We start from the raw sequence: 144,179 nt of genomic DNA, 5'->3' as shown, positions 1-144,179 counted from the left end.
ATTTCTAAGCCTCCATCCAGTTGTGTGGTGAGAGTCAAAGCCTCTGTGTGTGGATGCTGTGAAGATTAAATGAGGAGACTATGAAGTTCCCGGTCCCTGGCAGAGGTGACCAGGCAGAAGCTCTATCACTGGAATGACTGAGGTATATTAACCTTGTGACACTGTATGGGAAAGGGAGTCACAGCCCTCCCACAGTGAACCGCACTGGCACCACCAAGCCTCGGGTGCCCTGTGTATTCAGATGGATCCCACTGCCAAATTCCCCAGGCACAAACTCCCTCTGCACAGAGATTGCCCCAGATACAAAACTTTGGATCTATGGCCTGGTCATCCAGGGGTGTCCTGTAAGTGGGGGTGGGGGTGTTAGAAGCTCAGATAGCAGTGGATCCTGGCTCATTACTGACCACAGGTGTTTGCCAGCTCCCAGCCCAGGATTTTCTCAAACACTGCCAGTACTTCCACTGGGATTTAGACAAGCATGTATTTACTTAAAGATGAAACAACTGGTTGAGAGATGTTTTCTTTTTTTTTTTGTACTGGGGATCAAACTCAGAACCTTGCGCTCCTGAGGCAGGTGCAGTGCCGCTGAGCTAAATCCCCAGCTCAGTTGAGAGATTTTTGAAGACAGTCATTAACCTAGGCTCAAAGAAACATACTTCCAATCTGTGATAAAGACAGGAGCCAAGAGAACATTCATGAAGTCCAAGAGCGTAACAAGAAACATATCTAAGGCAGCAACCATACAGATGCTGATAATGTGCTTCATTGGATGATGGAGGAGCTGGGCCTGTCTTCATCAGAGCAGAGTCTTCCCAGAAACACAAACTCGAAAACCACTTACATAACCTGCAGAGGCCCTGGCTCCACCCCAGACCCTTAGAATGCAGTTGCTCTCACAAGGCAGGTGGCGTGCTGGGAAGACCACATCTCAGCTCCACTCCATACTAGTTGTGTGACCTTGGTCAAGTTCTTTAACCTCTCAAGGTTTCTACTCCCTCATTTTCAAAATGAGAATAAAATAGTATCTACTTCATGGTATTATTGTGAAGATTAAATCAAATAATATGAAGCTTGACTCATGCTTGGAGTGAAATAAGTGTACAGTAAATAGTAAATTCCCTCCTCACTCCCCTGCTCTTCCTCCCCACTTCTAGCTTCTTTCTTCCTCCTCCTCCTCCTCTTTTCCTCCTGTTCTTCCTCCTCACCCTCCTCTCCTCTTTTTTTCTGCTTCATAATCATCTTCCTCTAGATCTTTCAGTCTGACACACAGTTGATTCTAGTCAGTGGATAGTTGAAGGTGAGCGCAAAGTGGTTCCAAAGAAAGCTGAAGATTCATGAATGAACTGGAAGCACTTGGAGTTGCATGCCGCAGACAACTATACTGCCCACGTTTGTTTGACCCTGAATGACTGGGACTGGGGCACTTGTGTTATGTTTGTTCTTCAGTACCTTTATAAACTTAATCCTCAGGTATATTGACTCTATGGAGCTCTGTATCCCAAGGATTTTCTGATAGAACAGGAGGAAGTCAAATTTTTAAGGAGAGAAGAAATTGCAGAACCTTCAAAAATTTTCATCATCCTGTAGTTTTAGGTATAGATAAGAAATTTGTCACTTTTTGGCCACCTCCCATCAGAAACCCTCTTCCTTCCTGTAGGAATCCCCCATCAGATGATGCTTGGTGGGAGACAGGGCTTTGCCTCCAGCCTCAAAACACAAAGAGATGTATATCTCCCTTCCACCCCTGCAAACTGGGGCATGAGCCTGTGACCTAGGTTCAGCCAACTAGATATTCCTGCAAAGGATTCTGAATCTTCAGGAGGCAAAGCCAAGAGGGAGGGATGGGTTAGGCAGGGAAGTGGAGCCCAGTGGTGGTGGCATCCAGTGGCAGTGGTATGACTGCTGGCCATGTCGGTGAGTATTAGCACAGCTCAGCCCAATGAGCATTTTTTTCTGTAGCTTCCAAGGAGACAGAGATAAAAGTAGGGTGGCTCCTGCCTCAAGGTGCTTCCGGCCCAGAAAAGCAGGGAGGCAGACAGGTAACGAATTCTGAAATTATGCCTGTTTTGAGAGAGATGTGGAAATGATGGTGGAGTGGGGGGAATGCCTGAGGATGGGTAGCTGGGGAGACCTCCAGGGTGGCTGGAGAGTCAGCCATGGAGATAAGAAGCAGTAGAGATGGCCAGAAAGTGTGGGAGACACAAGTAATTCTGGGTGGCTGGAAGTAGAAGCTGGAAGTTTCAGGACAGAGTTGATAACACGAACAAGGTCAAGGCATGGTGGGTCTTGCAAATGGAATGACTGGATAACTGATCATCTACAAATTTATTGTTAAACTTTTAATTTTAGATAATTGCTGATTCATGTGTAATTGTAAGAAATAAAACAGAGAGAACCTGTTTGCCCCTTACTTAGTTTCCTCAGTAATAACATCCTGTGAAACAATAGTACAATATCACAACCAGGACATTGCTACTAACACAGTCAAGATACAGAACATTGCCCTTGCCACAAGGGTCCTGTGGGTTTCCCTTTTCCAGCCATGCCTGTCTCTCTTTTACCCACCCTTTCCCTAACTTCTGGCAACCATTAATCTGTTCTTCATTTCTTTTTCTTTCTTTTTTTTTTTTTTTTGGTACCGGGGATTGAACTGAGGACCTTGCGCTCACGGGGCAGGCAGCAGAACCACTGAGCTAAATCCCCTGCCCAATCTGTTCTTCATTTCTATCATTTTTGTCATTTAAAGACTATGATATAAACAGAGTCACACATTATGTATCCTTTTAGGCCTGGCTTTTTCCATGCAGCCTGATTCTCTGGAGACTCACCCAGGTTACTGCACCTATCAGTAGTTACTCTTTTTTCTTACCAGGCTGTGTTCTATGGTATAGATGCATCTCATTTTTTCTATCATTCACCATGGAAGGGCATTTGGGTTGTTTTCAGGTTTGGGCTGTAATGACTAATATAATTTTTCAATTTTTTGGAATTAATGCTCAAGAGTGCAATGGCTATGGTAGTTTTATGCTTAATTTTTGGAGAGTTTGACAAGGAATTCTGTACCATTTTTACATTCCCATTGCCACCAACGTATTAGTGATCCAGCTCCTCCATGTCCTGACCAGCATTTGATATTGTCCCAATTTTTAAGTTGTAGTTATTTTGGTGGTTTTGTAGTGATATCTTATTGTGGGTTTAATGTGCACTTCCTAATGGCTAGCAATGTTGAACATTTTTTGCGTGCTTATTTACCACCTGTATATCCTCTTTGGTAAAATGTTCATGTCTTTCGTCTCTTTTCTAATTCACTTTTTCTTTTGTTACTTTAAGAACTCTTTATATTTTTCAGTTACTTTGTAAATATTTCTCTCACTGTAGCTTGTCTTTTTTAGCCTCTTAATGTAGACTTTAAGATAGTTAAAGATAAATTTTGCTAAAATTCACCTTATCAGTTTTTCCTTTCATGGAGTATGCCTTAGTATTAAGCCCAAGGACTCTTTGCTTATATAGTTGATTTCTTTAAAGTGTGAATTTTGTTCTGGAAAATAGTTAAATTACTAGAAGATCCTTCTTTAAGTTTTTACTTGAAAAGACTTCACACAGTTTTATGTTCATTTCCCATGTTTTAACATGTTTCTCCTCCCAGCAGATCCTTTTAATCTAGGTTAGGTTTTATTCTTTATATACATTTTGTATATTGTTTTGGTCACAGTCCTTATCTGGTCTATTCCCTTGCAGGTGTATTTTGGCTTTGTCCATAGTCCTACATCTTGTTTTTATAATTAGAGAAATTGCGTGGAACAATTTTCTATATTCTAAATAAAAGCAAAGATGAGTGTCCCCTTAATCAACTCTACATAAAGTGGACCCACCAATGAAGTCAACACCTCAATTAAGATAAAGAACATTCATATCCCTCTCTGCTCCAATTTCTCCATGGTCCCTGGCAATCCATCCACCAGCCCCAGGCAATTACTGAACTGCTTTTGTCATTATAGGTTAGTTTATATTTCCTAGAATTTCACTCAATAGATTCCTTTAAGTATGATTTTCTTTGCTCTGCATGATAATTTTGAGGTTAATTTATGTTTTTGTATGTATTATGACATATCTAGATGACATTGTAAAGCCTCATGTGATCATTGACAGGACTTTAGGAAGATGATTGGATTATGGGACATGATAGCTGACTTGCCATTAGGAGATAGGGCTTGGTTGGAAAAGATCACCCAGAAGTTCAAATCTCTTTTTCCAGCTCCTTTTTTGACTCTCTCTGCTTGCTGTCTAGCATGCCATGAGCAGTTCTCCTCTGTCATGCTCCTCTGCCATGCCATCCTGGCTTCACAGCCGAGTATGGACTTCAACCTCTAAAAAAGATGAGCCAAAATATACCTCTCTTCCTTTTAGTAGTGGGTGTTGGGTAGTTTGTCCCAGTGATGAGAAAAGTGACTAAGACAACATGTTATCTGCTCATTCATTTTTATTGTTGAGTAGAATTCCATTGCATAGACACAATACTTTGCTTATATTTGCTGATACACTTATTGATGGACATTTGGGTTATTTCCAACTTGGGGAAATTTGAAATGAAGCTGCCAATAATATTTGTAGTATGTCTTTCTATGGATATATCTTAATTTCTCTTGGGAAAATATCTAGGAGCTAAATTATTGGATTGTATGGTGAGCAAATATTCAATTTTTAGGTATTCATAAAAATTGTTTTTCCCATTTTACATATTGGGCGCAGAGTTTAAGATGATCCACATCTTAACATTGGGTCTTGTAAGCATTTTAAAATCTGCTTTTAAAGTTTTAGCCATTTTAATTTTGGTTTTAATTTACATCCCTTGAAATTAATGGTATTGAGTATCTTTTTATGTGTTTATTGCTTATTTGTAAATTGTTGTTAAAGCTTTTTTCCAAATACTTTGTTTATTTTTATATTGGTTTGCTTAACTTTATACTAAGTTGTAAAAGTTCATTGTATATTCTGGACATAGGTACTTTTCTGATATATGAATACACAATATTTTATATCATTCTGGGACTTGCCTCTCTTTTTCCCAAAAATATCTTTTGGAGGGAAAGGTTTTGAATTTAATAAAGTCCAGTTTATCAACATTTTGCTTTATGTTCATATTTTTCTTGTCCTGAGTAACCTTTGCTTATCCTAAAATGGCAAACTTTTTATGTTTTTTAATGGAAGTATACGGTAAAAAGTAAGAATTGGCTTTCCCCCCACCCTTGCTAGTTGAAAAATCATACCCTCCTCCACTGAATTACCTTGGTAACATGGTTGAAAATCAGATGATAAAGAATTCTTCCACAACTGACACAGATGTTAGAATTAACAGAAAAAAATTAAAAAACAGTCTTGCTAAATTGTATTACATACCTTCAAAAATTTAAGTAGGGGTCTCGCAGAACACGCCGAATCAGCCCGCTGTAGACAGGCAGGTCTGCGCACACCCTACCAAGGTCAAGAGTCGCACGCGGAACACACCGAATCAGCCCTCACCACAGCAACAATCCACTGGACCCCTCCCCCACTCCTCTGTACAGTCACCTAGTTCCACACTACAAAGATGCAGAGGACACCAGACCACCAGACCACGGTACTGAGTCCTGCTGCTCCTGGCCCAGAGGTAGGGGCTTCAGAGCCATCGTCCCACTGCTCCTGGTCCAGAGGAAGGGGCTTCCCGGTCACCATCCCTCCCACTGCTCCCAGCCCAGAGGAAAGGGCTTTTGGGCCACCTTCTGTCCCGGTGCTCCTGGCCCAGAGGAAGAGGCTTCTAGGCCACCATCCCACCCACCGCTCCCGGCCCAGAGGGAGGGGCTTCTGAGCAACCATCCCACTGCTCCTGGTCCAGAGGAAGGGGATTCCTGGCCACCATCCCTCCCGCTGCTCCTAGCCCACAGGAAAGGGCTTTTGGGTTACCATCCCTACCACTGCTCCTGGCCCCTGTCCCACTTCACCCAGCTCAGAGGAGGTAATCCGTGCAGGTGCTAACAGCCCCTCGCCCCAGTCGAAATGAGAAAACACGTAAATAAGTCTCCAAACCAGACTTCTAGATCACCTACAGCAACCCCAAAGGGAAATGAGATGGAACACTCTGATACTCAACCACCTGGACCCACTGAACTGGCAACAAAAGGGGATCTGGAAAAAATGAAATCAGAAATAATTTCTCAGATAACAGGAGAAATTGTGCCCCTAGTGCAAGACATGATTAATAAATCTAGAGAGGAGCTCAGGAACATGATGGAATCCCAACATAAGAAACAAATGGAATCCATAAAACAGATGCAAATAGATTTCCAGGACATGAAAAACTCCACTGAAAGTCTACACAGCAGAATGAGCCAATGTGAGGACAGAATTTCAGATATAGAAGATAAGATTGCAATTAGTGACCAGGAAAAGAAAAATTGCTTCAAAATTATAAGGGAACATGAGAAATCAATCCAGCAGCTGCTAGATGATGCCAAAAAGAATAACATAAGGCTGATTGGGCTCAATGAAGAAACAGGAGAGAGTGCAGATGACATAAAAAAATCTCTTCACAGAAATAATGGCAGAAATCTTCCCAAGCAGGGGAAAAGATCTTGACATACAGATAAGTGAGCCATATAGGACTCCAAATAGCCTTGATCAAAAAAAAAATCTACACATAGGCATATAATTGTTAAGATTCCAGAAACTCAACAGAAGAACAAAGTTCTCCAAGCAGTCAGAGAAAAGAAACAAATCACATACAAAGGAAAGCCCATCAGAATCACAGCAGACTTCTCAACACAAACCATCAAGGCAAGAAGACCTTGGAGTGACATATTCGAAGCCCTAAAAGAAAACAGCCTCCAACCAGATTGATGTACCCTGCAAAACTATCTTTCAAAATGGATGGAGAAATAAGATACTTTCATGACAAAGAGCACCTTAGGAACTTCATGAATACCAAACCAGCACTCCAAAGAATTTTACACAATAGCCTAGGAACAGACATTGAGGATCACAACCCCAGGAAGCAAAGCAGAATGAACCCATCTGGCATGACAAGAAATTAAATGTAAAGGGGGAGAACCCAACAAAAAGAAAAAGTCATGGCAATGACAAGTCAATACGTGTCAGTTATAATCATCAATGTTAATGGTCTCAATTCACCAATCAAAAGAAATAGACTGGCAGAATGGGTCAAGAAGCAAAATCCAACAATATGCTGCGTACAAGAAACACACTTAATTCAAAAGGAAACTCACAGACTGAAAGTTAAAGGGTGGAAAACAATACTCCATGCGACAGGAACCCAAAAAAAAGCAGGAGTAGCTATCCTCTTGGCAGATCAAGTAGATTTCAAACCAACACCGATTAAGAGAGACAAAGAAGGACACTACATCCTTGTAAAGGGAAGAATCCAAGAAGAAGAGATGACAATCATAAATATCTATGCAATAAACACTAGTGCACCCAACTATATAAAACAAATACTAACGAACATGAAAAGTCATATATGCACTAATGCAATTGTAGTGGGGGACCTCAACACCCCACCGTCACAAATAGATAGATCAACTAGACAAAAAATAAGTAATGAAATACTAGAACTCAATCGAACTCTTCAACAAATGAACTTAACAGATGTTTACAGAGTGTTCCACCCCACAAAATCAGAATACACATTCTTCTCAGCTGCACATGGGTCATTCTCCAAAATAGACCACATACTCACACACAGAACATGTTTAAGTAAGTGCAAAGGAATTGAAGTTATCTCCTGTAGATTATCAGACCATAGTGTGTTGAAATTGGAGAACCATAGCAAAAGAAACTCGAAAAATTTCATAAACACGTGGAAATTGAACAACACACTTCTGAATAACCAATGGGTCACAGAGGAAATTAAAGAAGAAATCAGACAGTTCCTTCAATTAAATGACAATGACAATACAACATATCGGAATCTATGGGACACAATGAAAGCAGCCTTAAGAGGGAAATTCATAGCAGTGAATACGCATATTAGGAAAACAGAATGAGCCCGATTAAACAACCTGATGCTGAACCTCAAGCTTCTAGAAAAAGAAGAGCAGGACAACCCCAAAGCTCATACAAGGGAGGAAATTATAAAGATCAGAGGAGAAATCAATGAAATGGAGACTAAGAGAACGATACAAAAAATCAATGAAGCCAAGAGTTGGTTCTTCAGAAGAATCAACAAAATTGACAAACCCTTAGTCAATCTTATCAGAAAAAGCAAAGAAAAGGCCCAAATCCATGCAATTAGGAATGAAAAGGGTGAAATCACAACAGACCCAGCAGAAATCCAGAGGATCATCAATACCTACTTTCAGAACCTATACGTCAATAAGATGGACAACACAGAAGAAATGGACAGATTCCTAGATACATATGAATTACCAAAGTTGAACAAAGAGGACTTAAAAATTCTGAACGACCCAATATCAACCAATGAAATTGAAAATGTAATTAAAAACTTATCAACTAAGAAAAACCCAGGCCCTGATGGCTTCAGTGCTGAATTCTACAAGACATTTAGAGAGGAACCGCTGCCACTACTGTTTAAACTCTTCAATGAAATTGAAAGGGAAGCAATACTCCCAAATTCATTCCTGGAAGCAAGCATCACCTTGAGCCCCAAAGTAGAGAAAGACCCAACCAAAAAGGAGAACTATAGGCCAATCTCACTAGTGAACATAGATTCAAAAATCCTTAATAAGATAATGGCAAATAGAATGCAGAAGATCATCAAGAAGATCATACACCCTGATCAAGTGGGATTCATCCCAGGGATGCAAGGATGGTTCAATATACTAAAATCAATCAATGTAATACACTGTATCAATAGAGCCAAGGACAAACACCATATGATTATCTCCATAGATGCAGAAAAAGCATTTGACAAAATCCAACATGCATTTATGATAAAAACCCTACAAAAAATTGGAATAGATGGTCTCTACCTCAAACTGATAGAAGCCATCTATGAAAAACCAACAGCCAATATCATACTAAATGGTCAAAAACTGAAATGCTTCACACTCAAATCAGGAACAAGACAAGGATGTCCACTATCACCACTCTTGTTCAATATAGTTCTGGAAACATTAGCCATGGCAATTAGACAAGAGAAAGAAATAAAAGGAATAAAGATAGGTAATGAAGAAGTCAAATTCTCATTATTTGCAGATGACATGATACTCCATATAGAAGACCCCAAGAACTTCACCAAAAGTCTTCTATGCTTAATAACCAAATTCAGTCAAGTAGCTGGTTACAAGGTCAACACAGAAAAATCAATAGCTTTCCTCTACACCAATGACAGACTCACTGAGAGAGAAATAGGGCAAATAATTCCTTTCACAATAGCATCCAAAAAACTGAAATACCTAGGAATCATCCTAACAAAAGAAATCAAAGACCTCTTCTCTGAAACCTGTGGTACTCTGAAAAGAGAGATTGAAGATGATATCAGAAAATGGACAGACATACCCTGCTCCTGGGTAGGAAGGATTAATATAGTGAAAATGGCCATACTTCCAAAACTGCTATATAGATTCAATGCAATTCCAATTGAGATCCCAGCAGCATACATCATGGACCTTGAGAAAACAATCCAAAAATTCATTTGGAAAAAGAAGAGACCCAGAATAGCAAAAGCAATTCTAGGTAACAGAGACATGGCAGGGGGTATCACAATCCCCAACCTGTAACTATACTACAAAGCTACTGTGATAAAAACAGCATGGTACTGGCAAAGAAACAGACCTGAGGACCAGTGGAACAGATTAGAAGATGCAGAAACAACGCCAGACACACTCAGCCATCTCATCTTTGATAAAGGAGCCAAACCCCCTCACTGGAGGAAAGATAGCCTCTTTAATAAATGGTGCTGGAAAACTTGGGCTTCAACTTGCCAAAGATTAAAACTAGGCCTATATCTCTCACCATGCCCTAAGCTAAAATCAAAATGGATTAAAGAGGTAAATATTAAAACAGAAACTCTGAACCAGTTGGAACAGAGGTTAGGTAGAACCCTTGAAGACATCGGTGTAGGAAAAGATTTTATGAAGAAAACCTCACTTGCTTGTGAGCTAGCACAAACAGTCAACAAGTGGGATCTCTTCTTATTAAAAGGCTTCTGCACAGCAAGAGAAACCACCAGCAGTGTGAAGAGACAACCCACAATGTGGGAAAAATTCTTCACCTGGTCTTCCTCAGACAAAGGTCTACTATCTCAAATCTATAAAGAACTTAAAAAGATCAGACCTCCCAAATTTAAAGGCCCAATCCAAAAATGGGCATCTGAAATAAACAGACATTTCTCCGACAAAGAAGTAGAAATACCAAATAAATACATGAAAAAATGTTCAACATTACTGGTCATTCGAGAGATGCAAATGAAAACAACAGTGAGATTCCACCTCACTCCAGAAAGAATGGCTGCTATCATGAAATCAACCAATAACAAATGCTGGCGGGGCTGTGGGGAAAGAGGAACCCTGCTCCACTGCTGGTGGGAGTGTAGACTGATGCAAGCACTGTGGAAATCAGTATGGAGATACCTCAAAGAACTAGGACTGGAAGTCCCATTTGACCCCACTATTCCACTGCTGGGGATCTTCCCCAAAGAATTAAAAGAATCATACCACAGTGATACATGTGCGGCCATGTTCATAGCAGCACAGTTTGTAATAGCTAAAACTTGGAAACAGCCCAAATGCCCATCAACTGGAGACTGGAATAAAGAAACTGTGGTTTTTAAATAAAATGGAGTACTACTCAGCCATAAAAAATGAGAAATTAGAGACATTTATAGCTAAGTGGATGCACATTGAGGTGATACTCTTAAGTGAAATAAATAGGACACACATGTATAAATAGTGAATAGTTTCTCTGGTGTGAGAAACTGAAAGTGTAAATAAGGACTAAAATGTATAATAGGTAATGTGAAATAGGAAGAAAAGGAGCAAAGGGAAAGGGGAAGTGGGAGGGGTAGGGGAAAGGAAAGAAGGGAATGGAATTAATATGAGAAAATGGAAAAATGGAAACAAAATCTTTGTATAGGGAGGGATGGATGGGTTGAGGGAGGGCTGGGCAAGGGTGAAAAATAAGAACCAAGAGAGATTATGTAAAGGTGCAATTTTTCTTTTCCTCGTCACTAATTGCAATCTTATCTTCTCTATCTGAAATTCTGTCATCACATTGGCTCATTCTGCTGTGTAGACTTTCAATGGAGATTTTCATCTCTTGGAAATCTATTTGCATCTGTTTTATGGATTCCATTTTTTTCCTATGTTGGGATTCCATCATGTTCCTGAGCTCCTCTCTAGATTTATTAATCATGTCTTGCACTAGGGGCACAATTTCTCCTGTTATCTGCGAAATTATTTCTGATTTCATTTTTTCCAGATCCCCCTTTGTTGGCAGTTCAGAGTCCAGGTGGTGAGTATCAGAGTGTTCCATCTCATTTCCCTTTGGGGTTCCTGTAGGTGATCTGGAAGTCTGGTTTGGAGACTTATTTACGTGTTTTCTCATTTCGACTTGGGCGGGGGATTGTTAGCGCCTGCATGGATTACCTCCTCTGAGCTGGGAGAGGTGGGACAGGGGCCAGGAGCAGCGGTAGGGATGGTGACCCAAAAGCCCTTTCCTGTGGGCTAGGAGCAGCGGGAGGGATGGTGGCCAGGAATCCCCTTCCTCTGGGCCAGGAGCGGTGGGACAGAAGGTGGCCCAAAATCCCTTTCCTCTGGGCTGGGAGCAGCGGGAGGGATAGTGGCTGGGAAGCCCCTTCCTCTGGACCAGGAGCAGTGGGACGGCAGCTCAGAAGCCCTTCCCTCTGGGCCTGGAGTGGTGGGACTCAGTACCGTGGTCTGGTGGTCTGGTGTCCTCTGCGTCTTTGTAGTGTGGAACCAGGTGGCTGTACAGAGGAGCGGGGCGGGGGAGGGGCACTCCAGTGGATTGTTGCCCTGCCCGGGTGCGGGCTGATTCGGCATGTTCCGCGCGACTCTTGACCTCCGTAGGGTGTGCACAGACCTGCCTATCTGCAGCGGGCTGATTCGGTGTGTTCTCTAGATTTATTAATCATGTCTTGCACTAGGGGCACAATTTCTCCTGTTATCGGAGGAATTATTTCTGATTTCATTTTTTCCAGATCCCCTTTTGTTGCCAGTTTAGTGGGTCCAGGTGGTTGAGTATCAGTGTTCCATCTCATTTCCCTTTGTGGTTGCTGTAGGTGACCTGGAAGTCTGGTTTTGAGACTTATTTACATGTCTTCTCATTTCGACCCCGGGCAGTGGTGGTTGCTGTTGGTGCCCACGCGGCTCATGTTGTCTGAGCTGGCAGAGGTGAGACAGCGGCTCAAAAGCCCCTTCCTCTGGGCCAGGAATGGCAGGACGGATGGTGGCCTGGAAGCCCCTTCCTCTGGTCTGGGAGCAGTGGGATGCACAGCGGCCCAGAAGCCCCTTCTTCTAAGCCAGGAGTGGTGGGATGGAGGCTCAGAAACCCCTTCCTCTGGACCAGGAGTGGAGGCATGGATAGCGGCCCAGAAGCCCCTTCCTCTGGGCTGGGAGGGGCAGGACAGATGGTGGCCTGGAAGCCCCTTCCTCTGGGCTGGGAGTGGTGGGACGAATGTCAGCCCAGAAGCCCCTTCCTCTGGGCCAGGAGCAGTGGGATGATGGCTCAGAAGCCCCTACCGCTGGGCTGGGGAGTATTCAATAAATAAACCATTGTTTATAAAAAAAAAATGTCTCTTTTTGGGGGCCAGGTATTTAGCCTAGTGGTTCCACCACCTGTCCTGCAAGCACAAGGACCCAAGTTCGATCTCCAGTACTGAAAAAAAAAAGAGGATGTATCTTTTTGGGTTAAATGTATTTCCTACACACAGTATACCATTAGATATTGTTTTTTATTCCATTCTGCCAATCTGCATGTTTTGTTTGGGGAATTGAGGCCATTCACATTGAGAGTTATTGAATTGATATGTATTGACTTATTCCTGCTATTGCCTTATTTTGTGTTGTTGACTCCTTGTATTTTCCTTCTACTTAACTACTCACCCTGCCTGGTGTATTCATTTTATTAGACATTTTGTCACATTTAGCATCATTGTCTCTTTGGAGGATATTCTTCAGAATTTTTTTGAGTGCTGGTTTGTTGGTCATGAATTTCTTTAGGTGCTCTTCATGGAAACAAACCTTTAATGTTTGTGTTGAGAAGTTTCCTGTAATTCTAATGCATTTGGCTTTGTAAGTGATTTGTAGCTTTTCTCTAATCACTTTCAAGGTCCTGTTTTTCTGGGCTTTTGGCTGTGATGTACTGTGAGGGGGTCCTTTACTAAAGGTGGCTATTTGAGGTTCTCTATGCCTCAGTTGTCTATGTGTTTAATTCTTTTACCTTACTTGGAAAGTTTTCTGCTATTATCGCAGTAAACAGGTTTTTAAAAAATGTCGTTTGTTCTGTCTTCTGATTTTTCACTAATTCCAAATAATTTTAGATTCATCTTCTTTGTGTCACCTAGAAGCTATTGGACCTCATTTTTATGTTCTCTTGTTATTTTTAAGGCTTCTCTCATTAACTGGCCTCTGACAAGAGCCTTATCTTCCAGTTCTGACACTGTTCTCACATTGGTCATTTCTTCTGCCTCGACTTTCCACAGAATTTTTAATCTCTGAATTTCTACTTGGAACCTTCTTTTGGTCTCTAATTCTTTTCTGTGCTGGTCATTCGTGTTTTGTATTATTTTGTTTAGCTAAGCTAGCTTTTTATTACTGTCTTCTGTAGGATCACTGGTTGTTTTGTTTATTTGGCCCAATATTTTAATCCTTATATATTCTCTGAGCTTGCCAAATGCCTTATTAATCTGTTTTATCTCCTCTGATATCATTTTGAATAATTTGGGTGTGTGGCTTTTGGTTTCCTCCCGTGTGATGCCCCACGGCTCGGCTATGGGGGAATTGGGAGTTCCTGGAGGCATTTTGATGGGTCTTCTCCTGTTTTTATTTTTTGTTTTTGTTTGTTTTTATGTTGAGGCTTATGGATTGATTGTAGTGGAGGGCTTTGTTTCTAGTATGGAGACCTCTTTAGTTAATGTCTACTTTTCAGTGTTGGCCTCTGGGAGTGGCTATTAGTCTTTGCCTCTGTCCCAGGACCCAACCACCTCTGTTTACTTCAGATGACCCAATACCCAGTTCTCCAAGAATGGGCCACAGTATTGTGAATGACCCCAAAGCAATCGAGATATTGGCATCCCAAGAAAACCAATTAATAACAATAGCTATGTCACCTTGGCTGTAATAATAAAATCAACATCAATTATAGTATCAAATACAAATTGAGGTATTTAAAAACCCTAGGAACCAATAATGTACCACCCTCAACCATAGAAAAGAGATCTATAATTATAATATGAACGCTAAGGCAAACCAAATATTGATCTACTATTGACCTACAGTAAATAGCTACTAAATGGAACAATTTCACCTCTATTAACAATAGAACAGTATTCAACAGCAGTAATGTAGTTAACTAGCTATATAGAGATTCAAGAGGTTTAGTAGTTATACTAGTATATGTAGAGGGGGTGGGGAACTGGAGAATGAAAAAAGCAAAATTTAAGAAGTTAATCAATAGGATATGAAAAGGAGGGAATGAAAAGTGACATAGGATGTTCTGTTGAGGAATAAAAAGAAATTAATAGTATTAGAGAATAGTAGCTGGGAAAAAAAAAGAAGAAAAAAGATAAAGAGCAAAATACAGGAAATAAAATAAAGATAAGAAGAAAGAGAAACAAGAATTGAATGAGAAAAAGAGGAAAAGAGAGAAAGAAATTAAAAGAGAAGAAAAAAGGGAGAGCCCAAAACCCCAAAACACCTGATACCTGAAAGATAAAAATAATAAAAGCTAATAAAATATAACAGATTGAGACACAGAAAAAATTCCTGTGTTTTTGAGTGGTTTCTCCCCAACAGCTGCAGTCTTGGGATCCAGATAGTCATAGTTTTCTTCACCTAGCTTTAAGGCCTATGGGTTTTTGGAGTGCCCTTCCACACCAGAAGTTCATCTGTCTACTTCTGCCTCACTGTGGTTACCGCCAAGCCAAGATGTGTCCTTGCTCCTGTTGGGAGATGGGAAACGCAGTCCACCTTCTGGGCTCCAGGGATGTGGGCCGCAGAGTGGGGCTTCAAGTGGACTGTTGGACTTAGTGTTGACAGTCATGGGGTCTGCTTCCTTCCACTCTTCTTGGATGTTGTCCTCATCCAGGATCAGGTGAGTTGGTTAGTCTTCACCTCTGCTGCACCTTGCCAAGGGGAAGCAAACTATAGGGATGGCTTGGAGTTGGTGAATGGTCTTGCCCATGTGTCAGGTGGGTGGGGTGGGGTGAGGGGGCACATGTCCTACCCAGGCCTGCTTGTACTTGTTGAGGGAAGCCTGCTTGCTGTGACACAATAAGGTTGCCACTTTTTCAGCATGGACAGACCTGCTTGCTCACACTGGGGGCAGGTTGCTGCCTATTCAACCTGGCCCTGCTTGCTCCTGTCAAGAGAGGGTCTCTGCATGTCTAGTACTGGCCTGCTCAATGGCATTGGAGGATCGCTGCTCATCCCTCATGGTCCTACTTGTCCTGTCAAAGAAGGCTTGCTGCCTTTCCCAAGCGGCCCTGCTTTCTTGTGTTGGGGCGGGTCACCGCTTGTCAGGTGCAGGCCTGCTTACTCACAAGGAAGTGGAGGGGCTACTCATTTGGTGCTTCCCTGTTTGCTCACGTCAGGGGAGGGTTGCTGTGCTTCTGACACAGGCCTGCTTGCTTGTTCAGGAGTCCATTCAGCTTTTGATGGACATATAGGCCACTTCCAAGACTAAGCTATTATGATTTGTGCTGGTATAAACTTAGGTATGCATGTATCCCTGTAATATGGGGTCTTTAACTGTTTAGGGAAGATATTTAGAAGGGAAATATCTGGGTCAAATGGAATTTCTGTTTTTTTAAAAACTTAATTTTATTGCTTTGGTACATTTTAGGTGTACATAATGATCACATTCATCACAGGGAATTTGTATCTGTATATATCTTGATTCTTTTTTCCCTAATCCCCTCTCTTCCCTTCAACCCTTCTTCCCTTCCTTATTTACAAAAGCTTTGTTTCTATTTTTTTCCTTTTATTCTCTTTTTTCCTTTTCCCTTCCTTCCTTTCCTCCTCCCTCCTTATTTGTTCCCCTCCTCATTTGAATATTTTCTTCCCATTTCCCAATATCTATTATACATTTTGGTCCTTATTTACCCTTTCAGTTCCTCACACCCAAAGAAACAATGTGATATTTAAACATGTGTGTCTGATTTATTTCACTAGAAATGTCTCCAATTTTATTCTTCTTTAAGGCAGAGTAGTACTCCATTATATAAAAAAACTCCACATCTTTATCCGTTCATCTGTTAATGGGCATTTGGGCTGTTTCCAAGACTCAGCTATTACAGATTGTGCTGCTATAAACATGGATTCCATATATCACTGTGGCATGATGCTTTTCTTTCCAGAAAATTCCAAGAAGGAAAATAGCTGGGTTGAATGGAACCTCTAGTTTTAGTTTTGTGAGGAATCTCCACACTGATTTCCGTAGTGGTTGCAGCGGTTTACACTCCCATCAACAGTAAAGAAGGGTTCCTTTTTCCCCACAGCCCCGCCAGCGTTTGTTATTGGTTGATTTCTTGACAACAGCCATTCTTTCTGGAGTGAGATGGAATCTCAGTGTTTGAATTTTTACCCCTCAAATGACCAGTGATGTTGGACATTTTTTCATGTATTTATTTGTCATTTGTTCTTCTTCATCTGAGAAGGGTCTATTCATTTCAGATGCCTATTTTTGGATTGGGTATTTGAATTTGGGGGTCTGTTTTTTTTGAGTTCTTTATGTATTCTAGATATTATTCCTTCATCTGAGGAACAGCTGACAAAATTTTTCCCCACTCTGTGGGTTGTCTCTTCACTGTGTTATTGGTTTCTTTTTCTGAACAAAAACTTTTAAATAAGATGAGACTCCAATTGTTGATTCTTTGTAATATTTCATGTGTGATCAGAGTTTTGTTTGTAAAGTCTTTGCCTACACCTACGTCTTCAAGAGTTCTGTCTATTCTATCTTCAAGCAGATTCTGTGTTTCTGTTTTAATATCTAGATCTTTGATCCATTTCAATTTTAGTTAAGTGCATGGTGAGAGATATGGGTCTAGTTTTAATCTTTGGCATGCAGAGAGCCAGTTTCTCCAGCACCATTTATTGAAGAGGCTATATTTCTTCCAGTGAAGGTGTTGGCTACTTTGTCAAAGATAAGGTGGCTGAGTGTGTTAGGAGTTGTTTCTGCATCTTCTAATCTGTTCCACTGATCCTCAGATCTGTTTTATTCTGCCAGTACCATGCTGTATTTATCACAGAGCTGTGTAATATAATTTCAAGTAAGGGATTGTGATGCCCCCTGCCTTGCCTTTGCATCCCAGAATTGCTTTTGCTATTCTAGGTCTCTTCTAGTTTCAAATGAATTTTAGGATTATTTTCTCTAGGATTTCTTTAGATTATTATTATCACTATTTCTTAGGATTATTATTTCTTTAGGATTATTTTCTGTGAGGTATGCTATTGGTATTTTGATTGGGATTGCATTAAATCTGTATAACAATTTTGGAAGTATGGCCTTTTTTACTATATTGGTTCTTCCTATAAGAATAAGGAATTTCTAGTTTTAGTTTTTGAGGAATCTGCATACTGATTTTCATAGTGGTTTTACTAGTTTACATTTCCACCAACAGTGTAGAAGTGTTCCTATTTTGCTGCAGCTGTTCAAGCATTTGTTGTTATTTGATTTCTTGAGGACAGCCATTTTTTTCTGGAGTAAGATGGAATCGCCATGTTGTTTTAATTTGCATTTCTCTAATGGTCAAAAATGTTGAACATTTCTTTGTATATTTATTGGCCGCTTATACTTCTTTTTAGAAGTATCTATTCATTCAGTAGGCCATTTTTTGATTGAGCCTTTTATTGAAGAGGTTTCTTTTTTGAGTTCTTTATAGATTCTAGGTATTAGTCCTCAGTCTGAAGAATAGCAGGTAAAAATTCTCACCCATTTTGTAGGTTGTATTTTCACTCTGTTGGTTGTTTCCTTTGCTGTGCAGAAGCTTTTTAATTTGATATGATTCCATTTGTTGATTCTTGGTACTATTTCTTATGCAATTAGGGTTCTTTTCAGGAAGTCCTTGTTTATACCTATAATCTACAAGAGTTTTATCTATTTAATCTTCCAGCAGATTAATTATTTCTGGTTTTAAAAAATTATATCTTTTAATATTTAGATTTTTGATCTATTCTGATTTTAGATTAGTGCATGGTGAGAGTTATGGGTCTAGATTCAATCTTCTGCATGTGGATAGCAAGTTTTCCCAGCACCATTTATTAAAGAGGCTGTCTTTCCTCCAGTGTATGTTTTTGTCTCCTTTGTCAAAAGTCAGACAGCTGAATGTGCTTGGAGTTGTTTCTGCATCCTCTATTCTGTTCCATTGATCCACATGTCTGCTTTTCATGCCTGTACCAAGCTGTTTTTTTTAAAATAACTTTTGCTTTATAGTAGAACTTGAAGTCCAGGATCATGGTTCCTCCTGCTTTGTTCTTTTTGCCTTGGATTGCTTTTGCTATTCTGGGTCTCTTTTTGTCCTTATTAATTTTAGGATTGTTTTTTCTAGTTCTGTGAGGAATGCTATTGATATTTTGATTGAGGTTGCATTACATTGTCACACTATGTTACCATGGTGGCATAGAAGATGAATGATTACTCAGGATGAGACTTAGGTCAATCACTGAGATGCCCAGAGGAGCTACCCAGCATTAGGGAGATTCCCAGGAGAATTCTGAAAGCTGAGAACTTTCTGGCTTTTATTTAGAATATCAGTGTAAGTGAAAAAAGCAGAAGAAATAGAGTTTGGGCAAGGAGCTGTCACAAGGCTAGGCCATTTTTCTTAGGGAAAGGGGAAGGACAATGGCCAGGCACAACATGCTTCACTATTCTAAACTTTTTGTTGTTTAATCATTCATTTCTCATAGATCCTGTATTATTTTACCTTGAAGTTTAACCATTCAACCCTTGCAGAACCTGTGTGTTTTGCCTCACAGTTTAACCATTCACTCCTCACCCAAGTCTTCCACATTAAATTTATATATCAGTTTTGGAAGTATGGCCATTATGACAATATTGGTTCTGTCTCCCCAGGAACAGGGGACCTCTTTCCATTTTCTGATATTCTCTTCAATCTCTTTAGTCAGGGTACAGTAAGTCCCCAACTTACAAACATTTGAGTTGTGAACTTTTTTTTCTGCTGGACATTGTCACAGTTGTGCTGCTGTGTGCTTACTGTATAGCATGATAGTGTACAGTAGTACAGTGCTCAATCAGAGCCCAGGATGTCCAGAAGCAAGAAGAAAAACAGTGGTGATGTGGAGGAGACTGCTAGGAAGCACAAAGCAATTTACATTGTACATTTGTGTCAATGGTGTATAAGACTTACGAATGAATCTGACTGACGAATGTTCTCCTGGAACGTAACTTGTTTGTAAGTTGGGGAATTACTGTACTGTAGTTTTCATTGTAGTGATCTTTTACTTTCTTGGTTAGATTAATTCCTAAATACAGTATTTAATTTTTGTGATGGTATTGTGAATGGTATTGTTTTCCTAATTTTTTCTCAGTGAGTTCATTATTGGTGTCGAGAAATGCTATTGAGTTTCACATTGCTGAATTTGATTATTAATTCTAGGAGTCCTGGTGGAATTTTTGGGGTCTTCTATGTGGAGGATCATGTCATCTGCAAATCATGATAATTTGACTTCTTTTTATATACATATGCCTTTTATATCTTTCTCTTGGCTAATGTTTCAAGAACTATATTGCATAGGAATGGTGATAGTGGACATCCCTGTCTTGTTCCTGATTTTAGAGGGAAAGATTTCAGCTTTTCCTCATTTAATATGATGTTGGCCATTGATTTTTCATGAATGGCTTTTATTAGATTTAGATAGGGTCTTTCTGTACCTATTTTCTTCAGCACTTAATCATAAATGAATGTTGGATTTTGTCAAAGGCTTTTTCTGCATCTATTGAGATCATTATGTGATTTTTGTCCTTGCTTCTGTTTATGTGATGTACTACATTTATTGATTTCCATATTTGCAGGGAACCATCCTTGCATCCCTGGGATGAATTTTACCTGGTCATGATATAGGGTCTTTTTGATAATTTGTTCCATTTTATTTGTCAGTATTTTATTGAGGATTTTTATGTCTATATTCATTAACATATTCATGATATTCATGATGTCTCACTGCCAGGTGGCTCTGATTTGAATTTGATTGTCTCTGCTGGCTTGAACCACCAGTGGCACATGTATGACTGTCCCATCGGGTGGCTTGTACCACTTCTCAGTGGGTCTTTGGTTGCAATAATGCAAAGAAAGGCATTGATTTAGCAGACCAAATGTCATCATATTATAGCTTCTAAGGAAAACAGTAAAGTGGCATAAAAATTGTAATAAAGCTAATTTGTGTTATAGCAGTTGTAAATGCATATATATATATATATATATATATACCAGCAATGGGTTACTTGTAAGGTTTCTATGTTAAAATTTAGTGAATTATTGATAAACTATTCATGAATACAAAGAAATTTAAAATTTAATGAAATAGACAAATATCTTGAATACTGTAATACTTTAAATTGGTGTGAATAGTATTAATTAATACTTATACCTGAGAAGTAATTATTCAAATTCAAGCAATAACAGATGTGGTCCATTTGTAAACTTTTTATTAATTTTATTAGTAAAAAGGTCATTTGTATCAGCAGTGGTACAGACTGCCCAATGGGACAGTCATGCATGTACCACCAGTGATTCAAGCCACAGGAATGTGTTAAATGATAGCTTCCAGGAATGATTCTGGGAGTAATTTTTTTTCTTTCAGTTTCATTAGAGTTTGAGGAGTGAGGCCTAAAGTCTTCCCTACAATTTTTATAGAATTCATCAGTGAATCCATCAAGTCCTTGGCTTTTCTTGGTTGAGCGTTTCTTTTTATTTTACTTCTTCAATTTCATTGTGTATAATTGGATTATTCTGGGGTTTTATATCTTCTTTGTTCAGTTTTGTTAATTCATATGTATCTATGAATCTATTCTTTTCAATTCTCAAATTTATTGGAGTACATGTTCTCAAAGTAGTTACTAATAATCTGGCTTTCAGTGGTGTCCACTGTGATTTCATCTTTTTCATTTTTAATTGCGTGGATATGGGTCTTTCCTTTCTTGGGTAAGATTGGCTAAGTTTGTCTGTTTTGTTTATTCTTTTAAAGAACCAGCTCTTTGTTCATTGTTCTTTGTATTACTTTTTAGTCTCAAGTTCATTAACTTCTGCTCTGATCTTTATAATTTCCTTCCTTGTACTACCTTTGGATTGTCCCTGGTCCTTGTTGTTCTAGGACCTTGAGGTGCATCATTAGGTTGTTTATTTGGGATGACTTCGTGTTTTGTGATGTGGGCACTCATAGCTATGAATTTCCCTCTTAGGACTGCTTTCATTGTATCAGATAGGTTCTGGTATGTTGTCCTGGAGTTATTGTTTGATTCTAGGAACTGATTAATTTAGTCCTTGATTTTTTTCTGTAATCCTTTGATTATTCAAGAGAGTATTATATAATTTTTATGTGTTTGCATAATGTCTGTGGGATTTTTACCTTTGATTTTTAGTTTCATTGCACTATGATCTGATTATATGCAAGGGATAATTTTGATTTTTTGCATACATGCAAGCATACATTATGGCCTGGCTTGTGTTCTATTTTGGAGAAAGTTTCATGTGCTGTTGTAAAGAATGTGTATTCTGCTTTGTTGGGTGGAACATTCTGTAGATACTACTAAATCTGTTTGTTTGAAGATTTGGTTCAACTCTGATACTTCTTCGTTGATTTTTTTTTTGTCTAGTTGGTCTATTTGTGACAGTAATGCATTGAGGCCCCCCACTACAATTGTGTTGATGTTTATCTGACTTTCAATGTCCAGTAGTGTTTTTATGTCCAGCAGCTTCTTCCAATTAATTTTGGATTGAGTCCACTTTGAAAATAGGATAGCTACTCCTGCTAGTTTTTGGTTTCTCATTGCATGGAATATTGTTTTCCATCCTTTTTAAATTTACTTTTTGTTTGTGGATTTCTTTTTAGATTAAATTTGTTTCTTGTATACAGTATATTGTTGGGTTTTGTTTCTTGATCCATTCTGTCCATCTTTGTTTTTTGATTGGGGAATTGAGACCATTCATATTGAGTTATTACTGAAAGGTATTGACTCATTGGTGTAATTGCATTATTTTTCTTTTCCTGATTTTTTCCCCCTTCTACTTAACTACTTGCTCTATCTGTTGAATTCATTCTATTAGACTTTTGGCAGTGTTGGCTTCATTGTCCCTTTCTACAATATCCTTCAGAATTTTTTGGAGTGCTGGTGTTGTTGTCACAAATTTCTTAAATTGTTCTTTGCCATGGAAACAGCTTATTTCTTCATCAATTTTGAAAGAAAGTTTTGCAGGATATATAAGTTTATGTTGGAAGTTGTTTTGTTTTAGGGCTTGAAATACTTCATTTCAAGCTCTCCTGGGCTTTTAGGTTTGTGTTGAGGAAGTTCTGTCATTCTAAGTGATTTTTCTTTATAAGTGATTTATTTATTGCTTTTCTTTAACAATTCTTAAAATTTTGCCTCTGTGTTGGACTTCTGGGATTTTTACTATGATGTTCTGTGGAGAAGTTATTTTTTTCATCTTGGATAGTTTTGGTTCTCTATGCCTCACTAATCTCTATGTTTAATTCTTTCCATATATTTCATATATTTGAGCTATTATTTCAGTAAACTGATTTTTTATACCATTTGTACTGTCTCATTTTTTCACTAAGTCTAATTAATCTTAGGTTAGTTTTGTGTAATCTAGTAGCTGTTGGATCCATTTTTTCAAGTTTTTGATGTATCTCTGAATAATGATCTTCAACAGCAGGCCTATCTTGCAGTTCTGACATTTTGCCCTCACACTGGTTGCTTCTGCTGCCCATACTTTCAACACAATTTTTTATTTCCTGGGTTCCCATTTAGTACCTTTCCATGGACCCTAATTTTTTGCTAAACTGGTCATCTATGTTTTATATTGTTTTGTTTAGCCCAGTGAGTTTTTATTAGTGTCTTCTGTAAACTCACTACTTGCTTTGTTTATTGAGTCTATTATCTGTTGAGTTATATCTTCTTTGAGCTTGCCAAGCACTTCATTGATCTGTTGTTTTTATATCTTCTGTTATCTTTTTGAATAATTTGGCTGTGTGGCTTTTGATTTCCTTCCCTTTGATCCACCATAGATCAGTCTTGGGAGAGTTGGGAGTTTTTTGGGAGGCATTTTGTTTCCTTGTCTTCTCATGTTTCTATAGTGTTGTTTTATTTTATTTTATTTTCTGCTGAGGTTTGCAGGCATTCATAGTACAAAGACTTTATTCCTGGTGTGGGATCTCTTTAGTTAGTGGCTGCTTTTCAGTGATCCTCTCTGGGCATCTGCTCTCTCTGCTTATATGCCTTGCCTCAACTGTGGGAAGTTGGTTTCTTTGGACTATTCTTTGTCTGCTATGCTTTTGGAGGTTTCAACCAATGAGAAGCACTGACTGGAGATGGGAGGAGGGACAAGGGACAAGACACATGTCAGGGTATTTATTTCCTTGTCCCCTCCTTGCCAGGTTGTAGTTTGCAGTGGCCTTGTTTTCCCATGTATGGCCATAGCTTCTGTTTAGTGGCTCTCTCTTATAATTACAGTTTTCTTTTTCTAGTATCTACTTCCTTCTCTGGGCCCTTTGGGCCTAGCAAAGGTAGCAGTATTCCTTTCCCACAGTTGCTTACCTGGGGTTTCACTATGGGCTATTAGTTCTCTGAGCTCTGTTCATGCCACTGCAGAGTTTCTTTATTATTAACTCTCTGTAGTCTACTGTTCGAGGGTGATGGCTGTTTCCTCCTAGAACTGTGACTCATATTTATCAACTGAATGTTTGTATCACTACAAATTTGGATGTTGAAATCTTGCTCCCCAATATGGTAGTTTTAGGAGGTGGATCTTCTGGGAGGTGATTAGGTCAAGAATGGAGCACTCATGAATGGGATTAGTGCCCTTATAAAAGAGGCCCCACAGAGCTCCCTTGTTTTTTGCCATACTCAAAGAGTCCACAGTCAGCAACATGGAAAAGAATATCACCAATAACTGACCATGCTGGCACTTAACCTTAAACTTGCAACTTTAAAACTGAGAAATATTTAAAATTTCATTGCTTGTAAGCTACCCAAGTGTGTGTGTGTGCTACTTTGCTATAGCAGCCCCAGCTGACTAAGACATGTGCCATGCTCTTTTTTGCTGAGTGTGATTTTCAAGTCCCCATGCTACCTCACCACAATTCTGACCCATACATTTTGTCCTCTGTCTCCACAGACCCCTGGTAATTATGAATTGTGACATGTCAGTTTGATTTGAGTAAGCACAACCTAGTAAGTTTTGTAAATTCTGAGTGTGTCTGTGGGTGATTGACATGTAGATCAGCAATCTGGGGGTGGGGGAAGACCCTAGATGTGGGTGGCAGCAACCAATAGACTTGTAGTTTGGACAAAATAAAAAGGAAAAGAACAAAGGAGAGTTTTTTTTTTTTCTTTTTTTTTTTTAGGGAAGAGCTCCAGTCTTTGTCATTGCCTTTAGACATTGATTTCTTCTCCAGTTTCTTTGGTCTTCCCACACAGATTCTTCTGTCTTCCAATGTAGAATCACACTGGTAACTCTCCAGTGTGCTTTCAGGCTTTCTACATTCAACTACTACTGGATCCTCTGGCTCTCTAGTGCACGGGTGGACATTTTGGATTGTTATCCTTTTTATCTTGCACGTGGGCATTGGTGCTCTTCTGCCTTTAAGCATGATAATTTCCTGTATAATTATGTATACATTTTATATTGACCCTGTTCCTCTAAACAACCCCAACCAAGACAGTTTTTGGTGCCACAGAATTGGGATCTTTACTGTGACTGTACCTGACCATGGAGTTCAGATGCTTTTTGAATTGATTCAAAGGAAAAGTTTGGAAAGGGTTGGAGATGCTGTCTAGAGAGGCCCTACAATGCTGTAAGCCAAGTTTGTTGGGAGATTCTGGTTGGATCTCAGAAGATCAGAATGCTGATAGAAATTCACATAATAAAGGGCAGGTTTCAGCTGAGAACAAGAATTCCACTGATAGTTGGACTAGGATATCATGTGTGTTATGCTTGGGCAGAAAATTTATTTATATTTTCCCCATGTACTGAGACTTTGCAGGAGACTGAGATTAAGAGCAGTGGACTAATTAATCTAGTGGAGGAAATTTCAAAGTAGCCCAATGTTTAGGCTGTGGCATAAGTGCTGCTGGCTGCCTTTGGCCAGATCTACCATGAGTATTAAAAATAAATATTAGATCCAAAAGATATGAAAAGTTTGCAGTTTTAGCAGAAATGAAGCATCTACAAAATTGGGTCCATAAAGAGTGTGGTTGCTGAAAAAATTAGCATTAAAAAGAAACCAATTATTTTGCATCAGGACAATAGAAAAAGATAGCTTGAAGACATCTCAGGAATAAGCAGGAGCCCACCTTTCACAGGCCCAAAGGTGCAAAACTGCAAAGCTTTCATTTGAGAAGAGAAATCCTGAGTCCTCTGCTTGAGGAGGGCTGCCTGGGGAGTTGGTATTCATTGTATATTTTCAGTTGTCCAGACACTCATAGACTTCTGCAGCCATGATCCACAGGGGCCTGACTACTATTCAAGCTGGTAGCAGACCTTGCCATCATCCACATAGTGCTGGTTTTATAGGCATGCAGAATGAAAGAATTATGGAATCATGGAGGCTTCCACCCAGATTTCAGAAGGGAGGCCAGCCAGTTTGCCTTGAGATGGCAGTATATGAAATGGTAAGAGTGAAGCTGAAAGTGTAGTGAAGGCCCCAGGAATTTGGAGATGCCAGGGAAATGGAATGTCTGCTGAGGAATGCTGCAGGCAGTGAGTGGAGCCATGCCAAAAGAGAAGCCATGAAAGCTGCAACTGGCAATGCTGTAGGGACAGGGCTTCTCAAGCTTTTTGGAGCTCACATCTTGCCATCATTTGTCCTGGGTGCTGAACATGGAGCTACAGGATTTCATTTTGCCCTGCTGTGCTTTGGTATTGCTTTAGTCCAATTTCTTTCTATCTCCCCATTTCACCCCTTTTGGTGGGAATATTTATCCTGTGCCATTGTAAGTTGAAAGCATTTAACCTTAGGGAGGAGCTCCAGTCTTTGTTATTGCCTTTAGCATTTAACCTTCTTTTTGATTTTTTTTTTTTTTGGTACTGGGGATTGAACTCAGGTCCTTGTGCTTGCAAGACAGGTGGCAGAACCACCGAGCTAAATCCCCAGCCTCTTTTTGATTTTTATAGGGCCTCACAGCTAAGTGTTTGCCTTGAGTCTCAGAGGAGACTTTGGACTTTTCAGCAATGCTGGAATTGTTAAATCTTTGGCATAATGAGATGGAAGTGCATTTTTTGAGGGCCAGGGGCAGAATGTTATGGTTTAGGTTTTAAAATGATACTCCAAATCCTTGTGTGTGAAAGGCTATTGGGGGTGCTATACTCATCAGTGAATTAATCCATAGATGAGTTCATAGCTAAATGTGCTGCTAGGAGGTGAGATCAGGTTGGAATAGGCAGGCCACTGGCAGCATGACCTGGAAGGTCCGTCCCTGGTTCCTCCTTTCTCTGTCTGCTTCCTGGCTGCCATAAGATGAGCACCTGTCCTCCACCCAGCTGTCCTTCCATCATACCATTTCTGCACTGGAGGCAGTTGATCATGGACTGAAAACAGGAGCCAAAATAAATCTCTCTTCCTCTAGGTTGTGGGTGTCCCAGTGATGAAGAAAGTAACTAAGACATAGCTCAACACTCTCCATCATACTCTAAGCCCCTCATGCTGCCAGCACTTGTTTCTGCACTGCCTTACCTCCTCTGGTCTGGTCATTCACACCATGAGCAAACAGAAGACATTGTTCACTGGTGTGCATGTTACTCTCTCTGTGGAGATGTGTGATTGCTCTTGGGAAGCAAGGGAGCCCTTGGGTCTGGCATACAGTGTGGTAGAGCCATTTTTTGTTGACTCAGAGTGATCAGTAAAAGGCCACTCTTTTCTTCAAATACCATCTCTGTGCAGTAAATCAGTATGGTATTTCCCTTAGGAAAGTCCTCAGGCATAGGGACAGTGCTCCCATGGCCTCTGTCCTGCTTACTGTGATCCTCCCACATGGGTGGACAGTGCTGGGCACTCAACCCAGACCAAAGTTACTTATAGGAAAAGATCCCTGCCTGTTGGGCAGGTAAAGCAGGTGTGGACACTGTTTCCACACCAGGGTTGGCTTGTAACTGACTTACTTTAGTCCCAAAATCCATTAGAGTAATGGAATGGTTGTAATATTATTGGCCAAATTTGTTATCTTGCTTAAGGGAAAAAGGTTTGGAAATACTAGCAATCAAATCATTCTTATAGGCAGGTTTCATTATCTCAAATTCTTCTATTTAAAGCAATACCTTTAAGACCAATTTATTAGGCTTCTTTTTACTTATTATTCTAAAGTTATTTCAATTGCTCATGCCAATGATCTCTGAGAGATTCCCCACATACACTGAATGGATTTGCAGGTCAGGGAAAGGGACAAAGCTGGAATCAATTTGTTAAGCTCTGTGCAGCATTAAGGCAGAGGCTGCTGGTTCTTCTTCCTCCACTCTTAACAATCAGCTCAGCATCAGTGGGAAGAAAGAATGGTTGGGGAGGACTCTCTGGCTTTGGATTTGAGCACATTGCTGACGCCCACCACCTAGTGTCCTCCATTTTCTGGAAATGCTGGGTGGGCTTGGGTGGCGTTCCCTGGTGTAGGATGTGTATTCTCACTAACATCAACCACTTCGCCACTGAGATGACTAAGTGGGCACCTCCTCCAGAGGCTCTTAGCCCTCACTGCATGTTAGAACCACATCGGGAGCTTTAACACTACCTTGCCCCGCCCCTCCCAGAGGTTGTGATTTAATTGATTTAATTGTGTTCAGGCCTGTACAAACTTCCTCAAAGGACTAAATGTGTAGCCAGGCTGCCTAATTACATTGCCCAACTCATTAAAAAAATGGCCTGAGAATTCTTGGCCTTTAAGAATTTACAGTCTAACCAGGGACATGTATATTATCTCCAGTTCTGAGTAAAGATCCTGGGTGTGTGTGAGCTCTTTGAACATTGATGGCTAAGACTGTGAGATACTTCAAAGTCAAGTGCAGAACTAGCAGGCTGTCCCTCTGGGGGCTTCCATTGGCCACACACGTGTGTGTGTGTTTGTGTGTGTGTATATTTATTACCCTGATGTGCATTATGGGTGTTGATGCCCAGGAGGAGGGTGGCAGTGAGAGGTCCTGATGTGCTCTGGGAGTGTAGACCACAGAACAGAGGTCCTCTCTCCAGGGGCCATCACAACTCAGCGGTGGCCAACATCAGCATGAAGGAATGTGGGCCTGGCTCCACCACATCTCCCTGTTTTTAAAGAAAAGTTTGAAGTCTGGATTTATTGTTAAATTATTTGTTTTCTCTTTGTTGGGTTCAATTTTATTAAAATATGCACACACATGAAGTAGGACAACAAAACCCATCTGCAGGCTGGCATGAGACAAAGGCTCCCAGAACTCTAGTTTGAGACTAAAACTGGGGATTTCCACTCTTTGTCTGGGTTCTGAAGAGGAAAGCCACATGTCCCCTGCCTGTCCAGAGGTGGTGGCTGGGAGTGAGGGGCTAGGGAGCAGGAACAGCTGCCCTGGCACAAATCAATCATCATAACTGAGGTTCTTGCTACCTGCTGCCACTTTTATTGTAACATTGTGAGGGGATGAAATCTTTATTTCTTAGTGCAAGATAAAGGAGCCAGGTGCTCGTGCAGCTGGTAGAGGAGAAAAGCAAGGGAAAGAGGATGGCTTATATCCAGGAAGTAAAAACATGAGATGGGCAGAGTGAACCAGGGTACTCAGCAGGGATCAGAGCTATATGATACCATGCCCCCCACCATATGTGCTGTTCATACGTTAGCTCCTGGCAGAAACGGGTCATGGAAAGAGGCCCAAAACTCAGTGAATGTGCGATGTGTGGGAGATGCTGGGTTACCACAGGGCATTGCACCAAAGGGTGGTCACGGGGTTTCCAGGAAGTCTGCTAGGGAACGGGTACTCGTTTGTGTATGTGTGTGTGCGTGTGTTTGTGTGCATGCTTAGGCCCCCCCACAAAGGTGGCACTGATGTACAACAAACCCTAGAGCTGTTTATGACTCACATTCACAGGCACAGTGAGCTGGGCTTGAGCTCAGTGGCAGTGCAGCAGACTGTGTGGGAAGGTGCAGGCACAGGCCTGTCCTCCTGCCTGAGGCTGACAGCTCCTGGGCAGATGAGGCCATATCCAAAGGTTCTTGGTGCTCAGAAGCTAACATCTTAGAGCAGGTAGGTGGTAAAGGAGTGCTTCCGGGAAGAGGGCTGATCTAAGCGAGATCCTGAGAGGTGCGGTAAGGATGAGAGGACACTGGGGGCTGAGGGAAACCACAGCAAGGATTGGAAGGTGAGACTAGATGGACACATCCACAGGGGAAGTGGTGCTGAGATGGGCCCTGTGAGTTGGGAGAGGGGGGACCCCAGTCACTGTCTACCTAGTCCAACCCCATGTGCCGAGGAGGAAGTGGTGTACCCAAGATCACAGTGAAGAAAGAGTGACAAAGCTGGAACTCAAACCCAAGCTTCCTGATCCCAAAGGCAGTCCATGCCTCTGCAGAAAGCCGCCTCCTGCAACCACAAAGCTGGAAACTGGCAAGGTTGAGCCCAGGCAGGTCCTCCAAGTCTGGTTCTTCTGTTTCATTCTCAGGGAGGCTGTCTTCCCTCAAATAGCAGGTCTGGAAGGTACCTCTTCCTCCAGGAAGCCTTCCCTTCACATCCCATCCTCCTCCACCCCTTGGGAAGCAACTTCTCACTTTTTTATGTTGCACTATGCATATCTCCCCTGGGGGTAGGGTACATCAGCCTGAGCACTTGGTCATGGAAGCTGGCACAGTGTGTATTGGTAGCTGCTCTGAGCCTGACTCCAGCCTGATCCCATCTCCTAACCTGTACTATCCTTGAGCCTGGCCCTGCCTTACTCTGCCCCCCAGCAATTTGCACCACACCTCCTTCACAACGCACATTCATCATGGCCACCTCCAGCCCAGCCTCCAGGTCTACTGGAAACTGGCGCCTTGTAAGATTTTGCCCTTCCTGTTCCTGAGTCCCCTTGCAGATCCACTTACCCCTTGGGCATCCGGGCCCTGGCATCAGGAGTTTGACTTGGTTGTCTACCGTCAAGGCCAGTTTTGCATTGTCCCAGTCACATCCTCTCTTTCAGGGCAGCCCTTGAGGTTTGGAGCTCGAGTAGGGACACAGATGGAAGAGGTGAGTCAGGCCTGGAGAAGCCTTCACATGCTGGCTCCTGTGGGTCTGAGGCAGACCAGGCAGGGCGATGGAAGATGCTTTCCCAACCTCTGCCCAAAGAGCACTTAATAGACAGCTGAAGGACTGAATGACAAACTTTATTAGAAACGCTCCTCATTCATCTGTCAAATTCACATTAAAGTGGGGGAGAGGCAGTGCCGTCTGGGGCTCTGGTATCCATCCCACTGCTGTGACGATTTCCAGTTACAAGGGAGTCTGGGTGGAGCGCGTCCAAAACGCACAACAAATGCCAAATGGTGGTGGTGGCAGCAGCAGTAGAAGCAGCATAGTTCGGTGAGAGGACCAGGCTTGGGGTGGGTGGAGAAGGTGTCTCCCACATCCACCCTTCCAGTTACAAGGCCGCCCCATGGGCCCCAAGATGATAAATAAACAGCACATCTCACACACACACACACACAAACACACACACACACACACACACACACACACACACACACTTCAACAGGAAACAAACACATGGAAATCTCCTAAAGTGAAAAAATAATTCGCTGAAAGACAGCTTGTGACAGCCAGGCTGCACCCTGCAACAATGGCTGCCCAGAGGTCCCACACTCCAGGAGGGCTCCCCAGCCTAGGGCAGCTTCAGCCTTGATGTCACAATGCCTAGGCCCCCATTAGCACCTTTGGACTAAGGACTGTCCTCTCCACACTTCTCTTTTAAAATGCAAATGCTACTTAAAAAAAATAATAATTAAGGATAAACTCTGTCCCTGGGTGAATCAGTCAGACTCCTCTCCCTGAATAGAGGGGCCTGGCCAGGTTGGAGAGAGCTCTGTCAGGGTCCAGGAAGGAGTGCTAAGGAAGCAACGTTCAGAGAGGTAAGCCACAGGTGTCTAAACATTGCTTTCTCCACTTGCCAATTCTGCTGTTGGGCATCTCTGGGAAATAGTTTTTCAAAGTGGCACAGAGTCCTAAGATGGCATCATAATCCTGGTGCCCTTGCCAGGGGTAGGAGATGGGCAACAAGCTGCTTTCATCATCCATTATTCAGAGGCAATTTTCTCCCCGAGCAGGCCAAGTCTCCCTGGCCCCTGTCTGCGATGGGCCACGCCACAGCAAGTCTCCTGTCCCAATGTTTTATTCATTCCCTTGAATAAGGAAGCAAGTTCTCTGATCAATACATAGCTGCAGGCCTGGTAGTCTCTGGGCAGGCTCCAGACCCCCCGTGGCTTCCAAGGGGGTGTCTGGCTTGGGAAGGCTGCCTTTCCCTAGTTGGTCCTGAGTCCTGGGAGCCAGGGAAGACCCCCTCCTGCATGGGCTGTGTGGCTGTGCGTGACAGGCAGCCCCGGGCCCTCGGGTGTCCACTTTCCTTTGGCGTCACTGGTACTGCAGATAGTTTTTGAGAGACTGAGGCAGGGGCAGGGAGCTGATGTCCCGCAGGCGCTGGCGGCCCAGGGCTGCTCGAATGGATCTCCGGCACAGGTCCATGAGCGGCAGCGGCTCAGCTGCAAAGAGAGGGAAGGGTCAGTCCAGCACCTGGGAACCTCTCCTGCTTCCACCCACCTCCCACATGCTGCCTGCCTCCAACCTGGCTGAGAAAGGGGTCAGGGCTACATTTACAATGGAATTGGGATCGGTCAATGGGTGCTGATTGACTGGCAAACTTGAGAGAGAGGGGGAGAGGGAGGGGGAGAGAGATGATTTAGGAACAAATAAAAGCTTCCTTTCTGACGGAGTACAGTATTCGTGTGTCACAGTGTAAAAAGTACTTCTCACTGAAGATCATGGTCAAAAATGTTTGAAAGTCAGGGACCTCAGGTGGATCTGTAGGGGAGATTTCTCTAAAATGCAAGGTAGACTGCTGGGTGCTTGTAGTCCTAGCTGCTGGGGAGGCTGAGGCAGAAGGATCTCTTGAACCAAGGCGTTTCAGAACAGCCTGGGCAACAGACCAAGACTTTGGCTAAAACTAAAATAAATGAGCAGAAAGCAGGTTAAGCTTTTGAAACACCTTCAAACCCCCAAACTTCCCCTAATAGCTCCAACCCTTTTTTTCCCCAGAACTAGGGATTGAACACAGGACTTCAGCTGCCTCCTGAGGCCCCCCTCCCACCCTTTAGTGAGGTGAAGTCTCTCTAAGTCGCTGAGTTGCCCAGGCTGGGTGCAAACTTGTGATCTTCCTGCCTCAGCCTCCCAAGAAAGAGTGGTAGGATTGCCTGGCTGCCTAGTTTCTTTTGATCCTCAGTGAAGGAACAAATTTTCTTCCAACATCCAGTTCTGGAAAAATTCATAAGCAATGGAATTTCTGGAAACAGGGCCAGTTATACCACGTCTAACTAGGTTTACTGCAAACACCCATATTAAACACTCGTTCTCTTCCAGGCTCTCTGATCAGCCCTGGGGATACACAGCTAACTAAGCCAAGGCCAGGGGCAGCACTGGAAATAAGCAAGGGTTCATGATCTGGGATTTAAAATAGATGAATAATTTAACAGAGTCTAATATATGCAATAACTCTTAAAGGCATAGGAATAGACAGTTGCTGGATAGAGGAGCTCTTAGAAAGTTTCAAAGAGAGGACATCAAAATGAGGTTTTGAAGGGTGGATAGGAATGAACACAGGGAGCGTGTAACAGGCAGAGAGAAAAGGCAAAGTACAGAGGCATAAAACAAGGCAGGCAGGGAGGCGTGGGGGGATAGGAATGGTGACAGGCAGCTGGCATTGGATGGAGGGGGGAAGAGGACAATGGTCACGTGCTATCTTGTGTGGCTTGCAGAGGTCTAATTTCCCTAAGCCTGAAGGAACATGCACATTAATACTATTTTGATAACAAAGTACAAGGGATATTTTAAAAGCATTTGAAGGTACAACTAAGCCATAGATAGGAAATATTAACATGAGAGTTGTGATAAGAATAATATCACAAGGGACTGTGGGCAAGAGCGTGTTCTACAGGGACTTTCAGTTAGTAGAACTGCAGAGTTAAGAAGAACCAGCCAGGTATGGTGTGAACACCTGCAGTCCCAGCATTCTGGGTGGCTAAGGCAGGAGGACTGCAAGTTAGAGCCCAGCATAAGTAACTCAGAGATTTAGTGAGATGCTGTCTCAAAATAAAATATAAACAGATGGGGATATAGCTCAGTGTGCAGATCCAGGGTTCAATCTCCAGAACTGCAGGAAAAGGGGGAGGCATCAGAATTAAAGTGGGACTTGGTTAAATGTTAGAAGCCATGCCCAAGTCTACATCTAGCTCTTCTTCACTTGAGGGGAGACCCCAGGAAGCATTAGTGGCTTTAAACACCTTCACTTTCTCACTATCCTTTGGTCTCCATACAAAATGAGATTGGACAGGAGAGGTTAGCCATCCCCTCTTTTCCATATCTTAGCCCCACTCACAGGGTCAGTGCCTTGGGTCATACTCGGTCCCTCTCAGAGCATCTCCATCTCTCTTCCAGCAACACCCTTGCTCCCTCTCCCCTACATGGTCTGGCCCTGATTCTGCAGCTGCCCTGCCAGTCAAGCCCCTGGGAACTCCCTGCCATTCCTTGACCTGAATTCTTCTGTCTTCAACATCTTGCTATCTTGCCAGGTCCTCCCCACAAGTTTCTATGATCTTCTTATAGTTTCTGTGCACCAGTGTTTGTTGCCTGTGTTGCTAGAGAGTGCAGAGAGTGAGTCGCTTGCCTAAGGACACAGCTGGTAAGTCGCAAAGCCAGGAATGGAACCCAAATGGTCAGAAGCTGGAATCTGTCTTACATCTTAAACTGCATTTAACAAGCAACTGTTCTATCCCGGTGGCTGTGCTAGACTTATCTCACTGAGATCTCAAAACAGCCCTTGAGGTTGACTTGAGTATCTCATCCTGGCTTTGGAGAAAAGGAAACGGAGACTCAGGGAGGTAGAGAGGCTTGTCCAGAGCCACACAGCCCCAAAGCTTCATCTGGAGTAGCACACCACCTCCCATAAGGATCAGGCAACAATAGAAGGTGGTTTTAAGGTGATAAGGAAGGAGGGTCACCTGTCTCCTAGGCTCCTGGCAGATGTTGACACAGTGCCCAGCCTCTCCCTCCCCAGCTTTGGCCACTTTCCAGCCTGCTGCTGCCCACCTCTCCTGCATTACTGTAACAGCACCAAACCAGAAGCAGCAGTTCTGCCCTCTACTGTGGAGAGCAAAAACTGACCATGTATATTCATGTGCTAGAATACCACACCAATCAGCTGGGAGAACGAAGGAACCACAGCTACAACAAAAACATGGATGAATCTCCTAAACATAATTTGAGTGCAAGAAAGTACATTTTGTGTGACTCTTGAATAGAACTCAAAAGTAGGGTAATGAAACTAGTGCAGTGGTAGCTATGGGGGCACAGGGATGGGATGGGGGTGCAAGGGGACTCCTGGGGGGTGGTCCTGTTCTATTCCTTGGTCTGAGTTCTAGTTATGTTAGTAGGTTTAGTTCATAAACAATATTAGGCAGCGCACTGAAGATCAGTATGTTTTCTACATGTATTTTATGCTTCAAAATCAAATATACACTAAAAAAATAACTCACTGGCTGTTACAGCTTGTGTCTAAATGTCCCCCCAAAGCCTCATGCACTCATAGGTAGGGCTTTTTCAGAGGTGGCTGGATCTAAAATGTGTGATGTTGGGATTAAGGGTGTGTGATTACTAAATTAGTCCAATGGCACCTGCCCTAAGCCAGTGGCCTAAATAGAATATAAAAAGGGCAGAAAGAAGCTGTTCTAGTCACTTGCTGATTTGCTACTTCACTTGCTTGCTTTTGCTGCCTTCTACCTGCCATGAACTGTTTTTCCTCTGCCATGCCACCTTGCCTTGCAGCTAGCCAACTATGGCTTGAAACCCCGACAAACTATGAATCAAATAAACCTTTCCTTCTTTAACTTTGGGTGTCAGGTATTTGTCTCAGCAAAAAGAAAAGTAACTAATACACTGGCTGAGTCAGGGGCCTCAATGCCCTGGTGTATGGATGTGAACACACACAAGCCAAGCACCTGCCTGCCTGACCCTATTGGAGCAAAGTAGGGTAAGAGGCTGGCTTGGAGTCCAGCTCCCACTCCCACATCTGGAGGGATGGAAACAGCTAGCTCTTTCTTTCCCAACCACACTGTTCTCCTCCGTAAAATGGGGCAGCAACACTTCCATCCATGGGTGACCGTGACTATAGTGCAACACAGAATGTCCCTTGCCTTAATGGTGTTCCCCCTCAAATGTTTTATTTTGGGCCATCAGCCCAAAAAGTACCTTTAAAAATGTACTTACTGTAGTTCTAAAAATGCCTCAGTACATCATCCTAATTGACAACAATGTTCTGCTCTTGATGAAGATTTATTCAGACCAGGGTTGGATGTCTGGTTCTGTGCTAAAAATATCACAAGACAATGATGTCAAAAGCTCTCCAGTAGCCAGATGCACGCCTGTAATCACAGCACCCTGGAAGCTGAAGCAAGAGGATTGCAAGTTTGAGCCCAGCCTGGGTGACTTAGACCTTATCTTAAAAAAAAGTCTGGGGATGTAGCTCAGTACCAAGGCCCTGAGTTCAATCTCCATTACCAAAACCAAACCAAACCACACCACACCACACAAAATCAAGCCAAACTGAAACTCCAGTGATCTGAACTTTGCTTAATTCTCTATGACTAACCCCTGCAAGACCCTGGATGAATCACAGGACTCTGTTTTGCCATCTATGAAATGGGAACATGAGCTCATCTGGTTATAATGGTCTGTGTCTGAGATCCTGGCACTGGGACTGATGGCTTAGGCTCTTCCCTGGGCCCCTGTGGTCTTCCTTATCTGCATTGGAGAGACGCTAAGACATGAGTCACCACCCTACCTTCATCCCTGAAATAAGATCAACCTTTGAAGGTCAAGAGGTGAAATTCTTCTGTGGGAATTTTAGATAATGGTCACCAGATGGAGAAGGGTTTGAGTGACAGCCCTAAAATCTGAACTTGAATAGGCCTTGACACTTTGTTTTCAGGAAAAGAAATAAGCCACACACATGTGCCAGCACACACACACTGTATGTCAGAGAACTGTAGTAATCACCTATCCATGGACTAAGTTAGTTTTGGTGTCTGATGACTCAGAGAATTGCTTTTGCGTCTCTGGGCCTCCCCCATGCTGCTCCTTTACCTAGAACACCTTCTTTTCCTGTACTTCCTTCCAGGAGCATACATCCTATCAGGACTCAAATCCAGTGTTACTTCTTCCTCCAGTCTGAGCCCCGGGTCTGTCACTAAGTCAATCCACTTAGTTAATTATGCAAAGGGACATATATATTATTACCTGCAATAATACTACTTCTAAAATACAGCATCCCTATTCTAACTGACCTTACCTTGGCCAAAACCAACCTTGGCTCACATCTAGAAAGCACTTGGAATGTGGAGACTTCTCTTGATGAGTTTCACTGTTTCCTCACAAAACCGCTGTAACTGCAGCTGGGACAAAAGCAGTATCTTCAGAACTCTATGCCAGTAACCATCGTCAGCACAGCTGGTCCCCTCAGTGCAGGTGGGGCCCCCATCCTTTCCTGGGATGGAAAGCTGTCAAGACACTTTGTGTGCACAGAGGAGGAATGCACAGGAAACCAGCCCTAAATACTGCATGGCTTTCCCTAGCAACACTGCAGAGCTAGCCCTGGGAGACCTCCAAAGGGAGGATCCAGGACAGGGAGTACTTGAGAAACTCCATTGGAATGCAGGACTGTTTGAGAGACAGACAGTTGCTCAAGGGTGTGGCCTGGGCCCCCACACTTGTACCCTCCTAATGTTTCTCTGAAATGATAGAAGAGATGCACAGATGTGTCCCTGTGTATGAAGGACACACTCACAGTGCTGGAAAGCCAGGAAGGTAGCTGGCAGGCTAGACAGTCAGATACTTTCCAGGAAGACACAAAGCAGGTGGGACAGGATAGTGGGGAAATCAAGCAGAGAACTTGATAGCCCTGTCCACCAAAGGTTAGTGTGACCTTACACACGGAGTCCCAGAGAAGCCCCAAGCTCCAGGGGAACCCTCCAAAAGCTGTGATCCCTACAACTGGGCCAGGTGTGCTCTCTCTGAGCCATTGGAAGCCTCAGCCAATTCTTTGTCTAAGGTGGGCAGCCTTTGGAGAAGGCCCCTGCTCACTGTGGAGGCCTAACAGAGCATGAGCAGAGCTGAGCAGATCTATCTCTACAGTGGAGGTAGATACAATTGTCGGAAAAGGAAAGACACGCCCACTTAGATGAAGAACCGAGGGTCTTGCGCATCCACCACGTCCCTGATCAGTACCAGACTGGCAAGTAGGTTCAGCAAGATATTCTCACCCAAAGATGCCAGTCCTCCAAAGCAAAGGGGAACTACACTACTGTAAAGCACACAGCAGCTACTTGTTCAGTTGTGTTCAGTGGCTCTGAAAGAAGAGCCCCCAGCTATCTGGTCCAAAAGCTATTTGAGGAGATACTCCAGCAAAATGAAAAAGGAATGCAAATAGAAACAGAAGAAATAACAATGAAGGGAGGGTAGACTGGATGATATGAAAAATCCATGAGATCTTGAGAAAACCTCTTTCCAGCAACTGTCATTTTTCAAAAGAGCTCTCTCTCACATCATAGTGCTCTGTGCATCCTGGCCTCTGACCCCAGCCTCCAGCTTCCCCACCATTCAGTCCTTCCCCTGTGCCTCTGGAACAGCCACTCCACACATAGGACATTGCAGCCCAGCTTCTTCTCTGATGTTCCTTCCAGCTTAACTGAGCCAAGCCTTCTCTCCCAGGATACCACAGCCTTTCAGCCTTCTCTAGGGGCTGCTGGTTCACTCAGGGCCAGGTGGGGCAGGCCCCCTCCTCTTTGCCCCTATCACAAACACACCGCTGCACCCACCATCTTCTTGAGAGAAACCTCCTGCCTCTGTGACTCAATATTCAGCTCAGTTCTCTCCCTCTACCTTGCTGCTGTCACCTGTGATCTCTGGCCCCTTGTTCATCGAGGCTGTTGCCTGTCCTCCCAGGCTCCTTTCGACCCACACCTCCCAACCCTCGATGACTCTTCCTCAGGACAACTCTCCCATCACTCAGGTTCAAGTTCTTGACCATCTCATTCTGAATAACCCCCTTCACTCCTTAGCCACCCACTCAACAGCTCCCTGCATTGCCCCTCAATGCCCATGCCTGTAGCTCAGTCTTCAGCCACTGGAGCCACCCCACCATGACCATCATCTCCCCTCACAGAGACCTTCAGGCCACAGGGCCCTCTCTTTTTGCCCCTACTCACCCAGGTGAACAAGTCACTCTTCTCAGGGGCAAAAGGAAGATGTGTTGTCAGCTTTGCAGTGCCGTGACAAAATACTCGAGAAAAACAACTTAGAGGAGGAAAGATTTATTTTGTTCACAGCTTCAGAAGTTTCAGTCCATAGTTGTTTGGCTCCATTGTTTCTAGGTTTGTAGTGATGCAGAGCCTCATGGTGGAGAAAGTGTGGCAGAACAAAGCTGTTCACTTTGTGACAGAGAGAGAGAGAGAGAGAGAGAGAGAGAGAGAGAGAGAGAGAGACAGCCAGAGTGGATGTGCTGGGGACAAGATACAGTCCCCAAGGCCATGCTCTTTTTCCCTTCAACTAGGACCCAGGTCCTAAGTTTCCATTGCACCCCATAACATCATCCAATTATGACTTCATCCATGAACTGATCCACTGTTGAAGTTAGAGCCCTCATGATCCACTCACATTTCAAAAGTTTCACCTCTCAACACATGGATCTTTTGAAGCACATTTTAGATCCAAAAAATAACAAGTAGCCAGTGAGAGGCTGGAATGGTGCAGGGTTGGGGATCAGGAAATGAACTGAGAACAAAAAGCACCTGGAGCTTGGTTCATCTCTGCTCAGTTGCACTGCAGTGTCTGTCTAGAGTGCATCCTGCCTCGTTTGCCTGATACTGTCAGGCAGCTAAGCAGAAAGTGGCTGAGCAGTGGGGAGCCCTGGGCTCATGGCTGACCTCAGCCCTCTCTTGGCAGAGTGGCCTCTCCTTCCTTCGCTGGCTCCAGTGCCTCCATGAGAGTGGCAAATGGCTTGGCATGACAGCTAAGGCGCCTTTCCACCGGCTGATGTCTGGCAGAACAGAAATTATATTTAATCCTAGCAGTGGCTTTTACTGTATCAAATCAAATTGGGTTTGACAGAAAAAAATGCACACAAAAAAAGTAAATGGGAAGGCAAGTGATGCCAGTGAGATAAATGTTAGATCATCTCTGGAGACCCAGATTTGTAGTTCCTAAGCTTCCAACAGAGGCCAACAAGGGTTCCCAGGGGAAAGGGGGCTAAGCCAGGCCCACAGAATGGGTGCAGCTAACCTGCTATTATTCTCGAAGGCAAGGCTGGCTGCTCAGGGGCTTCACTCAGCTTTACCTAGTGAGGCCATTTCAGCTATCATCTTACTAATGTAAGCACTGCCAAAGGAACAGGGATCTGGTGACCCGAACTCCTGACTAGGGGCCTTCTGTCTGCAGGTACTCTGCTCTTCTGGCTCAGATCTCAGCAGGGTGGGAGCTGGCTATCCACTGCTCACTTTGCAGTCTCACTTCAGCCCTACTGAAGCCAGATGAGTGATAACTGACCTGCTCCCAGATGTGAGAAAAACGAATGGTTCTGGGATGACACTGGGGACTCAGGTCCTCCTGAGTTTGTAGCCTCAGCCTCTGTTGAGCCTTCTCAATGTCTAAGCAGACACAGCTGGAGAAATCTCTGTGTGTTTGGGTTGCGGAGAAGTGAGGAGGTGGACAAACGTCCCATGATTTGCTCAGACTCTTGAGAAATGGGGTGTGATGTAAGGAGCAAATTCTAGCTCAGGCTCACCCAGTACCAGGCCACTGGAGACTTTCAGCAGCAAATCTGAACTTTCTTAGAACAGAAGACATCTTCAATGGCCTGTTGCAGATAGGGGAGTTAAGGCATGAAGAACGACATCCTTGTTTTAATTAAGGATTTGGAGGGATGCTAGAATTCCAATACCATTTTGTGGACATTGAGGATGAAATCTTGTCCAATTGGTGATTAAGGCACATGTTCTACTCATGCTGCTGAAACAAAATACCTTCTACTGGGTAATGTATAAACAACAGAAATTTGTTTCCCATAGTTTTGGAGGCTGGAATGTTCACGATCAAGGTGCCAGAAAGTTCACATCTGGTGAGGGTCTGGTCTTTATCAAGATGGCACCTTGTCTGTCATGGCAGAAGAGCAAAAGGGGACTAGCTAGGTCCCCTGAGCCCTTTTATCAGGAGACCTGATCCCACTCCCTAAAGGCCCCATGTCCCGATACTATTGTGTTAGAGTTTTGACATGAATTTGGGGTAGACCACAGCACAGGCATACATTCATCAAGCTTCTAATTACAAACTTGCCGTTATGGTTCGGATCATAAATGTCCCTCAGAAGCCACATGCTAAGAGGTTTAGTTCCCATCTGATGGTGCTGTTGGGAGGTGGTTGATCCTTTAGGAGCCGGGGCCTAGTGGGAGGAAATTAGAACACTGTGCCATGCCCTTGAGGGGATAGTGGGACTCCAGCTCTTTCCTCTCTTCTTTTGTTTCTCAGCTACCAGGAAGTGAACTGATTTCCTCTGTCTTGGGCTCCTCATCACAGTGTTCTGCTTCATCATATGCCCAAGTGCAATGTGGGCAAGTGATCATGGACTGAGACCTCTGAAACTGTTAAGTTAAAATAAATCATACCTCTTTAAAAATTGATTATCTCAGGTACTTTGTCACAGCAACAGGAAGCAGACTAGCACAGCTGGAAGGCAGGACTTGAGCAGGAAACTGGGCACATGGGGTCTTGTGAAGCTATAGAGCCTCATGAGGCAGACTTTGTAATTGGTGACAGTCCAGAGGGGCTGTGATTAGGAGAACAAATTTTGAGGAGAGCTGTGAGAACCAGGAAGAGGTGCACCTAGTTCAGCTCAGGTTTTTCAAAATGGCTTCCCATAGGAGGCTGAAGCTAAGGGAAGTTTTAGAGGATGAATTAGCTCTGCCACACAGTGAAAAGGACATTTTATTGATCCCAAAGGTATGTCTCTAAGAGGTGTTTTTAAAAAATCTCAAACCAGGCATGGTGGTGTACACCTGTAATCTCAGCACTCTGAGAGGCTGAAGCAGGAGGATCAAAAGTTGAAGCCTAGTCTAGGCACTTTAGTGAGATCTTGCTTCAAAAAAAACCTTAAAAAGGTTGGGGATGGGGGATGTAGCTCAGTGAAGGCCCTGGGTACAATCCTCAGTCCTGGGGGCAAAAATCTCTTTTGTATAACAGTAAGAAAAGTTTATAGTTTTCCTGGGTGATACTTTAGGGGAGAATACTGGTAGAGAAAATCAAGTCTGTTTTTTTTTTTTAAGTTAGTTTCCTTGCTGTGCTGGGAGCAGAGGCTGTACCTTAGTGCCTTAGCCAAGTGCTTGTGTGGGTATGGAGGAGCACTTGGGATGGATCCACACACCCTGTGACACTGTGTGTATCACCAAGGCCCTGGCAAGCTGAGGTGGGCAGGCCAGTGCCACAGTCACTGGGGATGTGGGGCCCTGTAAGTATGGTAAGGGACCTATCAGGGAGCTGGATTTCACTGAATGATCCCTCTGAGACCAAGTACCCAGCCCAAGGGCCACTGGGGTCAAAGAAGCCTTCTTAGATCCTCCAGCCCCACTGTCCCCTCCAGCCCTCCCTGGACCTCTCCCAAGCCCAGGATGCATTCTGTCATAGTCTGTCCATGGCCATTAGAACTTCTAGCTCCTCCACCAAAGGGTGAGTTCCTCAGGACTGGACCAGGTTTTGTGGAAGGAAATGGAGAAGTCTGTATGTGGGATGGTGGAGGTGAATAAAGTCTCAAGAACACAGGTGCCATGAGAGCTCTCAGGAACCTGGTGGAGGCCCTGAACCCCCACTGGCTGTAGGAGAGAGGCCTAGGTCAACTTCCAATCACTCACAGGGCAGTGGCCCCATGGGCGGGAGCTCCGGACTTGGCTCACTCAAGGGGAAAGAGGCCCACAGCCAGCAGGGGGCAGATCTGGTTTGGACTTGGTTGTGCGCAGCTCTGGGGCCAGGCACTTCCACTCCCCAGTCAGGACATCTGCAATCCAACAGACCCTGGAGGCCACCATTGTTACTCTCACCCGGGAACAGACTTCATGACTTTCATTTTTCTCTCAAGATGAATCTTTCAATTTCTGTTCGGTCAAGGCAAGATTTGTGTCCTACAAGATTTGTGACCCTCAATATTAATTTTTTTGGGGGGGTACCAGGGATCGAACTCAGGACCTTGCGCTTTTGAGGCAGGCAGTGGAACCACTGAGCTAAATCCCCAGCCCTCAACAATAATTTTTTAAAATCCCTCTGTTGCTGCCGGCCACCACATGAATAACTATCTCCTGAGGGGAGACCGAGGCAGACTGCTTCACTTTACTCTGAGAACCTCCCTCCCTGCACCTCCCAGAGCATTTGGTGGGAGGCAACTGTCTGGAAGCCCCCACCTTCTCTCAGAATGAGGTGGGCTAAAAGGGGCAAGGAGTCTGTCCATAGCATCCTCACTCCCCTTCCCCCAGCCCCTCAACAAGCTCGAGTGGTGGGCCCCACTTGCAGGGCCAGGTGAAGCCTCTCCACCAGGAAATTAATCTATTCATGGACAGGGTGGGGTGGGCCCCACTTTCAGAGGAATTCAGGTTCTGTCTCAGCCAAGTCCAAGCAAGCCCATCTTACTGACCCACTGCAGATGGTGCTGACAATTAAAGGAGGTGGCACAGGTAAAGAGCAGGAGCACCGCCCGACACACACCAGATACCACAGACATTTGCTGCAGTTTTTATTTGGTCTGTCTGGGTCTGTGGAGGAAGATCCTCCTGGGCAGATAAAATGAGATGGGTTCCTAGAGAAACTTCACCCCCGGGATAAGGGGAGCAAGCGTGTAATCCTGGTTGGAAGGGGAAAGAAAAGTGTGAGGATGGAAGATGGGACTGGAGGTATCTGGGTCCAGGAAGCTCAGTGTCTACGGACTTGGACTTGGAGTTGGAGCTTCCACCAGGGCAGGCTGCTCCTCATTCCCCGCTCAGAACGGAGTCTCCAGGAGCTGAGAGTTTCAGGAATCTGGAGCCTGGGGGATGAAAGGTTGGCTGGAATCTGGGCTGCTGGGGCAAATGCCACCCCTCAAGCAAAGGGAGGCAGGGAGGTGGGGCAGGGGTGACCTGGGCCCCAGATCCATTGGTAACCCCTAGGACCCTGCAAAATTCCTTCCTTTCCTGAGGTTCTCCCTCTCTTCTGTGGTCACTGAGTAAGATCTCCTGTAACTATTACATCGGTCCTGCAACAAACACTGTGGTTCATTCTCTTGTGGTGAGCTATGGAGCCTCCCGTCTTGGGGAGCATTTGGTAGGTGGCAAGGAAGGAACCTGCCTCCCTTCTCAGGCTTGGGCCTCAGGTAAGCTCAGCATGACTGGCCTCTCACAACCTCCTAAGCCACACAGAGGCCAGGCTCCAGTGTGATTCCCCTGTCTTAAAAGAAAAGGTTGGGATGAAGAGAGTGGCATTTCTATGTTAATATTTATTTGAAAGCCCCAGAGAGTCGGGCATGGTAGAGCATGCCTGTAATTCCAGGTACCCAGGAGACTGAGGCAGAAAGATCACAAGTTTGAGGTAACTTGGGTAGGACCCTGACTCAGAGTGAGACCCTGACTTAAAATAAAAAGGATGTAGCTCAGTGGTAGAGCACTTGCCCGGCATGTGAGGTCCTAGGTTCTAATCCCTAGTACTGTGAAGAAACAATAAAAAAACAAAGCCAGAGAAAACCAAGTCATGAAACCAACTGTTCTTTTTTCAGGAGATAACAAAAGTTAAAAATGAGCCCAACATTTGAGATAGGTGCAGAAGTGTAATCCTTCCTTACATTTGACCAGAGGGGAATCATCAGTGGAGGGGGTCCGGGGTCAAACACTGCCTTGTTTTTTTAGAGGAGCCAAACACATTCTGGACCCTGGGTTCCAGGCTTGAAATCCCCTCCCTCCTTGTTTCTTTTTTTTCTGGTACCGGGGATAGAACTCTGGACCTTGCACTTTCAAGGCAAGCAGTGGAACCACTGAGCTAAATCCCCGGCCCTCACTTCTTGTTCCAGCAAGCAGATGGAGGTCAACGAATGAAACTGATCTCTAAATACTGGAATGAGCTGACTTAAATTCATACTAAGGTATAAATGCCTGCATATATCGAGGTACATAAAAGATACCTGGGGATTTTATGGGACAACTCCAATTTGAAATATTCTGCCCTGTAGTAATCCTCACTGTCTTACTTTTGGGTTGGGAAATATGGTCTCCTTATCCCTAGCCTTTAATAAATCCTCAGCCACCCTGAATTGCTATGGAATCATTTCCTGCTGACAGTGTTGTCCTCTCCCCTGTGGACTTCAGGGTCCCATAGATGGGGACTGGGAGTTATATTTGCCACCTAGCCTTACTGCTGTGATTTGGATATCCTGGGTTTGAAGTCAACTGGATTGAGAATCCCAGTGTCTGGGAGAGAGGAGACAGCTAAAGTAAGTCTTCATCTCTATAAAAGACACTGCAGCCCAGCTCTTTTTGAGGAAAGTAAGAAATTACAATAATAAAGTATACCTTTCATTCTTCTCTAAGTCGACTGAAGAACCCTCTAGCAGGGTCCTCCCCTCAGACAGGCGGAATTAATAACCTACTGCAGCAGTTCCTTGGTCGGCTAGGGGGATGCCCCTGACTTAGCTGAAAAGTTTCCTAGAAAATCTGAGTTAACTTGGAGCCCACTCCAAGGAGCTGCACCTTGGCCTTGGGTGAGAGTAGCCCTGGACATGCAGGGAGTCAGTGGGGTGTCTCTGGGCTGGCATGCACGTGCACCATGGATTTCGCCATCTTCCCTAACTTCTTCTACACTGTGGAAGCACCCGGCCACCCTTGCAGGTACTAAAAGAAAGATGTCACTGTGGGCAGCCAGGTAGAAGAGAGCTGGCAGAGACAGTTATGCTTGATCTACCCAGGACAGGACCGGGCCCTGTTATGGTTTGGGTCTAAAATGTTCCCCACAAATCTCATGTGGTTGGAAGGGTGCTGTGCTCATCAGTAGATTCATCCATTGATGAATTAAGTAGCTGACACACTACTGTTAAGAGGTGGAGTTTGGTCTGAAGAGGCAGGTCACTGGAGGTGTGATCTGGAAGTATCTATTCTTATCTGTGGCTTCTCTCTCTTTCTGAATCCTGGCTATCATGGATTGAACAGCTTTCTCCATCATGCCCTTTCTGCTATTGAAGCCAGATGGCCATGGATTGAAACCATTAACCAAAATAATCCTCTCCATTAAGTTGTGGGCATCAGGTATTTCATCCCAGTGGTAGGAAATTTACTAAGATAGCCCTCAGAATGGGGGCCCCCATTCCTAGGCTTCACCCTTGCTGAAGGAGAATGTGGGAGTAGCAAGCCTTGCTCCCTAGATCTCAGATTATCTAATGCTACAGCAATGCATCCAGGGTGGTACTGACAAAGGAATAATACAGCAGGGTCAACTAAACTAAAAGCACATATCTATATGTGAAAAATCTGGGAGGAAAAGTACACATGAAATTTAGGAAGTAGTGACCTTGTGCCAAGGGTGCCAGTTGGAAAGAAGGGAGGGGAGGGTTCCGAGGTACTTGGTTGTCAGTGTTCTAGTGGTTAGGTTGGGTGGATTCAGGAATGTGCATTAAATTACAAAAGTAAGTTAGAAGAAAAGAGGCACAGTGATGGCAATAAACTACCACTAACGATTGTTCAATCCGATTCTGTGCATGAGAAGTTCAGTTAAAAATGAAGAGAAGGAGAAAGAGCAAAAGTGAATAGGGAAAGTTATGAGTTGGCTCCAATCTAACTCAAGGTCTTGGTCAGACGATGAATTACAGTTAATTCTAGTTACTGAGTAACAATGGAGTCACTCTTGTCTCCTTGCCTGGAGGGAGAGAAACTAGAGGTGGAGTCAGAGACCTAGAGTCAATTTCCGACTTTTCAGGGCTGGCTGCTTCCTCTGTGAACTGGGGCCCTTGGTTGCCTCATGGTGAGTGCTGGGGGCATCAGGTGAGAGGCAGAGTCAAGAGAACAAGCACGGGCCCTGGCCTCTGTGGGCAATCCCTCAATGTCAGCCATTATTAATGTTTCAAAGCAGTTAGTGTCCTTGGGGACAAAGTTAAAAAAGAGGCAGCTGGTGTAGAGAGCTGAAGACAAGACAGGACACCCAGTTAAGACGTGTCTGTGGTGAGAATTGCAGACAATTCTAACAGAATCTAAGCAGCCCGAGCAGCTAATGTGTTGGGGATCTGGGGTTCAACTGAGCTTTGTGTGATCCCCAGCTCTAGCCCTATCCACCAGGCTGTTCCATTTTTTAGGATCTTTCTAATTTTCTCATCAGAAGCAGAAGCACTGGGAAACCCATACCAATATACCTTCAATGTGCATTTGGGGCTCTTACTGGATTCTTTGGCTGAATTTTTGGCAATAATAATAACAACGATATGAATAGATGTAGGAAGAACTTACACAGCCTACGTCAAGGGGCCTTCTAAGCACTGTATTTAATCCTCACAACAACCCAATGAGTGGTTATTATGAATTTTCTTCTACAGATGAGGAAACTGAGGCAAAGCTAGGTTAAGTAATTGGTGTAAGTGTTGGAAATGGGGGTGGGAGAGTGTGGGTTGGGTTTCCGTTGCCTGCTCTTTGGTAGGGGCAGGAGAAGGTGGGAACCTCTGAAGAGGAAACTCTTCCCCAGCTTTATGAATTCTGTTGCTCAGCTCAATGGGCCCCTCTCCCTGCCTTTAGCCTTATACCACGTGACAGTGCTAGCTGTGCACTGGAGGACTGAAGGACTGAAGGTGGACCCCTGACCAACAAAGCTCAGCCTGGGACTGGCAGGTGAGCTGAGAGGAGCCCAGAGTAAAGAGTCTTTCCAAGTGAGGACAAAGGGGCCAATCTTCCAGGTTTCATCTGAAACACCACCCTGAAGCCCCCCTCCCTGAAGCCGCATGGGGCTGAGCTCCTCTCCACTGAGGCTAAGTGGCACTGCTGCCCTCTGTTTGTAGCAAATAGCCAAGGTCATGCAAGCTTCCTTCCACTGGGAAATCTCACCCTGCTAGCCTCTTGCTAAATAGCATAAGCCCTAGGGTTTTAATATGAATGCTTTCTAATAGATTTATTGTGTTTATTTGACCTTTCCAAGTGTGAGCTCAGAAACAGGCCCAGAGGAGATGGTAGAAGCCTGTTTTTCCTAAGTTAAGCAAAACTGATGAGTAAACCGAATTCTTGGATGGAGTGTGCCTGGTTTTCTCACCCTATCTCCCTCCCTCCTTCAGTCAAAGGATTCCATTAGGCTCAGGAGGAACCAGTGTTTATGGGAGAGCTCCAGAAGAGGAAAATTATGTCTATTCAAAAGTGGTTAATGATGAGGTCTGCAAATAAATATTTTCAGTGTGCAAACAGCCATGATACAGAATAAGAGCTGGCAAATTTGGAAACTGTGACTCCATTTCTACTTCTAGTTTCAAGGGAAATGATTTCTTGTTTTAGGTAACTTCAAAAAGTTAAGGGTTAGTGCATGAATGAAAACCAGTTCAAGTGTCAAAATATGTTCCCACTTTAAACCAGAGGCTGCCAACTCTAACCTATCAGACTGGGCAGGTAACCTAAGAGATACTAAGGAGCAGGTGCAGCCAGCGAGCAGCAGGGCCATGCAAATCCAAGAGTGCCCACGAGGGCTCCAGCTCAGCTCCAGCCTCAGCTCCAAGCAGGAATGTGGGCCCTGTTACCAGATTCTTTCATTTTTCAAAAAAAAAAAAAAAAAAAAAAGCCAGACATGCTGCTTTTTATGTGACAACCTTGTTAATTTAATTTGGTATGAGCAAACAAAATATTTCTAGGTTCAGAAACAGCCCTGAACTGACAGTGCCACTTTTGTTGCACAGAAGCTCACCTGTCAAGCCTGACCACAGAAGCATGAGCTCTATTAGACCCTCGAATATGATGGGTCTTCCATGCAGGGGGCGACTCTAGGTATGCTATTCCTAACTATGTATAAAAAGCCAGAACTACCTAAAAATCCTGTCTCTCTCTCTCTCTCTCTCTCTCTCTCTCTCTCTCTCTCTCTCTCTCTCTGTCTCTCTCTCTCATCTCTCAGTGTGGATTCTGGGTGTACAGAATGGGAATTACCCACCACCTATGGTAATAGGCGAACACACCCACACTTCCTCCTGTGAACACAGAGTAAGACAATCCTATAATGAACTGTGTGATGGTAGACCCTTGGACATTACGGGGTGTCTGCTATAGAGTAACAATCACTACCACCACCAGCTTACTCAGTCAGTCCTCACAGCAGGGACCATTCTTAACCCCTTGGTAGAGATGACATGATTGCAGGGTTACCCAGCCAGTAAGGGAAGAGCTCTTGGGCTCTGAGGTCTGTGCTTCACAAGCTACCACTCAACACCTGGAACACTCATGTATTTGATGTAAAACACCTACAGCATCAATTTTTCCATAAACTCAAACACATTTCTTGTTTTACATCAGATAAGAGGTGGCAGGCATTAAGGTTTATGGAGAAAAATGAATTGGTAGAGGAAAATGACACTTTTTTTGTATATATGAATTGGAAAAGGGCAGAAAATATCTACTTTAGGTAGTGGCAAAACTGTGTTCCTAAAGGAACAGTGATTGAGAACCCCCTTGACCCTGGATCACAACAATCATAGCCCAGGACCAGCAGCAGCTGTTGCCCCTCATTCTGCAATGAGCAGCACTGCCTCATATGGTGCAGATGCATCCTTTTAGGGGTCACACAGCCAGCCCATGTTCAGCTCCACTGGCCTGGGGGTGGCACCTCTCTAACCCACCCAAGCAGGGCCACTGATGGGATGGTCCAGAGAGCAGGCAAAAGACAAATCTGTGAATTCAGTTGCACAGACTCCCATGGTGAGAGATGCAAGGCCCAGGATCTGGCTCTGCCCTGAACTCGCTAGGAGGAAGTTACTAAGGACAGCAGCTTCTCCAGTGTTCATTGCACCAGGCACTGTTTTAAGAGATCTGAAATTGGCTCATCTAATCCTCATTGGTTACAGATGAGGAAAGTGTGCCCCAGGGAGTTGCTGATGCTAGTGAGCAATCGGGGAGGATCCCAACCCAGGCTGTGTTAGCCCAGGTCCTAATGGCCACACCCTTGCCACTATGGGCTGTGCTCACCTGGGGGAGATGCCAGGTCTCTCTGCCAAGGCAGTGGAACCTTAATGTCTAATGAAACTTTAACAGAACCCTGGTCTACTTAGCAGGTAAATAGGGAAGCTGTTACAGTGGAGGGTGGGGCCCCAGGTTCGCACTGTAATGTGGCATCCTGAGGACTTCAAAGGAACAGGGTATGGAAGCCTCTCACAAGCTCCAAGATTCTGAGAGGTGGATGATGTGGCAAAACTTTGGACTTGCTAATGGGAAGCGCATACTCTTGGTTTAAATTTAATAAGTGTGAGAACAGTACAGTACTTACAACGTGCTTTGTCTTTTCCAAGGACCTTCACAAACACCCCATTTGGTGTCAGAGTGAATCATTCCAAAAGCACACTCAAGGATTAATGAGGCCCTAAAGATCCTCTAGGTAGGAGGATAAGATACTCTATGTAGGAGGATAAGATACTCAGGAAACCTGATCAGCTGACTTTGGTCTGGGTACACTGGAGGTTCCCACACTTCTGTTGCTTGAGCTCTTGTTCCAGCTCGAGCGGCACCTCTCACAGTCCATGGCTCTTTCCTGCCTCGTCCATCTGACCTAGGGGCCAAGATCAGCCACCAAGTTCTAACCACTCATGGTGTACTGGGCCCCATGCTCAAAATTTTTAACCCATCATCTCCTTCAATCCTATGACCCCCCACCCCCACCCCCACCTGGAGGTGCTACAAATCCACTGTCCTTACTTAAAAAAAAAAAGTTTCAGAGTTGGGCAATTAGGTTGCATTCACTGTGGGCTGCCTAGTAACAACCCTGTGGTTAGGGCAGCATCTGCAATCACACGCATTAATATTTCTGTAGTGAAACCCATGAATATTCAGTTTCCTAGGGAATGACTATAAATAGCCTCACACCAGTTCAGGTTGAGTCTCACTGCCAAACGGGTTGGTCCCAAACTAATGAATAGTTTTGTTTTTCAGAACACAGCCATGCACTGGTATCTTTGTATCATGTATAAATGAGGTTCTGAGAGGTTAGCTGACTTTCCTGACAGCGTCACAGTTGGTGAATACTGGACGTGGGATCCAAGCCAGAAGTCTCTATAATCACTGTGCTACCGGCGGGAAAAGACACAGGATTCTGGGGAAACGCTGAGGGTTCAAATCCCCGCTCTGCCACTTAGGAGCTGCGGTATAGGGCAAACTGCTCCACCTCTAGGACTCAGCTTCTGCGGGCTCAGTAAGGTTGCTCTGACTACTCCAGTTCTTGGCCTCCAGGCACATGACCAGGTTATACTTCCCTACTCATCTGAAGTTAGGTGTGGCTATGAGTCTTGCTTTAGCTAGTAAGGGGGACGTGTGCCACTTCCAGCTGGAAGCTGTAGGAGTCAGTACGTTCTTTGCTTTCTTCTTTTTTCTATTGGTGAACATAAGGGGCTGCTCTGTAGGGAAGACACAAAACTTGCAGAACAGAGCCTCCAGTTGACCAGCAATGGCCACACAGTGTGTGTGTATGTGTGTGTGTGTATGTGTGTGTGTGTGTATGTGTGTGTGTGTGGGGGGGACCTTTGTTGTTTGAAGTTAGTGAGAGGTGGGAGTTATCTGTTACTTCAGCAACACCTGTCTTATACTGACTGGTAAGGGTTCCTTCTCTATAAGACAAGTTGTGTGAAGACTGAATGAGTTGTAAAACACTAAGGCAGTGTTTGGCAATGGGTGTCTGTTGATTACCTCTACTAGTCTCAGACTCAATGTCCCCAGCTGAAGGAAATGGCAGAATTGGTTAACTTACTCTGCTTTAATGAGTAAAACTGCTTATTAACCCATGAAGTACTAATGGAAAGGATTGTCTGAGTACCCACAAAAATGTAGATGTTTACTTATGTATTCAGAGATATGTGTCCTTTGTCTCCATTTGGCTTTGGTGGGGAGTCTGAAGAGAACCGGTGGGAGGGTGGGGACAGAATCCTAGCCCTGGGACAGATGGCCTCCGAGGACTCCAGATTCCTGATGGAAGTAACAGCTGTGGAACAAATATTCCCAAAGGCCAGACTGTGAAAGGCCTGCTGGTGTCAGAAGGAGGTCAGAAAGGCCAGGTAGCCTGCTGACAACCACTGAGGAGGCACTGGCCCCCTCAGGCCGACAGATGGAGGCAGTGAGGCTGTGCGGAGGTGCTCCGTGATGAAAATGTGCAGTTGCCACGGGACCTGCATTAAGACCCCATTTAGCAACACTGATTAAGGAGCTATAAATAGCACCTGGGCTCTCTCACAGACCATAAAACACACTTCCCTACACTGCTCCCAGCCTGCAGCCTGCCCTTAATTGGGGCTCAAAGTAAAATACCTGGAAGGCCACTTTTGATGGAAGGACCTTGTTGCCATAGTGACCAGTTACTGGACCAGGGGGAGGCAGAAGCTTGACACAAGGCTGCTGAGGCATAGGGGGGAGGAGGAAGATGAGGAGGAGAGAGGAAGGGATGATTAACACTAGTATGCAGGTTTGAAATACAGTGAGCAATTGTCAGACACATCTGCCTGCTCCGTCATGGCTAAAAAACTGGCAGCCGTCCCACTATCTTTCCATCTGATGGCCTGATGCATGAGGACCACAGACACAGGAAGTGGGCCTGGCTGGCTCAGGGTGTCTGTGAGAGGCAGACTGAAGTCTGAGTCCTGGCTCAGTCCCCAAGCAGCTGGGTGGTGTTGGGTCTGCTCCCCACGCTCTCTGGCCCAGCCATGTGAAGCAGGAGAGTCTCTTCCACTATAAAATGAGGGGTAGAGTGAGAAGGTTCCGGACTCCTGATGCACAGCTGGGCTCCACAAGTGAGCTCCCATCACTGGCAGGAAGGCAGCGGAAGTTCTCTGTGTGCTGAGTCACCTCCCAGATTCGTGAAGTGAAGGAAGCAAGGTGTACATCAGGGCATGTGGAGAATGCTGCTTTTCTTTTACAGAGGGAGGTACCTGAGAAAACTATGTAAGAATCTGACAGCATGGGTGGCTTCTGGGGAGGGTGTCTTGGAGCATGGGTAGGCAGGAGACTTATCACTGTCATATTTTAATTAAACCTTATGGAGGTACGTAAATAAAATCTAAATTAAAAGTATGCTGGCCTCCAAAAGTCCCAGGTTTTAATGAATAAACGATCAGTTAAGAGTGGAGAGTTTGTCCTCTGAACTGGTCTCTCTGCTGACCACTGTCTGTCTAAGGTGCCCCTCGTGGACTGCTCGCCACATCCCGAACTCTGCTTCTGTTCCTTGCCCTCCCCTCGCATGCCTTTTGTGGCCTTCTCCATCCGGTAACATCTGTACTCTCAGCTCCAGTATCCCTCTCAGTGTGTGCCTCTGTGATGCTGCAGCTGTCATCTTCTCTACCGCCCTCCTGCTCCACCTCCTGCAGCCCTTCTTCAGTGCTTAGCTCACTGGATCACCAATATTTGCTGGCTGTCCCGATAAACCAAGGGCTCCTTGAGGAGGACCTACCTACGATGGTAGGATGTCGCCAGGCCTTAGCAGAGTGCCGCTTAGCACAGTGCTCTGCATCTCTAGGGATCAAACACACACAGAGCATCTATTCTTCCCCATCCCCTCTTCGGTTATCAAGTCTCTGATCTCACACCACTTCCCCCTTTGGCCTCATTTGAATGCTGCGCAAGTTAATTTTAAACATTAGCTTGAACAAAATACAATTATGAAGGGATGCCCTGCAGCAAGAAGTAATCTCAGTTGCTGCAACCAAACACACACTGAAGGCCTGCTCCACTGGTCTGCCTGCATGTGGATAATTGATTCTGAGGACAGCTCCTAGAAAAGGTGCATCTGGGTCTTCACTTCTGCTGCCTCCCCACTTGCCACTTGGGAAGCCTGCAGAACCATGCATCCATGGGAAGGAGCTGCCAAGCACAGGGTCTTAGGCTCTGCAATTTAACTGCCAGTGTGACCTCAGCAAGTCCCTGACCCTTGCTGGTCTCTATCTGCAGCAAGAAGGGCTTGGGCCAAGGTCCCTGCCCACTTGGACAGGCTATCTGGAATTTTAGACATTGGTCCAGGCATGGCAGGATAATGAGATAAGCCACTATAAACAAATAAATAAAATCTCCAAGTGTACCTCAGAGGCCAGGGGAGGGGATGTAAGAATGGCCTGCTAGTTCCAGGATCATATGTTCATGCAAGACACACTCCCAAGGGGAAACCTGGGAGCCTAAGGAAATCTCTCCTTTCTTGGAGGTCTCTGAGTGAAAGATGCTATTGAAATGTGTCATCACCCAAGTTGTCCAAACCAATGGATGGAAATGCAGGAGGACAGGATACAGGTTAGGCCACCCTCCTCACTGCTGTTGAAGAAAACTTTCCAGTGAATGAAGTGATGTGACTAGGACAGCCTTAATTTCCATTCTGGATTATATGAATGCTAAATCAGTTGTAAACTTTCATTCTATTAACTCTTATGTTAGTTACTCATAGGTTCACATCTTCTTTTGGTAAAACAGCTGTGGATTCCCATAGGAAACATGTTAATTCCAGCAGCTGAGCCAACCAGCACATTCCAATCCAGTGGCCACAGGGACTGGTTCACGTGATGAAAGTGGGGCCACTCAAAGGACCTTTCAGGACACGCACTGGGCAATGTGGTACAAACATTCTGGTTCCTTCTGGACAAGGAGGGAACAGGTGGCTCCAGTCATGTTAGGACTCTGTCCCTAACCATGGGTCTCCTGGGATGTGTATGCAGGACCGGCTCGGGGTGGTGCTCCATGGGAAGATCCAGTGGCCAACATGGAAACAATGCCTTTATTTAGATTGTGTTATTTCATGTTGGGTGAGAGAATGAGAGGGCCTAAAGCCCAATAACACATTTCACTAAACAGGAAGGAAGAAGAGTTGAGAACTGGAGAGAGAGAAAACCAGGTCCCTGCAAGGCTGCTAAACCCAGGATACTGAAACTGGAGCAAGATGTATCTCAGGACTATTCAGTGATAAAAGCACATTCATTCCATTTATTAACTTGTCGCCTTTTGGGTCAGGCTTTCTGTTCCCTACAAAAGAATGCCACTAATAATTCTTCCTGCTGTGCTAGGCCCACTCTACACCTTCAACTCGAGTTCCTAAACTATGATCTCAGGTCATGCCTGATGTAGACAGCTGGTGTGTGTAGACGATCTCTAGTTCGGTAAAGAAAGGCATGAGAGTGACAAAGGGCTACTATCTAGAATATATAAAGAACGGAAAAAAATCAGATCCCCCAAATTTAAAGACCCAATTCAAACATGGGCATCTGAAATGAACAGACATTTCTTAGATAAAGAAGTAAAAGCAGCAAATAAATACATGAAAAAATGTTCAACATCACTGGTCATTCGAGAGATGCAGATGAAAACAACACTGAGATTCCACCTCACCCCAGAAAGAATGGCTGCTATCAAGAAATCAACCAATAACAAATGCTGGCGGGGGTGTGGAGAGAAAGGAACCCTTCTCCATTGTTGGTGGGAGTGCAGACTGGTGCAACCACTGTGGAAATCAGTATGGAGATACCTCAAAGAACTAGGACTAGAGGTCCCATTTGACCCGCTATTCCCCTGCTGGGGATCTTCCCAAGAGAATTAACAGAATCATACCATGGTGATATATGTGCACCCATGTTTATAGTGGCACAGTTTGTAGTAGCTAAAGCTTGGAAACAGCCCAAGTCCCCATCAACTGGAAACTGGATAAAGAAGATGTGTTTTTTGTTTGTTTGTTTGTTTGTTTTAATAAAATGGAGTTCTACTCAGCCATAAAGAAGAGAAACTAGAGACATCTATAGCTATATGGATGCATATTGAGGCCATCCTCTTAAGTGAAATAAATAGGACACACATGTGTAAATACGAAATAGTTTCTCTACTGTGAGAAACTGAAAGTGTAAATAAGGATTAAAATGATTAAAATGAATAATTGATAATTTAAAATAGGAAGAAAAGGTCCAAAGGGGTAGGGGAATTGGGAGGGGAAGGGGAAAGGAAAGAAGGGAAAGGAAAAATTATGAGAAAAGGAAAAAATGGAAACAAAGACTATGTAAATGTAGGGAACAGGGAAAGGGGATGTTACCAGAACCTCTGCAGTAAGTCCTAGTCTCCTGAGAGCCACAGCAGCACAAGGCGAATTAACTTATATAGGAAAGGTAGAAAAAATGAGACTTTGAGAAGAAGCTGAGCTTTGGGCCTGATCAGTGCTGCTCTGGGCGGCAAAGATGAAAGCCCCCAGCTTACTGCACCTTTTATTCAGTACATCAGGAGAAACAGATGTAACAAATGACCTGCAGAGAGTTTAGTACATTGGGATAAACAAAGTGTAACAATCCAAGAACAATGAGGAATTGAGTAGGTGAAGATTTTGCTCCTCCCAGGATTTCTTCAGCTGGTGTAATCTTGTCCTGGAGCATCACAGGATCACTGGATCATTGAGGTCTCAGTTGTGACCGGGGGCCAAAATGGAATTATGTCTCAAAATGCCATAGCTGGCCTGTAGGCAGGAGAACTAGGCCTAATCAAATGGTTTTTCCCTAAAATTATGTAGCATTGCTCCCGACATGTAAATAGGGAAGGATGGAGGTGGTGAAGGGTGCATAGGTAATAGGAAAACATAAGAACCAAGATACATCATGTACAGGTACAAGCACCCAATGATAAATGTAAACTTATTGTATACCTAAAATGTACCAATAAAAGAATTTAAGCACACACACACACAAAAAAGGCATGAGAGGAGAAATGACCTAAGAGGACCAAAGTCAGAGAGATGCTAGACAGGGCAAGAGCCAGAGTGGGCAGCTCTGGGCTGTACTGTGCCAGCTCATGCTTGGAGGAAGAAGCTAGACTTTTAAGGAGTCTGCGGCCCTCAAAACTCATTAGAGCATTTTCCCTCAAGTCCAGTGTGACACAGGAAGGAGAGAAAGAGTTAAGGTAGGTGCAAGTTTGATGGGAGTCTCCAGGGTGACCAGTCTGTACAAGAGCTGCAAAATCAAGAATCTGCTGCCCAGGGAGCTGACCTGGATGACTCAGTGCCACTGTGGCCAGTCTAGGATAGAGCACAGACTGAAAGCCAAGATTCTCCCTTCCATATTAGAGTTCCTTCCCCTGTGATCTAGTTTTCTTTGCTCTGAGATTTACATCCATTAAGCAAAAAGCTATGCCACCAGGTGGCGATATAGTGTTACCCCATGCAATGTGGAATTCTAAGTGGCCATCAGGGATTTGCTTTTATGGAAATATATTCTTATTTTATCTCAAAAGGTATTTAGTATATAGAACTATGACCAATTTGATTATACTTTCAAAGGTAGACCAAGGAATTATAATCAGGGTTGCATACATGGTCTCTTCTTTACTAATTACTTGCCTCCTTCTAACCCCGCCAATGGGTAGCCAGACTTTTAGTGAGACTGGCCTGGCTTTGAAACTCAACTCTGCCAGGTATTAGCTATATCTCCTTGGCAAGTCACTTCTCCTCCTTGAGGTTCAATTATCCAGCTGTAGCAATGGGTTCAATATACTCCGCATAGGGATCTTGTGGAGGAGGATTTCACTGTTGCATCCTCAGGAGCTGGCATATAGTAGGTGTTCAATAAATCTTAGCTGAGTGAATGAATGAATTACCTACTGAAATGCTTGCCATTACACACCAAGTTTCCAATAAATGACAGCTATTACTAGAAGCAAAAAGGAAACAGACCTACCAATGAAATTACAGGCCATAGGGAGTAAGAAAGAGGGCTTTGTAGGGAATGAGGGAACTCACTGGGAGGCCAGAAATCACTGCATGTGGGTGGCTGCCCACTGATTGGCTGCATGAATGATGCTTTTCAACTGCAGTGTACAACACTCCCCCCACCCCAAGTCTTGGCTCTGAAAGCCTTCTAGAATCCTCTCTGCCTCAATGCAAAGTTTGAGGGAACATTCCCACTCATCCTTTTCTGCAGCCCACTTTAGAGGGCCCCACCTGTGGGAGAGAAACTCAAGCCAGTCGTTACAGTAAGGTGCTGAGGTCTCGGGGCCCTCGGCTTCTGCATCTACACTGTGTGTCTCTTGAGCTGCTTTCCAGGTGCAAGGCCTTATTCTGCATCTGCAAACCCTGCAGTTGGCCGGAATGGTACCCACATCCCTTTCAGAGGTGAGGTCCTGAGTCTACTCCTCCCCTCAGCCGAAAGGCCTTGCCAAGGGTGCCGAATTATCTTAAAAGGAGCATTGGCTCACTTCAAATCTCTTCAACTCTAGCAGTACAAATTATGTGATGCTTTATTTCCCCCAGCTTGAATGGGCAGAGCTAGCACCTCATAAAATGACAGGGAAAATATTTGGCTGGTTTCATAAATGGACCCATAAAGGCTTACTTGTGATGGGCTGGCTCTGCAGCCTGCAGCAGCTCCCAGAATGCCCCGGTGGGTCCTGCCCAGCTCTGGCCAGTGAGGGCCACAGACATCATTGCCGCCTGACATTGGCCACCTGCCTGCAGGTCACGGGGCCTGGCAGCCTTCTATTCTGCCAGGCCCTCTCCTCCCACAGACTTCCAGAACCCGGGCTGCCAAGAACAACCGCAGCCATGGGCTATGGGGAGGGGATTCTGGGGGTGTGGCTGGAGGCCTCAAAGAAGCTTCTGTGGGCTGGTCAGTGCAGCCACCCAGGAGGGTTCTGCTGTGTGTCCAGGTCACAGTGTAGCCCCAGGAGGCTCCCCTCTAAAATGACCCACAAACTTCCTTCCTGCCAGGCTCCCCCAAGAAGGGCAGTCCCCCTTTCCTCTGCTCTTGCCATTGTCCTGCCTGGAGGGCCTATGTCCAGCCTAACCCTACCAGGCCCATCCTGCACCTGCAGGGCCTGTTCCTGTCCACAGCTGACAGTGGCCACCCACTCCCTGAACCCCTTGTTAGACAATTAATAGTGTCCTTCGGGGAATTATTACCTAGAACACATTATGCTCTCATCTTAAACCAATCATCCTAAACATAACTGAATCCATTCTAGAGGAGTCCTGAGTCCCAGGCAAGTGGTCTGGCGGTAGAGGCCCAGGCTAATGTTGTTGCCTCTGGCTGCACCTACCTGCTTTCTCATTTGCTGTTTCTGCTCTGTTTGGGAATGGGAGGCAGATGGCCAAGCCGGTATAAATTTGAGTAGGGTGTAAATGAACTGCAAATAGTATCTGAGAAGACCTTTAATAAACTGCAGAGCAGAAATGGGTCCCTTCCAAGGCCCCAGGTGAGTCTTTTCCATCCACTCTCGGGGTAGGCTTGCATGTGGCCAAGAGCACCAAACAAGAGAACTGTTCCCAAGTGGATGCTCCCTGGGGTGGGGGCCCGCAGTGCCCACACCTCGCCTGACCTGAGTGTCTTGGGAATCTGTTCCCTGTGACTTGTGCTGTGGGCCTACCCACAGCCCACTATTATGATGCCTCTGGCTTTAGGATTAATTGCATCTTGGAAGGGCCTGTTGGGTCTGCAGGTGGAATCAGCTCAGAGCATGCCCTGGCTTCAGGTCTGTGGCAGTTGCTGTCTTTGGAGGCTGTCCCTTTACCAGGGCCTTGTAATAATAATCTTTACATCTGATCTCTGTCTTGGGACAGCAGAGATGTCAGAGAGCTTTATAGCACACAGGACAGTCATAGTTACTAAGCAGCCATTTCTTTCTCTTTTTTTGTAAATGCCCATATCTAGTTTGGGCTGCAGGAAATCTTTTAGAGTCTGGAATACAGGGGGTGGGCAAAGAGTAGGGGTGATAAGTCTGTAGCTAGTCGGGATCCTGGGACAGCAGGCAGGAAGGCCACTGGTCCCTGGAGCCCAGGGGTAAGGAGGTGCAGATGCGTGGCCTCTTCCCCATGGGGAGGGCGAGGCTTGGCTGCCCCAAGGCTGGATGAGATCTGCCAAGCAGAGTTCTCTCTAGTGCTGTTTGCCTGGGGCACAAGGAATCTCGAAAGTGAGTTTACCTGGCTCACTGTTAGTAGTGAGTTTGTAACCTTACCCACACCTCAAGTTACCCTCGCTCAAATTCCTTACATATTCTAAGGTTTGTTTCCTGCTTGCTTACTTTGGCATTTAGGAGATGCTGCCTGCTTCCCCAGCCTTGTTTCCCACTGAGCTCTCTGCACACCACCCATCACTTCAGTTCCTAAACTGACCAGACTCCTTTTCACCTCAGGGCCTTTACACATGCTGCTGTTTCATCTGAAATACCTTGTTTTCACTCTCATCCCTCAACAGACACCTCACTGGTTAATACCTCCTCTGTGCTTAGAGCTTCCCTCAATTTCCCTTCTCTGACCCCTAAGACAGAGCAGCTCCCCTCCCCCATTCTCCTGGGACCCTCTACTTCTTCCACATGCTCCCCAACATGAGATAATTTCTGTAATCAGTTGTGATGTCCATCCTCTCTGCTGAGTTGTAAGTTCCAGGGGTGGGGTCTCTGACTGGCTTGCCACTGCGTGCTCTTCTGCACCTGGCACAAAGCCTGGCACATAACATGTGATGTGCTCGGTAAATATTTACACAGCCAGTCAGGGGCTGCACCCTCCCTCCAACGCCTGCCCCATCAAGCTGCCACCAGACCCCAAGTCCTGTCATAACTCTGATACTTGCTCTCTGCTATGCTTTTCTCACCTGAGTAATTCCTGCTCTTTGATGAAGGAATGGTTGACCCCAAATAAAGCATCATCAGATGAACAAACACACGGCCCGGCCCTCCACTGCCTGACTGGCAAGGCCCTGAGCATGTGCCTGGAGGAGCACACACAGAGCACAAGGCCGAGGAGTTAGCACAGTGCTTTCAACAGAGTGCAAGGAGTTGACAAGCATCTCTCAAAAATGCCTCAGGGTACACTCAAAAAGTCTCTGGTGTACAAAGGGTGGTGAATGACAATGATTAGTGAAGAACTTTGCAACTAATTTAAGATAGGCAATGTGTCATGGTGCATCTTCTATTTAGCAAGCTGTCTGGTTGTTTAGCTGAAGGGAAGGTCAGTATACTGATAAGGTAGAAAGGACCAAGGTGCCCATCATTTGGGGATTGGATCATTCAGCAGGTAGCCATGTGGTACTGTAGTGATCACATCCTTAGGCCAGCACTGTGCTGGGAAGGTTATAGCCATTGTATTCTTTACCACTCAAGAGATCTTTCAGGGAGGAGTTACTCTCTCCATTTTACAGATGAGAAAACAGAGCTTGGAATGGTTGAGTAACTTGGCCAGGTACCAGAAACAGCTTGTGGCAGACCTGGGCTTTCCTCCTGGCAGTTGGACTACTAAGTCTGTGCCACAGCTGTAGAGTGAGGTGCTGGGCAGGCATCCCCTGAGCTGAAGATGATTGTGCTGCCATGGAAACAAGGTGCCCAGACTCTGGTCCTACCAGGTCTGTTTTTCAGATTTTTTTGGTGGTGATACTGTGGATCAAACCCAGAGTCTTTGCTACATCCCCAGCCCTCTTTATATTTTATTTTGAGACAAGGTCTTGCTAAGTTGCTAATTGCCAAGACTTGGGTTTAAATTTGATCATCCTGCTTCAGCCTCTCAGAGTGCTGGGATTAGAGGCGTGCACCATCATGCCAGGCTATGTTTCTAAGTCTTTACTCAGGTCTTCCCCAACCCCAGTGTGGGCGTCTGCAATGCTGAGGGGAGGGAGGAAAGGGTAGGCCCTAAGACCACTCAGGCCAGGCCACTACACCATGGCAGCATCAACCTGGTACAGGCTGTGAAATCTCTAAGGGGACAAAAGTTGGGCTCTGAAGTCCACCTGTCCTCCACAGAGAGCCCCTCCTTGGCCAGTCTGGGAAGGTCTGGGTAGCATTTTTCAGGACTGTGCCATGGGCCTATGACAGCTCACATCTTATCCTTCTGCATTCACAGAGTTGTAGGCTGGGGGTGTGTGTGTCTTCTTTCTGGAAGTTTCCATTCTCTCCTAGGCCACAGAGCATCTCCACCACCATATGGGCAGTTACCTGTCTTGTCCTGGAGCAGGGCCCTGACTTCTTCATGGGAACTCCTGATTGGGTATCTACAACAAGCCTTCACCAGCAGGCTACTGTGTAGTGAGCTCTGGGGACTAAGGGTCCAGTGGATGCACTCCTTCCTCTTTCTAAGTCCCAGGCCACACTAGGTTAACAAATCCCAGGACTCAGGGTGCCTCACCTCAGGCTCTGCCCACCCTTGGCCTCTCTGCTCCAGTCCCCATGACCAATCATTCCTGTGGACAGCCTTTGCTTCATGCTGGCTGAGTAGCTGCAACCTCACCATGCAGACTGGTTTCCTGGGGTTGCCATACATAGTACCACCAGCTGGTACAAACAGACATTAAACAATGAAAAGGTATACCCTGGCAGGTCTGAAGGGTGGAAGTCTAAGATCCAGATGTCGACAGTACTGGGTCCACCTGAGGGTTATAAGGCCATTCCACGCCTCTTCCCTGGCTCCAATGGTTTGCCAGCCATCTTTGGTGTTGCTTGTCTTTCAGACGCATTGCCTGGTCTCTGCCTTTGTGTTCACATGCATCCTCCCTATGCGTGTACAGACCTCCCCTTCCCATTAAGACACCAGTCATAGTAGGTTAGGGCCCACCCTAATGACTTCACCTCAACTTATTACAACTGTGATGAATTTATTTCCAAAAAAGGTCACTGGGGGTTAGGACTTCAACATATGAATTTGAGGGGGAGGGCACAGTTAAACTCAGAACACTTCTGTCTCCACAAGTGGAGACAAGGGCTTCTAGGGAGGAGCAAGACACAGCCCAGCAGCTGAGCATGTTGTGCTGGGTTGACCAGATGCCCAGAAACACCAATGGTGTGCAATGAAAAAGCAAGTGAGATTTCCATGCAGCACAGAGAGCAGGACCAGAGCAGCCAGAAGGGAGGCCATAGGGCTGCTGCACATGGTTAGCAACCACCACTGCCACAGAATTGTGATTTCTTGGGCCTTGACAGGAACCAGTCAAGACAATACTGGGGTCCATGTCTTATGGTTGTGTACTTTAGAACAGTCCCTAATGGAGGGGCATTCTCAGAAGGAGATAAGTAGAGGGTACGCCTTTTTTACTTCAATTCCAGAGGCCCCAAGAGGCTAACTTGGCTTCAGCATCAGCCCATTCTGATGCTGCAGTATCTTGTTCCTAACTACACCTAAGTTCACCATAAAACACCTTTCTGACAAGACTAAGCACCAACTCACACAATATAAATTCTCTAAAGAAGTGGTTTCCCCAATCTTGAGATTCTGCCAGGCACTAACATCTGAAGCTTTGAAGTACACACTTTAGGAGAGTTAACAGAGAGAACTTCTCTGGAAAATCAGTTGGAGTTCAGTATTACCAATCTCAAAAACGGTTCATAATCCTTGACCCATTATTTTTATTCCTAACACTGATCTAAATAAACAAGACAAAAGAGGTATAAGCATTCCTTGCAGTGATATTTACAAGCGCGTGGGGAGTGGGGGGTGGGGGGGGAAGAGAACCCAGAAACAACCTAAATGTACAAAATAGAGAACAGTTAGTTAGACTATGGTATGACCAAATAGTGACCTATTATTTAGTTATTAAAAATGACACTATTCTACCAACCCCACTATTATTACTATTCTGGAAGTATTAGTCAAACAATTAGATAAAGAGACAAAACTGTCAGAGGATATGATGGTGCACCTGGGACATCCAAGCGATGCCTAGAACAAGCAAAGTGAACCAACCAGAGATATAAGAAGTCAGCGAGGCAAGTAATTACAAAACTGGTAATCAAAAACTAACAGCTTCCTTCCAGACAAATAAATATAATGGAAGATAGGATTTCTTTCAAAATAAAAGCAAATAAGATGAAATACCAAAGGATAAATATCACAAGAACTATGTTAAGACTCGTAAGAGTACACATTTAAATATACTAAAGGATATAACACCAAGCTGGAATAAATAAGTCTTTTAGTGCTTGGATTGGCATATTCAATAACTTGGTATATCACTTAACCCCTAAGATAATCTATAAATGTAGTATGATCTTAATTAAAATACCAACAGGATTTTTGGAGACTGTACCAAATTGATTAACTAAAGTTTATCTGAAAAAAAAAACACAAAAGAAGAAACAGAAAAATACTCAAAATAAAGAGTAATGAGGTGGGAGCGGTCATACTAGCTATTAAAACATATTTTCAACCACAGCATTACAGAATAATTAAAACCATTTGATGCAGTTGAAGGACTGGATAGATTAGATCAATGGAACATTGTGTTTCCCTAAGAATTATACACTGTACTTGCTGGTTGGTAATTAAAGATCAGGTGAGGAAGAGAGGACATGGACTTGGGAACCCCAGCTTGTATGACCTTGGGGATTTTGGTACCTGCTCTGAGCCTGGTTTGTTTTATATGAGTATTGTGAGAATTAAATAAGGTAATATATGTAAAGTGTTCAGACTAGGATCTCCAATGTAGTAGATGTTCATTAAAGTTATTATTATTGGTAATTTTTATTACAGTGGTTGCCTCATCCAAGACTCCTAGAGGATCCCTGAAACCACAGATAGTATGCAACCCAATAATTTAAGGCCCTTTCATCTTAACAAAACACTTCTATGCAGTTTGAAGTGAGACAGCAAAGCCAGCATGTATTTCTTCTTTTCCACAGCTTTACAGACAGAAGATTCATTTGTAGGTCTTAGCAATTTCAGCATAGAATTTTTTCCTTCCCTTATTAAGCTGAGAACTTTCATCTTCTCACTTAAATGAGGCACTTTATGCCTTCTCTTTGGCATATCTGAATTGCCAGCGTTGCTCCTCTTGCACTCTGGGGCCATTTAATTTTACTTAATAAGTAAAACAGGAGTTACTTGAACACAAGTACTGCAATACTGCCACAGCTGATCTGATAAATGAGACAGCTGCTAAGTGAGTACCAGGCAGTTAAATGGCTTGGATTTGCTGGACAAAGGAATGATTCCCATCCTGGGCAAGCTAGAGATGTGCAGTGAGAGATTTCATCATGCTAATAAAAATGGTGTGGAATTTAAAACTTATGAATTGTTCATTTCTTTAATTTTGCATTTAACATTTTCAGACCACAGTTGACCACAGGTAACTTCAACTTTGAAAATGAAACTGAACGGGGGTGGAGGAAATTACTGTGCTGTTTATTATGTTTCATTGTAAAATTATTTTGATTAGTGAATATTATCACTTTGCCACTCAACTGGAGGCTTGCTGACCGGCTTTGTGGAGCCAGACACATGCCAGCTCCCCATCTGGTCCTCTCTCCCACGTATAGCCACGTGCAGACCCCAGATGGGAGGCCAAGGTCTCTTACGGGAGACAGGCAGAAAGTCAAAGTGAAGTGGCCTTAGGAGATTTTCCTCAGAAAGGACCAGGAATATGGGGAGTGTGAGTTTTCGAAGGGAAATGTGGGCAGTCAGAACAACTGTCCCTGTGTTTACAGACTGCATTATGGGTCTGGGTGGTTCTACTGCATCTTTCCCATTCCTGGGCTGGATAAAAGCAGAACAGTGGTGGAAATGGAGGACTCAGCATGGTGGGTGCAAGGGCCAACACACACCCTGACCCAACACAGACCCAGACGGTCCATGTTAGAGCAGAGAGACACTGAGCCATACTGGGGCTGAGAGCTGGTGATGAGAGGCAAGGGTGGCCTTGTTCCAGGCACCATCACAGACCAACAAGGAAGGATGGAACAAAGAGAAATGGTATTTCAGGGCGACAAACCGGGAAGCCGTGTAGAAAAGACAGTAGATTAGCAGGATGCTTGTGCATTTGACCAGGAGAGGGAGAGGCTGGTCAGCCTGGGAACAGGGCTCTGGATCACCAGGTTTTTAAGGGGACTAAGAAATGTTTGAGACCTGGGTGAATTTACTGGTTTAAAACTACTGAATGAAAATAACAAAACTAAAATTAAAAATATTTAAATAGCTACCTCAAAAGAGCTTATGTCAATAAGTCAAGCAGAGCGCAGCACAACTGAAATCACAGTCACACATCCATTATGGTTAATGTAGGATATTACATAATTTAACATGTTTGCTATGGTGTCACCAAATGCGTGAGCCCTATGAGCTGGAAAAGATAGATAATACAAAGAATATGGAATCAGAAGCCCAAATGGTCTCCATACTCCAGGAAATTTGGCACAACACAACAAGATGGAATCCATTAGGAATTCCTGTAAGTCCTGCTTTCAGGCTTTGGAAATTAATTCAGTTGGCAGGACAGCGAGAGCTGGCCTAGCAATATATTCCATGAAAGAGCCACAAGCTCTGTGAAACTGGGCAATGTGAGGTGGCTGCTCCGTTAGCTAAGACCAATAGAGGCTGTGTCAGAAGAAGAACGACGTCTGTGAAGGGAAAGGAGGGTCTCACTATAAACTCCTGGGTTGTATGAGGCCCCAAGTGTCCCCATACCATCTATCACTGATCACTAAACTCACTCGCCATCTTGGTAGCCTCTTTAGCCGGTTCCCTGAGTCATTCCTGAATTCCAGGTCCTAGCTGTGCCCCCAGGAAGTTAGGGAGGGTACCTGTGGCCCTGGCTGGTGGTCCTGTCCCTGGTCTGGCTCATTGTTTAGGGGGAAGCATAAGAGGCTTTGGCTGGGCAGAAGGTGTCTCTAGTTCCTGTGTCCCAGTGGTATTCCCATCCCCTGTCTCCCTTGCCCAAATACATACCTGGCTCCAAGACAGACTTATTCACAGAAGTCTCCTGGCTACGCATCAAGTTTGGACCCAAGATCTCCAATAATGCCACATCTCCTTTGTGGTTGTCCCTCATCTTGGAAGGTACCTCTGCCCACAGTGCCAGCTCCACCCCACTTAACTGTAGGCCCAGCCTCCCAAGCAGAGAGCACTGGGTGGATTGTCTAGAATGTTGCAGGAGGACAGGGCACAAAGGGTCTTGAGTCATCCCTGCATGCCAGGTCCTAGCTGCCCTCCAGGAAGTTCTTTGGGAGGGCACAGGCCCTATGCATGCAGCCCCTCGGGTAGAAAAGTAAGACCCCCTCCCTTCTCCCGAGGGCTGGGGCTGCATGGACAACAGAACCAGATGACATTAGGATCCACATGAGTTTTGACAACACCGAGTCCCAGCACAGTCTCAGAGGAGCCTGGCAGGGAGCAGGTGGGTAAGCAGCAATGAATGAGTCTGTTCTGCGCCCCAGGATGGCCTCCTGCATTATGCATTTGTATTCATTCTGTAGCCATGGTGCTCCAGGCAGCCGCCCAAACAATACAGAGGACACAGCTGTTGAGGAGCTTATGGGCTCACATTTTCCGCCTCAGAGCAGCCCGGAAATCCCTTCCTGAACATGCCCTCTGCAGACTGTGCTTCGGAGATTCCCTCCTGGGACTGCAGAAGGCTGCAGCATCACCCACACAACTAGCATCAGGCTCATTTCTGTGCAGTGTCCCAGGGACAGTCCTCACCCTGCCCTGCAGCTGCACGGCCTCCTCCTCAGTCCTGGACTCAAACAGGGACGGACCGTTCTGCTGTCTGCAAGTAGAGTGCCCTCCTGCCCAACAGGCCTGCCTTTCCCCTGAGGTAACCAACCCCTCTGGCCTTCTGGCCATCCGGGAGGCCCTTCCAAACCCTGCGTTCTCCACTGCTGCCTCTGTGGGTCAGCACAGCCACAGAGAAAATGCATGAGGGCTGGGAGACAGCAGTGCAGGCAAGGATGCAGGAGGGACACTGGCCAGGAGGACTTGAGTTGGGTGTGCAGCAAGTGAAAACCACAGGTAGGGGCCAGGCCCATGTCAGGGAGAGTCCACCAAGGGGCAAGGAGCTGGGTGGGAATACAGCAGCCAGTCCTCAGACAGGGGGCAGGGCTGCTCACAGGGGCAGTCAATGGCTACATGAAACTTCAGCCAAGAAATGTCTGAGGGCAGCTGGAGTCGGGCAGCTGGGAACTGAGGGACAGTGAGGCTGCTTCAGGCACCCTGGGGGTGAGGGCCTCAGCTAGCCAGTCCCTCGGCCTGGCAGGCAACCAGCTTCCTCCTGGGTGTAATAAAGTGGTTTCCACTTGAAAGCCTTTTGTTACAAGAGTTTTGGGGATGGTTAAAAAAATAAACCCGCCCCTCTTCAAGGCCCACAAGCCCTGCGTCCTCTGAGGCCTTCCCGGCACCTTCGTCTGAGCTCAGGGCATAGAAGCACCTTAACACAGGCAGATTCTCCTCAGGACGTCTCTGGGAGTCAGCACAGATCTCAGATAGCCTACACATAAATCCAGTGTTTCACTCATTCATTCCCCAGCTTCCCAAGCACCCGCTCTGTGCTGGCCCAGGGCTGGAGACGAGGGCCGAGACCGCCTAAGCTCATGGTCAAGCAGGAAGTGCCATGGAAGAACAGGGGCATCTGTGGGGGCAGAGGAGGGCCAGGAGGATGGCTCTGGGCAATGCTGGCCTCTGAGAGAGGTGACGAGCCTGCTGCAAATACTGCTTTTGAGTCCAGCGAGCACACCCGCCTTTCAGTAACTAAGGCAGTGGCCAGGCTAGCGCAGCTCTGGCCACACTTTCAACTCCATGCTGAGCGCCTGACTGGCTCTTCTACAGACTCCCAGTACACAGTGGCACTGCTGACTTCCACTTCCCAGGAGGAGAAACCGAGGCCCAGACCTGACAATGACCAGAACAAGAGCTATTATGGGTGGGAACCATTTGGCCAGGGTTCAGCGAGGTGTGGCTGAAGTTCTAAATGGCCTGGGAGTGGACACATGGCCCTTCCTATCAGCCAGTAAGGAGAACTGTTGGCTTCCATCTTAGGCCTGTGGCAGATGTTACACTGCTCATAATACGTGTGTGTACGTGCTCAAGTGTGTGTGTGACAAATATGAGTGTGGGAGGAGGGGTGACACAGGCAGGGACACAGGGAGGGACAGCAGGGTGCAGGGTATAGTGCAGAAGGTGGTGCTGGGAACCTGGGAGCTTCTTTTGCCAGCTGTGACTAATACACCGTGGGCCTTCAGCCCAGCTAAATCTCTCTGAGCCACCTCTGTCACCCAAGATCAAATGCTCTGATGAATTCAATTACACCTCCAGTGGCACACAGAAAGAAGATGTTTCGAGAATGAGTCAGCTCTGGGTTTGGATCCTGGCTCTGCTACTTTTTAGCTGGGTGACCTTGGGCAAGTTAAGTGTCCTCTCTGAGCCTCATTACCTCACCTATAAAGTGCAAAAGAAAGTAACACCTTCCCTGCGGATATGCTGGGAAAAGCCACACTATGAAAAGTGCTTACCACAATGTATGGCATCACTAGACAGATTGCTGCTGCTGTCATGTTCATACTCAGCTTGCATTTTTAAGTTTAAGTTCCAAGGAGCCTTGATGCCCTCCTCCAGACTCTGGAAGAGGTGATGGCTTCATCTTCCTGCAAGATCTGTACAAAAGCTTACCACATCACAGTGGCTGCCCCACCTTTGGCCTGCTTGGCTCCTGACACCCTTTCACCTCAGGCAGGCCAGGCTCACCCCAGCCCCAAAGATGCCTTGCCAGCTGGCAGCCACAGTGTGACCACAGCCTCCTTTCAGCAAGGCGTGGGGAGGGAGGCAGGCAGGCAGGCAGAGGACAAGAAGCAGAGACCAAGCATCAGACTGGCCTGGAAACAGCTGTGTGACCTTGGACTTGTCACTTTACCTCTCTGAGCCTCATAAGATGAGAGAAAAGCAGTTTACCTCTCCACTCTCCCTTTTCCAGGGTAATGTCCTTGGAGATGCTGTGGACCCCACAGCAGGAACTGAGCCTATGCCGATCATTCCTCCAGAAGACCAGCTGGTGAGGTGGAGCAGGAATGGTACAAAGCAAAGCCAGCAGCCACCTGAGGGGGGGGGGTGCGGGCGCTGCCAGCCCGAGCTGCCCTGGCTGAGTGTAGATGCTACTAGCCTGAGCTGCTCTCTTGGGGCACAGGGGCATGGAGATGTCCACCCACCAGTGATGATGGCCTTGGGTGTAGCAGCTTCAGTCCTTGTCTGGTCACTGTCACTGTGAGAACAGCAGAGGAGGTGACCAGGGAGAAAGGCTTTGGCAGACTACAGGTGATTTCTCCCTAAGTCTTCATTTGCTTTGCTAATAATGCTAACATGAAGGCTAATAATATTATCTACTACTTATCACAATGTCTTGTGGCAATCACATGCAAGGTATGATGGGAAAATATGGTTAATGTTTAGAAAATTATTTTTTATTTATTATATAGTAAAAGACACACTGCCATTAGTCCTCCTCAACACACTCCTTACTTGAAACACTCTTATTCCATCTCATTGTTCTTGCCACTTGCTTTTTTTAAAAATTAATTTTATTAACACATTTTAGGTATACAATATAATGTCAATCATCATTTGAAATTTGCACCTTTACATACTCTCTTGGTTCTTATTCTTTCCCCTTCCTCTGCCCTTCTTTCCATCCCTCCATCCCTATTTACAAAGACTTTGTTTCCATTTTTTCATTTTCTCATATTAATTCCATTCCCTTCTTTCCTTTCCCCTACCCCTCCCACTTCCCCTTTGCCTCTTTTCTTCCTATTTCACATTATCTATTATACTTTTTAGTCCCTATTTACACTTTCAGTTTCTCACACTAGAGAAACTATTCGGTACTTACACGTGTGTGTCCTATTTATTTCACTTCAGAGCATCGCTTCAATGTGCATCCATTTAGCTATAAATGTCTCTAATTTCTCATTTTTTATGGCTGAGTAGTACTCCATTTTATTAAAAAACATTTTCTTTATCCAGTCTCCAGTTGATGGGCATTTGGGCTGCTTCCAAGTTTTAGCTATTACAAATTGTGCTGCTGTGAACATGGGCACACATATATCACTGTGGTATGATTCTTTTAATTCTTTGGGGAAGATCCCCAGCAGGAGAATAGCTGGGTCAAATTGGACAGTCCTAGTTCTTTGAGGTATCTCCATACTGATTTCCACAGTGGTTGCACCAGTCTACACTCCCACCAGCAGTGGAGCAGGGTTCCTCTTTCTCCACAGTCCCGCCAGCATTTGTTATTGGTTGATTTCATGATAGCAGCCATTCTTTCTGGGGTGAGGTAGAATCTTAGTGTTGTTTTCATTTGCATCTCTTGAAGGACCAGTGATGTTGAACATTTTTTCATATTTATTTGCTATTTCTACTTCTTTGTGTGAGAAATGTCTGTTCATTTCAGATGCTCATTTTTGGACTGGGTCTTTAAACTTGGGAGGTCTGATTTTTTAAAGTTCTTTATAGGTTCTAGATAGTAGACCTTTGTCTGAGGAAGAGCAGGTGAAGATTTTTTTCCACATTGCCTCTTCACACTGTTGGTGGTTTCTATTGCTGTGCAGAAGCTTTTTAATGAGAAGAGATCCCACTTGTTGCTTGTTTGTGCTACTTCACGTGCAGCTGAGGTTTTGTTCATACAATCTTTTCCTACACCAATGTCTTCAAGAGTTCTACCTAACATCTGTTTCAGCCGGTTCAGCATTTCTGTTTTAATATTTAGATCTTTAATCCATTTTGATTTTAGTTTAGTGCATGGTGAGAGATATAGGTCTAGTTTTAATCTTTGGCAAGTTGAAGCCCAATTTTTCCAGCACCATTTATTAAAAGGCTATATTTCCTCCAGTGAGGGTGTTTGGCTCCTTTGTCAAAGATGAGGTGGCTGAGTGTATCTGGAGTTGTTTCTTCATCTTCTGATCTGTTACACTGGTCCTCAGGCCTATTTCTTTGCCAGCACCATGCTGTTTTGATGACAGTGGCTTTGTTGTATAGTTTCAAGTTGGGGGTTGTGATACCCCCTGCCATGTCTCTGTTACCTAGAATTGCTTTTGCTATTCTAGGTCTCTTCTTGTTCCAAATGAATTTTTGGATTGTTTTCTCAAGGTCCATGAAGTATGCTGCTGGGATTTTCATCGAGATTGCACTGAATCTACATAGCGGTTATGGAAGTATGGCCATTTCCACTATGTTGATTCTTCCTAGCCAGGAGCAGGGGATGTCTGTCCATTTTCTGATATCATCTTCAACCTCTCTTTCTCGAGTGCTATAGTTTTCAGAGAAGAGGTTTTTGATTTCTTTTGTTAGGTTGATTCCTAGGTATTTCAGCTTCTTGTATGCTATTGTGAAAGGAATTGTTTGGCCTATTTCTCTCAGTGAGTCTGTTGTTCATGTAGAGGAAAGCTATTGATTTTTGTGGGTTGACCTTGTATCCAGCTACTCTACTGAATGTGGTTATTAAGTCTAGAAGACTTGGTGGAGTTCTTGAGGTCTTCTATATAGAGTATCATGTCATCTACAAATAATGACAATTTGACTTCTTCATTTCCTATCTTTATTCCTTTTATTACTTTCTCTTGTCTAATTGCTGTGGCTAATGTTTCCAAAACTATATTGAACAGGAGAAGTGATAGTGGACATCCTTGTCTTGTTCCTGATTTTAGTGTGAAGGATTTCAGTTTCTGGCCATTTAGCATGATATTAGCTGTTGGTTTTTCATAGATGGCTTTTATCAGATTGAGGTAGAGACTGTCTATTCCAATTTTGTGCAGGATTTTTATCATAAATGCATGTTGGATTTTGTCAAATGCTTTTTCTGCGTCTATGGAGATAATCATATGGTTTTTGTCTTTGGTTCTATTGATATAGTGTATTACATTAATTGATTTTTGTATATTGAACCATCCCTGCATCCCTGGGATGAATCCCACTTGATCAGGGTGTATGATCTTCTTGATGATCTTCTGCATTCTGTTTGCCAGTATCTTATTAAGGATTTTTGCATCTATGTTCATTAGTGAGATTGGCCTATAGCTCTCCTTTTCAGTTGGGTCTTTCTCTGCTTTGGGGATCAAGGTGATGCTTGCTTCCAGGAATGAATTTGGGAGTATTGCTTCCCTTTCCATTTCATTGAAGAGTTTAAACAGTAGTGGCAGCAGTTCCTCTCTAAATGTCTTGTACAATTCAGCAGTGAAGCCATCAAGGCCCGGGATTTTCTTAGTTGATAAGTTTTTAATTACATTTTCAATTTCATTGGTTGATATTGGGTTGTTCAGAAGTTTTAGTTCTTCGTTCAACTTTGGTAATTCATATGTATCTAGGAATCTGTCCATTTCTTCTGTGTTTTCCATCTTATTGGTGTATAGGTTCTGGAAGTAGGTATTGATGATCCTCTGGATTTCTGCTGGGTCTGTTGTAATTTCACCCTTTTCATTCCTAATTGCATGGATTTGGGCCTTTTCTTTCCTTTTTCTGACAAGGTTGGCTAAAGGTTTGTCAATTTTGTTGATTCTTTCGAAGAACCAACTCTTGGCTTCATTGATTTTTTTGTATCGTTCTGTTAGTCTCCATTGCATTGATTTCTCCTCTGATCTTTATAATTTCCTCCCTTGTATGAGCTTTGGGGTTGTCCTGCTCTTCTTTTTCTAGAAGCTTGAGGTTCAGCATCAGGTTGTGTAATTGAGCTTGCACTGTTTTCCTAATGTGAGTATTCACTGCTATGAATTTCCCTCTTAAGATTGCTTTCATTGTGTCCCATAGATTCCAATAACATTGTATTGTCATTGTCATTTAGTTGTAGGAACTGTCTGATTTCTTCTGTAATCTCCTCTGTGACCCATTGATTATTCAGAAATGTGTTGTTCAATTTCCATGTGTTTATGAAATTCTTGCGGTTTCTTTTGCTATTGATCTCCAATTTCATCCCACTATGTTCTGATAATATACAGGAGATAACTTCAATTCCTTTGCACTTAAGCATGTTCTATGAGTGAGTATGTGGTCTATTTTGGAAAATGACCCATGTGCAGCTGAAAAGAATATGTTCTGATTTTCTGGGGTGGAACACTCTATAAACATCTGTTAAGTTCATTTGTTCAAGAGTTTGATTGAGTTCTAGTATTTTGTTGCTCATTTTTTGTCTAGTTGATCTATCTATTTGTGATAGTGGGGTATTGAGGTCTCCCACTACTATTGTATTAGTGCTTATTTGATTTTTCATGTCCAGTAGTATTTGTTCTATATAGTTGGATGCACTAGTGTTTGGTTTATATAAATTTATGATTGTCATCTCTTTCTGTTGTATTGTTCCCTTTATAAGGATGTAGTGTCCTTCTTTGTCTCTCTTAATCAGTGTTGGTTTGAAATTCACTTGATCTGCAGAGAGGATAGCTACTCTTGGTTTTTTTCGGGTTCTTGTCATATGGAGTATTGTTTTCCACCCTTGAACTTTCAGTCTATGTGTTTCTTTTTGAATTAAGTGTGTTTCTTTTATGCAGCATATTGTTGGATCTCGCATCTTGACCCATTCTGTTAGTCTATTTCTTTTGATTGGTGAATTGAGACCATTAACATTGGTGGTTATAACTGATATGTATTGGCTTATCATTGTCATGGCTTTTTCTTTTTGTTGGATTCTCCCCCTTTGGGTTTAATTTCTTAACATGCCCAATGGATTCATTCTGCTGGACTTCCTGGGGTTGTGATCCTTGTTGTCTTTTCCTAGGATATTGTCTAAAATTTTTTGGTGTGCTCGTTTGGTATTCATGAAGTTCCTAAGGTGCTTTTTGTCATGAAAGTATCTTATTTCTCCATCCATTTTGAAAGATAGTTTTGCAGGGTACATCAATCTGTGCTGCAGGCTGTTTTCCTTTAGGGCTTGAAATATGTCACTCCAAGCTCTTCTTGCCTTAATGGTTTGTGTTGAGAAGTCTGCTGTGATTCTGATGGGCTTTCCTTTGTATGTGATTTGTTTCTTTTCTCTAACTGCTTGTAGAATTTTGTTCTTCTGTTGGGTTTCTGGAATCTTAACTATTATATGCCTATGTGTAGATTTTTTTTTTGATCAAGGCTAGTTGGAGTCCTATATCCCTCACTTATCTGTATGTCAAGTTCTTTTCCCCTGCTTGGGAAGTTTTCTGCCATCACTTCTGTGAACAGTTTTTTTATACCATCTGCACTCTCTCCTCTTTCTTCATTGACTCTGATCATTCTTATGTTATTCTTCTTTACATCATCTAGTAGCTGCTGGATTGATTTCTCATGGTCCCTTAGTATTTTAAAGCAATTTTTCTTTTCCTGGCTACTAATTGCAATCTTATCTTCTATATCTGAAATTCTGTCCTCACATTGGTTCATTCTGCTGCGTAAACTTTCAATAGAGGTTTTAATCTCCTGGAAATCTGTTTGCATCTGTTTTATGGATTCCATTTGTTTCCTATGTTGGGATTCCATCATTTTCCTCAGCTCCTCTATTTTTTCATCTGTGTCCTCTCTAGATTTACTAATCGTGTCTTGCACTATGGACACAATCTCTGTTGTTATCTGAGAAATTATTTCTGATTTCATTTTTTCCAGGTCCCCTTTCATTGCCAGTTCAGGGAGTCCAGGTGGTTGAGTATCAGATCGTTCCATCTCCTTTCCCTTTGGGGTTGCTTTAGGTGATGTGAAGGTCCGATTTTGAGACTTGTTTACATGCCTTCTCATTTCATCGGGGGGAAGGGGGTGCTGCTGTTGCCTGAGAAGCTCACCTCCTCAGTGCTGGGGACGGTTCTGCTCCTCAGCTCTGGGGTCAGTTTTATGGCAGCCTGGAAGACTCTTCCTGGGTGCTGGGGGTGGCTCTGCTTCTCAGTGCTGGGGACAGTGGTACCTGTTCTTGCCACTTTCTGAAGCAGTTCTGGAAGCCCTCTTTCGTGAGTATCTTTAGTTGTGCTGTCATGGCCTTCCCAGTGTTGTCAATTGATTCAAAACATTTACCTTTCATGGTCATTTTGACTTTTGGGAAGAGCCAGAAGTTGCACGGTTCCTGACCTAGTAAATAAAGTGGACCAGGACACAGTGTAATGTTTTTATTTGACAGAAACTGCTGTAAATGTAAATTGTAAACTGCTTCAGAAAGTGGCAAGAACCATGGCATAAACGTGTTTAAAGTAAGAGGGAGGATTTTGAGGGGGTTTAATGTCACTGTGTCTTCAACTGTAATAACTGTTTCTAACTGTAAACATTCACATATTTTTTTATCACACCATGTAGAAGTTAGGTTTTTAATCTCTATTTTACAGAGGGAGAGCATCTGAGGTTTGATTTCAAAGCATTACAGTGCTTGAGGGCTGGTCCTGAAACCTCTTCTCTTCATAGCTACACTCCATCCATCCCGGGGGTTTCACGCTCTGCCCTGGCTATGAAAACACCTGTGTGTTGATCTCTGTCCACACAGTGCCTCCTCTTGGATGCCCAATCTAAACTTCACCTGCACATGCCCACACCCAGGTCCTGAGGGACAGACACTTTCCCCTTCCTTCTTCCTCATCTTGGTTAAAGGTGACTCCCTCCTTCCAGCCACTTGGGTCCAAACTCTTGGAGTCAGACTTGACCCTTCTCTCCCCCATCTACAGCAAATCCTGTTGGCTTCACTTTCAAATGACATTCAGGATCCAACCACATCTCACAGCCTCCATTACTGCTACCCCCACCCAGCCACCAGCACCTTTTCCGGTTTGGAAATAGCAGCCTAACTGGCTTCCCTACTTCTACCCTAATCCTACTACCATCCATTTTCAAGACTGCAGTTAAAAATGATCCTCCTAAAACCTAAGGCAAATCATGGCACTTCCCTTTCTAAAAGTCTGTGATGACTACCATCTCCTTCAGAGAAAAAGCCAAACATCATGCTTGACCTGCCAGTCCCTGTTCCTAGTCCCTCTCTGGCCCCTCTCCTCTTTCTCGTCTGGGCTCCAACATGTATACCTCAGGGCTTTTGCACTTGCTTTTTCTTCTGTCTGGATAGCCTTTCCCAGAGTTACCCATATGGCTCACATCCTCTCCTCAGTCAGGTTCTTTGCTCAGAGTCACTTTCTCAACAAGGCCTTGCTCAACCATCTTACTTAAAATTATAAACTCCAATGGACTCCTACCCAGTCTATCCTCTTTCCTCCTATGTTGTTCTCCAAAGTGCTTATCTTCACTCGCTAACATTTTACTGCTTGCTTATTGACTATCTCCACCTACTAACTTATAAGTTTGCAAGGAAGGGGATTTAGTCAGCTTTGTTCCTATCTCCAGGGCCTGGAATAGTGCTTGCAACACAGCAGGGACCCAATTAACATACCCAGAACAAATGAAAAAAAATTGACCTGCCTGGGGTCACATGGTGGGGGACAGCTTGGGGATTTAAATTCTGAGCTGTCCCCCATTCAGGGAGAGAACTCCAGTTATCATTTCCCATCACTGTGAGCAGGCTGGAAGGAGGGCCAACCCAGAAAAAGGGCATGAGTGGCTGGCACCAGTTGGGACAAGTGTTCATCGATCTCCCTGCCCCCCTACAAGTGCATTTGCCCAAACTGGACTGGCTGCTTTCAAAGAATTTGCAAAAAGAGCAATTCCAAAGCAGGCCCTCCAGTGACTCTCCCAAGGTCACCCATCAGATTAATGGCAAAGCTGTCGACACCTGTAAATTCCAGACCGATTTCTGTAAAATCCCTGAAAATTGGTTTTCAAAGCTAACTGGCTTTTGACAAATTTCCCAGAGAATAAGATAAAGGCTTCTGTCCAAGTGCACCCATCCCTTCATCTGGTCCCTGACCCAAGGCTGCAGCAAACATCTGAGATAAAAGATTTCACAGCAGTCAGAACCATGGGCCACTCACGTCTCCCTCCCCATCCCGCCTCACAGCAATGGTGGCTTGCTAGCCCCTTGGTCTGCCTTGCCCTCCTGCCTGCCTCCTCTGCAGAACCCTCTATCCTCCCTGCCTCCTCTGTCCCTGTGTCCCCTCTCGGAGCCCACAGGCATCTAGCTCCTTCCTGGACTATGTTACTCCTGCTGGGTGTGTGGCTGGTTCTGTGCTGGACGATGTTGGGAGTGATGGGGCAGAGCTCTGGTCTGGCCACAATAGAGGCGGGAAGGCTCGACCTGGGCTCTGACAATGACTACCAACCACTGGAATAGGTCAAGGCTGGTCACACTCTCCCTTTCCTTGAGGACTCATAAACTCTAGCTGGGTTGGTGCCAACCTTGGGGGAGGGGGTGACCCCGAAGCAGGACTGAGGTCCCCAGGAGGGGCTCCAGGGCTGGAAGATTAGCCCTGAGATTCCTTTGCTTAGCTGTAGTCAGTCTTGGAGGAGGGAAGCTGCAGGGTGTGGCTGGTCTGTCACCAAGAAGGCAGCTTGGGTACGGGGCTGAGGGGCGCAGTGTGCTTGTATCTGCCTGGAGCATGTCTGTGGGGCTCTGCGAGAAAGGAGGTCAGAGGGCCATAGTGGGGTTCCTGGAGGCAAGGATTTGGTTGCAGGTGGAAGGGAAGACAGTGGAATGAGTCCTGCATTGCTGCAGGTGCCTGAGCATCTGAAGAGAAAGCAGCAGTGCTCCCGGGAGGCCAGGGCATCTATTCATAGACTGGTTTTCCTGGGCCAAGGATGCCCCAGGGATGTTCACATGCCTGCCTGGCCCAGCCGAGTGTTACCTGAAGCTAGGGAGAAAGCCCAGCAGATGGGCAGGTGGACATCTCCTCCCAGGGAACCCAGGCACGGTGTGGGCATTGAGTCTGCTAGAGAGGGCGGTGCTGTTCACTTTTCACCTTTGTGTCCTTATGTTTGTGTGGACTAGGAGAGTATCTAAGAGCATAAAGCATGAAAATTCATCTTCATCCTGCCACCTAGAGGTCACCTTGGCTAACCCCTGGGCGGCCCACAGACCTCCCTCACTGGAGGTTTTGAGTTCCTCACTTTCAGTTACTGAGCTCAACCTCAGTCTGAAAATACTAAATGGAAAATTCCAAAACCAAATATTCCCAAGTTGTAAATAACTTTTATTACAGTGCATTGTTATAATTGTTCTAGGCTATTAGCTATTGTAGTTAATCTCTTACTGTGCCTCATTTATAAATCACACTTTATCATAGTTTGTATGTGTAGGAAAAAGCAGTGGGTATAGGGTTTGGTGGCATTTGAGTTTCAGGCTTCCACCAGGGTCCCGGAATGTGTACCCAACAGATAAGGGGGGACAATTATGTAGCCTGCTGGCATCATTTTCTGCAGTGTGGGCTTTTGCAGAACCTGTAACCCTGTGTCCTTTTTGTGAGCTCCCATATCACCTGGCACCAGCTTCTCTTGAAGCCAGCACTAGCAGCAGCTGCAGGCCAGGGGGAGGGTGGGCTGCTGCCAGTGCCTTGGAGCTGGGCAGGCTTTCTAGGTCCCCTCCCCATCCCACAGCAGAAAGCAGATTTATCACCCTGAAGCTGTAGTCCCCGCTAATACATGCTGCTAATACATGCTGCTGCCTGAATGGCCAACGGAGCCTTAAATCTCTCCTCGAGGCTCACTCTCCTGCTCACTGAGCACAAGCAAAGTTTTGCTTCCTAAAGAAAAGTCTATCATTTAAGGTTTTAAGTATGTAGATGTCTCACCTCACCATGGACAAGGCCAAACGCCTCAGCCAGTGACTCTAGGAGAAGGCTATGGATGCTTGCTGTCTCCACCATTCTGCTAGTGCTCCCCAGCAGCAAGGTGGGGTGGTGGGGGGTCTGCAGCCGGGTCCTCAGCTGGGCAGCCTCAGGCAGGCACTCGCACGGCCCACTCAGCCTCTGCTTGCTCATCTGCACAATGGATGTGTCACACTCATCTGACCCAGGCACAGATGTGATCATGGGTGTAGAACAGCTGCCACAGAGCCTGGGGCTCCCTAGCTCCACCCTGCTGGGGTCTCCTTCCTTCAAGGTCTGCCTGTGCCCACCCTTTTCTCCAGTCCTGTGCACAAGTGGCCATGGTGCCTACCGTCCGCCCTCCACTAGACAGGAAGGAATCTTCCTGATGCCTGGCTTTTGTCAACCCACTGTGGCCCCCACTGCCCATGGCTGGAGTCTGAACTCCAGTCCCTTCAACCGCAGCCACACTGCCATCCACACTGCCTGCCATGCCAGTCCGAGTTCAGCCCTGCTGCCAGACCAGCTCAGAGAGCCATCCGCTGAACAAGGCCAGGGTCCTGCACAAGCTGTGACCAGGAGGGCTCGGAGCCTGGTCCTCTGCAGTGTGTGTGTGTCACTCTGGGTCACTTCCACCCAGCCCGTCCCCTCTAACTCCCAGGGCCTGCTTGTCTGCAGTCACAGGATGGTCCCAAGCAGCCTGGCCCAGGCTCTGGGGCAGCCACATCAAGGTCAAACCTTAGCTTCATTCCCCACCAGCTGTGTGAGCTCCGGCAACCTCTGTGCCTCGGTTTCCCTAAGAGGAATGTTAAGAGCATTTGGCCTGGACAGCAGTTTCATGAGATAAAGGAGGCGGCCCATGCAAAGCAAGATAACAGAGCCTGAGAGACAGGGTACTATTTCACTGTGGCTCCAACCTACTGGGTTCGGCCCAGGGGTCAGGACTTGACAGCTAGTCTGTCACCAATCCTCACTCAGCAAGGAATTCGTATTTCCACTGTTTTACAAATAAGGAAACTGGACCTCTGAGGAGGCATTTACCTGAATCACAGCTCAAACCTGCCTGATCCCAAAGCCCATGCTTTTAAGTGCTGTTACCCTTGCACCCACCCCCAGGTGCCAGAGAGCACAGAGGAGTTAGGTAACATGTGCAGGGTTACACAGCATCAAGGGGCAGAGTGCAGACCCTGTGCCCCAAACAGTAGCCCTCTGTGTCTCCCACCTGCTTTGCCCTCTTTGATTTCATGTGATCTCCTATCAGCCCTTCTGGGCAGTCAGTGTTTGAGCATGCCATAGCTAAGGAAGCCAGAGCCCTGCACACAGCAGGCATGGGGTTAAATCAGACAACAATAGCGTCCAGGTGCGAAGATGACACAGAGAGCACGTCTCCCACACTCTCATCACACTCCGGTCCCTCTCCCCATGGTGGTCAGGCTGCAGCCACCCTAGTGACACCACGTGTCTGCCTTGTGCTCCTGATCCATGCGCCAACCACACAGAGCACTCTGTAGACTGCAGGCATGCTGAAGGTGGATGGCAGCCTTCAGGAGGCCACAGATCAGAAGCCAAACCAGACTGCAGAGCACTGAGAAACAGGCAGCTGATGGGCTCTGGGCCTTGGAGAGGGTCTGGCCATGCGCCCAGCTCAGCTCGAAGAAACTGCCCCAAACACCTTGTGAGTCCCGAGGGGAGGCTCTTCTGGCAGCAGACCCAAGCCAAACACTGGAGTAGATAGTGCCAGTGCCACGCCCACACCGAAGAGGGCATCAATTGATCAGTGTTCTTTCCCACAGAGAAGAGGTGAAGCCTCAGGATCTTCTAAAGAACAGTGCTCTAGGAAGTACCTACTGATCAGAGCTGTATTTTTCAGCTTCCTTAGAGCTAAGAGTGGCCATTTGATAACAGTATGGTATTTCTCACACATCTTTAAAAGAGACAGTGTGTATCCCCCTTTAGCTATTCTTCCATCCTGCTGCCTGGAGTATGGATGGAATAATTGGAGCTTTGGCAGCCATTTGACACCATGAGGTACTTTCTGGCTTAAAAGTCAAAAGCTAGGAAGCACCAGGCAGAATGAGTGACACAACATCCTTGAGCACCTGCTTCCAGACTTTCCTTATGTGAAAGACAAACATCAATTCTTGTTGAAGCTATATTATTAGGTAGTTTTGGTTGCAGACAACCAGACCTTGCTGACACACTAGCCCTGATTTTTCCCACAATGGTGGCCTTCCAGCATGGTCTCTAACCTGCAGGTTCTGGAACCAGTGGAGCCCTTTCACATTCAGTGCCTGCACCTCTACATGCTGTTTCCTTTAACAAAAACATCCAATCCAGCAGGCAAACACCAACCCATTTTTCAACACCCAGATCAAGTGCTCCTCTTTGGAGGCTGCCTCAGATGCTGAAGTTACGGCACATTCATCTGCCAAGTTCCCTGCTGCCCACAGTGCTCTTGCCATGCCACCACTATGTCTACCCACAGCCATCTGTGGGGGCACCAGGCATTGAGGGCACCATCTCACCTCTCCAGGGCCTCCAGAGCAAGAATAGGAAGTGGGGTTTTGGTTGGCTTTGTTTCGTTTTGCTTCCTTATTGTGGTACCCCAATGAACTCAGAGCCTTCTCACTGAACTACATACCCCACTCTTGTTTTTAATTTTGAGACAAGGTCTTGCTAAGTCAATAATTGAGATCAAACTTGCAATTCTCCTGATTCAATCTCCTAGAGTGCTGAGATTACAGGCGTGCACCACCATGCCTGGTTTAGGACAGAGTGTGGGAAGAATGAACAATACATGAAGGACGCTTAGAGGGCCCCACATCCTAAGCTCTAGGAGCTCCTGTGGCTGGAGGCAGGAAAGCTGCCTGGAGGAGGAGAGGCAGGCAGTGGCTGGGCACATCACCTTGGGCTACCCGCCAGGCTGCAACCTGCAGCACAGGAAATAGATACAGCGAACCCCTCGAAGATCTGTATACAACTTAATCTCCAACTTGTCCCTGAGCAGCTCGGAGCAGTAACAGCCCCCGGCTGCTACGGCACTTGGATCACCAGTGGCGGTGACTGATGGGGCAGCTGCCTACAGAGCTCAAGCCAGGGCACGGTGGGGGAGGGGCCGGCATTGTGGGATGCTGAGTTTACTCTGGGCTGGCGCAGGGCAGCCATCTGGTTTGGGTCAAAGGTCTCCAAGGACTGGTTTGATTTATAAGCCACGCAGCCACCCAGGTGGCGCCGGAGGGGTGTAGGTGGGGGGTGGGGTGGGCGGGGCGGGGGTAAGAGAAGGGCCAGCCAGGGGCCCCTCCAAGGCACAGCAAACACCCAGCTTCTGCTTCCAGCCTCCAAGAACCAAGCAAGAGAAAGTACAGCACTGGAGAAGCCAAGAAGTATCTGCTGTGTGTCCACTGTCCACCTGGGCCTATGCTGGATGCCACTGATTTGGAGAGGAAACACCTACAGAAGCGCTATCCAGCGACACCACACCCTCGGCTCATGGACCTCTCTGCCATTTATCAGCCCATGACGATGGGACCAAAGCAGTCCCACAGCCTAGGCTGGGCTGGGAGCCACCCAGGCCTTCTGCCCTTCGACTGAGGCCCTCCCTCAGCCCCGCAGGTCGCCAGGGTGGGGGTTCAGAGGAGAGCGAAGCAGTGGCCAAGTTAATCCCGGCCCCAGCTCCCTGCCCAGCAGCACAGAACAGAGGATCAACATGGGCAGGGTCCACCAAAGAGGACTTTAAACATCAAGCTGGCCCCTTTTCGAGACTGGAAAAAGGATCACTCTAGGAAGATGGAGCAATGGGACCTGCACCCAGGCGGGGAGCACAACACAGGCAAAAGTGGAAGTGGGGTGCACACATCTGCCTGGTGGGGGTGGGTGCTGGTCTGAGCCTGAGAGATCACACCCTCATGACGGAGCAGCTAGACATGGCCTCTGGTGAGGGATGCCGCTCCCAAGGACATCTCCCTGGGTCTGTTAAGAATAACATCCTTCTCTCCACCTGTGGCAGCCCCTCTGAGAACATGGCCTAGTTTGGGTGCTGGGTGTGTCTGGGACCACAAGGGACATCACCCAGGGCCCTGCTGGACAGCCAAGGAAGACACTGACTGTGTCCTCAGATACCATGTGCACAGCCCCCAAGGTCCCTCCACACCAGGAAGGGGAAGCCATGCCTTGGCCCCGGCCCTATCTCCCACCAGATATGTGAAGCAAGCCAGCCAGGTGGCCCCCAGTTGAGCAAGGACAACTGAGGCTCAGTCCTGCGGCTGGCACTGTTCAAACCTGTCAGCAACACCACCTTGGAGCCAGATCACTAGACTGAGGGCAAGCAAAGAGAGCAGAGACTCCACAGAGCATTTCAAGTGCTTGCAATTCTGCTGCACTTGTGACCACAGGAGACACTGGTGAAAGTAAGGAGCCCTCAGAGTTTACTGAAAGGGTTACTCTGAACCTGGGAATCAGACAGACCAGAGCTCCAATGCCAGTTCGGTCCCAGGTCTGTTAGCCTCTCCTGGCCAGAGTTTCCTCATCTGTGAAATGACATTATTAACATGCTCCGAGTAGGTTAAAAGGATAAAAAGATTTAACAGAGCTTCATATAGCTTCATAAGCACCTCACTTGGGGTGACTTTGACTTGTCTTTCCTCCAGTTTTGTTGAGCAGCACAGAGTCCATGGTAGAAGTTTCCTCTGATGGGAATCAAAATCCCCTCTCTGCATCCTGCTTGTCTGTGTGAACTTCATGAAAACTCAAGTGAGACTTGAGCAATGAGCAAGCAATCCATCAACCAGCAAGTCCATCAGAAATGTCATCTCCCCGCTAGGAATGCAGATTGAAAAGCCTGTCTGAGACTGGGGAGGGAGCAGCCTAAGAAACCTGACACTAGGCTGCTTCCAGCCCAGCCACCAGGGAGGTGTGAGCCAAGCCCAGCTCAGGCCTTTGACCTCTGCCCTCCATTTGTTTATACCTCGCAGCTGGTGTTGGAGCTGAGATGGGCCCCGGGCTCTCGGAAAATGACAACCAGACACAGCCAGATGCACACATGTCTTGGGGACAAGGGACGTGTTCAATAGCTCTTAGGGATGAAACAGTGCTGGCGAAAGGCCCCGAGGTCATGAGGAGAAGAGAAAGAGCCAATGTAGCCTCCCAGTGGGGGCCACCATACTGCTCTGTTTAACTGGCTGGGCAGCATGGATGGGAGATGGCTGCATGGTGGTGGCAGTGGTAAGATGGAATGAAAGCACTGTTCCTTCTCCTGTCTTCAGCCCCATTGGAAAGAGGACAGACACCTTAGAGCCTTCAAATCACAGTGGGGAATGGGCCGGGGATTTAGCTCAATGGTTCTGCTGCCTGCCTCCCAAGCACAAGTTCCCCAGTTCGATCCTGGTACCAAAAAAAAAAAAAATCACAGTGGGGACAGTCGGTGATTCTATGATGAATAAGAGTATTGTATGGGGGCCATCTTCCACTGCCCAGGCCTGGCCCTTTACAAGGGCCTTTCCTGGTCTTACATTAGTTCTTCTCCCTAACAACCCTTTCTTACTCTTCTTAATTCACCCACAAGGAACCAAGGCGACTTGCCAAAGGGCACAGAGCCAGCCAGCCCTCCCCCATCACCCTCCCCTGCAGGGCTCCAGGCCCCCCACCCCTCAGGGCCCCTCTCCAAATTCCTGGCATACCTCCTCTCAGTGTCCCACTCCCCACCTACAGACCACTGACATTCTCTAAGGTTTCCATGTCCTGACTGAACTTTCCTCCCCAACCAGTCCCCTGGAGGAGCCCAGGAGAGAGCCCAGAAGTACTCCCTGACAGTGTCCCTCATCACTCCATCAGCGCCCAGTCCTCTCCATTGGCTCGAAAGCAGCACTGCCCAGAACATGTCCCGTGGTAGGAACAGTCTACATCTGCACTGTCTGGTACGGTGGCCACCAACTGCCTGTGGTTATGAAGCACTTGAGTGTGGCCACTCATGAGGAACTAAATTTTTAATTTTATTTAATTTTCATTATGGTTTGGTACTGGGAACCAAACCCACTGGCACACTAATGCTGAGCTTTGTCCACAGCCTCTTTTTATTTTTTATTTTGAGACAAAGTCTTGCTAAGTTGTCCAGGCAGGAGTTGAACTGTCAGTCCTCCTGCCTCAGCTTCCCAGAGTGCTTTAACTTTAATTAACAGCCACAAGTAGCTGTTGACTTCCTATTGGACATCACTACAGTGTAAAATGTTTGTCCTCCAACAAAGCAGATGTGCAGCCAGTCCCCCCATATCAGAGACCGGCCCTTTGAGGTCATCTTGTCCAATCCCTTCCTTTCTGTGATGGAGTAACTGAGGCACAGAGAGAGGAAGTGACTTGCCCCAAATCACACAGCCAGTGGCCAAGCTGGGACCAGCTGAGTCAGGTTCTGTGGCTCTGAGTCCAGTGCTCTTTCCAGGATCTAACCCCTCTTCTCCCTCCTTTACATCCAGCACCAGATTCTGAGGAAGTCAAGTGAGATCAAGATAAGAATGCTTTTTCAATCTTCACACATCTGAACAATCTATTTTGATAAAACACCTTGAAAGGCGAGGGAAGGTTGACTGTGTTAGCCAGAAAGGAAATAAAGCCCTCAGTCCTCCACCTCTGTCCTGCTTAGCTTGCCAAGCCTGGAGGTGAAAGTTCTCAGGCCAGCACTGGGGTTCCGCACCCCAGGGGACCAGAGGTAGGGAGAGTTTAGCCACAAATAACCTTGCCCTGGAGCTGCCCCTGGGCTTTACCTGAGAACAGGGAGATTCCACAGCCTGGGAGACAGGGGTGGCCCATGCCTTGGGTACAGGGGTGGGTGGGCTCCCTGGATGGTTCTTAGTAGACCTGGTGACAGGACAGATGAACAGGTGTCACGGTCCCCGAACATGTCATTAGGCAGGTTGACCTACATAGGACCAAGTAGGGCTGAGGAAACAGCAGTTGCATCTTTACCCACACATAGATGAGCAGCTATGGGCAGGATGCAACTAATGGCAGCAGGGAGGCCCAGTCCAGAGGCAGCCAGTCGGAGGGTGTTGGAGCCCTGCAGACACTTGGAAAGGGCTGGGCCCCCCAGAGACTTGGGACTCCAGACCTGCCTGCTCCCACATTAATGCTGTCAGGACTCAGGAGCAGGGGGAAGCCCACACTGAGCCCCAAATCATGAGGGAACAGAAAAGACAGGAGAGTTTGAGAGGCTGGAGCGGATGTGCAATTGAGGCTACGACAGGATGACTGAGTACTCTCCAGCTCCTGGACATGTCGAAACCACTCTCCCCACAATTCTCACACAATTCCATGAACAAGACCCCACACATCACTCCTAGTGAGGCCCGGATGTCAGGCAGAGAGCTGTCATTCACCCGCTGAAGCAAACCTGCCGTCTCCCTGGGACACTTGGTGAAACACATTTGGTGGGAGAAACATCAATGAAGAGGACGAGATGTAGAACTCAGCTGTGACTCCAAACTGAGCAACTTCAAAGCATCTCCTTAAGTGACTCTGAAGCTGGGACAACCTTGGATCTTTGCTTGCTCCACCCCCCACTGCCCCTCCCCACAGTGTCCAGGGCCTGGGAGACAGGAAGGAGGGCCCCAGGGGTCCAATAGGTGTGGTCCCAGGGACCTATGGCGGGAAGGCCACCTGGCCTCCTGGCCTCTCGGGGCTCCCAGCAGGCAGGTCAAAAGCTGGGCTCTCACAGCTCTATTTATAGCAAGCAGCCTCTGAGAAGGAGGAGGAACCAGGGAGAGCCAGCAGGGCAGTATTTTCCAAGCTCATGCTGCCTGGGCTTAATTTCATCCCAAGCAAATAAATCATTAAGGAGGCACCAAGTCCTGGAAGATCTGATGAAGAAGGGCCATTACACAGCACAGCCTTCCTTTGAATTATGGAGGACCTCGGCAGCAGCCTTATTAGGGTCTGGGCCAGGCCATAACTCATGCTAACCGCCCCCTTGGCTTCACCAAGGGACAAGACTGGGCGAATCGGCTATCTCCCTGACCACTGGCAAACAAATGCTCTGCCAAATTTGCAGGCGGTTTGCTCTCCTCATTCACTGAGACATCCCCTCTGCAAATGTGCTCACTCCATCCACTGCTTTCCTAACACCTCCCACTCAGAATCATCAGCAGCACAGATCAGGTAGGCTGAGAAGGAGCACAGTTGGCTGTACTGAATTTAAGGGGATTTGAGCACCATGGCAGTAGGGATTGCTGACACCAATCTGGATAAACTCTTTTCATTTGCACACCAAAGCCAAGGCCTGTAACCTCCTGCAGCCTCGGACAACCTGACACGACCTAGACAGCTTGGAGGTTAGAGGTGCAGGCACTGGAGTAAGCCTTGGATTCTGGTCCTTGGACAGCCACCTCCTGAGCAGGTGCCATGAGCTGCTCCTTCATCTCCTTCAACCTTGTGTGATGAGCCACAGAGCAGAGGGTGCTGGTGGGGTGGCGGAGGCTTCAATAAAATGATGCATGAGCAGCGCCCAGCAGTGTCTGGGCCTTCTCGAGTGCTCAATCAGTGACTGTTTAACAAAGAGCTGTTTCCATTGGCAAGAATCCTTTCCCTAACAAAGTCATCTTCATAGAGAAACTCCTGGATTCATGAGAATTTATTGTGTATATCCCACTGGCAACTGTGACATGTAAACTGAGTCACACTGTGGTTCAGGAGGGAAGCAGGGCTGAGTAGGAAAAAAAGGAGATGCAGAAAGCCCAGCTGGACCTTGGGGACAGTGAGCAAGGGCCAGAGCTGCCCTGGACTCAGCCAGGCAGGAGGGGTGGTGGGTAGAGGCAGGCTCAGCAACACCAGGCTCTGCTGGGGTGGGGGGAATAGCTGACTGGCTTGGCTGCAGGATCAGCCAGTGTGAGAGATGGCATCACCCGGCACCTTGCTAAAAACGCAGAATCTTGGTCCTTACCCAGATCTGCAAAGTCCGAATCAAGATTCCCAGGTGAATGCACACTGAATGCACACTGAGGATTGAGAAACAGTGATGATGACAATTCTATGGGATGAGGAGCAGCACCATACCCACTGCCGTGGGTCTCTGTGACGGTACTAGCCCCCTGGTTCTGCACTGACACTTCGCTGTCCAGTTTCTGGGGAGCAGTGTTTTCAAGGGGGCATGGGGGCCTGGGTTTTCATTCTGGTTCTGCTGCTAATTGGTAGGTGACCTTGGGCAAGTCCTCCAGTTCTCTGGTCTGTCCAGCTCCCACTTGGAAAATGTGGGTCTTGCACTGACTTAGGGGGGTTCTTCTCACTGCAGTGCCTGTGCCCTGCCTTCATCCTGCCACCAGCTCCTGAAAATGGAGGCCCTTGCCTCCTCCCCTTTTCTTTCCTGTAAGGTCCAACAGTTTCTGCCCACGGCTGGGCTGAGCACTGTCTGCTCAGAAGCACCACCTTGGCGGCTCCTCCCAATTGATATACTTGCCTGGGTGTTCCTGTCAGACAGGTGTTCAGCAGATAGACAACTTACCATTGGGAGCCACAGCTTTTTGGAGAACCACTCGAACAAGATGCTTAGAAGGAAACCTTTGAAACTGCTCATGGAGAAGGCTAAACACTCCCAGATCACAGTGGCCTCTGAACCCCAGGTACTATTTCCATCATACATCTTAAAGAAGTGAGTCCCAACCTCCCAAAGCCAGGATCCCTCAGGTTTCACAATGTAGACCAAAGTGTAGTAACAATGGTTATTTTCACATTTAATAACACAGCAATTTGCCAGTCCATGAACAGTAATATGTAGAATTAGCCATTTCTATACCTACTATTTTGTCAGTACCTATTATGTGCCAGGCACTAGACCAGTCAATATTTAATGTATTATCCATGATCTGACAAAAGATCATGCTCAGCTGCCCTGGCCCTACTTTGTTGCAAAATAAATTCCTAGTTTTCAGATGAGCACCCTAAGGTGATGACTGGTTCAGGGTCACGGCTCATTAGAAGCAAGTTAGAGTCCAGTGCTATGAGATCCCTGAGCCCCAGTTGTCCAAAAGACCATACTGTGGCCCAGGGGGACACTTGTCCTGACCAAGCCTGCTTTCAAATGCTGAATTTCAAAGTCTTACTACTACAGGGAGGATTTGTCTGAAGCTACTGGGGACTATGTTAAACATGAAAACTCTCCCACAAAGCAGGGCCAGGGCAGCTAAGCAAGACCTTTTTTTCAGTGGAAGGTCTGTTCCTTTTGTGGATAACAAAGAACAGGGGCCAGTTTCTGAATGTGGGGATTCTGAATTGAAATGCCTGGCTCATCACATAGTCTCCAGTTGGCCGGTGTATGGGGACAGATGTGCTATGCAAAGCATACAATGAGAGGTGGGAATGGGTCACACAAGGGTCAGACTTCAAGGGGGCTGGCAGCTTGTAGGCAGCACCCTCTATTCCAGCCAACTGTGACTTGAGTCCTACTGTGGCAGAGAAAAGCAAAGCTCTTCAGGTGGTGAGAGGCCAATATATTAACACAGATTTAATTTACTGACCACCTACTATGTTCTCTGATCCATGGGGTGCTATGAGAGGGGTGGCCAAGAAGGCTAAGATGCATCCTCACCTCAAAGAGCTATCTCGTTTAGCATTCACAGCAACAGCAATAACAGAACGACAAACACATATTATGGGTCTGTTCTGTGCAGGTAAGCATGCCAGGTTCTTACGTTGACATTCACGCCAAGTGAGGACAGACTGGATTGCACAGTACAAATAATCTTAGTATCCAAATGTATGTGGCTTCTTAGTATCGAATTCACCTGATTGTACTGTATTTTAAACTAAGCAGGCCGGGATTTAGCTCAGTGGTTCCGGCGCCTGCCATGCAAGCGCAAGGTCCAAAGTTCAATCCCCAGTACCAAAAATAAAATAAAATAAAATAAAATAAGCACCACATCACTCACAAGCATTCACCAGGTCCTCAGGATGAGCTCAGCAGTGTGACCTGAGATCAGGATAAGCATAACAGTGACAGTTCCTCCCCACTACAGGTAGTGAGCCATGAGCTGGGCCAGGCTTCATTTCTAACACAGCACCAAGCAATATATGCACAATTATTCCTGGTGCACAGATGGAAAAACTGAGGCTTGAGACAGTTAAATGGCCAGAAGGGGGAAGAAAGAAATGGAAATCAAATGGATTCAAATTTAAGATCAAAAGTTTGTACTTAAGGAGAACTGCCTAACTGTCCAAATTTAGGGATCTAGATAATTAAATTATGATACAACCATACTACAAAAACACATGAATCTGTTAGTAAAATATAAGGCACCTCTACATTAACTGATACATAATTGCCAAGATCCATTAGGGAGGGAAAAGGAGATTCCGAAGGATGTTTACAGTAGGACCTAAACATTTCCTGCTGTAAATATTTTGGGAAGGACATACAAGAAAGTGCTGATAGAGGGGAGCTGGGGAGCTGGTGTATGGGTCAGTGTATTTCATTATGCAACATTGTAGCACTGAATGTTACCAAATGGACAGTTTACCTTCTAAAAATAAATACGGAGTCCCTACTTGCCCATATATGATTCCTGCTCCCCATCCCTGCCTGAGGACTTCCTCTCACTTGAGGAAAAAGGACAACCTACATGGAATGAGTGAATGGGAGCACGGGCAGAGCAGACTCAGTGCTGAGCTGATGCTACAAAGACAGTGCTGAGAGTGAGCTGGGGTCAGGACATGGCACCAGGGGAAGGGATAAAGAGGACACCAGGCACGGACCTTGGTGGAGGAGCCAGTCCAGATGTCAGGAGGTGGAAGGACATGGCCATCTCATTAAAGTGCATAGACATGGAGCAGGAAGGTGGTGGGTTCACTGCTGAGCAGGAGGAGTGCTCTGACAAGGGAGTGGTGTCCTTGCAGTGTCCTGGTAGAAAACTCACTCTGGCCTTCATCAACACCAGAAGCCTTGGCTGGCTGCCAGTCTCCTCTACTGTGCTATTATGCCAATAAATACTTGTTGGCAGATCGATTAAACCATCTAGGAACGATGTCTGGAAATGCAGCTTCCTCTGCTTGATGCAGATGGACAGGCCTTCTCAGTCAGTTGGTCAGTTCCAAGATACCTGCATTTCCACTCACAGCCCAGAAGCCAATCCTGAATGCTGACAGGCCCTCTGAGGTGTCCAGCTATGCTTGAGCAGACGGGGCAGGGCAGGCCGGGCCTCAGAGGCTGGCACAGAGCCTGTGGAGGCTGGGCAGGGGAGTGGGTCTACCTGGACCTCAGCACAGACTCACTGCTTGCTAACTGTGTGGCCTTGGGCAAATATTCCACCTTTCCAAGACTCAGTTTCCTCATCTACAAAATTGGAATAGTAACAGTAATAGTGCCTCAAAAACTTGACACTAAAAAGTTAAAAAAAAAAAAAATGAGTAAAACAGCCCAGGGCACAGAACATGGGTGGTATCTGACAAAAAATGTGATTATTAACTCTCCTATATTACCCTGCTCGGGACCCCAGGGCCCTTTGTCTGGCCTCTTCTCTTCTGCTATCACTCACACAGCATTTACCACCCAAGAACTCAAGACATGAGACAAAGCCCTTCTATCGGCCCTCGGGGCCACCAACATGTGGAAAGAGGAGACAGGACAAAATTCTGGAAACCAGCCTAGCAGATTCCAAAGGCCTGCACACTGCCCTAACCCCACCCCACCCCACCCCGGGGGCCGAACCTCACAGCAGTTGGGACATTTTCAGAGACATTCCCTTATTAGTGATCAAGCATGCCTGATTCACAGCCACAGCTGGGCCTGACTTTGTACAATTTAGCTTTTCAGAGCACCCCACAGAGCTCTGTGGTAAGCCAGGGGCTTTGAGGGCTGGAGATGAAGCAGTGGGAGGAAGAAAAACAACAGAGACAGCATGTCAGGGCCTCATCCACTTCGCTGTGGAAGGTCCGGGTTGGCCCTCGTTGGCCCTCTGCTGCACTGCCACACAGCCAGGTGGAGTGGACTCTCCTGGTCCTTCTATCCCTGCCTGGTCTGTGAATGTCTCCATGAATTCCCCACTAGGCCAGTTCCAGTTACTGGCTGTGTAACCTTGAGCAACTTACTCAAGCTCTCTGTGCCTCGATTTCTTCATAGTAAACTGAAGATTATAATACAGGTATTAGCTCAAAGGGTTGTTACAAGTATCAAATGAGTTAAAATTTGTAATGTGTCTAGAATAGAAACCAGAAAGATTAAGCACTACATAAGTGCTAACTAGTATCATTGTTATTGCTATTATTATTATTTGGGCCCTGGATAATTTGAGTCAGCTTATCCATTTGCCTGGACTTGCTTCTATGCCTCTCAGCTTATCTAAGAGGGCAGAGCCCTTGGATCTGCACCTCTTTGCAGTAAAGTCCCGTATTCTGAGCCATTTCACTACACGGTATGGAGAAAGAACAATTTCACTTGCAAAGGTTCGTCAACTTTATGTAATTGCAATAGTAAATTGCACTGTCAGGAGCTCTTGTTCTCAACAAACATATGCTTCAGAGTTCAGTGTGGTAACACTTTTCTAAGCCATGCTTTTATAGTCCTAAAAATTCAGATATTGAAAAAGTGATATCCATTAACTTACTTCAGTCACACTAGAGGAAAAGCCCCTGTGAAAACCACTTTTTTTTATTCCATAGGTGAATCTCAGAATCTGCCCCACGTCACCTAGTTCATCCAACCAAAGAGCTCTGTTTGGTATGTGTCTGCTCTGTGGTGGTGAGCTTTATTATCCCCATTTTGCAAAGAATACTGAGGTGAAGAGAGAGGAGTAAGAATTGCCCAGGGCCTCCTGCTGAGTACTGTGGTGAGAGCCTAATCCGGGTCTGTCAGTCTGTGTGGGTCCTTTCACAGAACACCCTCCCACCATGATCTTTTGGAGAAGCAATCTCAGGGAATAGCCCTGTCTTTTTGAATGAGCATGTCTGACTCTGATCTCCTGTACCCTATTTGAGTCTGGGTCTGGGAATTTTCCACCATATCTACAACTAATGTTGGCTGAGAACTCTTTCCATCTTCAGATCTCCACCTTGAATCACCTTCCTTGCCCAGGGATTCCCCAGGGCCAAACTGTTCCCAATCCCCAGGAATCCATGGTGTCACCCACTATAGGTATTACCCAGTCCCTTCCTAGTCACCACCCCAATCCTGAACTCCCTGGCAGTCTTTCCTATAGTCTATCCTGTAGTCAAGGCTTGTGCCAAACTGAGCACTCACACCTCTGCCCACACAGTCGCTGTTACTCCCATCTGGAGTATAGACTAGAGCATACCAGACAAGCTGATGTTGTTATCAAATGGAAGATGTCTCGGACTTGCATCACACAATATCCTTCCTGCCCCTCCCTTGCCTAACTGAAAAATCACACAATGGAGAGGAAGATGAAACACTCCAAGTTTCAGTCCCACCATATTTCTTCAATCACCTGAAAGACCCATGAGCACAAGATGTCCAGAACACAATTGTCCTTTCTGTCCCCTACCTGCTTGAGCAGTGCATCAGGGAAGAGGTGTTCCTGACTCTAACATTCATGAGAGAGCCATGGCTGCAACCTTCTTAGAACCTTAGTATTGTACCTTAAAATCAAGTAACTGATATGAATTCATATCTAAGAGGAAGCCTACTTTGGGGGCCTAACTGTTGGCCTTGCTAGCTCCCTGTAGGGTCAATGTCAGGCCTTTAATCCTGGCTATCATATTATTGGTGCCAACATACAAGATAACACCACAGCTAAGAAAGGGACTCAAAACTGTCCTATCTTATAGATTCGTAAACTAAGTCTCATGGTGTTAAAGTGATTCACCAAAGACACAAAACCACTCAGTGTTGGAGACACAGTTGGAAATAAGGCTCATCAGACTCCACAGCCTTGTTATGCTAAGGTCACCCTTTTGGTCCAGTGATTAATTTTAAGTAAACTTTCCAGTTCCATTAAATAGTGTTTGTTGTGTTTTCTTACCACTGGGGTTTGCCTGGTCACCATGTCTAAGAGCATTTCAGGCTCTTTCCATCAGACACTGTGACGACTAAATCAGGACATTTTCATCCACTGCAAGATTTAACCAGTTACACAGAGAAAATGAGGCAACACTTGCTGTCAACAACAATCTTAGTTCGGCAACTACAAAAATAAAATACAAGCGAGAATGATACCAATTATACCCAGGAACTAGCTGAGCATGCCCATTACTTTTCTGTTGCCTGCCATTCCTGAAAACCACCAGTCCACCCTTTGCTCAAACAAATAAAAATTTCACATGAGTTAGTGCTTTTCCCTGAGTTCTTTTCTGGAGTATTACTATCAGTTGCTCAACCAAAGGAGAAACATGGGAAAGGAGTTAGTTTCCAAGGCCAACAGATTTGAGGTGGACCCTGATGTTGACTCTGTGACTCTGCTCTTGATTTCCTCATCTCTCAAAAGGGGTCTGAGAGCTCCCTCACTGTCAGCTTTATATCTCTCACTTAAAATAAAATGAATAAATTGGTGCACTGGTGGTAAGTGCTGTCCCCAGTTTTGGGAGGCGTGTGGCAGGAAGTCAGTTTGGGCAGATGCTGGTGGGCTGGTGTGTGGAACTGAGCAAGCCCATGGTTAGTGCCTGACTTCTGGCTCTGCTCAGCTGGAATTCAACACAGGACATGCAGCTATATGGAGGCCAAGTGGCTGCATCCCCAAGTGATGCCCTCCTAAAACCAATAATCATTTTTGTTACTTTGATTTTTAAATTGCTTCATAGGATGATTGTGCATATTAAATGAGATAAGACCTCAGAGTTTTCAGGGGGCCAAACTCAGCAGCCTGTGGGCTTGTCTGCAACGTGCCAAGATGCTTTGCTTGTCCACACAGAGTTTTCAGCAGCTGCTCACTTTAAAAACTGGGACAGTTCACATAATCTAGATTTTTGGGTACTCCTGGAAAAATCCAAAGACTCCACAACCCAGAGTTCTCATTCCCATGAGGTGACGGCTGGAGACGAGAGGCTATTGCCTCCTTCAACAAACGGCTTGCCAGCAAGCCCTGGAATTTCAGTGTTCAGTCCCTGAATACAGCAAGTGGTCAATAAGCAACAGTTGTTATGATCATAGCTTGTTACTCATCAGGAACTAGCATGGATGGCATTTCAGCCCAGCAACTGTGTCTTCCTGTTACCTTCCTGCTGTGACTACCTTGGGTCATTTTGTACTTTCTTGTATAGCCTAAAAGATCTGTAATGAGAATCACCACACAAAGCCCTTATTAGGTGCCAGTCAATGCTCTGAGCACATATACAGTATTATCCTATTTGATCCTCATGACAGTCCTGAGCTAGAGTCCCATCACCATGCCATTTCTATAGATAGGAAAACTGAACCACAGCCTCAAATCACCAAGCCTATAAGAAGGTAAAAATTCAAGTCCAGGTTCCAACCACCACTCTATGCTGGAGGATGATCCCAACGGCTGTTTCACCTGCTTGTCGTGTATCTTCCCTCTCCAAACCCTAGGGACAGGCAGCCTCTGCATCCCAGCCCTCCTAGCCCATCACATTTCACACTTACGATCAAGGCCATTGATGTAGCGCATGGTGACTTCGCAGTGGCCCCAGACGGCACTCACCACCGGGTACAGCTTCTTACCCTTGAGGCCACGGAAGGCCACACCCAGGTACTGGCCGTCCACGATGAAGCTGAGCGTGCCCTCATCCATGTCCAGCACTACTAGCAGCGAGTCAGGCAGTGCAAAGGCCTCATCGGGCCCCAGGAAGGCCGGGTAGGCCACACCGGGCCGGTTCTTGCCGTCGTGGTAGAGGCGGCTGCGGCCCAGGTCCCAGCCCCAGGACTCCACGTCGCTGCCCACCAGAGCGGTGTAGCCAACTGAGTGCAGTGGGGCGCGGGCCGTGGCCACCCCCACCACTGCGTGCGTGCCGCGCTGCCGAGCCGGCCAGTCAATCTGCCAGGCGTGCAGGCCTCGAGCATGGCCCACCTTGCCGCGGATGCCGTCCGTGCTCTGTGCCACCGGGTGCCGGTGGAAGGTGAGCCTGTCGTCGTCCTTGACGAAGACGTTGAGCGAGCGGTCCTCGGGGTTCCACGCGTGCCGCAGCTGCACCGCAGAGCCTGCGGCCGGCATGTCCAGCAGCTGGTCCAGCCGCGCTGGCCGCCCTGCCTCTGCGCCCCGCAGCTCGCGCTTGGCTGGCCGCAGTGCGGGCTCCCGCACCTCCACCGACTTGAGGCCCCCGGAGAGCTTCTGGCCCATGGCTCGCCGTGTGGAGGGGGCCGCTTCAGGCCACCGCTACCTCTCGGGAACTTCCACTCCCCACAGCCAGGTGTGGACCTCGGGACAGGGAATTCCGGACTGTAGACCTCCACAGCCTCTACCAGGCTGTGGCAGAGGCCCAAGCTCCTGGAAGGAAGCAAAGAGCACGGTTATTAGCAGTATCAACCTCCAGTTACTCATCCTTTCATTTATGCCCATGCCTTGGCTGAGCCCATTAATAATTAATTAATATCTTCATATCTGGCACTTAAACTAGAATCTACCACGTGCCAGACACTCTTCTTAATGATTTAGATTTATTAACTCACTTAACCTGTGAGATCTCCCTAGAAAACATGTATGTTGTTATTCCCATTTTACAGACCACAGTAAGGATAAGTAATCAGCAGCTAACAAGTGACTGAGCCAATATTCAAATCAAGGCCATCTGGTTTCAAAGTCTGTGTGCTGCATTACAGCAATCATAGGTGATGGTTTTAGAAATAAGGACTGAGCTTAGAGAAGTTGTGGTTTGCCAAGATGGGGGGTGGGCATAGACAATTAGGGTGTGGGTCATTGGTTCCTAAACCTGGCTACTCTGGGGAGCTTAAAAAGCATCTTAAAATGGAGCCAGGCTTGAGAAGCAAGACAGTGGGGAAGGGCCCCATGAGGTCACCCAGGGAAATGAACATTGTTATGGCTTGGGTTTGGATGTCCCCCCAAAGCTTCATTCAGTTAGAGGTAGCTGAATCTGGAATGTGTGATGCTGGGATTAAGGGCGTGTGATTACTAAACCACTACACATGAGTGAGTGGTTTAGCACCGCCCTAATCCCAGTAGTCTGGATGGGATAAAAGAGGCAGAAAGACGAGGGGAAGCTCTTCCTTGTTGCCTTTGCTACCTTGTGTGTGCCATGTTGTTTCTCCTCTGTGAAACCTGTTTGTCATTCCTCCCTTGGAGCCAGCCAATTATGGACTGAAACCTCTATGAACTGTAAGCCAAATAAACCCTTCCCCTCTAACTTTTGGTGCCAGCAAGGAGAGAAGAGTAACTGAAACAAACACAAAACAATCATCAAACATAAAACAATCAGGATGGGGTGCTGTCTCTGTAGGAAAATGAATGGGGCTGGAAAGGAAAGTAAGGGAACTGGTGTCCAAGCTCTGGGTCCAGACAGAACTGCATCCAAATCCTTCTCCACCTATTAGCTCTATCTCTAAGCCTCTCCGAGACTCTCAGTTCCTCATCTGTGAAATGGGAATCTGAGAGACAATGCTATAAAGGACTCTGCAGGCAGATTTTCCTCTCTGTTCTCTGGGCATCACCCATGGACCCTCTCCTCGAGTGCACCCATACTTTTTTGGTTATTTAAACATCATTAACAGTATTTACCCCAGATAGCATCCCCAGGTGCAGGATTCTAGTTTTCAAGGAGGAAGAATTTGCCACCGGAAGACCAGCTGGAACTCAGGGTATATGAGTGCTTGAAAGGGCCCTGAGTGTCGGGAAAGCAGAACTGAGCCTTGCAGCTCATTCTGAGCTAAGGCATGTGCCTCCTCACCTCTCTGGTCAAAGAGCTGCTGGGCTTTGAGCAACTTCCCTGAGACAGACGAGGAGAGAGGACTTTTCCATGCATTGCCCTATATGTGCATGACCTTCTACTCTAACAGTGGTTCACCCTAGCCAATATCCAGTTGGGGAAGGAAAGCAGCCCCCTCACCACCACCCCACTGCATGGACAACCTTACTGTGGGTATCTTTTTAAATCCTCCTGTTTTATGCTCAAGTCCCATTCTTTCCTTTCGACTGTCAGATCTCAGCTTCAGCTGATGCCTACCCTTTTCAGGGAGCTCTGGCTAATATTTGGTTTGAGAGAATACCAGAACACATAAATATGTGCAGCACTAGACAGTTTTAAGATGTAGAATAAAGTTACTCATTTTCATGTCTGAAGCACCTCAAGTCAAGGAGATAGAAAAACAGAAACACAAACTCCCACTTCAGCAAAACTGGACACATTTGTAACCCGAAATACAGCATAAAAGGAAAGACTGTCAAAAACAGTCAAGGGCAGCCAAAGCAGTGAAGATCCAAGACAGACAAAAACACCTCTGGAAAACACCTGTGGCTGCGGATCTGGGGAAAAGCGGGCAGCACCAGGCAGGAGCTGGCATCCTTGAAGGGAAAAACCATGGCTGTAATCAGGATAACAATGGGAAGAGCATCTGCAGTCTGGTGGTGGGAGCTCCTGCTGACACGGTGGAGAATGAGGAGGGCAGGGCTAATGGGAACCACCTTCACAGGAAGAAGTGCGTTAGTGAGGCAGTGTGCACCAGGGCTCTGAATTGGGAGAAGCCCACAGCTACAGATCTTCACTGCCTGAGAAAGAAGCAAAGACTGAAAGAAATCACTACCACAATCCTGGGGACAAACTTTCTGTGAACCAGGGAGCAATCCCGTCTTCCTAAGTTATTTCTGGCACTTTCTCTATATGCACTGCCTGTAAAATCCTGATCCAAGAAAAGTTCACCTCTTTTGAAGAGGCATCAGCACAGTGTACATTAAAGATGCTATCGAAGCAATGAAAGAGTAAAAGAATGGGAAAAAACCTGGCAAATCCAGAGAATAATTTTAAAAGTGTCATGAAGCAGATAAAAATTGTGACTGCATTTGTAAGCTAATTTTGCAGTTGTGTACTTTAGAAGAGACAGCTATTACTATTGAAACAAAAGATTAAATTCCTTTTACATTAGCATCATAAAGATAACTTTCAGAGCTAAAAATAAAATACAAACATTCCAAATTGTGAGAAGGAACACAACGCAAAATAAAAGAGACCATATATTAAAAGATTTTGTTTTAAGGAGCAATTGAAGCAAAAAAGACATAAAATGTGATAGTAAAACTAGGAACAAAATAGTAACCATGTCAATGAATGGCCATAATAAACTACTAAAAAGGAAAGATTCTAAAACTGGGGAAACAAGATAAACTCTCCAACTATATGCTACAAAAGCTACATATAAGAAATAAGAATTGTGGCAACAAAAGAAAGGCAAACACATCTAGACAAGTGTAAATTCAAATTAAGAAGGAAATACGACCTTAGTATTAGGCAGGTAAATTTGATTTCAGGACAAAAGGTTTTAAATAAGATAAAGGAGAATACAATAATAAAGAATATGATCCTCAGTTGAAGCTTTAACATCAAATGACAGCACTAGAAGTCAGAGCAAAAGCCAGAGGAAATACGAGACCGAAACACATTAGAAGCAGGTAATTTTAATTTCCCTCTCTAACTTGTGTCAGATCAATGGACCAAATTAAATAAACACACAGAAAAGAGCCAGAGTTACATAATTAATAAGACAGGTCTAATTGATGTACGTATCAGATTCTATACCTTGACAGCAAAGAACGTATGTCCTTTCAGGTGCTCACAGAACCATCAAAACAACTTGCCACACACTAGGCCACCAATAAAACCTCACCCAAAAGTACAAATAACACACAGCCTAATTACAGAGAAGAAGAGGAAACTAATCATAAAATTATGGATCACAAAACCCTACCACTTGGACATTTTTTAAAAATTCTCTTTAGACAACTCAGATTAAAAAATCTACATAAAAATTGAAAATATCTAGAAAATAATTTAAAAATTTCATCTATTAAAGTCTATGGGATGCCTCTAAAGCTGTGCTCAGATGAAATCACGGCTGGTATCTCACACTAATACATTTTTTAAATGAAAATACATGAATTAAGGATAATTAAATAGAAAAATGATAAAACTAACTTTTAAAAAACCCAAAAGCTAGTTATTTGGGGAAAAATACTACCAAAACCAAACTCACAGAATTTATAAATAATTTAATCCAATCTAACTCATTGTATTATCTATCATTATTAATTTTATTATTACCTAGTATATTAATCTATCACATTGTTCATATGGACATATCCTCAATATGACATAATGCAGCAGCACTTTATCTCTGTGGTCTTCCTTTGCCAAACCCATAATCTCAGTGGGTTTATTATTATGAGAATAACACAGAACCAATTCTAACTAGTGCCACATCCCACAAGATACCGACTAGTTCTCAAGACTGTCAAGGTCATTAAAAACAAGGGAAGTATGAGACAATGCTATAGCCCAGAAGAGCCCAAGAAGACATAAGAACTAAATGCACTGTGCTATCCCGAACAGGATCCTGGAGAACAGAAAAAGGACTTTAGGTAAAAATGAAGGAACTTAGTTAATAATAATGTAGCAATATTGTTCACTAGTTGTGATAAACATTTGACACTAACATAGGATGTTAATTATAGGAGAAACTGTGAAGTAAATGAGGCAAGGATATGAAGACTCTCTATACTACGGATTTAGTTTTCCCCATTCCTTTTTTCTTTTTTTGTGGTGTGGGGACTGAACTCAGGGCCTTGTGACACTAGGCAAGTGATTCGTTTAGTTTTTTAATAAATCTAAAACTATGCTTAAAAAAATTAATTTAAAAATCTTAAATCAATTTCTCAATCTTAGAAAATACCAAAAAAAGTACAAAAAACTGAAACTTACATTTTATCTCATTAACTATTAATCTAATATAAACATTATAAATAACATAATATTAACATAGTCTGTGGCTATATCTCATTTTCTTATTTTGTCTATAAAATATGAGTGAATTTTTAAAAATTTTGTGTCATGGGCCTTCTTCAAATTATTTCACCTAAAATTACATTTTCACATATTATTAAATATGCTTTAATTGAATGATTTCAAAGACTGAATTTTATAAAAATCATAAATCTTTATTTCTAAAAGAAGAGAAGGCAAATACATAAAACAAACCAAATGGGAAATAAAGACTCATAACAAAAAACACTCAAAAGAATTTAGAGTTTGGTGTTTAAATATGGGGAGAGACTTGCCACATAAATTACAAATTTCTGACAGTCACCCACAAATGAGTAGAAAAAATCCCCAAATACAAAATGTGAAAAGATCCCAACAGTTTACACCAAAAGAAAGACCAATGGCCCTTTGGAAGGCAGCCATGTGAAAGGTGTAATGAGAGGTAACAAGAGGGAAGCACAATGAAATGCTATTTTTGTCCATCAGATTAACAAAGATCAAAAAGGTAACGAACACCTTCTTGAAATAGGCAGGGAAAGCAGACCAGCTCATACCTTGCCGAGCTGACTGCTAACTGTTGTAACTTGGGGGATGGCAAATGGGGGCCATCTTTCAAAACTGCAAATGCACGTGACCTTGACCTAGGAATACCACTTGGCCCATTTATTCAGATATATTCTCCAATGCATCAAATTACATTTTACATATTACATAATATGCAGCATTGTGTGTAATAGCAAAATATTAGGAAAGAGCAAACAGGAGACAACTAATGATAAACTTGTATAATGAAATTTTCTGCAGCTGAAGAGTACTGATATAGAAAATTCAGGAGACAGGTGAAACTGGGTATGATGACACAAACCTATAATCCCAAATATTAGGGAGGCTAAGGTGGGAGGATCACAAGTTCAAGGCCAGCCTGGGCAGTTTAGAGAGACCTTGTCTCCAAAAAAACTAAAAAATGGCTGGGGACATAGCTTAGTGGTAGAGCACTTGTTTAGCATACACTAGGCCATGGGTTCAATTCCCAGTATGAGGGGGAGAGAGAGAGAGAGAGAGAAAGAGAGAGAGAGAGAGAGAGGTACAAAAGAGTATGTGCACTATGTTTCCATTACTACTGAGGGGAGAGAGGAAAAGAGAAGATGAGGTGGATTGGGTGAGAAACAGGAAGAGGGCAGGGAGTCGGGCTGGAATCTGCCACTTTTGCTATTCATTCAGACACCTTATGCTCCTGTACTAACAGACTGGAAACTGAAGCTCCCAGGAAGCAGCCTGATCAAATTCACAGGGCTAAAAGATGGCAGAGCGCTTCTACTCCCTTGTGCTTTTTCCATCTCTAACTTCAAGTATCCACACTTATTCAGTGCCAGGTACCCTGCTGATGTCCATAGGCACTGTGAGGGGGACAGCACAGGCCCTTTCTTTCAAAAGAGGCCCTTTCGGTCCACTGTATATAGTAAGGACTTGAACTTCTTAGGGACAAGACTAATGTGTTCAATGTCTAGATTGAGCACCCACCCTCTGGGCATCCATTTGCCATCACAGCCTTAGTCCTGCCCTATTCTTAGACATTGACCTTGGTTTTTGTTTTCCTATTTTCACTTTTACTCTTTGACTCTAGCATGTGATGTAATTTTTGTTGTTGTTGTTAAATTCTTTTATTGGTACATTGTAGGTATACAACACAATTACATTTCTCATTGGGAATTGTACCTTTACATAATGCATCTTGGTTCTTATTTTTTCCCCATTCCTAGCCCTCCCTTCACCCCCTCCACCCTTCCCTATTTACAAAGACTTTATTTCCATTTTTTCTATTTCTCATCATTTTTCCTTTCCCTTCTTTCCTTTCCCCTGCCCCTCCCACTACCCCTACCCCTTTGGACCTTTTCTTCCTATTTTGCATTATCGATTATTCATTCTAATCATTGGTACATTTTAGGTATACAATATAATGACATTCATCATTGGAGATTTGCACCTTTACATAGGCTCTCTTGGTTCTTATTTTTCACCCTTGCCCAGCCCTCCCTTCGACCCCTCCATTCCTCCCTATTTACAAAAATTTTGTTCCTATTTTTCCATTTTCTCATATTGATTCCATTCCCTTCTATCCTTTCCCCTAGCCCTCCCGCTTCCTTCCCCTTTGCCCCTTTTCTTCCTATTTCGAGCATGTGATGTAATTTATCTCTTCTCTTAACAGTGATTCTGGTTCTAATATTTATCTCATGTCCCTATTACTTCAAGTCTGTCCGCACTATGTCTTCCTATAAACGCTTGATCAATAAAAATGAACCTAAATTTTTTATTAAAAAAAGCAAAACAAAACAAAAGAGGCCCTTTCTTTCTCAGAGATGCTGAATAATCTGCCCCAGGGTCATACAACCAGTAGGTCCCAGGACTAGGGTGACCCAAGGGCCACCTCGGAACAGGCCTGTACTCTCACCTCTTTTTCCACACTGTTTAGAAGAGTGACCTTTCCACCACACTGGCTGACACACATTTGTCACTCTCTCACTGCTTCATCTTTGTGCACATCTTGGCAACCTTGGAGTTGCTGTTGTTGGAGAGGCATCTTTAACACCTTTGAAAGCAGCAGCCCAGGACAGCCTCTTGCACTTGGGTGTGTCCATGCTGGGCTGGGGACGGCACCTTGCTCTCCTTCCTGATAAGAGCTTCACAGTCTGTTCCTATTCCCAACAGGCAGAGCTCCTGAAGGGTGCTCACCCCGGGGCTGTAACAAGGTAGCATTTACACAAACAGGGCCTAGAGTGGTATGCTTGTGTCCTGATGGCAGGCCATTAAGGCAAACCAGCAGCACCATATAATGACCCTTCTGACTCTCCATTGGGCCCTAGGCAAGGACTTAACCTCTCTGAGACTCGTCAGAAAATTGCTGCTGATGACTTCCTCACCTTGCTTGCTTTCGAAAGGATCAAGGCCAATGTCAGTGTCATCTGACACCCAGGAGGCCCCCAGTACAAGGCAAGGGATCCTTTAAATCCATACAGCCTCCAACACTGCCCTTTCACTACTTAGACACATCCTACTATGGACTGAATGTCCCTAATGAGTATCCCAAATTCCCACTGGGAACGTATTTGGAGTGGAGCCCTGGGGAGGTGATTAGCTCATGAGGGCAAGTTCCACCTCCTTTGAGTAGCTTCCCTGGATCCACTGGATGAACCTCCAGAGACTGTTCCAACCTCTGACCACCCAAGCCACCAGGAGGGACAACTTGCTGGGCCTGCTGATCTGCTTTTTATTTCTTGAGGACAGGAAGCTACGGCCCCACTTCTTTGCCCCTGAGAAGTACTTCTTGTCTACAGGAAGACCTTCAAGGGCTTGAACCCAGGACAGAACACACACCTTTGGGTTGTGGGTTCAGGGAGGGCTAAACCTGGACCCTTTAGAGGATGGCATGGGGAGGAGGCCTTGGGGACATTGGGCCTAGTTCTGCACTTGACATGGTCACTCCTCTGAGCAGCTGTCTTTGGGTGTGTCCACCCTGCCCCTTTGTCAGATACTGCTTCACACCTTCCCAGCTTCCAGCCCTCATTTGTTTGTTCAACACTTAATGGATGTCTGCTGGATGCCAGGCGCTGGACAGCTGAGAGCTAGGGACACAGCAGTGGCCATACCAGGCTCTGTCCTCTGCCCTCTTTTTCCAGCCACAGGGGGCAAATGCTTGGTACATTTCTTTTCTTGTTTCTAGCACAGCACATGGTACAGGGCCAGGCACACAGGACATGAAATAGAATCTAACTTCCTGATTGAAATAACATCATCTCTGAATCTAGTATGCAGCAGGCACACTGAACCTCGCCAAAGGGTGCCTCTACCACACTTCCTCAAACCAAACAATGTCTTACTGCATGCTTGGACAGGGACGCTTAATGAAATTATCCTAAAGGATCTGCTCCAGGAGTTCAATCACGGCTGAGGTAGAAAACGAAAATTCAAATTGCTGATTACCCTTCCCAAGACCCCGGCAGGTGTTATGACTCAACAGGGAAATGAAAAGTTAGGAAGCAACAATGCCACACTCTTTAAGAAGCCTCAGTGGTTTGCAAATTAAGATGAGCTGTCTTCAGAGACCCAGGACCCAAAATCAGTCTCAGGGGCCTGTGTGGCTGGGCTCGACATGCATGGAGTCTGTAAGGGGACATGAGTGCTACAGATGCTGTGGTGACAAGGTGATGCCCTTTCAGTGGCCTCAGGCTTTGGACTTGCTGGGGTCAGGGCCAAAGGCACCTTTTCACACCTTCCTTTAGCCAGCAGTAATGCTGTTCCTCTTGGGGATCCATGGTGCAGAAAAGTTTAAGATACAATCATTTCCCTCCAGGGAGAGCCCACACCAAAGGGGTCACACCCAGTGACAGACATGGATAATGACAAAGGCTGCAAAAAAGAAAGACTGATTTGGTGGGAATTCCTTTAGTGGGCTGCACATGACTTTCAAATGTCTACTCCCACACCTGTAAAAATGCGAAGCCAATCTATCTCATCATGTTCCCTGCTTCAAATTCTCCTCGGGTTCACTATGGCTTTTGGGAGAAAGTTCATTCCTAACCCTACCCTTAATCCTTCCAGAATGCTCTACGATGTTCTCAGCCCATCTTCCTCCATGAAACTCTTCCTTCATCCATCAGCCTCCCTGCAGTTCTTGACTTGTTGCTGTCACCTTCCCTCCTGCTCCCCACACACCTCCCCCAGCACACATCTGTATCACACCTCTGAGAGCCCCTGTGGCTCTCAGAGCCCACAACACTCATCCCAAGGGGCCAGACTGGGCACAACTCCAGGACTGGGGCTGGGTTTCCTTCACTGGAGTCCCCAGAACTCCATTCATGTGGGCCTGCTTGAAAGAAAATGATGGGTAAATGTCTAGGGAATGTAGTGTGTCAAGTGCTCAAAAGCAACACGCAGCATTAGAAAGGGTCTTGGCCTGGAAGGAATCGGGAATACCGAGCTTTGCGAGCTCAGACAGTTCACTCAATGCCTTTATTCCTCACTTTCCTCTTCTGTGCAATGATGCCAATGATGCCAGTGATACCTGCCTGGCCCTGGTTCCACTGAAATGGTTTTAAGATTTTCTTGGTACAAATAATAAGCAGAGGGGCTGTTTTATTAAAAGACACTCATTCAGAATGAACCCAGCAACAAGAAATGAATTAAAGAACTCCCAAGGCTTTATTCACAGATGTCCATTTGCTTTCCCCATAATGCACACAGGGAGCTCACACTACAACTGGCTGGGCAAGTCCTTTCTTCCCCAGCTCACAGAGAGCCATCTGTCCAGTTCCAGGTGGAACTGTCTCACACCCATCTTCCTGGTGTTGAATCAATGAGGCTTCCCCGAGCCTCTCCTCCTCCTGGGGTTTCCATGGGAATCCTCCCATCTGTGACGGATCCAGGGCCCCCCAAGGCAGAAGCTCAGCTGTCAGCCAGCAAAGAGAGCCAGGGGAGGGGATGAAGTCTGCTGGGAGGTAACCAGGCCCACATGCTCTGCAAGGTCATTTGAAAGGGACACAGCTCTGAGCCAGTGAGGCCATGTGCAGTTCTGGTGGGCCTGGTCACCTGCGCCTGCCCCTGTGCCCAGAGGGCTGTCCTGGGAACGTGTGAATTGTTCTGCAGGATATCTGGCTTCCATGTGCCCCAGGATGGCTCAGGCTGGGGCAAAGCATGACAAGATGGGCTGAAGGAGGGGGCTGCCTAATGGGACCCTCTAGGGGAATCATCTATTATGACAACACAATAATCTTCACATCCAACCTCATTTATCTCCCAAAGTGAAACTTGCCCATTTGTTATCATTGATTGTCTGAAAATCAGGATGCCTGAAAGAAAATCAAAGCTCTTCTAGCCTCAGAGTTAATCTAGGGGATCATAATAGGGACCTGCTGGGATTTCTGAAGGTCCCTCTGTTAAGCTTGCACTGTCCCTAGAGCAATGAGACATTAGGTATGGAACGAGCAAGAGAAGGAGGGAGAGGGGAGACTCAGAGAGGTGAGGGGGGCATGGACATGGGAGGGAGCATCCAGCCCAGGACTCTGTGACTTGCATGTCTCATAGAATGTGGCTAAGGGCTGGGATGTCAAGCCTATTCATCTCTGAAGGCTGAGCTCCAGTTAGTCATAAATGACATTTCATGGCATTACAAACCAGGTGGGTGACTTTGGCATTGACCTGTCCTCTCCCTCTGCACAGACCACGCATGGAGCTCACCACGGTAGTTTTCCTAAGTGGACCCCAGTGTCATATCTTCAGACTCCCCCTACCCCTAGGCCTCCTCTCTTATAAGTTGCACCTCCAGCCTTCTGCCATATTCCCAAGTAGGATCTCCAGCCCTGCCTTCCCTCCTCAGCATCAGACTCACCTGCTAGAAGCCTCTGTCCACTCCAGACAGAGTGCTCCTTCAAGTGACTTTGTAAAGCCGGCTGGCCTCTTTCCATCAGGGGCCTCCCACGCTGGGCACACCTACCCTCTAGGGCCCTGGGATACCCAGGGGCCCAGTGCAACCTCACAATCATGAGTCCTGGGCTGAGCTCAGCCTCTTCCCTCTCCTACATCCCAGGTTTCTCTCTGAAGGCCCCGGGTTCTGAGTGGATCCCCTGCCTCAGTCTCCCTCACTCTATGCCTTCCACTTTCCCTTAGTTCAGACTTGTCTGGATTTCTGCCATGGTCTCCTAAGTGTTTGTCCTCAACCACTCTCCAAGAGGATAAATGTGACCAAGCTGCCCACCCACCTTCTCATTCAACCCTTAGGTTGGCAGCCAGGGGTCCCCAGAACCTGCTTTGGATTATTTCTCCTGCACTCATCTTTCGTTACCACCTACCTCAGACCAGACATGGCAGAATCCAGGTCTGCACAGCCCCTCCCACCCTAGTGTGAGTGTCTTGGGCCTTCCTACCTTCCCTACCTGGCTGACCCCCTCCCTAACCGACCCCTCACTGAGTCCTCTCCCGGCTGTTGAATCCCACAAATGTCTCCTGCATCATGTGCTGTGTTTCTTGCTGGCAGGGCCAGAGCCCAGCCAGCCTCTGCCTGTCTCCTAGAGCAGTGCACCACCCTATGCCTGCTACCTGCGCTGTGCTAAGAGCCTGTCAGGCTGCAGAAGGCATATTCAACCTACACCTCCTGTGTGTACCTTTTAAATGGGTATTTCGTTCTAAAAGCAACGTGTGAAGCAAAAATCATAAGCTATAACACTGCCCTCGAAGTCTTCTGAAGGTCCACAAAGTTCAAGGTAACTGATTTGGAGTGTGCCTTTCTCTTTCCCAAAGTGTGTGCCAGTTATTTCCTGTGGCCTTAGAACAGAGAGGTCTTTATTTCTGAGCAGCAGTAGAAAAACCATTTAGCTTTGGGACCATGTTTTATTTAAAATATGTTGCTGAATTTTAAATTTTTTATGATTGACTTTTTTTGTGTGCCAAATATGTATGGTCATGTTCACATAAGCAAAGTGCACACATTATGCACTCCTAAAAAAAAAAGTCTACCAAGAGAGACTTCTGATGACTTCTACCTCAGCCCCACCAGCCTCTTGATTTTCCACATGGAGTAGCTTGTTCGAGCTGGGGGGCTGCCCGACACCTTTTGTTCCTGTACCAGCAGAGAAGGTACAGGACCTTTCAAGAGCTTGGATGCGTAACAACTGGCTAGGAAGCTTAAAAAAAATTAAGTCACTGTAGTGTGGTGAACTGCACTGGGTCTTTTCCCAAAAGCACAAGGACTCTGCACTAGCCTAGTCCTTGGCTGCTTCCGGGATAGGAATGGAGTCCTCCAAAGACAGGAGCACTTGAGTGATGAAATGTTCAAGTCCTGTGAGGAGCCAAGGAGAAAAGTACTGGAGGCAGAGTGACCATCGGGTGATTAAGCCCACGGAATGCTGGAGCAAAACCAAGAAGGCCAGGGGAATTGGGAGTGGTGATAGAGGCAAATGGTGAGAAGGAGTAAAGTGGGCAGGAAGCAGGCCTAGGGGCTCTGAGAGTCTGGATTTTACTCCTGGCAGCATTGAAGAGGTTCTAAGCTAGGGAGAAATTTGATCGATTTACATTTTTAAAAGATGCTAATCTGGTGTGTGAAAAACTGAAGCTTACAGCCTTAGCTTACACTTTTCTTATTTAGTGGCACCTTGTCATAGGTTTTAGTACTATTTCTCTCTATCTGTCTGTCTCTGACTCTCTGTCTCTGTCTCTCTCTCTGTACTGGGGTTTGAACACTGGACCTTCTCACTGAGCTATGTTCCCAGCCCTTTAATTGAATTAAAAAAATTTTTTATTATGAGACAGGTTCTCGCTAAGTCACTAAATTGTCCATGCTGAGTTCAAACTTGCAATCATCCTGCCTCAGCCTCCCAGAGTGCTGGAATACCAGGCAGTGTGTGCCACCACACCTGACTTCTATTTCATTTTTTTTGGTACCGGGGATCAAACTCAGGACCTTGCTCTTGCAAGGCAGGTGGCAGCACTGCTGAGTTAAATCCCCGGCCCTTATTTTTTGTGTGTCTTTAGTCTTTGTCTGATTGGTCTTTTGGTGGTTTGACTTGAAGACTTTAACACATTTAAAAAGATGGGCCCAGGAAGGGGATTTAGCTCAGTGGTGCCACTTCCTGCCTTGGAGCGCACAGTCCTGAGTTCGATCCCCAGTACCAAAAAAAAAAAAAGTACATAGCACATGATAAAGAGATGAGCCCATTGTCTTAAAGGAACGGCATGTGTCCTTTACTATGGTGATTTCTTTTCCTTACAGATTTTATTTTATACATTGAATTCACCAGTCTTTAAGGTAAGAGAGACAAAAATTGGAGTGATATTTGAATAGAATGGCTGGCAAGTTGAACTTTGCCATTTGTCAAAAGTAGCTTTATTTCTTTTTATTGCCATTTAGTAAAGAAACTTTAAAAGTGGAATCAGTGCTGGGTGTGATGTCACTCTCCTATAATCCCAGCACTCTGGGAGGTTGAGGCAGGAGGATGCCAAATTTGGGCTCAGCCCAGGCAACTTAGTGACTTAGTGACAACCTGTCTCAAAATAAAAAAGGGCTAATGATATAGCTCAGTGGGAAGGCTCTGGGTTCAATCCCGAGAACCACACACACAGAGCCCTGTGTAAAGCATGTTCATATCATACTTTCGACATTTTTGTTTTCTCCAAATTAGATTTATCTGCACCTCCCCCCCAAAAAAGGTTTTTGAGTGGGATTTAGGTAATTCCCCCATCAAAGTGAGTAACAGAAGCCTCGGGATTTAACTGAAGTATAGTGGCACCAAAGAGGCAAATATTCACAGAGGTAAGTAAGTCTAGTGGCTGTGGCCTCCTCTTCCTACAGGGCCAGTGGGGGCAGATTCTGAAATCTCCTTTTTATAGCTTTCCTGAGCCATTTCTCTGCTTTCAGATTTAGGCTCATCGAACTGCGGGGGACAGAAGGTGAGTGGGAGGATGGAGGCTCAGATTTCTACGAGGAGAGGACTCCCTGCTATCTTCACTCCCCCAGATCCGTTAGGAGTAGGTGGGGGGGGGCACCGGAGGGCCAGGAGGGGTCAGAGAACTTGCTCAGGGTCACACAGCGGCCTGATGGAGGTAGAGATGGAACCCAAGTCAGATCTCTTCGAGCCAGCTATACAAGTGCCCTCTTCTTCGCGCTAGGTCGTGGGGCGGCGGGAGCAGCCACTCCTCTGGCTTCTCCAGCCAGTCAGAGGTCCCGGGCTCGGCGGGCCCTGCTGGCCTGGAGCCCGGGGCTCATCCAACGCGACCAGAGCGGGAACGTTTGCTCAGTGGCGGGCCTGACCTCCTTCCCCGTTCCTAGACCCCCGAGCCCGGGACTCCCAGAGCTCTCGATCTCCTCCCTTCCTGAGCATTACCGAGTTTGTCTTCAAGCAAGGCGGGGAAGTGGCTCTGCACAGCTCTCGAGCCAGGCAGTCAGCCTCGTGCCCCAGCATCAGATATAAACGGGACAGACGCCGCCGCTTCACCAGTGCCTACTGCTTGCCAGGCGCTTGACTTCTGCTTTGAACCCGGGAAGAAAAGACCTCCCCAGGAATCACTGTCTGCATTTCACAGAGGGTGCTGTTGCAGCTCTGGAAAGTTGGATGGCATGCATGGGCCACGAAGCTAATAATTCTGCTAGCTAGCGTACGATTGGGTGCTTCCTGTAGGCCAAGCACAGGTTTACTTGCCATAGCACGGATCCCCCCGGTACCCGTGTGAAACCCGCACAATTATCATCCCCATCTCGCGGATGAGGAAACCGAGGTTTGGCGCCTTGCCCAAGGTCACCCATCCAGTGACTGATGGACGCTGGACACAAACCCAGGCGGCTGACTCTGGAGGCAATATTTTTCTGTCTCTACGATACGGATTAGCAGTGGGCTTCGAACTCACGGTCCCAGGGGCCGACCCCAATGCCCCAAGGCTGCGCAAACCAACCAGCTTGGACTGCCATAGTCCGCAGAGAAAAATTCCCGGGGATTGCGACCAGAAGGACTCCAGGAGCTTTGACTGTGACGAGTGCCTATCTACACGAAGTCCGCGCTGCCGAATCCCAGCCCCCGGCCCCCGTGCGTCCCTTACCAGGCATTGGAGAATACTCACCATAAAAGAGAGGGCGAGCGCCGCCCGGGAGGAATCCCCAGCACCGGCAGGTCCCGCGCTCCCAGAAGAGGAGTCTGCTGCCTTTGCTGCCCACTCCGGGGCGCCCGAGCAACCCCGCAGATGCTGGCTTCCTCCTGAGAGACAGCGGCGCGTCCTCACGGCTGGTGCCGGGCAGCAGCGCCCTCTCTGCCCAGCAGGGTGGCCAGGAGTTGGGAGCGTTCTTGGCGAAGTTGGCGCTCGGGCGCTGCGAGAGGACGCCTGGAGTCGGATGCAGAGCGGGGAAAGCGCCTCACTGCGCGGATCCTAGGGGCGCGCCGAGGCCCGCGCAGTAGCCGCTCCGAAGCTTGGCGCCTGACCCGGAGGGCAGCGAATCTCGCGCTCAGGGCGCAGGGGCCGAACCTCGGCCGCCGGCCCCTGGCGCGCCCAGAGTCTTCCCCAGAGCCCTGGGCGCACACGACGGCGCCTGCATCTGGGGCCCCGGTCAGGGCTGCAGTACTCTCATCGCCTTCTTCGGGGTCTGGGCGCCTTTGTGCGCGGGGCGCGCCGGCCGCCACGGCCAGCTCTGGATGCTGCAGCCGCCGCCGCCTCCCCCTCCTCCGCCGCCGCCCGCTCCCCGCCTTCCCGGCCGGCCCGGAGGCTGCAGCTGAAAGCCGATCCGGCTGAGCTCATCCCTGAAGGCCACTAATCCAATAGCTGCGGAAGGCGCGGCCGCCGGGAACGCCCCTTCCCCCACCATCTAGCGCCCCGGCCGTCCCAGCTAGGGCCGTGGCCGGCGCCGCCACCTTCTCTAGGCCACCAGCTGGCGGGAGAGGGAAGTGGAACCCGCGCCCGAGCCTCTGAGCCGAAGCTGCACGGTCGCCATTCACTCACCCGCGGGCTCCCTCACGCACTCATTCATCAGCTCCCATCCCTCCCCATTCATTCAAGCACGCCTGGAAAGCCAGAGGGGGTGCCCCTGAGGAGGAGGAGGAGGAGACAGGCACAGTCACTGGGTAGCTCTGGTTCCTCTATTCAAGGCACGTGGGAAACAGCAGCCGGGAAAAGCGAATGGTTTAATATGTTCTCGCCTTAGACACACATGTTCACACTTTATTTCTGAGACCAGGCTCAAACTCATCTTTTAAAATCCAATTTCATACCACACCTGCTTCGCTGCGCCGTTCCCGCCCACCCTAGTCTCCTGGGCCTCCCGGCGCTGAAGGTCCCCCGCTTCCTCGTTTGCCCCAGCGCAGAGATAAGGGAGAGGGCGTGGCCAGCATGAGAGACCCAGGGTGCTTCTGATGTTCTTGCTTCCTTGGGGAAACTGAAACCTCCTGACTTGGGCGCTCTGCTTGTGATCCCAGAGTTGACACTGGGCCCACTCCACAGTCCACTCCACGGTACACTCTTGCTCCAGGCGCCAGGCACCAGGCACCGGCAAAGAGGTTAGAGAAAGTCTACTTTATGGGGACAAAGAAAATAAATACAGACAATCCAAGTGGAGAGGGAAATATTTTGAAGGGGATTCTGGGGTTCCTCTCCCAGACTGGGAAGGGCAATCTGGGAATGTTTCCTAGTAAAGTGGCTGCCTGAATTAGCTCCTAGACACTGGGAGACAGCATAGTCTGGTAGGTACCTACCTACCACAGCGCACAGCCTGTGGTATGACTGGAGTGTGAGCAGAAGGAAGTTAAGATGTAGCTGAAGGATTGCTTGGGGTCCTAGGGTCTATCCAAAAGATTTAGACTTTACTAGTTGGAGCGCCTATTGACCTTGTCAGATTTGCTTTTCAGAAAAATCTCTCAGGAGCAGGGTAGATGGATGGATAGAATAAATCAGTTTGGGAGCTACTGCAGAACTCCAAACAAAAAAACAATGCTTTCATGAACAGCCAGGCAGGGAGACAAAAAATGGTGTGTTGACAAAGTATTAGTTGTACTTATTCTACTCTCTCATCATCATCGGTTTACATGTTAGTCTTCCTCCTAAAAACTGTGAAACCCTGTTGGGCAAGCATCTGTATCCTGTTCATCTCTGGATGCCCCATGCTTGCCCTGAATAGCTGTTGAGGAAATGTGATTTGAACTGACCTATGTAGCAATGCTGACCTATACTCACACTTTCTATCTTCCCTGAGATCTTCTTCCTATTCCTACTAGGAAGCTCCTGAGCACCTATCCTCCCAGCTGGTATTGGGTATGGACATGGTTGGGCAGGGAAAAATGAAAACTTGAGGGAAGATCAGAGCAAAGGGAAGTTTAAACAAGTCTTTCAAGGGCCAGGGATTTAGTTTAGTGGTGCCGCTGCCTGCCTCAAAAGTGCATGGTCCTGAGTTTGATCCCTGGTACCCCCCCCAAAAGTCTTTCAAGCTGTTAGTTTTTCTGCCTGGACCTCCAATCCAATCTGGCTGATGTGGGAAGTGCTCATTATTTTCTCTCCCTACTGGGAAACATTGCATCAGCTAATACCTTTATATCCCCTCCCCACCTTTGGCCAGTATTCTAAAATTTAAAGCGAAGTTCCATCTAAATGGCTAAGATGTTAACTGCTAAATTTTTCCTTACATTTACAGAACCCAGGGCATCTGGTGACTTTTGTAATGCCTCTCCTTAGTCTTTAGTTCTATGCATTAATTAACACAAAACATGTGAATTGTTGTGAGGTTTAACTTCTGGAAAATAACATGTCCATCCAAAGAACTACAAGAACTAGCCCAGGAAATTGAGGACCATTTTAGTGTTCCTATGAGAGAAAATGAAAGGAGATACACATCGTGGGTGACCACACCCTGCTCAACATGTAGCCTTCTTGTCCTGCTCCTCTTTTCCATCTTTATAAAAGCTGTTTGTACCTCTGAACCAGAAGATGGAGACTTAAGGTTGGTAGCCCTCCCATCTTCTCAAGATTATCAGCCCTTTATAAACCTAATTCCTTCCTACTAACCCTCCCCTCCTAAAAATTGGCCTTTGAGCAATGGGCAGCCTGTACTTTAATTCCCATAACAAGGTCAGTGGTTACAATTTGAGAAACTAATTCTCTCCCTGGGGGGTTGCTGATAGGTACAGGACAATGGCCTTTCCAAATGATACTGTGCTTTGGTCATAAATGAATAGTCACAACAGGATCCTTACATGTCCCTGAAGTTCTTCGAATCCTTCAATCTCTTAATAGCAGAGGAAGCAACTTGCTATTTTGGGGAAAGCCAAGAGAGCCTGACTATAAAAACTCTTCAGAATGAAGTCAGCAGTTTCTATGATGGCCTCCAGTATCTTTGCCTCCTAATGTTCCCACCTTTGTTCCTCTTCTCCTTACTTGTAGGGTAGACTTACTGATTTGTTTCTCACAAGTCGGATACACTAGAAGAGCAGGACATACTTTCCAAGATTAGGTAATAAAAAGGCTGTGGCTTCAGTTCTGTGCATCCATTGTCTCTCTTCTCTTTTGAGATTGCTTTCCTAGAGGAGGCCAACTGCTATGCTCTGGGGCAGCCCTGTAGAAAGAGGTCCCCATGGTAAAGAATTGAGGCCTGCCACCAGCTGTGTGAGTGAACTTGGAAGCAGCTCCCTAGCTGAGCCCTGTCTGACATCTTGGCTGCAACATTGTGAGGCACCTTCAGTCAGTGGTACCAACCAAGCTGTTCCATGAAAACTGTGTGATAATGTTTGTTGTTTTAAGCTCCTAAATTTTGGAGTAATTTGTTGCAGTTATAGGTAACTAATGCATGATGTTCTTAACTGTTTAAGAGTAAGTATAAGATGAATACTTGAAGAACTAGTCACAGTCTTATTCTAAAAAATGCACAATATTGTATGGGCATAATCAGATGGTCCTGGGCTTAAACCTCTATTCAGGCTCTTTAGATCTTAGTTTTCCCTTTTGTAAAGTGAGAAAACAGGAATTTCTTCAGAGTATGGATCCTTTTCCTCTCTATATCTCAGGTACCACCATCTCTATTGTCAGGGAATAATCACCCCCGCCATTCCCTCTAGAGGTACCCCATGGCTCACAGCATGATTTTCACACTTATTAGTGGAATTTGGCTTCTGCTCACTCGTCTGGTCTTTGAGACAGGCCACACCAGGATCTCAGAGATCTTCCAAGGCACCAAGCTGCTTCTTTCTTGCACAAGCATTGACACCCCTGAAATTTCTGCTAGGCTCAGACATCCCTCAGGTGGCTCTAATCTACCGTTAAGCTCCTTATCCTCTGTATGCATCTCCAGGAAGCCTACCTGACACCCCAGATTTGACATGATCCCCTCCAGCATGCATCTTCAGGCCTTCCTCTCTTGTGTCCCCAAACTCACTGTTGTTGTGTGGCCTCTTTTCTTGTTCCCACTCCAAGATAGGAGCATTTCAAGAGAAAACTGTCTTTTTCACCATTATGTCTTCTGTAAACCACCTGCAATTTCTTCTTGCTAATTTCTCAAAGCACAAAGCTCTACATTTTTTCAAGGATCCCAAGCTGGGCTAAGGGACCCTTCTTTGAGACTATAGCACTTTATTGCCTTACCTCTACCATAGCACCTGGCAAACCCTTTGGGAATTGTCAGACTCCTCCATCAGATAGTCTTTTTCCTTAAAAAAAAATTGACACATCATCTGTAATATTTATTGAGTACAATTCAATAAAGACAGTGACTCTATAGGATAGGACTGTGTCTGATTCATCCCAAAGATAGGCTCAGCATAGCACCTATTACACAGTAAATATCAATAAAGGTATCTCTCTGTGTGAGATAAAGTCTCCTCTCTGTGTGAGCAGAACAGAAAAGGTGTCTCTTACAGGCTAAGACTCTTTTTAAGTAGTGTTTTTTGGTGGGCTTTTGAGGGGATGGGTTGGAGAAACAGCGGTGTTGTGGCTTGCTGATGTGTTCTCTGGAGACTGCTTGTGACCTAAGTAAAATGAAACCTATGCTTCTCTAAGATGGCAGGTGGGCTCATTCAAACTGGCAATGTCCCTGTCTGGACTCTGTCAATCCTGATTTTTTTGGAACAGGTTCTCTATAGTTCAGGCTGTGTAGCCCAGATTGGCCTCAGACTCTTGGGTATCTTCCTTCCTTAGACTCCTGAGTGCTGGGATTACTGGCATGTGCTGCCATGCCCAGCCTATGGTGACTTTTATGGCTCCTTATATTCTCAGGTTATTTCTTCAATCATTCATATATATATATATATATATATATATATATATATATATATATATTAGTTTTACTTGTTTGAATTTATTAAAAGGCACTGAACTGTTTTTAGGACTTGTTACAGTATTTGGACTTGACAAGACTCATCCATGTTAATTTACTTTCATGGCTCTATAATAGTTCATTTGGAGGAACATACACAATTTATTTTCCTGTGCTTCTTGCATAGCCGATTGGATCAATTCTATTTACGGTTACTATGAACAATGCTACTCTGAGCATCCTTGAACAGGTCCCCTGACACATCCAAGCTTATGCTTTCTTGGGTCTGTTGTTAGGAGTGGGATTTTTGAGTCTTGGTGTCCTCTCTATCACTCTTAGGATGGTTACCCCATCAGAATTAAATGCTAAAAATTGTTTCAACCCATCCATAGAACAAGGGTGGTTGTACACATTCAAAGTAATTTGCATCATTCATAGGAGACACAAACTGATCAACCAAGGGTGCCCCAACTTCATTTCCTCAGAATCACTTGCATATAAATAGATGATTTGCATATTGACAAGGCTGCAGGGCTCAAGCCTTTTCATTCTTCATCCCATCACCCTTTTCTTCTTAGATAATTAGTATTAGTAAAGCCCAGCGGTCTTAGCACTTCAAGAAGACTCTGGAAAATATCTAAGTTACTTTGCAGTAAAAAGGTAGGTGAGGTTCAGGGACAGTGGTACTACCAGAATTCATCAGTGAACATTGAACTTGCTGGGACAAGATATTAAGAACACACACACACACACACACACACACACACACACACGCAGACCTAGAGAATTGTGTTATAAACATCTTGGCATATTGGGATGTGGTGGTGGGATGAGTGTGGCAGATCATGTTGGGGCTGCACGCATCACAGGATTTTCAACTTTTTAATTTCTGTCATCTTCATATTTCCCTTATATAAAATAGGAGTGATGATATCTATACATGTAGTTGTGAGGACTAAAGGAGGTAATATATAATGTCTTGACAAACGTTTCATCTTCAACTCGTGATCTTGCACAAGTTACCAAAGGTCTGGGCAGTTTAGATTCCATTCATAAAAGGAACTATTAAAACTGTCTTCTTCTGTGGCATTAGTCATTTTTGGAAGAGGAGCAGCTGAGCTATCTTTCTAAACTCAGAAATTCCCCCACTGCATGAATTCATAGGAAGCAATCAATTTCTGCTAATGCACAAGAAGCCCAGCACTCATTCATGATTCCCAAAAATCTCTTGAAAATCCTTTTCACATATTTTTTTTGGTAAAATCAAACAAACGAATCTCCTTCATTTCCTAGCTGGATGCAGATGTAATTTGGATTCTGCCACACACTCAGCAGTCTGATTCAGGAGTGCTTCTAGAGGAAACTCTCCAGGCCTAGGGCACTCTAGCAGGCGTGGGGAAGTGGACCCAGCTCTTTTCTGGGGTCAGTAGCAAAAGTGGCAGCTTTCTGACCTCAGTTGTGGCAGGTGCTTCCTCACCCAGCCAATCCTGCATGTAATTGCAGATATATTCTAATTTTCAACAATTCTAATGATTCTGCAAACTACTTCATCTTTCTTGTAAGTTCACAACTGAATCAAGTAGCTAGAATGAATTCTATTTTGGGCAACTAAGAACCTTTGCTGTTACTGTTACTATAACCAGGTTTCTGGGTGCTGTGGGCTCCTTTTAGAGATTCTTTCTAGGTTCTTATTGTCCTGAACAAAGTTTGGTCAAAACAGGCACAAGAGATAGTGTTATTTTACATTTATTAGAAGTATTGAAGGTAGGAAAAGAAGTATGTTCTGCAGAGTGAGTGGGGGCTGTTTAAAAGCAGGAAAAGAGGGCCGGGGATTTAGCTCAGTGGTTCCACCGCCTGCCTCAAAAGCGCAAGGTCCCAAATTTGATCCCTGGTACCAAATAAATAAATAAATAAAATAAAAGTAGGAAAAGAGGTACCTCTGCAGAGTGCACAGCAGGTCATTGAAAGAGCTTATAATGTCCATGAGGTGAATGGCAACCTTCTTTTGTATTCCCATATTGACATCAAAAATCCCATCCTATCAAAAACCTGCTTGATTTCACTCCAGAAGAATTGAAGATAGCATTGTCTGATTGGTCTCAGGTACAGGGCTTGGGAGCTGTTCTGGGCATGTGTCCTGATCTCTATGATTGACAGGCCATGCCCACTTGCCCAGCCATTTTGCCATGCCCTAATCACCTGCCTCATTACCACCCTATTCAGCTTTCCTGACAGGTTAGCCAACCAGAACTTCCCTCCTGGGATTCTAATGCTGGAACTAATCATTCTAAAAACCAAGTGTCTTAGTTATGTTTCTCGTTGCTGAGACAAAATACCCGACACCCAAAGTTAAAGCAGGAAAAGTTTATTTGGCGCACAGTTTGTAGAGGTTTCAGTTCATAGTTGGCTGGCTCCAAGGCAGGGTGGCATGGCAGAGGAGCATCACAGAGGAGAAACAGCTTACGGCAGGCAGAGGACAACAAAAGCCAGCAATTAACCAGTATCAAGAAAGACCACAGCTCTTTCTGTCTCTTATATCTTCCCAAGGTACCCGCCCTCAGGAGAGATAGCACTCGGACTCTTAATCCTAGAATCCCACTAAGAATCAATCCCAGCATCACATCCTTGATCTCAGCAGCACAAACTCTACATCCAGCCACCTCCAAAAAGCCTAGTCTATGACTACATGAGGCTTTGGGGGAACATCTAGATACATACCATAACAGCAAGGATAGAGAAGTCAACTAATGGGGACAGAGTTGGCAGCAGTGACATCCAGATCTTGGGCAGCATTAGCAGTGGTGCTTACCTCCACATCAAGGGACCTGTGGTAGCAGTGATAGTGTGTCCTCAGTGGTTAGATCTGACATTGATTTTAGCCTTGGTTCTGCTGCCTTGAATTTGTTGTTCTTGTGTGTTGTTTTTTCTGGATCTGGTTTTCCAGCCTTCCCAGTCATTCTCTGACTTTCCCAATTCCTTTCTTTTTGAGTCTGTTCATACAGTGAATTTGAATAGGGAAGTAGCTATATTTTCCTAGGATAAATCCCACTTAATTATGATATATTTATCTTTTACTGTATTGTTGGACTCAGTTTTTATTATGTTCATTATGTAATATTTTTGGCTATAGCATCAAACGAATACCTTAAAGACTGAATTGAGAAGTGTCACTTTTTCTTCTATTTTCCAGAATAGTTTGTGTAGAATTGCTGTTATTTCCTCCTTAAATGTTTAATAGCATTTACTAGTGGCCTTAAAGCTTTCTTTATGGAGAGATTTTTAAATGGAAAGGAATTATTTTTAATAGATACAGAGCTATTTGGTTATCTATTTGTTTTTCAATGAACTGTGGTAGTGTATGCCTTTCAAAAACAGTCTACTTCATCTAATTGTGAAACATATGAGTATCAAGTCTTCTTTATTTCGTCATTATCCTTTTAACACATGTGGAATCTGTAGTAATGTCACTTCTTTCATTTTTGATATTCATAACCTCTCTCTATTCTAGTCAGTGTACCAATTTTATTGACTTCAAATAATCAGTTCTTGCTATCATTTATTTTCTGTTATTTTCCTGGTTTCATTTCTCAATAATTTTGCTCTTTAGCCTTCCCTTCATTCTGCTTACTTTGGGATCTATCTGCTCTTCTTTTCCTTTTTTCTTAAGACGAAAACAGACATCATTGATTTGAGACCATTTTTCCTTGTTCACTACAGGCTTGTAGTACTATAAGTTTTCTCTTAAGCACTGTTTTAGCTGCATCATACAAATTTTCCTATGTTGTGTTTTCATTTTCTTTCAGTTCAAAATATTTGTAATTTTAAAAACTTTTTCTTCTTTGAATCATAGGTTATTTAGAATTGTGTTGTTTTGTTTCCAAGAATTTGGAGATTTTCCAGAGATTTCTGGTTTAATTCTGTTGTAGTCAGAGAGCATTCTTTGTATGACTGGAATAATTTTGAATTTATTGAAATTTACTTTTTGGCTCAAGAATCTTTGTGAATGTTTCAGGCACACTTGACAAGAATGTATATTCTGCTATCTGTTCTGGAAATGGCAATGAAGTTGTGTTTTTCAAGTCTTCCATATTCTTGTTGATTTTCTGTTGACCTGTTCTGTCCATTATTGAGAAAAGGATATTGAAATCTATAACTATACTTATGGATTTTTCTGCTTTTCTTGTTATTCCTTCAGTTTTTGTCACAGGTATTTTGAAGCTTTGTCATGACTTGCTGCATCACTTGATGAAATGATCCTCTTTGTGCCTGCTAATACCGCTCTGAACTCTACCTTTTTTTTTTTGTACTGGGGATTGAACTCAGGTCCTTGAGCTTGTGCAGTGAACTCTGCCTTTTGATATGAATATAATTATTCTAGGTTCTTCTTTAAATTAGAGTAGCATGGCATATCTCTTCTTGTCCTTTTACTTTTAACCTATACGTATGCTTATATTTAAAATAGGTTTATGTAGACAGCTTATCATTGTGACTTGCTTTTCTCATTTGATTGAGTAATTTCTGATATTTGGTTGGGATATTTAGACTATTATATTTAATGTGATTATTGACTATTGGGATTATTGTACTTTCTTGCTATTTGTTTTGTATTTGTCCATTGTTCTTTGTCATTTTTCCCACTTTCCCTGCCTTCTTTATGATTTTTAAATGTCTATTTTATTTGCTGGTTTTTGGGGGTTTTTTTTGCCTGTAAGTCCTTGTGGTAATTTGAGTTGATTCAGTTTATAGTAGACAGTTTGTCACAGTAATATTACCATTTCATATATAGTATAAGAACTTTTAAACAGTCTCTTTCCATTTCTTTTCACTTTTGTGTATAGTTGTCATACATTTTAGTCCTATATATATGTTAAACCCCTTAATACACTGTAACTTTTGCTTTAAACAGGCAGTTGTATTTTAAAGAGATTTAAATAATTTTAAACTCTTTATACTTACTCCCATAGTTATCATTTCAAATACTTTCATTCTTTTGTATAGACACAGATAGACATTTCCATCTGGAATAATTTCCCTTCTGCCTGAAGGAGTTCCTTTGAGGGGTTTTTAAAGTTTAGATCAGATGTATTCCTTCAGTTTTTGGTTGTCTAAAATAGAGTCTTATTCTGCCTTTATTTTGGAACTGCATTTTTCTTTGGTGAAAAATTCTAGGTTGATTTTTTTTCTTTTGATTTTGTTTTCCCCTCCAAGATTCAAGTGTTGCTAAGCCAAGCCTGTGGTATACAGCTGTAAACCCAGCTACTCAGAAGTCTGAGTTAAGAATACAAGTTTGAGGCCAGCCTGAGTAACTTAGTGAAATCCTGTTTCAAAATAAAAAGTTAAAAGGGCTGGGGATGTAGTTCATGGTAAATTGCTTGCCTAGCATGGATAAGACTATGGGTTCGATTTCTAGTGATACAAACAAAACAAAATTTAAGTGCTATTAATGTAGCAGTAGTAGGAAGTGGGGCCTTAAGAGGTGATTCAGTCATAAGTTCTCCTGCTTTCATGGATGGGATTAAGGCCCTTATAAAAGTCTTCAGGAAGTATTCAATCCTCTTGCCCTTCTGTTTCCTGCCAGTGAGGACACAGTTTTCTTCTCTGTTGGAAGATGTATGCCTCACCGGACAAGTGAACATTATAGGTTCGAACATTATAGGTTCAAACATTGCGGCCCTCCAATTCCTTAAAAGAACACCAGTAGCACGTCAGTAGCTGCTGAAGTTCGCAGCTGTTTTTCCATACATTTTTCATTTTTTTCTCTGTGTACTTCATTTTCAACAATTCCTATTTTATGTCTTCAAGTTTATTTCTCCTTCCTTTGTAATGTTTAGTATGTTGTTAATCCCATCCAGGATATCTTTCATCTCATATATTGTAGCTGTATCTAACAATTCACCTTGGGTCTTTATTACGTCTACTATGTCTGTACTTACCATATTTAATTTTTCCTTTAGTTTCTTCAACATATGGAATACATCATAATACTGTTAAAATAATATTGTTGCCCACTAATTCTATCTTCTCTGTCAGTACTGGAGCAGTTTCAATTGATGGATTATTCTCCTCATTTTGGGATGCAAATGCCTACTTCTTTGCATATCTGGTAATTTCTTCCCACAATAAAGTAAGATCCTTTGCATATTCCACCCAATATCCACTCTGGCTGGTGAGAACTACACAATTCCTAGTCTTATGTGAGCTTCCCTGTAATCTTTTGGGTTATCTTCTAGGCCATGGGTATGGTCAATCTGTACTCGGCTGAGTCTTCAAGAAGGATCTTTTATAAATCTCCATGCATTGCTTTTTCCTTTCAAAGTATTCTGTCCTGCAAATTTAGTCACATTGGCCTCCCTGTTCTCAGCTCCATATTCCCAAATCCAAGAGACTGTTCAACTCTGTCTTGGTGTGTCAGTTGTACATTCATAATGGTCATCTCCCTCCCGTCTCTCAGAGATTATTGTCCTATATTGCCCATTGTCTAATATCTGGAGAACCATTGTTTTATATATTCTTTTGGCCTTTCAGTTCTTTCAGATAGGAGGGCACATCGAAGTTCTGTTATTCTAATTTGATTGGAAGCAGAAGCCTCCATTGTGCACACAGTCATAGTAATTTGGTGAAGTTTACGATGAAGAGCCTTGGCTGAAACATTCCTTATGTGATTAATGTGAAGATTAAATGAGAAAACATATCCAAAATGCTTATGACAGTCCCAGCACAGGAAAGATGTTCAGTTAATATTGATGTATCAGTCAGCTTTTGCTGTGGCAACAACAAACCTCCACATCTCAGAAGCTCACAGTAACAAATCTGTCAGTCTATTGATCTGCTTAACTCTGCCATGGCTCAGCTCTGCTTCACTCACCCTGAGCACAAGGCTTTCTCAGTGCCAGGACCCGAGTGGATAGTAGCTTCAGCTGAGATATGCTGTTCTCATGATAAAAGATGAGCATGAGGCCAAATAAACCATCAAAGTGCACTTAATGTTCCTGCTCTGATGCGTTTGTCACTTCTTCCCATGTGCTGTTAACCAGATCGAGTTACCCAGTCATGGAAATCCATGGGATGCTGTGTGCTCCCATACAGAGTCCTGGAAGAAAAGGGATATACTGTAGGTTTCTTTTACAGAAGAGGCAAGAAATAATTAGAAATAAAAACATAGCTTACCACAGCTGATAATTACCATTAACAGCTTCTTCTATAAGTAAAATTTCCTATATATTGTGTTAAAGCAATACTTTGTTAGGAGTATTGGAGTGGACACATATCTGTCCATTAGCCTTTCCTTATCACAGGTATATATCTGTTCACCACTTGGTTTCTTATTTCCCAAGGAACTCTGGTTACTCACACTGTAAAGGAAGGAATGATTCATTCATAATGGGCTGGAAGGTCACGGAGGCAGATGGATGATGAGAATGCAGTTTGAAAGAAAAGAGCATCAATGGTCTTGGGATTGGGAGAATAACACAATTATTTCTTTTAGTCTTCATTGAGCCATTCTTTCCTGAGTACCTGAGTCTTTATTCCTTGTCAGAGATGTAGGAGAAGGGCTTGGGGCCAAGGGTCCATCCATGATGCATCTGAGAAAATCAGCCATCCCTGGAGGATGCCAGTCATTTTCCTATTTCATCTGGAATCTATTCCACCTACTTTAGTCCGAATGGCTCTGTCAGCTACTAAACAATAAGAACCAATTTTGTGGCATTTCACTTGGCACAAATTATAGGTTGTCTTATAATAGATCTTCTCTTATATTATTTAACTATCATGTGGCTTGACGATGAAGGAACTTGGATTTTCCAAGTGCCCACTCTGTGCCAGGTCTTTTACATATAGTAGCAATTTAAAACCTCATGATGATTTAACATACATACTGGTGGCTCTGTTTTTCAGACTTGGAAATAGAAGTACAGAGAAGTTAAGTGAATATTTAAGGCCACACATATAGTGTGTGACAGAGCTAGAATTTAAACTCAGTTCTATCTGCTTTGTATTGTGTTTATTTTGGGTCTGTATGGATATTTTAAATTCTTGGAAAGCAGGGACCATATCCTTTACTTTTTGTATCACCCACAAAATACAATCCAAAAACTGGCCACTGGGCAGGTCTTTAAAAACATTTGTCTTATGTGCGTGTGTGTGTGTGTGTGTGTGTGTGTAAGTGTGTGTGTTTTACTGGGGATTGAGCCCAGGACATTTGTAGTGAGCTACATCCCCAGCTATTTATTTGTTTTAAGGCAGAATCTCACTAAGTTGCTCAGGCTGGCCTTGAACTTGCTATCCTTTTGCCTTACCTCCCAGAGTTCCAGGTTTACAGGTGTGTGCCACTGTGTCCAGCTGTCAGTTTTTCTTTAGAAAGAGAGAAGCAGGTGGCTCAGTGATCGCTGAGCCCTGAAAAATATACTGAGTGGGAGTTTGGAAAAAGCATAGTTCATCTTGGCTCTTATTCTTCTGATTTACTAATTCTTAATTGGTTAATAGCACATAAGGAAGAACTCAGGATGCAGCTGGAAAGATTCATAGATAAACAGGGCTTTCTCAGGGCACAGAAGTAAATTCATGGAAGCCCCAGAAGGAGAAGGGAGCTCATACTTACTGGGTGCCTGCAGCTTGGCTTTCATTGTTCATCATCTCATCAAAAGCAAACAATAGGTTTGGGGCACAGAATTTCTTACCCCCATTTAACAGCCCAGCATCACACAGCAATAAATGATAGAGCTGGGATTTCAATTAAGGTTCTGCTAACTCTGAAGCCCTGATTGCTGCCACTTCATCCCACTACTAACAGGACCAGCAACGCTGTGTGGAGAGGAAGCAAGTTATCAGTGAGGAAGGGCATTAAGAGCTGGGAATGTATTCCACCACACACTGAAAATTAACCATGCCATGCTCCCTGATGTATGGCCGCACGAGATGCCTTTGTTAGCTATCACCTGTGTGGTAAACAAATGTTTCATGTTTTTCAATGAATTATCATATGTTTTCTTGAAATAATGGCTCCTCCTCTCTACTAACAAAGTGGTTTAAGATGAAAACTGCAATTACAATGCAGTCTATTAAAGATCTGGGATTCTTGTAACATTAAAAGGAGAATGTAATTGCCAATTAAAGAAAAGCATGCTATCACGTGATCAACTCTATAGCTGCAGAAAAAGCCTCTGACAAAATCTAACATCCATTCATGATAAAAACCCTGAAGAAAATAGGTATAGAAGGACCTTATTTCAATCTGATAAAGCTATTTATGAGAAACCTATTGTCAACATCATATCCAATAGGAGAAAACAGAAAACTTTTCCTCTAAAATCAGGAACAAGACAAGGATGTCCACTATCACTCCTGTTCAGTATAATACTCAAAACATTAGATGGAGGAATCATGCAAGAGAAAGAAATTAAAAGGACATGTAAAGGAAAGGAAGAAGTCAAATTGTTATTCTTTGCAGATCACATGATCCTCTACATAGATGACCCAAAAAATTTCATCAAAACACTCCTAGAGTTAATGACCAGATTAGCCAGGACTAATGGCTAATAATACACGAAGAAATGCTCAACATCTCTGGCCATTAGAGAAATACCAATTAAAACAACACTGAGATTCCACCTTACTCCTAAAAGAGTGCCCATCATCAAGAAATCAAATAACAAATGCTGACGAGACTGTGAGGAAAAAGGAATCTTTCTACATTATTGGTGGGAATGCGAACTAATACAACCATTATAGAAATCAGCATGGAGATTCCATTTGACCCAGCTATTCCCCTTCTAAGAGTCTTTCCAAAAGAGTTAAAGATATCATATTCCAGTGATACATGCGCACCCATATTTATAGTAGCACAATTAGTAGTAGCGAAATCTATTTATTGGGAGTGGCTTATATGTCCATCAACGGATAAATGGATAATAAAAATGTGTTATTTACACATGATGGAGTACTACTCTGCCATAAAGAAGGATAAACTTGAATCATTTATAGCAGAATGGATGCACCTTGAGACCATAATGTTAAGTGAAATAAATCAAACACACAAGCTTAAATATCATGTGGTTTCTCCTAAATGAGAAACTTAAAATATAAATAAAGAGCAAAATAAAAGATGGAAAATATGAAATAGGGAGATAGATCTTTTGCAAATGGAAAGAGGACCAAGGGAGGGTAAGGGAGAGGGGAAGGGAGAGGAGGGGCAGGGGGTGAAGTAAGACTTGTGATGTGTTGTATACATGTACTGATACCCCACAATGAATGAAATGTTTATATATTGTGAACATGTACTAGTGAATTTAAAACTTTGAAAGAAAAAAAGAAAGCATGCTATTGGCCAAAACCATTGGTGAGAACTGAAATAGGAACAATTCTCTGAGCAATATTATGGATAGGCTCAAACCCCTTCTCTAGAGCCAGAGTGACCTATGTGAGGCTAAGAGAGATGAATAAATTATCCAAGGCACATAACCAGTCTTCCTTGGACACTGGAGAGTACACACTTGAAATATATTATCCATGGAGCTGGCACAGACTAGGATGTGCAAGGCTTTGGAAGGACCCAGCTGGTTTCATTGGCAACATGCCTCTAATAGGCTTCCTTGGGTCAGGCCTTTATTTTCTCTCCCTTGGGCCTTAGCAGGCTCATCCCCTCTCCCTTTTCTTGCTTCTTTCTCCTTGTGTTTTCCAAATAACACCCGGAGCTGTGTGGAAATCACTACTGGCTGCCTCACTGAGAAGCCTCACTGAGACACTGCATCTCCCTGAGAAGCTTCCCCATGCCTTTTACAATGATAAAACTGCAGTTTTAAGTGTGGAAACATCCTCAGCCACAGCCTCCTGGTAGGTCTGAGTCATTTCTGGTGACCATTTTTTTCTTTACCAGTGATTGACCTAGAAGTAAGCAAATGGCCCAATTCTGGTCAATGACATTGCAGGAGACGTCTACTGAGGCTTCCTGGAGGAGATTTTCTCTTAGATATAAGATTTATCTTGGAGAGAGGAGAAAGCTTCCTGTTCTCGCCTTTTCCTTACAGTGCATGACTTTGTCATTTAAGAATGTGATGCTTGAAGCTGTAGACTTCTCTCAGTCAGGAAGACAAGGCTAGGAGAACCACAGATGCAGCTCAGTGCTCTAACATTGTTGAGCCACAAACTAACCATGACTAGATTCATGTGATGAACAAATATTTATTAAGCACCACTGATGGGTGCCAAGCACTGTTCCTGGAATTAAGAATCTATTGCTGAAAATCAGTGATTTTTAACCCCATAGAGCTTAGATTCTAATTTGAGAAGGAAGCCAGACAATAAATCTAACATAAATGGAAAATATATAACATTAGAAAGGGTGATAACATTAGAAAGGACAGCTATAAGAAAGAATATAGATGTTCCTGAACTCATAAAGTGTGATTTTCCAGATATATTTTCTAGAGTAAAAAGCAAGTCACACTTCTCGGCCAGACTGCTGGCTAGACGGCAGGGTGTGCAGCGCCCTCAAACCCGGAGCAGGAGAGCAGATCCTCTGCGTGTCCAGGGACCCCGGGTGACGCCATGGCGGACTCCGAGCGCCGGCCGGCCCCCCGCTGCTGGGCCGCCCGCACCAGCTACTGGCGCACCCGCAAGGGATTCCTCCTGCTTACTGAGATTATGCTGTGCCTGGTGATTCTGATTTGCTTCAGTGCCTCGACATCAGGGTACTCTTCCCTGTCGGTGATTGAGATGATCCTTGCTGCTGTCTTCTTTGTCATCTACATGTGTGACCTGCATACCAAGATGCCCTTCATCAACTGGCCCTGGAGTGATTTCTTCCCAACCCTCATAGCGGCGATCCTCTACCTGTTCACCTCCATTTTTGTCCTTGTTGAGAAAGGAAACACTGCCAAAATCATCGCAGGGGTACTGGGCCTAATTGCTACACTGCTTTTTGGCTATGATGCCTCTTTCACCTTCCCTCTTCTACAGCAAAGACATACAGCAGCCCCCACTGCCCCTACAGATGGCCCGGTGTAGGTGAACTCTGCAACCCGCAAATAACTCCTCCACTGAGAAAACTCCTCCCCATTCCCACAATACTCCCAGCCCCTTACTGAGGTAAAAGTGCCTTTATTGGGAGAATTTTGTCTTCCAGCTTGCCAAGCAACCCTCCTGGGTGTGGTCACCTCCATGGGTGTGGCCAGGTCTCCCTTCCTTCTGCAGCATCCCAAATAAGACATCTTTCGTGGACCCATATCCCCACCTAAGCCACAGAAAGGGAGGGGGTCCCTCTAATTTCAGAGTGTAAGCTCCACTGGTGACCCACTGGAAATGATCTCCTCAGTGTGGAGGGTGCTAAAATCTATGATAATGAATAAATTAATCCTTTGATCAAAAACAACAACAACAACAAAAAGCAAGTCACAACATGTTAGAAGGAAGAGTAAAATAAGAAAATATACACGTATCTGCTCTTGCTTCAGAAAATCAATAGAGGAAGATAGCTAGAAACCACTGAAACTGCTTTATTACACAGATGAGGGAATGAAAAAAGATTAGAGGAGAAAGAGTAATATTCCATTTGAGTCTAACCTTTTGTATAGTTTTGGATTTTGAAAGTGTAGCTTTATATATTTAAAACCTAAAACTGAGGTTTTAGTTTTAAACCTAAAACTGAGGGGATGACAAAATATAATATGAACAAATAAAAGAATCTAATTGTATTTCAAAATGACAACCACAGTGAAAGGGGGGGGGGGGAAGGAACCAATTTAAGTAATTTTGGGCCCAGTATTTTGACTATAAACCTTCAGTTATCAACAGAAAAAATTGAAAAAGTCAATCAATCTTTTTGACTTAGACTTGGCTTCTTGTAGCAGTATAAGAATTCTGAAATTACTTACAATGATTTTAGGTCTGAACAAATAAGTGAAGATATGTAGGTTTGTGGTGTCACCAGACAGGGTCTGAGAGGTCCCCCAGGGAGGAGGAGGTTCATTGACTCTTGGCACAGAAAAGCATTTCAGGACTCATCAGTGTGAGGTACAGGCTGATTTATTAGGCAGAGTTAGGAAGAAAAAGAAGCTTCAGCTTGAGCAGCTGAAGAGGGCACAGGTCTGATATACAGGATTTGACTGGCCTGCTCACAAAACAAGGTCAACTTTTATAGATTTGGAGGGGTGGACTACAGTCTGGTTGATCATTATCTCAGTTCTGGTTTTGTAGCTCTGGAAAAATCCTAATGGCTTGAGGGGCGATTTGGTTCCTGTGAGATGATGTTACTGCTTGGGAGGGGGAAGTCTTGATTCCCATCATGGGGTAATTACTCCCACTTGGGGAGGTGACTTCATTATGGGGTGGTCTGTGAGGCTGTGTTTTTCCTGGAATCTGATGTGATTTTAAGTTTAGTACAATGACTGGAGACTTCTAGGCATCACTCCAGGGGTCTGGAAGTGGATGTTGTAAAAGCTGACAATTGGGTGTCCTCACAAATCCTGAAAATTGCTTTAGTTAGTCTTATCTTGGCATCCTCAGCCTTAAAAGGGGATGAGATAGGCTAGGTAAATTTAAGGCTAATAAACCTTGCATTGCAGACATTCTTTAAGTGATTAACATGCCTATGTGCCAAGCTGAGCACGGATCTGAACCAAAGTTTTAATGTAATAAAGGAGACAAAAAATCAAGGCTGAGATGCCAAACTTTGTCCTGCTTTTAGTTATCCACTGGGCATGTGCAGGTCTAGCCTCTAGGTTCCTGTTACAAATCCTCCCTAGTCTTAGTTCAGTTCTCAGTCTTGAGGGAATTAGGGTATTGGGCAATTTGTCTTTGTAAATTTTTTCTGGCTGAGTAGTAAACTAATATATGAGAAGGGACAAGCCAAGTCTTGGGTTTCTGGAATGCCTGGTCACAAGTCTAGGGAAAAAGACATAGATTACACTACGGATAACCTTGGGTAGCTTTAGTTATGCCTCATCTCCTTTTTGCCTATCTTTATTCTTCTATCCCATCTCAGTGGGAACCTGAGTTCTCACTGTCAAAGAAAAGAGATACAACTATAAAGGAGGCAGGCAAGCAGAACCACACAAAAGTAGCTTGCAATTAGGGTTACTAGTGTTTCTGGCTTTGCTAGTGATAATGAGCACACTCTAGCATGAAATTCTTGGTTTCTAAAAGCTATTCTCTGATGAAAGGAACCAGTAATACTTGAGGAAATGTCTGACTCAAGGACAGGGCAAGGCAAGTACAAGATTAGTGCAGAATAGCACACACGCTATAACAAAAAGTAAGAAATAATAGAAACATATGAAAAATACATTGGAGGGGGCTGGGGATTTAGCTCAGTGGTTTCTCCATCTGCTGTGCAAGTGCAAGGACCCAAGTTCGATCCCCAGTACCAAAAGAAAAAAAAAAAAGTACAACAGAGCCACCTGAAGGCACTAATCCTCTAAATATATGATAGTAATGGATTATAACCAATTGAGTATAATAAGAATTCATAAGCTCTTCTTTGCAGTAGAATGCTAACTAACAAATGCAGAAGAAATTATAGTATTAGAAAACCACCATTTTGCTACCATTCTAATAATAGATTTAGGCAGGAGTTATCAAGAAATTCTGAAATATGTGGGTGAGAAATAAGATATTTGCAATCTTAACAGATCTCTTTATAAAAACAGTATTAATAAGAAAAATAGAAAGTTTAGCAGACATCATTTTAGCAAAGTAATCAAAGTTAATTTTGTTGGTAATGCAACAAATCAACATCATGTGCTTTCTGATATCATGCACTGAGAAAAATACATCAAGTCTATGGTATTCTGGCAAAAAAGAACAACTTTAATCACAAGGAAATATTAGGCAAACCTAATTGAGGGATAATTCTCAAGAACAATTGATATGACTCTAATCTTTGAAATATCAAGATTATAAAAGAAAAAGAAAAGATGAGGAACTGTTCCAAATTAAAAGAGACTAAGGAGACTAACCATTAGATTCAATAGATGACTATAGATTGGATCTTGGACCAGAAAAAAAAATGTTATAAGTGATATCATTTGTGTGATTGGTAAAATTGCAATATGGACTATAAATAAATAGTAGCTATCAATGGTAAAATTTCTGCAATACTGTAGATATGTAAGAAATTATTTTTAGGATGTATATAGGAACATATTTAGGAGTAAAGGAGCATGATATACAGAACTTTCAACTAGTTTGGAGAGAAAAATGATAAAGCAAATATGGCAAAATATTAGCAATTTGCCAACTGTAGTACAATGAAAATGATAAACAGTTTTGCTATTTCACTGATTGAGCAATAGAGTCCAGTTTCCTACCTCTACATCTGAGTTGGCCTAGGTGACTTGTTTGACTAATAAAATGTAGAAGTGAACTCTGGAATTTCTAATGCTGAACCATCAGAAGATTGGCACCTTCAAATTCAGCCTCTTGGAATGCTTTCTCTGGGAGCCTACGAGATGTCCAGCTCCCTGAGATCAACCTATTAAGAAGTTCTGCACAAATAGATGCGCTCAGGACCATGATGGAAGCCATGAATGCCCAACATAGGAAAGAAATGGAATTCATGAAACAGATTCAGACAGATATCCAGGAGATTAAAAACTCTGTTGAAAGCATTTGCAGCAGAATGAGCCAATGTGAAGACAGAATTTCAGATATAGAAGACAGGATTGTAGTCAGTGACCATGAAAAGAGAGATCTCTTAAAAATAGTAAGGGACCAAGAGAAATCGACCCAGCAGTTCCTAGATAGATGCAAAGAAGAATAATACAAGACAGATAGGAATCCACGAAAAAGCAGGACAAAGTACAAATGACATAAAAAAACTATTCACAGAATTAATGACAGAAAACTTCCCAAACAGAGTGAAAGAATTTGACATACAGATAAGTGAGGCATATAGGACTCCAACTAGCCATGATCAAAAAAAACTACACCTAAACATATAATAATCAAGATCCTGGAAACCCAACAGAAGAACAAAATACTACTAGCAGTTAGAGAAAAGAAGTAAATCACATACAAAGGAAAGCCCATCAGAATCACAGCAGACTTTTCAACACAAATCCTCAAAACAAGGAGAACCTGGAGTGAGGTATTTCAAACCCTAAAAGAAAACAACCTCCAACCTAGACTGATGTATCCTGCAAAACTGTCTTTCAAAATTGATGGGGAAATAAGATACTTCCATGACACAGAACATCTGAAAAACTTCATGAATACCAAACCAGCACTCCAAACAATTCTAAACAATATCCTAGAAAAAGACAACGAAGGTCACAACTCCACAAGGCTCAACAGAGCAAATCCACCCAGCAAGGCAAGAAATTAAAGGGAGAGGTGGAAAAATAGAAAACAAAAAATCCAACAACAGGAAAATAACATGACAAGGATAAGTCAATACATATCAGTTATAACCATCAATGTTAATGGGCTCAATTCACCAATCAAAAGAAATAGACTGGCAGAATGGATTAAGAAGCAGAATCCAACAATATGCTGTATACGAGAAATACACCTAGTTCAAAAAGAAATTCATAGACTGGAAGCAAAAGGATGGAAAACAGTTCTCCATGTGACAGGAGCCTGGAAAAAAGCAGGGGTAGCTATCTTATTTGTAGACAAAGTAGATTTCAAACCAAAACTAATTAAAAGAGACAAAGAAGGTCACTACATCCTTGTAAAGGGAATAATCCAAGAGGAAGAGATGACAAACACAAATATATATGCACCAAATACTAATGCCCCCAACTATACAAAACAAATATTAATGGACTTGAGAAACCAAATAAGCACTAATACAATCATAGTAGGGGACCTCAATACCCCACTCTCACAAATAGACAGATCATCTAGACAAAAAATCAACAATGAAATACTAGAACTGAACCAAGCTTTTGAACAAATGGACTTAATAGATGTCTACAGAGTGTTCCATCCCACAAAATCAGAATGTACATTGTTTTCGGCTGCACATGGGTCATTCTCCAAAATAGACCACATGTTAGCTCATAGAACGTGTTTAAATAAGTGCAAAGGCATTGAAGTTATCCCCTGTATATTATCAGACCATAGTGCAATTAAACTGGGGATCAATAGCATAAGAAACCACAAGAACTTCACAAACATAGATATTGAATAATACTCTCCTGAACAACCAATGGGTCACAGAGAAAATTAAACAAAAAATTAGACAGTTTCTACAAGTGAATGATAATGCCAATACAACATACAGGAATCTATGGAACACAAAAAAAGCAGTTCTACAAGGAAAATTCATAGCAGTGAATGCCCATACTAGGAAAACAGAGCAAGCTCAAACAAACAACCTAATGCTGAACCTTAAGCTCCTAGAAAAAGAAGAGCAAGACAATCAAACAACTCATACAAGAGAGGAAATTACAAAGATCAGAGCAGTAATCAATGCAATGGAGACTAAAAGAACGATACAAAAAAATCAATGAATTGAAGAGTTGATTTTTCAAAAGAATAAGTAAAATTGATAAACCCTTAACCAACCTTGTCAAAAAAAGGAAAGAAAAGACTCAAATTCATGCAATTAGGAATGAAAATCATGAAGTCACAACAGATCCAGCAGAAATCCAGAGGATCATCAATACCTACTTCTAAAACCTGTACTCTAATAAAATGGGAAACACAGAAGAAATGGACAGATTTCTAAATACATATGAATTACCAAAGTTGAATGAAGAAGATACAAAAATTCTAAACACCCCAATTACAATCAGTGAAATTGAAAATGTAATTAAAAACTTACCAACTAAGAAAAGCCCGGGTCCTAATGGCTTCATTGCTGAATTGTACAAGACATTTAGAGAGGAAATACTGGCACTACTGTTTATATTCTTCAATGAAATTGAAAGGGAGCAATACTCCTGAATTCATTCCTGGAAGCAAGCATCTCGAGCCCCAAAGCAGAAAAAGACCCAACTGGAAAAGAGAACTATAGGCCAATCTCACTAATGAATATAGATGCAAAAATCCTTAATAAGATACTGGCAAATAGAATGCAGATGATCATCAAGAAGATCATACACCCTGATCAAGTGGGTTCAAAATACACAAATCAATAAATGTAATACACTATATCAATCGAGCCAAGGACAAAAACTATATGATCATCTCAATAGATGCAGAAAAAGCATTCAACAAAATCCAACATGCATTTATGATAAAAACACTATAAAAAATTGGAATGGATAGTCTCTACCTCAATCTGATAAAAGCCATCTATGAAAAACCAACAGCCAATATCATACTAAATGGTCAAAAACTGAAATCCTTCACACTAAAATCAGGAACAAGACAAGGATGTCCACTATCACCACACTTGTTCAATATACCTTTGGAAACATTAGCCATGGCAATTAGACAAGAGAAAGAAATAAAAGGAATAAAGATAGGAAATGAAGAAGTCAAATTGTCATTATTTGCAGATGACATGATACTCTATATAGAAGACCTCAAGAACTCCACCAAAAGTCTTCTACACTTAATAGCCAAATTCAGTAGAGTAGCTGGATACAAGGTTAACCCACAAAAATCAATAGCTTTCCTCTACATGAACAACAGACTCACTGAGAGGGATATAGGGCAAACAATTCTTTTCACAATAGCATCCAAAAAACTGAAATACCTAGGAATCAACCTAACAAAAGAAATCAGAGATGTATTTTTCTGAAAACTATATCACTCTGAAAAGAGAGATTGAAGATGATATCAGAAAATGGAAAGACATGCCCTGCTCCTGGGTAGGAAGGATCAATATAGTGAAAATGGTCATACTTCCAAAACTGCTATAGATATTCAATGCAATCCCAATTGAAATCCCAGCAGCATACTTCATAGACCTTGAGAAAACAATCCAAAAATTCATTTGGAACAAGAAGAGACCTAGAATAGCAAAAGCAATTCTAGGCAACAGAGACATGGCAGGGGATATCACAACCCTCAACTTGAAACTATGCTACAAAGCTACTGTGATAAAAACAGCATGGTACTGGCAAAGAAACAGACCTGAGGAACAGTAGACCTGAGGATCAGATTAGAAGATGTAGAAACAACTGCAGACATACTCACACATCTCCTCTTTGATAAAGGATCCAAACACCCTCACTAGAGGAAAGATAGACTCTTTAATAAATGGTGCTGGAAAAATTGGGTTTCCACTTGCCAAAGATTAAGACTATACCTGTATCTCTCACCATGCACTAAACTAAAATCAAAATGGATTAAATATCTAAATATTAAAATAGAAATGCTGAACCAGCTGGAATAGAGGTTAGGTAGAACTCTTGAAAATATTGGTGTAGGAAAAGATTTTGTGAACAAAAACTCAGTTGCCCATGAACTAGCACAAACAATCAACAAGTGAGATCTCTTCTTATTAAAAAGCTTCTGACACAGCAAGAGAAACCACCAGCAGTGTGAAGAGACAACCCACAATGTGGGAAAAAATTTTCACCTGCTCTTCCTCAGACAAAGGTCTACTATCTAGAATCTATAAAGAACTTAAAAAAAATCAGACCTCCCAAATTTAAAGACCCAATCCCAAAATGGGCATCTGAAATGAAGAGACATTTCTCTGACAAAGAAGTAAAAGCAGCAAATAAACATATGAAAAAATGTTCAACATCACTGGTCATTTGAGAGATGCAATCAAAAACAATGCTGAGCTTCCACCTCACTACAGAAAGAATGGCTCCTATCATGAAATCAACCAATAAAAAAAATGCTTGCCTGATGAGGCTGTGGGGAAAGAGGACCCCTGCTTCACTGGTGGTGGGAGTGTAGACTAGTGCAACCACAGTGGAAATCAGTATGGAGATACCTCAAAGAACTAGGACTGGAAGTACCATTTGACCTAGCTATTCCCCTGCTGGGTCACTTCCCCAAAGAATTAAAAGAATCATACCACAGTGATGTATGTGCACCCATGTTCATAGCAGCACAATTTGTAATAGTTAAAACTTGGAAGCAGCCCAATTGCCCATCAACTGGAGACTGGATAAATAAAATATGTTTTGTTTTTTTTTTACTAAAATGGACTACTACTCAGCCATACAAAATGAGAAATTAGAGACATTTATAGGTAAATGTATGCACATTGAAGCAATACTCTTAAGTGAAATTAATAGGACACACATGTGTAAATACCAAATAGTTTCTCTAGTATGAGAAACTGAAAGTGTAAATAAGGACTAAAAGGTATAATAGATAATGTGAAATAGGAAGAAAAGGGGCAAAGGGGAAGGGGAAGTGGGAGGTGTAGGGGAAAGGATAGAAGGGAATGGAATTAATATTAGAAGATGAAAAAACGGAAACTAAGTCTTTGTAAACAGGGACAGATGGAGGGCAGGGGAAGGGGGAAAAATAAGAACCAAGAGAGATTATGTAAAGGTGCAGATTTCCAGTGATGAATGTCATTATATTGTACACCTAAAATGTACCAATAAAATTAACTAAAAAAAAAAATTGAAAACCTTCACACTAAAATCAGGAAGAAGACCAGGATGTCCACTATCACCTCTCCTGTTCAATATAGTTCTGGAAACACTAGCCACAGCAATTAGACAAGAGAAAGAAATAAAAGGAATCAAGATAGGAAAGGAAGAATTTAAACTGTGATTATTTGCTGATGATATGATACTCTACATAGAAGACCCAAAAGACTCCACCAAAAGACAGATTCAGTACAGTAGCTGGATACAAGGTCAACACTCAAAAATCAATAGCCTTCTTGTACACAAATAACAGATTCACTGAGAGAGAAATTAGGGAAACAATTCCTTTCACAATAGCACCCCAATAAATGAAGTATCTAGGAATCAATCTAACCAAGGAAGCAAAAAACCTCTACATTGAAAACTACAAAACTCTTTAAAAAAAGATTGAAGAGGATATAAGAAAATGGAAAGATATCCCCTGTTCCTGGATAGGAAGAACAAATATAGTGAAAATGGCCATACTTCCAAAACTGCTATACAGATTCAGTGCAATCCCAATTTAAATCCCAACAGTATATTTCAGAGAACTAGAGAAAACAATCCAAATATTCATTTGGAACCAGAAGAGACCTAGAATAGCAAAAGCAATTCTAGGCAACAGAGACATGACAGGGGGTATCACAGTCCCCAACTTGAAACTATACTACAAAGCCACTGTGATAAAAACAGTATGGTACTGCCAAAGAAACAGACTCAAGGATCAGTGCAATAGATTAGATGTAGAAACAACTGCAGAAATACTCAGCTACCTCATCTTTGACAAAGGAGCTAACCATCTTCTCTGGAGGAAAGATAGCTTCTTTAATAAATGGTGTTTGAAAAACTGGTTTTCAACTTGCCAAAGATTGAAACTAGACCCTTATCTTTCACCATGCACTAAACTAAAATTGAAGTGGATTAAAGATCTAAATATTAAAACAGAAACACTAAACTTGCTGGAAGATGAGTTGGGTAGAACTCTCCAAGACCTTGGCATAGGAAAAAACTTTATGAACAAATCCTCGTTAGCATGGAAACTAGCACAAAGAATCAACAACTGGGATCTCATCTTACTAAAAAGCTTCTGCATTATAAGAGAAACCACCAACAGAGCTATGAGACACCCTACAATGTGGGAAAAAATTTCACCAGGTGTTCCTCAGACAAAGGTCTACTATCTAAAATATATAAAGAACTAAAAAAACTCAGATCCCCCAAATATAAAGACCTGATTCAAAAATGGACATCTGAAATGAACAGACATTTTTGAGACAAAGAAGTAAAGGCAGCAAATAAACATATGAAAAAATGTTCAACTTCACTGGTCATTCGAGAGATGCAGATGAAAACAACACTGAGATTCCACCTCACCCCAGAAAGAATAGCTGCTATCAAGAAATCAACCAATAACATATGCTGGCAGTGTTGTGGGGAGAGAGGAACCCTTCTCCATTGTTGGTGGGAGTGCAGACTGGTGCAACCACTGTGGAAATCAATATGGAGATAAGTAGGAAAAACTATGTTTATAGGTCCCATTTGACTCAGCTATTCCTCTGCTGGGTTTCTTCCCCAAAGAATTAAAAGAATCATACCACAGTGATATATGTGCACCCATGTTTATAGTGGCACAGTTTGTAATAGCTAAAACTTAGAAACAGTCCAATTACCCATCAGCTGGAGACTGGATAAAGAAAATGTGGGGTTTTTTAATATATAAAATGGAGTACTACTCAGCTATAAAGAAACATTTATAGCTAAATGGCTGCACATTGAGGCAATACTCTTAAGTGAAATAAATAGGATAAACGTGTAAATATGGAATAGTTTGGTGTGAAAAACTAAAAATGTAAATAAGATTTGATATGTATAATTGATAATTGCATACGAAGAAAAGGTCTTAAGGAGTAGGGGTAATGGGAGGGATAGTGGAAAGGAAAGAAGGGAAAAGAAAAAAATATGAGAAAAGGAAAAAATGGAAACAGTCTTTGTAAATAGGGAAGGGTGGAGGGGGTGAAGGGAGGGCAGGGGAATGGGGAAAAAATAAGAACCAAGATACATCATGTAAAGGTACAAGTTCCCAATGATGAATGTAACTGTATTGTATACCTAAAATGTACCAATAAAGTTAATGGAAAAAAAGAAAAGATATTCTGGGCAGTGTCCCTGTTAACAGCTCCAGCTGGGCCTAGCCTTCTAACTCTTCTCACCAAAGTGCAAGACATGTCCGTGAAATGTCTTGGATTCCTCAGACCAGTCTATCTACTGGCCAAATACCATTTCATGACTTCTGTCACCACCACATGGGATGACTCATCTGCTGCCCAAATTCTTGAATAGTTATCATGATATATAATATAATAGTAATTATTTTAAGCTGTTAATTTTTGGGATAATTTTAAATTTTATTTCAGTTTATTTTTTGTCTTTTTTTTTTTTGGTAGTGCTGGGGATCAAATCCAAGGTCATCATCTTGGGCTGAACTATATCCTTAACCCTTTTTAATTTTTAAATTTTGAGACAAGGTCTTGCTAAGCTGCTGAGTTGCCCAGCCTGGGCTCAGACTTGCAATCCTCTTCCCGCAGCCTCTCAGAGTGCTAGGATTATAGGCATGCACCACTATTCTGGGATTGGGGTAATTTTTTATATAAAAAAATAACCAGTGCTTGGTGATTGCAATTTTTCTGAAAATTTGATATTATTTTAAAATTAAAAGAAAAATTAGAGCCATAAATTAGTGGTGACAGGGTAATTCTGCTTTAACAAAAACTTTCTTTCCCAGCAGAAAAATCATGTAGCAATCCCTTAAATCTGTGCCAATCTGTAGACCCCAGTGGAATTCACTGAGTTAAGACCAGGCAAGGGTTTGCTGAGCTTTGATCCCCAATGTGGAAACCAAACTTGACAAAATGAAAACATCTTTCAAGATGACTGGTGTCTGTGCTCTCTTACTATGGATCCAAATATTTCTTTCACTTCTCCACTGAACCATCTCAGAGACAATTCAACTTTAGCATGTCATAAACCAAACCCATGTTTTCACCAACTTCAGCTCCAACTCCAACCAACCAGCCAACATAACCCAGGTCTCTCATCTAGTGTCTATGTTGGAGAGCAGCTACCCTTTCCATTTCTCTATGAGAACCAGAAATCCATGAATCAGCCTTGAGGCCTCCTTCTGCCTTATTTTCCATCGGCAGTTAGGGTGGTTTTGCCTCCTGACAGTTCTCCCATTTGTCCCTGTTAGCCTAAGCTATAATCACTTTTCATCAACTAAATGCTTTTCTGCATTAGCCTTGCCTCCAAAGCTTCCTTCTGCAGGTCTTCATGAGTGGCCACATTTAAAACACAAATCAGATCATATCACTTCCGTGCTTAAAGCCATTCAAGCCTTTCTTTTGCGCTTGACTTCCCTTAGGAAGTCATAAAGTTTAAATGTAACTAGAAAAAATACATAAAACTCTCTTAGGCAAAAAATAGACTGAAAACAAATAAATTGAGGGGAAATATTTGCAACTCCACAAGATGGAGAGGTATATTGCTTTTCTTTAGGCACTCCCTTTGATGAGACGCAACACATGAAAATTAAAGAAAGACAGGTTTATCCTTTGGGCCGGGGATTTAGCTCAGTGGTTTTGCCACTTGCCTCGCAAGCGCAATGGCCCGAGTTCGACCCTTCCAGGTCAGGGCCCCAGTTACTCTCCTCCAACCAGGCCCCACCTCCTAAACAGCATATTCAGCTACTGAACTCATCAATAGACAAATGCTGGTAAGTACAACATCCCATGATCCAATCACCTTCCACACACTTGAGAATTTTGGGAAACATTTCAGATCTAAACCATAAATAACATCTTCATTACGTTAAAGGGACTTCCAAAGAAAGGATCAATATCCAATAGCAAAATGGATTAGAACATACAAATAATTCAGTACATAACAAAAGGAAAAAATGGCATATCAATGTATAAAAAACATGCTCAACTTCCCTCACAAATATGAAACTAAGAAAAAAGTTAAAAAGTTATTTATCATTTTGCCATAGATTAAATGTTTTAAAAATACATAATGTTGATGAGGAAGGATATAGGGACACCAGCAAGTTCCCACATGGTTGATATAATCAAAGCCATTTAAGACCTTCATATGTCTCTGGCCCTTTTACTTTTGGAAGCCATTTCCTATATCATAAAGTATATTAAAATATATATGCATCTAAGGTAAGTATAATTTTGCTGATATTGAAATATTGAAAGGGCTTTTCTAATTTTTCTTTTAAAATAACATAACTACAGAGAAAAAATAAAATAACATAGTTATAAATAACTCTCATGATAGGCTATTTAATTTATGGTAGCCAATTTAATTTATGACAGGCTATTTATGATAAACTACTTCTGAACAGTCATTATACATATTTTTGAATTTCTATAAAATGAATAAAACATAACCTACAAATTGTTTTCTAATATAGTGAAATTTTTAGGAATCATAACATTACAAATAATACATTGTAGAGATATTTAATTAAATATTTATTGATCTCAAATTTTCAGTTTCCCTTTGTGATAGGAAGCTAATAGATGTTTCTCAGTGCCCAACCATTTTATCAGATTTCAATAAGAAGCTACTCCTGCAGAATATATTTAAAGGCCTTGGAAAAAAAAATCTATCAAAATTATACATGTGCATACTTTTTCACCAAGAAATTCCACTGAAATGAATTTATCCTATACATATGCTCATATGTGCACTCAAATATGTTTGTGTGAAGAATTCCAGACCCCTTTCCCACATATATCAGTTTTATTTTTTTAAGAAACCATATATTTTTATATGTGTGTTTGTGAGCTAGTTCTGGAATGATCCGTGAGAAACCTTGACAGTGGTTATCTCTGTGGAGTGCAACAGGTATGACAAGAGAGGGTGTCAATGAGTTCTCTCTTTGAGTTAAATTCATCAGTTATTTTCCTAATAATTTAACAAAGAAGAGAAGGTGAGCCTGTCCCAGCACCCAGAAGGAAGCTCCCTGCCTCCATCCCAGGCTCCTAGGGCAGAGAAGCTGAGGCAGTCCCAGAACCCGGAAGGAAGCTCCCCCGCTGCCATCCCAAGCTCCTAGGGCAGAGAAGGTGAGCTGTGTGGGCGCCAGAAGCACCCCCTCTAGTGGAAATGAGAAGACATGTAAACAAGTCTCAAAAACAGACTTCTGGATCACCTACAGCAACCCCAAAGGGAAACGAGAAGGAACACTCTGATACTCAACCACCTGGACTCTCTGAACTGGCAACAAAAGAGGACCTCGGAAAAATGAAATTAGAAATAATTACTCTGATAACAGCAAAGATTTTGCTCATGGTGCAAGACATGATTAATAAATCTAGAGAAGACACAGATAAAAAAATAGATCTGAGGAACATGATGGAATCCCAACATAGGAAAAAAATGGAATCCATAAAACAGATACAAACAGATTTCCAAGAGATTAAAAATTCCATTGAAAGTCTGCACAGCAGAATGAACCAATGTGAGGACAGAATTTCAGATATAGAAGATCAGATTGCAATTAGTGACCAGGAAAAGAAAAATTGCTTTAAAATTGTAAGGGAACATGAGAAATCAACCCAGCAGCTGCTAGACAATGCAAAGAAGAATAACATAAGAATGATCGGAGTCAATGAAGAGGAAAGAGTGCAGATGACATAAAAAAACTGTTCACAGAAGTGATGGCAGAAAACTTTCCAAGCAGGGGAAAAGAACTTGACATACAGATAAGTGAGGCATATAGGACTCCAAATAGCCTTGATCAAAAAAATCTATACATAGGCATATAATAGTTAGGATTCCAGAAATCCAACAGAAGAACAAAATTCTACAAGCAGTGAGAGAAAAGAAACAAATCACATACAAAGGAAAGCCCATCAGAATCACAGCAGACTTCTCAATGCAAACCCTCAAGGCAAGAAGAGATTGGAGTGATGTATTTCAAGCCCTAAAGGAAAACAGCCTCCAACCCAGATTGATGTACCCTGCAAAACTATCTTTCAAAATTGATGGAGAAATAAGATACTTTCATGACAAAGAGCACCTCAGGAACTTCATGAATACCAAACCAGCACTCCAAAAAATTTTAGACAATACCCTAGGAAAAGACAATGAGGATCACAACCCCAGAAAACCCAGCAGAATGAATCCATTGGGCATGACAAATTAAACACAAAGGGGTAGAATCCAACAAAAATAAAAAGTCATGACAAGGCTTTTAAAACTTTTAACTTCATCTCCCTAATGAGTGTATAATTCAATCTTGTAATTGTACTGAGTAGTATTTTTCTGATTCTAGAGTTGCACACCATTCCTTGTGCTTTACTGGCTATTTATCATCTTCTTATGTCTACATTTTAATTGGGTTGTCTATTAATGAGCTCTAAGAATTCTTTATATATTCTGGTCATAGATTATACGCATTGTAAATATGGTCTGTTTAAGGACTACTTTTCATTTTAATGATGTCATTTAAAGTTCTAAATTTTGATGGAATCTCATTTATCAATTTTTTTCTTTTATACATCATGTTTTTTGTATCCTAGGTAGTTCTTGCCTACCCTGAATTCATAAATATTTTCCCCTATAATTTCTTCTTAAAATTTTATACTTTTAGGCTTTCTTATTTAGGTTCATAGATCCCTTCAAGTTATTTTCATGTATGGAAATAAAGGGTTGAGGTTAATTTTTTATATACGGATACCAGGTGTTCTAGTGCCATTTGCTGAAAACACTCTCTCTTCCTCGGCTCTTGAATTGAGTTTATATTCTATAAAATGCTAATGTTAAATAATCTTTCAAACCTCAGTGGACCGTATATGTGTGGT

General features: G+C 44.3%; 1 protein-coding gene and 1 pseudogene across 1 annotated transcript; one reads left to right on the top strand and one right to left on the bottom strand.

Moving 5' to 3' along the window:
• Window positions 1-30,710: 30,710 nt before the first annotated feature.
• On the bottom strand, window positions 30,711-112,268 carry Spsb4 (splA/ryanodine receptor domain and SOCS box containing 4). Its single transcript, XM_004834347.3, has 3 exons — window positions 111,661-112,268; window positions 95,726-96,566; window positions 30,711-32,097 (listed from the first exon to the last, which is right to left on the bottom strand). The coding sequence occupies exons 2-3, from the start codon at window positions 96,417-96,419 to the stop codon at window positions 31,970-31,972; spliced, it is 822 nt and encodes a 273-aa protein (XP_004834404.1). The 5' UTR covers window positions 96,420-96,566; window positions 111,661-112,268; the 3' UTR covers window positions 30,711-31,969.
• Window positions 112,269-128,365: 16,097 nt separating this feature from the next.
• LOC101722579 (proteolipid protein 2 pseudogene) lies at window positions 128,366-128,962 on the top strand (annotated as a pseudogene).
• Window positions 128,963-144,179: the final 15,217 nt, after the last annotated feature.

The sequence above is a fragment of the Heterocephalus glaber genome, unplaced genomic scaffold, assembly GCF_053883595.1.
Source record: "Heterocephalus glaber isolate CG9 unplaced genomic scaffold, H.glaber_assembly_v1.0 deba00001504, whole genome shotgun sequence".
Lineage (NCBI taxonomy): Eukaryota > Metazoa > Chordata > Mammalia > Rodentia > Bathyergidae > Heterocephalus > Heterocephalus glaber.
Note: the sequence above shows the minus strand (reverse complement) of the source record. Positions and strands in the feature narration are given on the sequence as shown.

What these genes read in the sequence shown, in the direction of transcription:
- Spsb4 (XM_004834347.3), bottom strand. Translation starts at nt 96,419, where the DNA reads ATGGGCCAGAAGCTCTCCGGGGGCCTCAAGTCGGTGGAGGTGCGGGAG. An exon ending in CTACATCAATGGCCTTGATC is followed by an intron (nt 32,098 to 95,725) that starts GTAAGTGTGAAA and finishes CTCTCTTTGCAG; the next exon opens with CTGAGCCGCTGCCGCTCATG.